Source organism: Muntiacus reevesi, chromosome 1, assembly GCF_963930625.1.
Source record: "Muntiacus reevesi chromosome 1, mMunRee1.1, whole genome shotgun sequence".
NCBI lineage: Eukaryota > Metazoa > Chordata > Mammalia > Artiodactyla > Cervidae > Muntiacus > Muntiacus reevesi.
In genome coordinates, this window is record NC_089249.1 from 45,517,931 (window position 1) to 45,662,109 (window position 144,179).

Below are 144,179 nucleotides of genomic sequence, written 5' to 3' on the forward strand. Positions count from 1 at the left end.
TTTATGGGAACCAAAAAGCGATAATGAAGTGTCCTGGGGTTCAGGTGTTATCCCAACTCTTGGCTGAGATGCCAGAAAAGTATGATCTTCAGGACTGGAAGAGTTTGCTATAGGGAGAGCCAGCTCTGGACAGAACATGTTTGTGAAGTCACAGGCCATGAGAAAACATGCAGAAAGGCTGGCTAGTTTGATGCATAACAAGCTGTCCTAATCTTTGGACCATGAAACCTACCCAGTACAAATAACCACCTCTGGGGGTTAATCAAATAAATTCTGCCCCTAGGGTTTTAAAGCTGTCATGGTCCATGCAGTTTGGTTTCTTTTTCCTTCTAATTTTAAATCCCAAGCGAGCTTCATATAACCTTTATCATAGATGAGATCTGAATCTGAAATCAAGTCAAGAGGGATAAAGCATATCAAAATCAGTGAGCTACAGAAGTTTGCAAAGGCCTTCATGAAAATTGGTGAAGTTGAACTAGGGTCTAAAAAACACAGAATCAAAGGATAGAATGAAATCTTGGATTACAAACTCCCACACTTTTTTTCCTAACTAGTAAATTTTCAATTCCTAATGAAATGTTTTCACATTGGTTCACACAAAGATGAGATTTCATAAGTATTTTACTACAAAATAAAATGAATATGGACTTCCTGGGTGGCTCAGTGGTAAAGAATTTGCCTGCCGATGCAGAACACATGAGTTCGATCCCTGATCCAGAAAGATCCCACCTGACATGGATCAATGAAGCCCGTGTGCCACAACTACTGAGCCTTTGTGAGAATCACAAATACTGAAGTCTGCACTCTCTACAGCCTGTGCTCCACAACAGGAGAAGTCACTGCAATGAAAAGCCCATGCACCACAACTAAAGTAGCCCCCCAGTCACCACAATGACAGAAAGCCCTTGAAGAAATGAAGACCCAGCACAGCCAAAAGTAAATAAGTAAATTATTGGGAAAAAAAGGAAACATAGTTGTGAAATAATGAATAATAATAACTATCATTTATTGAGTGCTTTTTATATTCCAGGCTGTTCTAAATACTTTACATGTATTATATTGTATGACTCAAATAGCAACTCTGTGATGTAGGTACATTATCCCATTTTATAGGAGAGGGAACTGCAGCACTAACAGGTGAAGTAAATTGCCCCAGGTCATGCAGCTGGAATTTGATTGGTCTGGAGGTTCCAATCTGTCCTGTTATTATCAGACACCATATTATCATATTTACATATTTAAGGTTGAGCTGATATTCAGCCATTCCAACAGCATACAACCAGATGGTCTGATTGGTTGATACTCTGTTCTGATTTAGTTGGTGTGTGAATGATTCCATTGTTAATAATATTATGATGATCACTTCTGATTACAGGTGTATTTGAAGCCATAGAAATGGATGAGGTGTACCAGGAAGTGTGTTGATATAGTATGGGAAAACTAGTGTTTGATCACTGTGAAAGCAAAGACAGGGTCTGTTTTATTCACTGCTATATAAGTGAAAAAGTGAAAGTGAAAGTCTCTCAGTCATGTCCAACTCTTTGCGGCCCCATGGACTATACAGTTGATGGAATTCTCCAGGCTGAAATACTGGAGTGGGTAGCCTTTCCCTTCTCCAGGGGATCTTCCCAACCCAGGGATTGAACCCATGTCTACCATATTGTAGGCAGATTCTTTACCAGTTGAGCCACAAGGGAAGCCCGTTTATTGCTCTACAGCATATAAAAAAGCAGAGGCATTACTTTGCCAACAAAGGTCCATCTAGTCAAGGCTATGGTTTTTCCAGTAGTCATGTATGGATGTAAGCGTTGGACTACTAAGAAAGCTGGGCGCTGAAAAATTGATGCTTTTGAATTTTGCTGCTGGAGAAGACTCTTGAGAGTCCCTTGGACTTCAAGGAGATCAAACCAGTCAATCCTAAAGGAAATCAGTCCTGAATAGTCATTGGAAGGACTGATGCTGAAGCTGAAACTCCAATACTTTGGCCACCTGATGTGAAGAACTGACTCATAAAGACCCTGATGCTGGGAATGATTGAAGGTGGGAAGAAGAGAAGGGGATGGCAGAGGATGAGATGGTTGGACGGCAACACCTACTCAATGGACATGAGTTTGAGCTAGCTCCGGGAGTTGGTGATGCACAGGGAAGCCTGGCATACTGCAGTCCATGGTGTCGCAAAGAGTCGTACACCACTAAGCAACTGAACTGAACTGATTACCAAATTGGTTTTACTCAGTCTATTGAATAAGTGAATGAATGAATGAGAGCTGATAATCTTATAAAACATTAATAATTCAGTAGTGGACAAAGTAAGGAATGCCTGAGAAGAAGGCTGGGAAGAAGGGAACCAGGAGAGAATAGATAGGTCTTGCATATCGAAGAGTTCCAAGTATAATGTGGTCAAACATATGAACAATGCAAACAGGTAAAGGAGGTTAAATATTGAAGAGAGCCCATTGGTGGCCTTAGCAAAGGCCTACAAAGGAGTTGAGCAACAAAAGGTAAAGGAAAGAATAACGAGGGACTTCCCTGGTGGTCCAGTAGTAAGACTGCACTCCCAATGTAGGGGGCGCAGGTTTCATGCCTGTCGGGGAAGTTAGAGCCCATATGCCAAGTTGGACAGCTATAAAAGCATTTTTTTTAAAGAAAGAAATAGAAAAATGAATCTACAGTAGTATTTCCAGAAACCTGACTGGGAAAAAAATGGATCCATGAGATTAACACGTAATTGGAGAATAGAGGGAGGGCTACCTTTTTAATCTGGCATTTAGACTTTCACTAGTAACATTTTGAAAATTCTGCTGGCTCTTTAAGAACACCTACAAATTTATCCCAAAGTTTATCTAGTAGAAAAAGCATATGAGAAATCTGAGAAAATTCTGAAAATGAAGAATGATGGGGGTGGGGATAAATTGGGATAAATGGCATCACTGACTCAGTGGACATCACTTTGAGCAAGCTCCGAGAGTTGGTGAAGGACAAGGAAGCCTGGTGTGCTCCAGCCCATGAGGTCCCAAAAAGTTGGACACAATTGAGCAACTGAACAACAAAATCTGTATAATGATCTTATCAAGATTCAATTCAGTGACCTTTCTGACTTTTCCGAACCCACCAACCCTCTTCCTTTCTTCATTTTCTTTCTTATCCAACTCGGAGATAGACTCATCTTTTCTGTCCCTCAAGTCTTTTTATTGCTCTCATCTGCCAGAATACTAAAACTGGCTGTCAGCATACTCTAAGCCAGCACCTTACCAACTCAGTTCAGTGGGGAAATTCCACACAATAGGGCAGATTAGAGACCATCATCCCAAAGGGGCTTTTAACTAACAATAATGAGTCTACTTTATTTCTCTTGTCAACTCATTCTCCCCACGTTGGAGGCCAAAGTATTGGAGCTTCAGCTTCAGCATCAGTCCTTCCAATAAATATTCAGGGTTGATTTCCTTTAGGATTGACTGGTTTGATCTCCTTGCAGTCCAAGGGACTCTCAAGAGTCTTCTCCAGCAGCACAACTCAAAAGCATCAATTCTTTGGTGCTCAGCCTTTTTTCTGGTCCAACTCTCAAATTTTTACATGACTACTGGAAAAACCATACCCTTGACTATACATAAAGAGTAGTCACTGCACCAAGAAGAGGGAGCACTACAACTAGAGTAGCTTCCTAAACTAGAGAAAACCGTGCACAGCAATGAAGACCCAGAGCAGCCAAAAATAAATACTTTTTAAAAATCATTTAAAAAAAAAAAACTTAGAAACCAGCTTGATACTCTTTACACAAGGGAAAACAAACCATAAATTGGGGGATACAGTGCCTCAGAAGCTATGGAACCCTCTTCCCCAGGGATGTCTAGGCTAGAGGGAGTTTATAAAGCATTAGAAGCAGCAACTTGTAAATAGGGCATTCATGATTGTCTGGGAGGTCGGGGGTTTTCTTGTAAGGCTGGCAGGCTTATTTTCTAGGGTTAGGTAAGATAAAGCAGAGTGGGAGGGTTGTGACTGGCCTATGTTAGGTTTCTTGGACCCTGGGGCATTTCCTGTTTATATGAGGGATGACTGAAATTTCAACGTGGGTTAGCCTCCATTATGGGGGGTCCCAAAATTAGATTCTGGACCCAATTACACTGTTGGCGGGGAGTTCTACCACTTCCCCTCCCAATACACATGTGCGTGAGTGCGTGAGTCTCACGTCAGTTGTGTCTGACTCTTTGTTACCCCGTAGCCTGCCAGGATCCTCCGTCCATGGGATTTCCCAGGCAAGAATACTGGAAAGTGAGTGAAATTGCTCAGTTGTGTCCGACTCTATGGGACCACATGGACTGTAGCCTGCCAGGATCCTCCATCCATGGGATTTTCCAGGCAAGAGTACTGGAGTAGGTTGCCATTAGTTGCTATTTCCTCCTCCAGGGGATCTTCCAGACCCAGGGACTGAACCTATGTCTCCTGAATAGGCAGGCAGCTTCTTTACCATTGAGCCAACTCACTGGGAAAGACCCTGATACTCAAAAAGGTTGAATGCAGGAAAAGAAGGGGATGACAGAGAATGAGAGGGTTGGATGGCATCACCAACTGGTGATGGACATGAGTTTGAGCAAACTCCTGGAGGTGGTGAAGGACAGGGAAGCCCCGCGTGCTGCAGTGCAGGGGGGGTAGCAAAAGAGTCTGACACCATTTAGCAACTGAACAGCAACAACAACCCCTCCTACAAGGTCCAAGGGTGGAAGGGAAAGTACCAACCCTACAAACACAGTGTATCTCCCTTGGCATCCAGCCATTATCCTTAGGCTACATAAGGGCATTCCAAAAGTTGCCTCATTAACATAGCGAAACACCTTTATCTCTCTCATCACTAAGGAAAAGCCAATGGTTTTAGAAGGGCAGCCTTAAAAAGGGAACAAAGTCCCAATATGTATTCCTTATTATAATTCGAATTATAATTCATACTATCAGTCCCCATAAACAAAGTACCTTCATCAGCATGCCATAGAAACTAGAAATTATATATTTGACTACGTAAGATTTTAAATTCCTCTTAAGAAAGCTCATAACGTTACCGAATCGAACTTGGATCCGCTGGCTGGTCCTGCTGCAAAGTCGATTTACTGTCTCCAGGTTGTGTGAGGGGAAAGGACAGCGTTTATTGCAGAGTATGGAGGGAGGAGATGGGGCGGCTCAATCCCAAAGACCAGAATTCCCCAATGGCTTTCAGGGAAGAGTTTTTAAAGGCACCATTTGGGGTGAGGTCTGCAGAGGGCATGACTTTTTTTCTAATTGGTTGGTGATAAAGTAACAGGGTGGTGCTTCAGAAATCTAAGTCATCAACCTTCTGGTTCCAACCTGTCTAGGGACCACATTTGTGTTCAGCATCCTTCACCTGGGCTGGAGTCCTATTTTCTACAGAGCAATTCAAAGATATACATTGGATTGTTATATACACACACACCACACACACACACACAGGATTGTTATACACACACACACACACACACACACACACACACACACACATAGGAGATGCAGGTTAGATCCCTGAATTGGGATGATCACCTGGCGGAGGAAATGGCAACCCACTCCGGTATTCTTGCCTGAAAATTCCCACGGACAGAGGAGCTGGCAGGCTATGGGGTCACAGTTGGATGCAGCTGAGCAATTGAGCAGGCAAACCCCTTGAAGAGGAACGAAGGCTCTTTGTTGTTTGGTCCCTCAGTCGAGTCTGACTCTTTGTGACCGCATGGACTGTAGCCCACCAGGCTCCTCTCTCCATGGGGTTTTTCAGGCAAGAATACTGGAGTGGGCTGCCATTTCCTGCTCTAAGGCATCTTCCCGACTCAGGGATGGAAGCTTAGTCTCCAGTGTCTTCTGCGTTGCAAGCGGATTCTTTACCACTAAGTCACCTGGGGAGGCACTATTGCTTCTTGACTGCTTTTCCTTAGTTTCTGCACTCTCTCAACTTCCTAATTAGTAACTGTTGAAATCTAGTCTTTGAAAGTCAGGGGAAAGCTCGGAGACTAAATCCTTTTTCTAACAAACAAGAAACAGGGGGACACAGAGCGGTTTTTGTACCTAGGAAGGCCCCACACGGTCCAACTCAGTTTCAAAAAAGTCAAGAGACTGGGAAAAATCGCAAATGAGTGATACAGATGTTTTCTCTAAAATACAGAGTGCTAGTCTCAGTCGTGTCCAACTCTGTGATTCCAAGGACTGTAGCCTGCCAGGCTCTTCTGTGCATGAATTTCTCCAGGTAAGAATACAGGGGTGGGTTGCCATTCCTTTCTCCAGGGGATCTTAGTGACCCAGAGATCGAACCTGAGTCTCCCTCACTGCAGGCAGATTCTTTACTGTCTGAGCCTCCCAGGAAACAGAAATCTGTAAAACTTCCTCATAAATTAATAGAGGAGCAAAGACAAACCAATAGGAAAAAAAGGAGGGGAGGCGTGGGGCAAAGGATTGTGGAAGAGCATGTCCTAAATGTCTCTTTGGCATGTGGATTAGTTCAAGCTGCAATCAAAGTCCAAAGACTCAAGAAAAACTTTGACCTTTCCTCTAACTGCCTTAAGAAATGTACATAGCTTCTATTCCCAGAATAGAGCTATCACCAGAAATATCTGCAAGGAAGGGCTGAGGATGTGGGGGAGACTGGACAGGTCCTAGAGATGAGAATACACTCAGTGTTCTGTTGTCTATGCACAGCCCGGAAAAACATCTGTTTACCATTCAGTTTTCATTTCCATGTGAATTGCCTTCCTCACCTTTGAGATCCCAAATCACTACTTCCAGCCTCTTTTGTGTTTAACCAAAGATGGTATTTAAAGTTAGGGCTTCAGCTACTTGGGTGAGTTACTCCATCTTCCTGGATCTGTCCTGTGAATATGGGTGTCCCTGATGACTCAGATGGTAACGAATCTGCCTGCAATGCTTGAGATCCTGATTTGATACCTGGGTCAGAAAGATCCCCTGGAGAAGGGAATGGCTACCCACTCCAATATTCTTGCTTGGAGAATTCCATGGACAGAGAAGCCTGGTGGTCCACAGTCCATGGGGTCACAAAGAGTCAGACATGACCTAGTAACTAACACTCCCATGTTCACGTTACTGAACTTTTTATTTTCTCCCGTTATCTGTCCCATGTCAGTGTAATTCTTTGACCAGCCTGAAGAAGCTAGAAGAATACAGGGAAATTTCTTCCTCCCCAGCAACAAAATACAATACCCAGAAGACAGTCGATGAACACCCACACACAAAATGCTGAAAATTGCAAAGTGAAGAATTAGAAATTAGGACTTCCCTGGTGGTACAGTGGATAAGAGTTTGCCTGCCAACTCAGGAGTTCATGAGTTCGATCCCTGGTCTGAGAATATTCTACATGCTGCCGAGCAACTAAGCCTGTGCAACACAATTACTGTGCTCCACAACAAGAGAAGCCAACGCAGTGAGAAGCCGGAACACTGCAACGAAGAGTGGTCTCCACTCACCGAAACTAGAGAAAAGCCTGAACAGCGACAAAAACTCAGAGCAGCCAAAATAAAATAAAGTGAAGTGAAGTCGCTCAGTCATGTATGACTCTTTGCGACCCCATGGACTGTAGTCTACTGGGCTCCTCCATCCATGGGATTTTCCAGGCAAGAATACTGGAGTGGGTTGCCATTTCCTTCTCCAGTAGATCTTCCTGACCCAAGAGTTGAACACAGGTCTCCTGCATTGTAGGCAGACACTTTACCGTCTGAGCCACCAGGGAATAAAATAAAATAAATTGTTAAAAAATAAATTAAAAATAAAGCATTAGAAATTGAAGTACTGTTGTTCATCCATCAGACTGTCAAATGTTTAAGAGATTGATCATACCTAGTGTGACACAGTGATTTAGAATAAGAAATATATGTTTAGTCCTCATTCTGTTCCTGTTACAAAGCTCCTAAAACCTTCAGAAACTCCCAAGTGTCGGAGCACAATAAAGGTGCTCATTGTTATGTTTATCATGTGACTTTTGGAATCCCCCTAGGTCATTTAAAGCTGAAGTCTTGCTTCCGAGAATATCAACCATGTGACTACAAGCCTGGAACTTTCAGTTCAGCCCCTGACCTTGAGGGAAAGAAGCTGGAGAGAATTTAGTTCAATCACTATAGACCATGATTTAGTCAATCCTGCCTATGTAATGATGCCTTCATAAAAATTCAAAAAGAGGGGTTTCCAAGAGCTTTCATATTGGTGAGCCAGAAAGTAACCATATCCCAGGAGGGTAGGCACACCCCAAACTCCACCGGAACAGAAGCTCTGAATTCAGGACCTTTCCAGTTCTCACCCTATGTATCTCTTCATCAGGCTGTTCATTTGTCTCCTTTAATATCCTTAGTTGATAAGCCGGTTATCTAGTAAGTCAATTGGCTTCCTGGATGCTGTGAATTGCTACTCTAGCAAATTAATGGAACCCCAAGAGTCGATCAAGGGAATCTCAGTTATACTCAGTTTATAAGAAGCACAGGTAACAATCTGGACTTCTTTTTTTTCTTTAAGATTTATTTATTTTTGACTGGGTCTTCATTGCGGTGCTTGGGCTTTTTCTAGTTGCATTGAGCAGGGGCTACTCTTTCTCGCAGTGCCCAGGCTTCTCATTGCGATGGTTTCTCTTGTTGGGAGCACAGGTTCTAGGTGCTCCAGCTTCAGTAGTCATGGTGCACAGGCTTAGTTGCCCCGAGGCATGTGGGATCTTCTCCGACCAGGGATTGAACTACATTGACAGGCGGATTCTTAACCACTGGACCAGCAGGGAAGCCCAACCTGGACTTTCAATTGACTTCTAAAGTGGGGGCAGTCTCAAGAGACTGAGCCCTTAAACAGTGGGCTCTGACATGAGATAGAATCAGAACTGAATTAGATTTGTGGAATACCTGGTAGTGAGTACCGAGAATTAGAGAGTTACTTATGTGTCAAAACCCCACACCTCTAGTATCAAAAGTAAAATAGAAAAGCAGGTTGAGAATAAAGGGAAAATACACATGAGTGTGTTTTTTCATTATCCAATATTGGCAAGGATGTAAGAAAATTGGAATTTTTTTTTTCTTGGATACATTCTCCTGGATACCTTCTTCAGGATCTTTTTACCCCTCTTCTCCAAATTAGATCATTACTTTCTGTTGCTCTGGGCTCTCCCTTCACTATCATCCTGTGAATTTTTTTCCCCTTCTCTTCTGTGTTGAATTACTTGTGTTCTGAATTCCAAGCATTCTCCTTTTATGGTTTAGTCCCTCATTTTGATGTAGGGACTAATAAAGACAATAAAAAATGTCTTTATTCCCACTGATATTAGATAGCTTTGTTAGGGGAAGCACACTGATTAAAACCGCCCACCCTGGCCAGGCACCATAGTAACCATTTGCATGAGTTGTTTCATGGCAGGAGATCCTGATAAGGAATACGGAACTAATAAGCCACCACCAGCCGGAAGAGTTCGGAAAAGATCAAAAGGAGACACTACCTGTCCGTCCACTTCCCAGAATCCCTCTTGCTAGCATCCACCTTGGCTGAGCGATGCGTGTGCCACCAGGAAAGACTCTGAATTAAAATGATTGGCCAAAGACCACCCGGAAACGAATCCCATCACCATAAAACCCAAGACTGCGAGCCACGCGGCAGAGCAGTTCTCCTGGGTTCCCTTACCCTTCTGCTCTCCACCCGGGTGCCCTTTCCCAATAAAATCTCTTGCTTTGTCAACATGTGTCTCCTCGGACAATTCATTTCCGAGTGTTAGACAAGAGCCCAGTTTCTGGCCCTGGAAGGGGTCCCCCTTCCTGCAACAGCTTGGCTGACTGTAGACGTCAGCTGAGAAACATTTTATCTTCAAGAATTTTAAAAGCATGGGTCATGGCTTCCGTGGTAGCTCATTGGTAAAGAATTCTCCTGTCACTGCAGGAGACATGGGTTCTATCCCTGATCTGGGAAGATCCCACATGACCTGGAGCAGCTAAGCTTGTCTGCACCACAACCATTGACCTGAACTTTAGAGCCTGGGAGCCACAACTACTGAAGCCCGCCATAACCAGGAGACGGTGCTCCACCACAAGTGCGTGCATGCCTGCTCAGTCGTGTCTGACTCTTTGTGACCCCTGGAATGTAGCCCACCAGGCTCCTCTGTTCAAGGGATTTTCCTGGGAAGAATATTGGAGTGGGTTGCCATTTCCTCCTCCAAGGGGATCTTCCTGACCCAGAGATCAAACCCAGGTCTCTCTCATTGCAGGCAGATTCTTCACTGTCTGAGCCACCAGGGCAGCTCATGGAAATCTATAAACTCAGACTTTTTTATTGCGCTGGTAATGAAACTGAGTGGGACTCTGTGAAACTGTCAGGTACGGGGCCTCTCTTGTTGGTTCCCTCATCTCTGGTAGGCAAGGCTCCAACCTCCGTGACCTTCCCTGAGTTCCAAAGGGCAGATTCCAACAAGTTGCTAATCAAGGGAGGAGCAGCCAAGAAACCACCCTAGGCAAGACTAAAGGGAAGGGGAAGCTCATTAAGATTAGGAGACCTCCTGAGATCCTACACAAACTCTAATCTTGTCAGCAACCCCGCCCTTGGGAAGTATTGTTACAAAATTTCTCAATAACCTCTCCAAGTTGGGACACATAGTTTTTAAAGGTAGGAGCCCACTGTGTCCCCACCTTTGTCTGACAAAGTAACAAAGGTCACCTTTTTTTTTTTTTAATTTTTTTTAAATTTTTCAGTGGGTTTTGTCATACATTGATATGAATCAGCCATAGAGTTACACGTATTCCCCATCCCAATCCCCCCTCCCACCTCCCTCTCCACCGGATTCCTCTGGTGATTCCTTTTTTTTTTTTAAACTGCACCATGAGGCAGTCACGTGAGTCCTTATGTCCCCGACCAGAGATCAAACCTGCACCCCCTGCATTAGAAGGTCTGAGTCTTAACCACTGGACCACCAGGGAAGTCCCAAGCAATCCTTTCCTGCTTCACCCAAAACTCTGCATCTGACATTTGATTCATCATCTGTGTACAGAGACTGAGCTTTCGGCATCAGTAATTATATATTTTTTTCTATACTGTAGGACAATTGTAATCCCAATTTTCCCTTTATCTCAAGTCACCATGCACTTCATTGCATTTAGTAGGACTTTACTTTTCTGAGTGCTGAAATTACCTTAAAGTTTCCCTAATCTTGATAACCAGGATAACTATAAAAACTAGAGGGAGAATAGTTAGAATGAGAATCTATATCTATTGACTTTCCTAGTGGCTCAGTGGTAAAGAATCTACCTGCCAATGCAGGAGATGCATCAATCCCTGGGTTGGAAAGATCCCTGGAGAAGGAAATGGCAACCCACTCCAGTCTTCTTGCCAGGGAAATCCCATGGACAGAGGAGCCTAGTGGTTTACAGTCCATGGGATAGCAAAGAGTCAGACCTGACTTGGCGCCTAACCCACTTCATCTATTAAACAGACTTTATCCCAGCCACTCAAACGGTTGGCTAATTTCCTGATTACCATAAAACGTGGACAATGAGTAAGGATTTATTGATTCAGCCTTGTCTAGCTTCACCTGATTTTTGAAAGTTTGCTTGGGCAGAATCTTTGCACCTATGAGAGACCTGCCACCTGTCAAACATTTGCAGTTTTGTTAATATTTCAAATCTGTAACATTTCCGCAGAAGTGGGTTTCCTTCCTAGGTTTTTCAGTTTCCTTACAGATGTTCTCCATTTCTCAAAGTGTGTTTCATGGAACTCTATTTTTACATGAGTTTCAAATATGTGTCTTTTTAAAGTTTGCTTCTTAAGAAGCTGGGAAATTCTGTACAGAATCTCTGAAAGGTTCCCAATGTGTGTTTTAAAAATGAATGTCCATAATGAATCTTTAAGAGAATCTAGTCACCACAGAATGCAACTTAGCAATTGTAGGCTTAGAAAGTACTTTTGGGGAGTTTCCTGGTGGTCCCGTAGTTTGGACTTCTCACTTCCATGGCAGGTGGCAAAGGTTTCATCCCTGATCAGGGAGCTAAGATCCAGCATTTTGAGGGCCAAAAAGTATTTATTTAATGATATATCAAACAATACTCATCATGTGCTTTATGTCAGTGAACAACACTCTGATTGCACTAATATTTCAGTTGCACAATAGGACACATCCTTCTTTTGCAACCTACATGTCCAATCATCCCTAGTTTTACATCTTAATTACTGTTGCTTACACAAATTTCTTTCTACCACCTTAGCCTACTGCCTATCTTGACCATTCTGCAGTGGAGGGAAGGCAGGGTGAGAAGAAATTTCTAGACAACTCAGTTTTTTTTTTCTTAATACGTTTTAAAATTATTATTGGCATATAATTTATTTACAATGTTGTATTACTTTTGACTATACAGCACAGTGAATCAGTTATACATACACATAAAATCACTCTTTTTTAGATTCTTTTCCTATATAGGTCATTACAGAGTATTGACTAGAGTTCCCTGTGTGTTATATAGTAGATCCTTCTTAGTTATCTATTTTATATACAGCAGTGTGTATATGACAATCCCAATTTCCCAATTTATCCCTCCCCTCATTTCTTCCCTGGCAACCTTAAGATTGTTTTCTACATCTGTAACAACTCTATTTCTGTTTTGTAAATAAGTTCATTTGCACCATTTATTTTTATTCCACATATAAGGGTTATACAATATTTGTCCTTCTCTGACTGGCTTACTTCACTCAGTACAATCATTTCTAGGTTCAGGTTTTTGCTTTGAGTGACCAAGTAAACAGTGGAGTTATTTTACAGAATAAAGAATATTTACTTTTCAAAAAATTGAGTTTGATTTTTTTTTTATACCTATATGAGTGCAGATGTTTTGCTGGGAATTATCTTAGGAGAGAGGCCTAACTAAAGAAGTAGATTTAGAAGATGTCAACAAAAAGATGATAGTGGAATATAGAGGTACAGATTAGAATTCTTTTTAAAAATTATGCATATAATTTTATATCATTATAAAGATTATATATATATATATATATAAAATGAATTGAGGAAAAAGTCCACAGATATGACCTAAAGAATACCATCACTTAAGGGACAAGCAGAGGAAAAGGAAGCTCAAAGAAACCAAAGATTAGTCAGTGTTAAGTCTGCATTTTCTCTAGCAACCCACTTGCTCTCCAACAGAAAACTTAATTTTTTTTAAAGCCTGAGTATATTCTTTTAGAGAAGTTTCATGAATGTTTAAGCAAACATCTGATATCCATACTGCAATCTGCTACCATGTTATGATGACACAAAGATAACCCATGAAAAGTCCAATGTGGCGAGGAACTGAGGCCTCCAGCCAACAGCCACGTGAGGGCGCCATCGTGGAAGCAGGTCCTTCAGCCCCAGTCCAGCCTTTAGGTGAGCAGAGCCTCTCTGAAGCCCTCATGTGACTGAAATCACATGAAACACTCAGGGCAAGAACCACTTTGCTAAGCCACTCCTAAATTCCTGACACAGAAACTGAAATAATAAATGTGTTTTGAATAAGCCACTAGGGTTTGGGGCTAGGTGATTTGTTATATACCAAAAAGTAACTAATACAATCAAGAGAAACAGAAGTTTCTGGCTTCAGTTTTCAGTTTCCTTAAGCCATAATCATCCAGATTTTTTATTCTTCCTTTTTTATGTTTTTATTATAGATTATTTTGGGGGGACTTCCCTATAGCTCAGATGGTAAAGAATCTGCAGTGCGGGAGAGCAGGGTTCAATCCCTGGGTTGGGAAGATCCTCTGGAGAAGGGAATAGCAACCCACTCCAGTATTCTTGTCTGGAGAATCCCATGGACAGAGGAGCCCGGCAGGCTACAGTCCATGGGGTCGCAAAGAATCAGATACTACTGAGTGACTAACACTACTACTGTAGATCTTTTTTAAATTTATTTATTTTTAATTAAAAGATAATCACAGTCTTATGTTGGTTTCTGCCATACAGCAACATGGATCAGCCACAGGTATACATATTTCCCCTCCCTCTCATGCCTCCTTCCCACCTCCCACCCCATCCCAATTCAGATTTTATAGATGAGTAAATTTAAGGCTCAGATAAGTTAATATATGCATTCGAAGTTACAGTGTTTAAGTGATAGAGCTACGAACATTTTTGGTTTTCTGACAAAAACAATGTTCTTTGTACTCTCTCAATAGCCTCTAATAATTACAAATAATTAATTTTTTATAATTAAGTTACTGCTGTAGATAGACAGGTCCTCTCAGTCACTAACCTTGGCACTGGTGATATAAAGGTAGATGGGGCAAATTAAGTAGATTCAGTATGAAGCAGAACTGTGAGATGAGGATTTCCCTGGTGATCCAGTAGTTAAGAATCTGTCTTTCAATGCAGGGACATGGGTTCAGTCCCTGGTTGGGGTACTAAGATCCCACAGGCCGCAGCACAACTAAATCCACACACCACAACTAGAGAGCCCCTGCGCCACAATGAAGACTCAGCCCAGTCAAAAAAAAAATTGCTTAACATTAATATTAAAAAATGAAAATGAACTGTGGAATGGTATTATACAGAGATAATTTTTTGATGAGAGTCGTGGATGTGAGAAGGCTCAGAAAAACAGAAAGAAAAAGCATTAGAAATATTTTGGCAAGAGCGAAGTTTCAAGTCAGACAGAGTAGGAGAAATAGCATATCCCTTTTTTGTGGAATCTAAAAAGAAATGATAGAAATGAACTTACTTACAAAACAGAAAGAGACTCACAGAGTTAGAGAACAAACTTATGGTTCCCCGTACACGCTGCTATATATAAAATGGACAACCAACAAGGACCTACTGGATAGCAACTGGGAACCCTGTTTAATGTTATGTGAAGCCTGGATAGGTGGGGAGTTTAGGGGAGAATGGATACATGTATGTGTATGGCTGAGTCCCTTTGCTCTTCACCTGAAACTATCACAATATTGTTAATTTGCTATACCCCAATACGAATAATACAGAGCACGAGGTGGTTGGATGGCATCATCAACTCGATGGACATGAGTTTGAGCAGGCTCTGGGAGTAGGTGATGGATAGGGAAGCCTGGCGTGCTGTGGTCCATGGGGTTATAAAGAGTCGGACATGACTAAGCGACTGAACTGAATGAAATACAAATAAAAAGTTAAAAAAAAGAGAAATTTGGAGATTGACAAAATTTATATCTACCTCAGAGATTAGTCAAGGGTCAAGAGAGATTTATCCTTCTTCTAGAATGGCAATCATAAAAATAGGTAATCATAAATATAGTAATTATTTAATGTTATCTCTTTATTTCAAATTTTAGGTCCTTCCCATATTGTTCCATAACTTAATGACATAGTTCTTAGGATGCTTATCATTCACATTTTTATGACTTCCCAGATCATAAATTTAACAGTCAAATTAGTAAAAATGTTTAAATGGAGAATAAAGTGACAGGAGGTAAGGGATTGGCATGAGAAGCTTGGAAGAATATGTTCAATATATGAGACAAAGCAACAGATGTAATAAATAAAATTTGACTTGGGAATTGCCTGGCAGTCCAGCAGTCAGGCCTCTGAACTTCCACTCTTCTACTGAAGGGTACACAGATTCAATCCCTGGTAGGAGAACTAAGATCCCACAAACCAAGCAACAAGGCCAAAAAAAGTAAAAAAACCAGAAAAGTGAAAAATCTTGGCTCTCAGCCTCCAGAGAACCAAAACAAATGAGTCTTTCCAAAAAATTAATGATTTGCACTATTCTTCCTGTATAATAAAAGGAAATAGATCAGTTCATGTGAGAAACTGCCTCTATTGTATCTTTGAGAGTTTTTTTTCCCCTAATATCCCATTTTTTTCCTCCCATTTTTATAAGAATGAATAAATGCTATTTTTCATGGCAGTTTTTAAAAATGCATTGACAGTCTTCAAACAGACATCTGATAGGATGCCTCCCGATCTATGCCCCCAAAAGAGACGGCCTTATCCCCATGCCAACCCAGGAAGGCAAGCCAAGCAAATGACTGAACTAGTCTGACCCTATTATGGAAAGTGATCCTATGTTGCTTACTGCTTACTGGCACACCCTGCATTCTTTGGGAAAAAAAAAAAGAAGAGCACATTTCTCTTTAGTTTCATTTCTGCCATGGTGTTGCCTGTCTGACCCTGGCCAACTGCAAAAGGTTTTCTGTTTCCTAGCGTGCTTGTTATGTAAGCACATCATGTGTTCATCACTTCTTCTTCTTCTTCCTTGGCACATGGCTGGACTTGTCTCTTAGCCATCTTTAGAGCTAGATGGGGCCACAGGTCTGATCTTTGCTAAGTGACCTTTGCAAAGGTCAGAAGTGACATCTGCCATCTCCAGTCCTTGATTCTGAAAAAGACCTTTCACACTGCATAATGCTTTTCTTTGCTGTGTGCTCCCCCCGGCCCCCCACCTCCTGTGAGCCAGTTGATGTAGAGAACTCAACAGAGGACTCCAAGGCCATAGGAGACGGTGCATTCACCAGATGGAAGGAACCAAGGCCCCTGAATTACTGCAGGGAGAAACATTTACCCAAGTGACATTAGACTGCAAAGTGAGTGAGAAATAACCCCTTTCTATGATTTAGCGACTAAACAACAGCAACAATGTGCAGATGCTAGATCGTCCTTTGTTTCCCTTTAGCATCTTCTGAGAAATTGGCTCCATGTCATTATCTAGTTTAAGGTCACAGCTGAAGTCCCTACATGTCAAATTCAAGATGGCCTCTCTTGAGTCGCATTTCCTGGGATTCAGGTCCTGGTATGCCCCACCCCCTCCACCACTGAATCATGGCTAGCCAGTGTGGTCCAAGAACACTGCAGAAGAAATATTATATGGCTCCAAGCCTCGGCAATTTCCACCTTGGTCCATCTTAGGCCACTTGCTCTGTAGGAAGCCAGTCACCATGTCACGAGGACATTTAAGTAGCGCCGTGGAGATACCTGCCGTTGTTTAGTTACTAAGTCCTGTCCGACTCCTTTGAAACCCCATGGACTGTAGCCTGGCAGGCTCCTCTATCTACGGGGTTCTCCAGGCAAGAATATTGGACTGGGTTGCCATTTCCTTCTCCAAGGGATCTTCCTGACCCGGGGATCAAATCTGAGTCTCCTGCACTGGCAGGTGGGTTCTCTACCACAGAGCCACCGGGGAAGCCCATGGAGAGACCTGCACGGTGAGAAGCTGAGACCTCCCACCACCCACAGGTGCCCACTTGCAGTCATATGTGTGCCCCCTGGGAAGCATGTGGTCATGTCTAGAGATGACTGCAAGCTGACAGCTTGGCTGCAACCTCATGAGATATCCTGAGTCACCAAAACACAAGTGACTCCTGAATACCCGACCCAGAGAAATCGTGACATCATAAATATCACTGTTATTTTAAGCCTGCAAAGTAGTGGGGCAATTTGTAATACAGCAGTAGATGATACTATCTGTGATACTGCTGCTTGTGAACATCTCTATAGGGACTTTCCTGATGGTCTAGTGGTGCAGACTCCACACTTCCAAAGGAGGGGGCCCAGGTTCTGTCCCTGGTCAGGGAACTAGATTTCATATGTCACAACTCAAAGTTCACATGCCACAAACATCTCACATGCTGCAAAGAAGACTCGGCACATCCAAATAAATAAATAAGCAGAAATGAAATATTTTTTCTAAGGAGAACTTCTATATTCTGTTTTTAAAAATCTTTCCCCCTGTATTATTGAACATAATTGATACATAACATTGCATAAATTTAAGGTATACAGTGTAATGACTTGATATATGTTGCAAAATGATTACCAAATTAACTAAGTTTACACATCCATCACCTCACATAGTTACACTTCTTTGTGTGCGATAAGAACTTTTAAGATCTACTCTTAGAAAATTTCAGAAAAAAAAAAGAAAGAAAGAAAATTTCAGGTACACAATACAGTATAAACTATAATCATCATGCTATACCTTACCTTCCCAGAATTTATTAGTCTCAAAACTAAAGGTTTGCCCAGGAATTCCCTGGTGGTTAGAACTCTTTGTTTTCACTGCCGAAGGCCTGGGTTCCATCCCATGTCGGGGAACTTAGATCCCACAAGCCACTAGGCTCAGAAGAAAAAAAAAAAAACACTGTGAAAATTTGTACTCTCTAACAACTTTCACTTCTGCCCCTGGTAACCACTAACCTGCTCTCTTTCTATGAGTTCGGTTTTTCTAGAGTCCACACGTTAGTGAGATCATACAGTAGCTGTCTTTGTCTGACTTGTTGTAAATAGCAAAATGCCTTCAAGTTTCATCTATGTTGCTGCAAAGGGCAGGATTTCATCTTTTTCATGGCTAGGTAACATTCCATTGTGTATATACATACCACAGTATACCACATCTCCTTTATCCACTCATCTGCTGGTGTATACTTAGACTACTTTTGTGTCTTAGCTATTGTAAGCAATGCCACAAGGAACATGGAAGTGATTTCATTTCCTTCAGGTATATAAGGATTGCTTTGGCCCTCAGTCCTTTTGTTGTTCCATACAAAATTTAGGATTTTTAAAAAATTTCTGTAAAAATGTCTTTGGAATCTTGATAGGGATTGCATTGAATTTATAGTTGGCTTTGTGTAGTAGAGATGTTTTTTAACAATATTAACTCTTCCAATCCATGACCATGGGATATCTTTCCATTTATTTGTGTCTTCTTCAATCTGTTTCATCAATGTCTTATATATTTCCATGTACAGATCTTTCACATCCTTGGTTAAATTATTTCACATCCTTGGTTAAATTAATTCCTAAGTATTTTATTGTTTTTGATGTTTATCGTAAATGGAATTGTTTCCTTTAATTCTTTTCCAGATGATTTGCCGTTAGTGTATAGAAATATACAAAAAAAACTAAAAACATCTCAATTCTAATGGTGCTTACTCTTTAGTGGGTCATCAGTGCCTATTCATGAAACAGTATGCACACAAGAATTCTTTCTATTCATCTCCAAGTCATAGGAAGTTGTATCATCCCCGTCGCTAAAAGGATATAGGGTGGAATCATTTGGTAATGACAATTTTGAAGAATAAGTCTGAACTCTATGAGCTGATTCTGATATCTTCTTGAAATCTGTAAGCAGGGAGGGAGACCCTGAAATAAAAAAATAGGTTAGAATAATAGTTATCTTAATGCCAGGAACATTTTAAAATATCATTTGGAAAACCACTGAACTACTTGCAAGATAATACAAATGGGTCACCTACATTCTTTCAGTAAGATGACACATATCAAAAAGGAAAATAAAGATATCTGCAATTCAGTGTAACCAGTATGTTTTGTAACAACAATGATAATGATGATTAAATCTAATTATGGAGCCCACCTATATCTTGAGCTTTCCCGGTGGTTCAGTGGTAAAAAATCTGCTTGCCAAGCAGGGAATGCAGGTTTGATCCCTGGGTTGGGAAGATCTTCTGGAGATTGATATGGCAACCAACTCCAGTATTCTTGCTTGGGAAATCCCGTGGACAGAGGAGCAGGGTGGGCTACAGTACATGGGATCACAAAAGAGTTGACCATCACCTATATCTTAGATCAGTTTATCCATTCCTTTTTCCCTCTTATTTGCCACAAAGAGATTATCTTGCTCTCACATTTTAAAAGGTAAGTCAATAACTAAATCACAATATAAATGGCAAAGTGACGGTGAGAAGAGCACATATTAAAATAATCAGGAGAGAACTTTGAAGAAAGATGCTCCTTTTTGCATCAGAATCTGTCCATTGCAGTAACTTACTGAAATGATGCAGTAGAGTTCCAGTGCATACAAGTTTATCCACAGAGGGGGATATCTTGGCCAGTGAGCTTCTTTCCCACGGGGGTAGTTGACAAAATTCCTCCAGCAGTGATCATACTCTAAGGAAACACAAATCTTGGTTCGTGCAACACATACAACAGAAGTTGAATCCAACTTAAAAATATACCATGTATAAATCCCTCTGGCCTATTTCCTGCTGGAGAAGGACAAGACTGTTCCAGCATCCCTAAAAGGAACTGGAGTGGGTGCCCAGTCCCTTCTCCAGGGGATCTTCCTGGCTCAGGGATAGAACCTGGGTCTCCTGCTTTGCAGACAGATTCTTTACCTCTTGAGCCACCAGGGAAGTTTCCCAAAAGGAGCTCAGCAATTCATTTTAAGACGGGCTTTGTTGGTGGCTCAGTGGTAAAGAATCCACTTGCCAATGCAGGAGATATGGTTCAAGCCCTGATCCGAAAGCCACAATTGTTGAGTCTGCGCTCTAGAGCCCAGGAGCCACAACTACTGAAGGCTGAGCACCCTAGAGACCTCACTCAGCAACAAGAGAAGCCTCCACAATGAGAAGCCAGAGCACCGCAAGTAGAGAAGAGCCCATACAGTGATGAAGACCCAGCACAGCCAAAAATAATTTAATTAATTAATAAAGTAAATAAGACAGGAGTGAGGAAAAAAAGCCATCTCTTTGATGCTTTCTTTGCTATGAATTTCAGAAGTGGGCTTATACTCTATTTTGGGCTTTCACTTCGGAGACTTCCCGTCTGGGATAGTCCAGTCTCCTGGCCTAGAAACATACCACCACCACCACAACCTCTCATAAACACCTAAGACTCTTGGCTTGTTGTTTTCACCTGGGGCTCTCATGACCTGGATAGTCACACCGCTGTGAAACAGGTCTTTGAGTCCTTGCCGGTTTTGCGGATCCATGTGCTGGAAAAGCCGTGCTACGTAAATAACTAGGGTCACATTGGGATGCTGATTCAAAAATTCTCTAATGGCCTTGGAGCATTCCCAGCAGGGACTCCAGGACAAGTACCAGAAGATGGAGCAGCTGATGGCTGGGCAAAAATATCTTTCTGAAGCAATTTTTTCTATAAAATTGCGTTCAACATGCTTGGTGGTGTTTTTGCCCGAGTGTCGCCAGACGTCCCGGCTGTTGCCCCACTGGATTTCGTAGAGCAGACAGGCCTCTTTACAGAATTTTCTGGGGTCAAAGGAGAATTCAAATTCCCAGGGTTCAATTCTTCTCCTGAAATATAAAAAGCACCCCCACCCACCCACCCCATGTCGTCATGTCATCATTTGAGGGAAGGCAAAAGGAGAAGAGGGTGGCAGGGGATGAGATGGTTAGATAGCATCATCGAATCAGTGGACACAAATCTGAGCAAACTCTGGGAGAGAGTGAAGGACAGGGAAGCCTGGCGTGCTGTCATCCATGGGGTCGCAAAGATTCCGACATGACTTAGCGACTGAACAACAGAAATAATTTCTTCTCCTTTTCTATCAGGCAAACCTAAAACATGACATCTCAGGAATTTTTTTTCTATTCTATATCTCAAAGTTATCTGTGGAGGTCTGTTTGGATTATCAGAGTTTCTCTCACAAACAGGTAAGGGATTTTTTTCCAACTCATGTTATTGGGTTACCACTCTCTATATCACTGCTTGGTAGTCTTGAATTCAGGTGTAAATATGGCTTTGTTTCTCTTTTAAAGTTTTCTTACTATATTCTAATCTTATTTATTTTGGCCTCACAGCTTGAAGAATCTTAGTTCCCACAGCTAGGGATTGAACCTGGGCCCTCGGGAGTGAAAGCTCTGAGTCCTAACCACTGGACTGCCAGGGAAGTCCCTCTGAACTTTCTGTCTCAGACTTAGAGGTGACCTGTCTCACTCAATTTTCATTATTCCTCAATGGAATAGATTTTTTTTTCTTTTTCAGGTGTGGAGTCCTCAAATTGCCAACAGAAGTCTATTACCAACTCTGAGAAGAAAGTAATTTAGCCTTAGGATTCTTCCACATTCAATTATATGTATACTAATTCCTCTTAACAAAGAAATCCAAATTTCTCTCGAGGGTATCTTTATTTTTTTTTCCCAGTTATTTTTATTAGTTGGAGGCTAATTACTTTACAATATTGTAGTGGTTCTTGCCATACATTGACATGAATCAGTCATGGATTTACATGTGTTTCCCATCCTGAACCCCCTCCCACCTCCCTTCCCATCCCATCCCTCTGGGTCATCCCAGTGCACCAGCCCCGAGCATTTGTCTCATGCATCCAACCTGGTCTAGGGCATCTTTAGACATAACACTCTCTGTGGGTCAAAGTTATGACTCAGGGAAAACTCAGAATTATGCCAAGGACTCTGCATTATGGTTGAGTCATAAGTTTATTACATTCTCATATTCTCCACTCATTCCAAAAGGATCACTTAATTTATTTTATAGAGCAACCCTCCCACCCATCAAGAGATAATATGTTCCCTGACAAATCTCTCTGTTCTAGACTTACAGATGAGGGCAGCAGGGAGGAAGGAGAGGGTGAGATGAATGGTGAGAGTAGCATGGAAGCGTATATACTATCACAAGTAAAATAGATAGGCAATGGGAATTTGCTCTATGACTCAGGGAACTCAAACCAGAGCACTTTAACAACCTAGAGGAGTGGGATGGGGTGGGAGGCGGGAGGGAGGGTCAGGAGGGAAAGGACACATGTACCTCTATGGCTAATTCATGTTGATGTATGACAGAAATGAAACCAATGTTGTAAAGCAATCATCAATCAATTAAATATAAATGCAATTTTTAATTAGTTCTAGGGAATTGCCTGGCAGTCCAGTGGTTAGGACTCCACTCTTCCATTGCTGGCGGACCTGGGTTCAATCCTTGATTGGGAAACTAAAATCTCCCAAACCATGTGGCATGGTAAAATTAAAAAAAAAAAAAAAAGTCTAGAAAATGGGCATAGGGTTTAAAATAGGAAGATGCAAGTGACAAACCAGTTTGCTGAACTTTTCACTAATTTCTATGAAAACTTGTGATTTAAAGAGAGAAAAACAATAGAAAGAGAATAACAAAAGAAAACTGGAAGACAATTTTTTCAACTGCAACCCAAAGGCATAGGAGGGAAGACACAAGAAGAAATAATAAGCACAAGGAGTGGAGTTGCAAAAACAAAGAATGGGAGCATCAGAAAAGAGGAAAGGAACAACAAGGAAATTGTAGTCCTCCTGCTCCTACATGCTCATTTATTCTGGGTTGAGTTAAATGTGCACTATGATAGTAGAATTCTTACCTCAATGTGGGATCTCCCGCTGGAGGACCTGTTGACCAAGAGATGATCACGTCAAGCAACACCCATATGTACAAATTGAACCGCTAAGAATAAAGGCTCTATTCTAAACCCACAAATCATATCAGAAAATGCAGTTGGAAGATTCTCTCTCGGGATTTCCCTGGTGGACCAGTGGTTAAAACTCCCTGCTTGCACTGTAGGGGCAGGGGTGCAATCTCTGCTTTCAAACCTGAGATCTGGCATACTGCCCGGTGTGGCCAAAAGCAAAAGTCAACACACACCAAAAGGCATCAAGTGCCAAGTAAATGCATCTAAAGCACTGTTTTAGACATATTATTCACAGGGCTTCCCAGGTGGCTCAGTGGTAAAGAATCCGCCTGCTGATGTAGGAACCGCAGGAGACTCGGGTTTGATCCCCAGGTCAGGAAGATCCCCTGGAGGAGGAAATGGCAACCCACTCCAGTATTCTTGCCTGAGAAATCCCATGAAAAGAAGAGCCTGGTGGGCTACAGTCCATGGGGCTGCAAAGTCAGACACAACTGAACATGCACACATGCTATTCACAAATTCTCCAAATACTTTGTCTTATTAAAAGAAAAATACACAGTAAACTATCAAAAACCATAATGGAAAAGAAAAGAAATCTAAAGTAAAATATCAACCTCAATTTCTTTAGCTGGGTATTCAAGACTCTCAACAATATGTCTTCAAATTTGTTTCTGGGGGTGGGGAGAGGGATAAATTTGGGAGATTGGAACTGATATATACACATTACTATATATAAAATAGATAATAAGGACCTACAATATATAGCACAGGGAACTCTACTCAATGCTCTGTAATGACCTATACGGGAAAAAAATCTAAAAGGAGTACATACATGTATATATATAACTGCTTCACTTTGCTGTACACCCACCTGAAACTAATACAACATTGTAAAGCAACTATAGTCCAATTAAAAAAAAAAGAAGCAAATTTACTTTCTAATCACATTGCTGATTGCTTCCAAAAACTCTTCTGTAGCCTGATCAATTCATTCTTTATATTCCACACACAATCTTCAGAAAATTCCCTTAAACTCCTGGTGTCAGTCAAACAGGAATCTCCTCCTCTTTGCCAACCAAAATTATGCCCTTTCAAGACCAAGTTCAAAACCCACCTCATTTGAAAATCATTTCCTTCCACAACCTGGTGTTCTTCCTTCTCCACGAATTTTTCTAACACTAAGAAAGGAACCTTAAATAATCCATTAACATGCCCTGGTGCTAGAACTTCAGCTGCTATCTTAAAATTTCATCTAGTAGTTTTATTTTTTAAGTTTTTTATTATGGTGAAACAAGCATTGCTTTAGTATCATCTGATTAAAATCATTTACAGTATGAACAGGTGGTATTAATAATCACAACACCACCAATAAGAAGAACTCCTGTTTAAGAACAATATGAAAATATTAATAAATAGGAAAGTTGGAAAATGCTCATAAATACAAGCATGAACCAGACACATATGCACACACATATAAGCAAGCCCACCCAGAGTTTTGGAGCTTTTCAAGAATATGGAGATTTCAGGCCCCCCCCCCGACCATTTACCTCTGTCAGAAGCCATGGTGCTCTGTCTCTGGACTTTTTCCTCTGGGGTTATATTATGCTAATTGCTGCTGCCCAGCAACCTGCCCCAACATAATTTCTGCAGGTGTGACCACTGCCACCTGTTTGATCAGAGGATGACTCATTCCTGAGTCTCAGGCAGATACTAGGTATCTAGACCGTACAGAGATCAAACTAGTCAATCCTAAAAGAAACCAACTCTGACTGTTGCTGAAGCTGAAGCTCCAATACTTTGGCCACCTGATGCAAAGAGCCGACTCATTGGAAAAGACTCTGATGATGGGAAAGATAGAAGGCAAAAGGAAAAGGGGGTGGCAGAAGATGAGATGGTTAGATAGCATCACTGACTCAATGCACAAACTCTGGGAGATGGTGAAGGATAGAAAAGCCCAGCATGCTGCAGTCCATGGGGTCACAAAGAGTCGGACAACTTAGTGACTGAACAACAACAGACTGTACAGACAGGTAGCAGATGAAGAGGGCAGTTGGTGGGGGTTGATAAGAAAGCTTATGATGCAGATAGTTAATCTTGTAGCCTAATTCACTGAGAATGAATGGAGGGTTATCTCCCTTTAAAGTTAAAACAAGACTGACACGTTGCTGTTTATTGGAGAGAAGAGAGGAAGAAGAAAGGGAAGAGCGAATTGACCTGGTTCTGTGACCTGAAGGTTTTCATTGTTACCTGGTGAAACAGTGAGGCCTTGCCCTTCTGCCATTACTCATTAATTTCTAACTTCCTTTTATTTTGCTCTTCACCTCAGATTCTCTTGGAAAGGGGTGGGGCATTATAGATGCAAAATCAGAAGAACTTTGGTCTCTGAGTCAGGGAATTATTATAGTGTACAAGTTTCAGGTGATTTCTCTTGCTTCATGAAGCTAAGATTAAGTGTATGGCCCTGTCCACTTCCGCTTCCTTATCTGCCTTGAAGAAATGACTCCTATACTCCCTATTGCCATTGCCTCCTGTTGCCTGAACTCTGAGGTCAGCTCCTCTGGGTTTGAGCAAACACACTCCCAGAATTGAGGTCACCCTCAAGACCTAAGGCTCCCTCTAGGGCCTCCCTGGTGGCAAAGACAGTAAAAAATCAGTCTGAAATGTGGGAGACCTGGGTTTGATCCCTGGGTTGGGAAGATCCGCTGGAGGAGGACATGGCAACCCTCTCCAGTATTCTTGCCTGGAGAATCCCCATGGACAGAGGAGCCTGGCAGGCTCATGGGGAGGCAGGGTCAGACATGACTGAGCAATTAAGCACAACACAGGGTCTCACAACTACAGCCCCTGTACTTTAAGTCTCAAATTCTATGAACCCTACACCTAAACTCTAAACATAAGATTTTCTTAATCACAAAATCAAGCTGAAGCTGGACAAGATGAAGCAGATGTTTGGAGTGGCAGGCGATAGCTTTGAAGAAGGGGCAGAAGCGCCACATCATAAATAAAGGTGTGCTGTCACAGCACAGGGAGCTCCGATTGGCGCTCTGTGATGACCTGGAAGGGTGGGATGGGGTGAGGACTGCAGGAGGTCCAAGAGGGAGGGATATATGTATCCATATAGCTGATTCACTTCGTTGTCCAGCAGAAACCAACACAACATTGTAAAGCAATTATACTCCAATTAAAAAAAGACTGTAAAATATAAATGCTCAATTTAGGTTAGTGTCCTATTCCTGTTATACATTTTTTAAAAACACGTAAACATATACCCTTGTAATCACTCCATAATCAAGATATTTAAGCTTGTCATCACCACCCCAAATTTTCATGTTTGTTTGCAGTCAATCCTTCTACTCCCAGTCCTAGGCAACCACTAATGTTTCTATCACTAAAGATTAGCTTGGATTCGTCTATAATTTCATACAAAAGGAATCATATAATGTGTCCAACTTTGATGATTGCTTTTGTGAAATAAAATTCACATTTATGGCAAGACGAGAAAATTTTAAATACAAAAATTCTTCTCTGGGACTTTTCTGGTGGTACAGTGGATAAGAATCCACCTGCCAATGCAGGAGACACAGGTTCAGTCCCTGGTCCAGGAAGATTCCACAAGCCCTGGGGCAGCTAAGCCCAAGTGCCTACAGCCCCAGCTCTGCAACAAGAGAAGCCACCACAGTAAGAAACCTGAGCAACACAGCGAAGAGTAGATTCTGCTCGCTGCAACTAGAGAGTAGCCCATGTTCAGCCACAAAGATCCAGGGCAACCAAATATAAAAATAAATTTAAAAAGACCTCTGCCCTTTGACCTCTCCCCCTTCACATTGTGAATTGTGCATTTACATTATGCATGAACCAAACCTCCCCCATTGGCAGGAATACCTGTTCAACCATAAATTGCAAATCCTAGTATCAACAAGACAACTCCTTAAAAGATAACATTCCTTCTTGATCTTTATAAAGGGTTTCAGGACCCACCACAATGGGACTTAAATCTGGAGTATGTACGCTGTCATTTAATGCACAGCCCTCTGTCTCAAAAAACTTATATGAACCGCGCCTCGTCTTCTAATGAGCAGAACACTTCTCAGAGCTTCCTGGGTTAAAATCCTCAAATTTGTCTGCAATAAAAATTTCCAGTTCTTTCTTGTATGAACTGATTAATTTTTCATCAACACGTTTTTTGCTCAACTACTTAGTGAAATTGATCTACATGATTAGGTGTATTAGTGGTTCATTTCTTTTTATTTCTGGAATTCCATTATACGGTTATGTTACAACTTGTTTATTAATTTATCCTTTGGTGGACTTAGGCTAATTTTATAGTTTTAGGCTATGGTGAAGAAAGATGATGTGAACATTGTGTACAGTTCTTTGTGTAACCTTTTTTATTTTCTTCTCTTGGGTAAAGAAACTGGAAGTGAAATCACTGGATCAAATAGGTAAGCATTTAACTTTTAAGAAAATTATTGGACTGTTACAATACTTTACACTCCAACCAGGAGGAAATGAATATCCAAGTCGTTTGATGTCCTTCCCAACACTTGGTCAGCCTTTCTAGTTGCAGTAATTTCTGTGGGTATGTAGATTTTAATTTGCATCTCCCTGGTTCTTAATGATGGTGAGCATCTTTTCATGTGCCTGTTAATTATTTATGTATCTTCTTTTTTGAAGCCTGTTTGAGTGTTTTGTCCTTTTTAAATTTTTATCTCCTTACTAATTTGTAAGAATTCTATACATATTTTAGATACAATTCCTTTGTCATATCTGTATATATGTTTCCTGTATATATATTTTCCTTAGTATATACCTGTATATATTTATATATATATCTGTATATATATATATCTCTATATATTTTCTTTAGTCTCTGACTTACTTTTCATTTCCTTAATGGTGTCTTTTGAAGAATAAGTGTTCTTAATTTTGGGGAAGTTCAATTTATCAATTTTTTTTAATGGTTATCTGCCGAGGTCCAGCCCCAGTAGGACTAGGAATACCCAAGGGATGAGTGGCGTCGGCGAGGAAGAAGACAGACACACACAGAAGGTTGCGTAGAAGAGGTAGCTTTTTTAAAATTTTTATGATAGCTCAGTTTTTATAGAATGAACGTTACCTCCCCCTTAAGTCACCACATATTACATCAGATATTGTTTTGTGCTTCTGTTAATATTTTTCTTTCCCATGTTTTTCCCCTATGCATTCATCTAGAACGTTTCCGATTACAGGGTTTATTCTTAAATGTCCAGTACATAGCCTTCTTTCCTCAATGGCCTAACATTTTCATTCTAACAAAACAATGTTCTACAAATCTCAGGTATAGTGTAAATTCTTTAGACAATAAAACAATACATGGGAAGGGTCACAGTAACATGTTTGACATTTCTGAGAAAGTACCATGAGAAAAACCTTGATATTTTTCTTTACCTGAAACCACAAAATCTCAATTTGCAATGATTAACTGTTAAACAGCAAAAATACCTCTAAAGCAGCAAAACACCTCTATTAATAGTGAGATAATGGCAGTGAAGTTGGTTAATATAAATCTTCTATTGAAATCCTATGTACCCCATTTCCTAACTCTACAAAAATACCCATAATATCCCTTGCTGTTTAAAGAAAGGGAAACAATGAACAAACAACAGCAAAAAAATAGCAATAATGAAAATCCTCTCAACCAAAGAGCAAGTAAACTGAAGCAGTATATCTACTTCTAAATCTAAATGCCTCTACTCTTTTCTATTCTAGAACATTATAATCTTTTAAGCAAGCAGCCAAACTATACATGTGGCCTTTTCTTTTCTGACTTGATGTTTATGATCGTGTCCTGAGCCAGAGCAATAATGAGCATGTCCAAAAAGGCTTGGACTTTTCCAGGGAGGCCTTATTACTATATATTATATTTCCAAAAATTAATAGAAAGCCCAGCAACAGTAAGACAGAAGGAGGAGAGGGACATACTGGGCCCCCGGGACAACCTCGAGGGAAAAAGCTGCCTTGCAGGTTCCCCTCTCGTCCCGTGACCTTGTCACGGCCAGGGCACGTCCTGGCGGCTCCCAACAGTTAGCACTTTTTGGATCTTATCTACAAAGTCATTACCTACTCAAAGGACACGAAGACATTGTCCTATATTTTCTAGTACTCGTGGTTTTGGTTTTAGCTTTTATACTAGGTCTACAATCCATTTTTTGAGTTTGTGGTGTGATGTTAAGAGTCAGAGTTGACTTTTGCTCATATGGATATGTTAGGTAGTTAGAACAGGGTAAAGGAGTCCAAAATGGCAGTGGCTAAAAGACAAGGAAGGGAAAAGCCCATGAAAATAGAACAAAGGAAGGTCAAAGAAATGTCAGAGGACCGGAGTGAGGACTTCAGGTAGAAGAGCACTCCTGGTTGAGCCCAATTTGCATAGGGCAGGCCCAGGGGGAAGAAAACATAAGAGGAGCCAAGCGTGCTCTCTCTCCCGCGTGCATATGCGCTCTCTCTCTCTCTCTCTCTCTCCCCCATCTCACCCCCCCACTCCACCATGAGCTGGTGTGTTCCTCCATTCTCTTCTCTTCTTCGAGGATGGATTCTCCTGCTATCTTCTAAATAAAATAGAGCTGTAACACTGATTTGTCTAAGAGCTATGACATGGTTTGTCCAAAACCCGAGAACTGTGATACGCAGAGGGCTTTAATGTCCATTGTTCCAAATCATTGTTGGGACAAGAACCGAGGAGCATACACTCACCTGACAGATATTATATATTACTCAGCTGGGGCCACCACAAAATAGGTGGGTTAAACTACAAAAATTTATTTTCTCAGACTTTGGAAGGTTAGACATGCAAGATCAAAGTTCCAGCCAATCTGGTTCTGGTGAGAACTTACTGGCTTGTAGACACAGCCTTTTTGCTGTGTTCTCACCTGAACTTGCCAGTTTCCCTGGTAGCTCAGATGGTAAAGAATCTGCCTGCCATGTAGGAAATGGGTTCAATTCTTGGGTCAAGAAGATCCCCTGGAGAAGGAAATGGCAACCCACTCCACTATTTTTGCCTGGAGAATCCCATGGACAGAGGAGCCTGACAGGCTACAGACCATGGGGTCCACGGGGTAGCAAAGAGTCGGACACGAGAGTAACTAACACTTTCACTTTTACCTGATCTTATGTTGTGTATCCAGCCTGAAGGGGCGGGGAGCTTTCTTCTTACAAGCACACTAATCCTCTTAGATTAGGGTTCCACCCTTATAAGCTCATTTAACCTTAAGTAGTTTCTCAGATGCTCCCATTTTCAAATATAGCCACATTAGGGGTTAGAACTTCAATGGAAGAATTTGGCAGGAGGATTTTCCCAACAATCCAGTGGTTAAGAATCCACACCTTCAGCACAGAGGGCATAGGTTCCATCCCTGGTTGGGAAACTGGGATCCCACATGCCCTGCAGTGCTGCCATAAAAGGAAAAATAGAGAGAATTTAGGGGGTACACAAACATTTTTCCCATAACAGATGTCTGCATCATGTTCCCACATATGGTTAACTGGGTTTTGTAATAGTGGTACTAAATCTCTGTCTATGCTTAGTTGCTCAGTCATGACCAACTCTTTGCGACCTTGTGCACTCTAGCCCACAATTCTCCAGGCAAGAATACTGGAGTGGGATACCATGCCCTCCTCCAGGGGCTCTTCCCAAGCCAGAGATCTAACCTTCAAACATACTATATTCTTTCAGTTACTTAGGTATCAGTTTCACTTAGCAATGTTTTGTGATATTCAGTATGTGTCTTGTATAGTTTATTAAAATTATCCCATAGTATTTCATGATTTTAATTTGACTATAAGTGATATTGGCTTTTCTTTTTTTAAATTTCATTTTCTAACTCTTCATTAATAGTATAGAATTGATTTTTGTATATTCACCTTGTAACTTTTGGGAAGAAATGTTACCTTTTTTTAGGTTCTTCTGGCTCGAATACTTTGGCCATCTCATGCGAAGAGTTGACTCATTGGAAAAGACCCTGATGCTGGGAGGGATTGGGGGCAGGAGGAGAAGGGGACGACAGAGGATGAGATGGCTGGATGGCATCACTGACTCGATGGGCATGAGTGTGAGTAAACTCCGGGAGTTGGTGATGGACAGGGAGACCTTGGCATGCTGCAATTCACGGGGTCGCAAAGAGTCGAACACGACTGAGCGACTGAACTGAATTGACTGGTCTAAGAATTAAACTGACATGAGACATATAACAGGAAAAAATCAAACAAAAGTTTGATAACATCTATACATGGGGGACGCAGGAATAGAAAATGGCAACCCACTCCAGCATTCTGGCCTGGAAAATCCCATGGACAGAGGAGCCTGGTGGGCGAGAGCCCAAAGGGGTCGCAAGGAGTCCTTTATGACTGAGCATGCCTGCATACACGGGAGTGAAGTGAAGTCGCTCAGTCGTGTCCGACTCTTTGCGACCCCATGGACTGTAGCCTATCAGGCTTCTCTGTCCATGGGATTTTCCAGGCAACACTACTGGAGTGGGTTGCCATTTCCTTCTCCAGTACACGGGAGAGACCCAGGAAAATAGAATCACCTGTCACAATGGCCGAGGCCCTCACATCAGCTAAAGACAAAAGAAGATTCTGGGATACTGGTTTGGGATGTCAAAGGTATACATCCACTCTAAGTCACTTCAGTCGTGTCCAACACTTTGCAACCCTATAGACTGTAACCCTCCAGGCGCCTCTGTCCATGGGATTCTCCAGGCCAGAATACTGGAGTGGGTTGCCATTTCCTTCCCCAGGGACCTCAAAGGGGAGGCAGATAATTCACAGAGAAATGAAAAACCACATGGTAAAGAGATGTCTGCCGAGCTGTACAGAGACAATGGGACCCAGAGTGGCTTCTCATCTCTAGGTCCTGCTCAGTCTTTCTCCACCACACTCAACCCATATTCTTGGCGGATCTGGTGACAGCTCTATTCTGGAAAAGGCCTTTATCTCAATTCTTTAGACAGTTAAGGGGGAAAGTCAAAGTTTCTGCTTGAGTTTTTGTTTGACTCTTTGACTGTTTTCAACTTGAAATAATCCACATGCCAAAGAGACATTTGAGGGGGTTATATTTTGCTCCCCTACATAACCAACCTGTGAACTTGCTAGCTTCACTTATTTCTAATTTTTTCTTTTTTCTTGGTAGATTCCTTAGGCTTTTCCAAAGATTATGCTGTCTGCGAATATAGACAGTCTAACTTCTTTTCCAACAAGTATGCCTTTTTATTTCTTCTTTTTGCCTTATTGGAATGGTTAAGGATGCCAACAAAATGTTCAGTGGAGAAGGTAAGAGGGAATGCCCTTACTTATTCCCAATCATAGGGGTATTTAGAAACAAAATTTAATTGAGAAAATTTGAAAATCTAAAATCTAATTGGTTTTTTTTTAACTTCTCTCTCTCTCTCTCTCTCTCTCTTTTTTTTTTTTTTTGCCGAGCTATATCTTTGTTGCACCACAAGAGCTTCTCTCTCTCTCTCTCTCTCTCTCTCTCTCTCTTTCTTAAAGGGCTTCTCTAATTACAGCACATGAGCTTTGTTTCCTCAAGGCATGTGGGCTCTTAGTTCTGAAACGGTGATCACTACATTGGAAGGTGGATTCTTAACCACTGGACCACCAGGGAAGTCCCTAATTGGCCTTATTAAAAGATTCATGAGTTGGGCAACATCCTGTCTAGCCAGTCAAGAGAAAGGAGCTCCAAAGCACTCCAGAAAAGGAAAGATTTTTAATAGCAGGGAGGACTTGGGACTAGGAAATCATAAACAAACGAACTGATTCTTTCTGGCAAGGTTATTTCCTTTGGGAGAATAAAAGTGTCTATTAGGCACATTACTTCTCTGGTGCTGACCAGGAAATTCCAGACTGACCTGGTAAGATTACATTCCTAGGCAAGGTTGAAACTGCATTTAGTTTAGGTAGCTATCAAGTCTTGGTTTAATAATGTGGGCTTAACATAAGTGACTACATTTGGGGCTTATAATTTCTTAACAGGGGAAAGCATTCAGCTGTTCTGTTCTTTTTTTTTTGGCCATGCCATGTGACTTGTGGAATCTTAGCTCCCTGCCAGGGATTGAACTCATACCACGGCAGTGAAAGCGCCCAGTCCGAATCACTGGATCACCAGGGACGGAAGTCTCTGTTATTCATTTTTAAGTATGATGTTAGTTATAGGTTTCCCACAGGTGCCCTTCATCAAGCTAAAGAATATTTTCTCTATTTTGTTGAGAGTTTAATCACTAATAGTTGTGACTTTTGTCATATTATTGTTTTTGCATGTATTGGGATGATTAAATAATTTCTCATTTTATTCTGTTAATGTTCAATTGCTACATGGTATTGTTTCATAATTCTTCAAATTTTATTCATATCTATGGTTTTATTGCCTTTCTCTTAATTTTGATTTTTTATATATATAAATTGCTGCAATGCATAACTTTCAGGATCTTAATTTCCCAACCAGGGATTGAACCCAGGGCCAGGGCAGTGAAAGTGACCAGTCCTCACCACTGGACCACCAGGGAATTCCCTTCTCTTTTTATCTTTTGAAGCATATGCAAGACCTCTACATGGAAATAAGCCTACACATCTATGGTCAACTGGTTATATGTATTTTCTTTTTAGTTTTTAATTGAGGCAAACAAATACATAAAATTTAGTATCTGAAGAGGAGGAATGGTCACTGAGGGTAAAGGAATGAATATAAACAAAATCCAATGTTAATAAACACCTTGGGGGACTTCCCTGGTGGTCAAGACTTCTTCCAATGCAGGGTTCTTCCAGTGCAGGTTCTATCCCTGGTCAGTGAGCTACGATCTTACATGCCTCATGGCCAAAAAACCAAAAGGTAAGCAGAAGCAATAATGTAACAAATTCAATAAAGACTTTAAAAAACAAACAACAACAACAAAAACACCTAGGGAAAAAGGCTCAGTGCAAGAGCTAATAGTGTCTCTTATCTCAATTATGGCAGATATCTGAAAGGATGAAGCTGTCCATCTACTGAGATCACTACTGCTTTGGGGATCCTCACAAGATCTCCACTGAAAGCCTGCTAGCCTGAGTGACCTCCCCTGAGAGAGATTGCATAGGATATGATAACAGACCACTAATTATTAATGACCAAATGGAACTTTGGTAATGTGCCCATAGATTTTTATTTGTCTGAGTGTTCTGCTGTAAGGAACCCAAGTTCTAAGACGGTGGATATTATAATACTTTGACATATAGATAGCCAAAAAGCACATGAAAGATGCTCAACATCATTAATCACCAGGAAACTACAAAACCACAATGAAATACAACTTCTTAATTACCAGGATGGTTATAATTAAAATATATATATATATTTTTACAATAAGAAGTATTGGTGAGGGGAATTCCCTGTCAGTCCAGTGGTTAAGACTCTGCACTTCCAATGCAGAGGGCATAGGTTCGATCCCTGGCCAGGGAACTAAGACCCCACATTCCACATGCTGCAAAGGGTGACCAAAAAAAGAGAGAGAAACCTTTGTGATACTAGCTGAAGTGTTTATTATTGTCTTAAGTAAAAAAAGAAAAGGTAAGGAAACAACCCATGAACAACTCTTGATATTCTATTTATGCCATATTTTCTTATGTTAAAAGAAAATTTAGGCTTAACCTAGTTTGATGTTTGTTGTCAAAATCCAGCCTCTATCCACTGGGACCAAACTGAATCTAGGAGACAGAGTTTTGGGTGAAGCAGAAAAGAATAGCTTTATTGCTTTGCCAGGCAAGGTGAGCCATGGTGGGCTAATGCTCTCAAGACTGTGTGTCCACCTTGGAGAAGGTAGCAAGGAGTCTTATAGTTATTGTTCAAGGAGCAGGGTGGTTGATACAGATCAGGGTATGTGCAAAGCCTGCATTTGTTTTTCGTCTATAGACATCTGAAGACACTCAAGGCTGGCATCAGGTGGTCTCCTGATGGCTTCTGTGGTTCTCAAAGTTATGGAACTGTGTGTGGCCTTCTCTCTGGGATGAAGAATGCTTACAAAGAATGGAATGTAAAGTTGTTGTTCAGTTACTAAGTCATGTCCAACTCTCTGCAACCCTATGGACTGCAGCATGCCAGGCAGGCTCCCCTGTCCTTCACTATCTCCCAGAGCTTGCTTAAACTCGTGTCCATTGTGTCATTGATGCCATCCAACCATCTATCTCATCCTCTGTCACAGAGGCCTTTCTCCTCCTGTCCTCAGTCTTTCCCGGCATCAGAGTCTTTTCCAGGGAGTCAGCTCTTTTGATCAGGTGGCCAAAGTGTTGGAGCTTCAGCATCAGTCCTTCTAATGAATATTCAGGGTTGATTTCCTTTAGGATCGACTGGTTTGATCTCCTTGCTGTCCATGGGATCCCCAAGAGTCTTCTCCAGCACCACAGTTCGAAGAGTTCAGAAGAAAAAAATATCAGGTGCAATGATACAACTTAGCCGAAGCAAGACAAGACATCTGAAATACAAGTCAAAGTGAGTTAAAACAGATCAGAGCCTGATGGGAGCTATTTGAACTAGTTTTTATAAATTTAGCTGAAACATCACTTGATGATAAACTACCCTAAGGCAGAATTTGTGCCCTTCTTTCTACCTTTCAAGGCATTCAATAAATGTCTTGAAATAAATGAATGAAAATGAATTAAATTGATGGTGAAACTTCGCCTGTGGTACGTGGATGGACCTGCCATTAAAGAAGATCTTAAATCTTGAAATGTTCTGAAATAGCTGTGCTATATGCATTGTATATAACATATTTTGGAATTTGTTTTGTGCTGTTCTGCCCCAGTCACAGCGTACAACTTGACTTTCCTGGCACATGCTATTTATAGACTGATCTAAGTGGACATTTAAGATTCCAATAGAGAAGCAGAACAATAAGAGAATCAAGTCATGAAGCAGTAATGCTTTTTTTTTTTTTTGTAGCTTCAGGTGTGGTAATGGCCTCAGGAGGTAACCTAAGTCAGAAGTGACTAAACCTGCCAACAGCAGAACTACTAGCAGAAGGAAATAGCCACTATCTTTTCAGTAACTTAAAAAAAATAACATGAAGGCAACTCAAACTGAGACTCTGTAACAACCCAGAGGGATGGGAAAGGGCGGAAGGGGAGGGAGGTTCAAGAGGAAAGGGACTTATGTATGGGCTTCCCAGGTGGTGTTAGTGGTAAAGAACCTGCCTGCCAATGCAGGAGACACAAGAGACACAGGTTCGATCCCTGGGTTGGGAAGATCCCCTGGAGGAGGAAATGGCAACCCCCTCCAGTATTCTTGCCTAGAGAATCCCATGGACAGAGGAGCCTGGAGGACTGCAGTCCATAGGGTCACACAGAGTCAGACATTATTGAAGGGACTTGGCACACACACACACATGGCTAATTCACGCTGAAGGATGGCAGAAACCAAAGCAATATTGTTATGCAATTATCCTTCAATTAAAAATAAATAATTTTAAAAATAACATGAAGGTATTAAAAACAGACAACCCCCACACACAATCTATTTCTTTGACTCAGGAAATCTGTTAATAACAATTTAGCTCAATTCAAAATTAAATTTAGCAATACAGTCTGAAGAATTGTGGTCAGTCGAATTGGTAACACACTTTCTTTTTAAATGTATTTATTTATTTGACTGTATTGGGTCAGACTGAAATTGAAGAAAGTGGAGAAAACAACTAGACCACTCAGGTATGACCTAAATCAAATACCTTATGACTATACAGTGGAAGTGAGAAATAGATTTAAGGGACTAGATCTGTTGAGTGCCTGATGAACTGTGGACTATGGACGGAGGTTCATGATACTGTACAGGAGACAGGAATCAAGACCATCCCCAAGAAAAAGAAATGCAAAAGAGCAAAATGGTTGTCTGAGGAAGCCTTACAAATAGCTTTGAAAAAAGGGAAGCGAAAAGCAAAGGAGAAAAGGAAAGATATACCCATTTGAATGCAGAGTTCCAAAGAGTGTTAAGGAGATACAAGAAAGCCTTCCTCAGCTTCAATGCAAAGAAACAGAGGAAAACAACAGAATGGGAGAGACTAGAGATGTCTTCAAGAAAATTAGAGATACCAAGGGAACATTTTATGCAAAGATGGGCTCAATAAAGGACAGAAATGGTAGGGACCTAACAGAAGCAGAAGATATTAAGAAGAGGTGGCAAGAATACACAGAGGAACTGTACAAAAAAGATCTTCATGATCCAGATAATCACAATGGTGTGATCACTCACCTAGAGCCAGACATGCTGGAATGTGAAGTCAAGTGGGCCTTAGGAAGCATCACTATGAACAAAGCTAGTGGAGGTGATGGAATTCCAGTTGAGCTATTTCAAATCCTGAAAGATGATGCTGTGAAAGTGCTGCACTCAATATGCCAGCAAATTTGGAAAACTCAGTAGTGGCCACAGGACTGGAAAAGGTCAGTTTTCATTCCACCCCAAAGAAAGGCAGTGCCAAAGAATGCTCAAACTACTGCACAATCTCACTCATCTCACACGCTAGTAAAGTAATGCTCAAAATTCTCCAAGCTAGGCTTCAGCAATACATGAACCGTGAACTTCCAGATGTTCTAGCTGGTTTTAGGAAAGGCAGAGGACCCAGAGATCAAATTGCCAACATCTGCTAGATCATCGAAAAAGCAAGAGAATTCCAGAAAAACATCTATTTCTGCTTTATTGACTATGCCAAAGCCTTTGACTCTGTGTATCACAATAAGCTGTGGAAAATTCTGAAAGAGATGGGCATACCAGATCACCTGACCTGCCTCTTGAGAAACCTGTATGCAGGTCAGGAAGCAACAGTTAGAACTGGACATGGAACAACAGAGTGGTTCCAAATAGGAAAAGGAGTACATCAAGGCTGCATATTGTCACCCTACATATTTAACTTATATGCAGAGTACATCATGAGAAATGCTGGGATGGAGGAAGCACAAGCTGAAATCAAGATTGCTGGCAGAAATATCAATCACCTCAGACATGCAGATGACACCACCCTTATGGCAGAAAGTGAAGAAGAACTAAAGAGCCTCTTGATGAAAGTGAAAGAAGAGAGTGAAAAAGTTGGCTTAAAGCTCAACATTCGGAAAACTAAGATCATGCCATCTGGTCCCATCACTTCATGGGAAATAGATGGGGAAACAGTGGAAACAGTGGCTGACTTTATTTTTCTGGGCTCCAAAATCACTGCAGATGGTGATTGCAGCCATGAAATTAAAAGACTCTTACTCCTTGGAAGGAAAGTTATGACCAACCTAGACAGCATATTAAAAAGCAAAGACATTACTTTGCCAACAAAGGTCCATCTAGTCAAGGCTATGGTTTTTCCAGTGGTCATGTATGGATGTGAGAGGTGGACTATAAAGCTGAGCAATGAAGAATTGATGCTTTTGAACTGTGGTGTTGGAGAAGATTCTTGAGCATCCCTCGGACTGCAAGGAGATCCAACCAGTCCATCCTAAAGGAGATCAGTCCTGGGTGTTCACTGGAAGGACTGATGTTGAAGCTGAAACGCCAATACTTTGGCCACCTGCTGGGAAGAGCTGACTCATTGGAAAAGATCCTGATGCTGGGAAAGATTGAGGGCAGGAGGAGAAGGGGACGACAGAGGATGAGATGGTTGGACGGCATCACTGACTCAATGGACATGGGTCTGGGTGGACTCCGGGAGTTGGTGATAGATAGGGAGGCCTGGTGTGCTGTGGTTCATGGGATCGAGAAGTCAGACACGACTGAGCGACTGAACTGAACTGAACTGACATATTGGGGTACATGCTAACTTTTTCACTTGCAGATATTAAAAAATTTAAGCCAAATATGCTAGATTTTAGGGCTTCCCTGGTAGCTCAGCTTTTAAAAAATCCACCTGCAATGCAGGAGACCGAGGTTCAATCCCTGGTTGGGAAGATCCCCTGGATGAGGAAATGGCAACACACTCCAGCAGTCTTGCCTGGAGAATCCCCAAGGACAGAGGAGCCTGGCAGGCTACAGTTCATGCAGTTGCAAAGAATCAGTCATGGCTGAATCTAAGGACAGCACAACATGCTAGATTTTAAGCACTACAATGAAATTTCCCAAGAAATTTTTATTTTCCAAGACTTTGTACAAAAATTGTCATATAATAGATGCTCAATAAATAAAACTAGTGATAGTTTGCTTCAGAAATAATTTGCCCAACAGGCTGATTTCTCATGTTTGGCCAACACGGTTTGGAATCATCCCAATTAATATGAGCAACTTACATACTCGAGAAAATAGACCTGGCATGGATTACTACAAATAAGCTAGATCCAACCAAACATATCGTCAGATTTCTGACTGAAGAATATTGACAGGAGTGGCACAGTCTAAAATAACTAGAATTCCTCTAGTACCTGGATCTGAAGCTTCATGAATCTTGGCATTTAGATTTTAACTAATGCCTTCCTGTTATTTCCTAATACAGATTCATGTAATTACTGATGCATGTTTATTTTTAATGAAACCCAGTATCTTGGCTGGTCCTCTTCCCTTGGCATCTTACTATAAACTCATGTAATGATAACTGGTTCACAGCTGAACTTTTATGACTTTTGCTTATGCTAATCAGGCTCCCTCGTTCAAGTCAGAAGGCTCACAGGATCTTAGTTCCCTGAACAGGGACTTGAACCCAGACAGTTTCAGTGAAAACCTGAGTCCTAACCACTGGACTGCCAGGGAACTCCTAAAGTTGATGCCTCTAGAAAAATTGGATATTTAGCTGCTCTAAATCTCAGTAGCTTTTTCTATGAAACATAAATAATAATGCTTACCTCAAAGAGTGGTGAAATATATTTATAAGTTAATGCATAGAATAGTCCCTATCCATAATAGGCTGTCAATAAATTCCAGTTTCCTTCTCTCTAGACTCTAATATACCCTCAGGTGCATGATGCAGAAACTAAGATCATTAAGACCGTGTCTCTGTGTGTGTGTGTAACTAGGGGACATCATTAATCATGGATAATGATGATAAACTGTAAGAATAAACATACTGACAATTCAGATCCAAAGGTCATAAACCAGGTAGTTTTATTATTAGAGCATTTACCCCGAGAGCACCCCTTCTACTGCTGCCAGTCTACCCACACCCACACTCATCAACTGTCATGTCTTCATAATGCCGTAGAATGACGTTGTCATCGTTGTCCTGGTAGAGCATGGAGATGGGGGACAGCTTGGTGGGGATGCAGACAGCCTGGGGAACCTCCGGGTCGACGGCGTGCATCAGCGCTTGCATGAAAGCGTAATTGGAGCTGTTGAGGGAGATGGTCAGTGAGAAAGGACACTCTCCATGGCAGTAATTGGCCATGAAACCCTTGGGGGCGATGATCCACTTGTGCCAACCCAGATCCCGGAAGTTGATGAACAGCTGGTGGCGATGGCAGATGCTCTTGCAAGAAGCCTTCGAGGTAGAGATGGCCGCCCTCCTCTTGCGGGAGGGAGACTGGCACTGCTCAGGGTGGAGGGTGACCACCAGCAGTGAAGTGTGAAGAGAACGTCTCAGTCTGGCGCAGGTGCCCTCGAGCTGAAAATTATTCCCTGAGGCTCTGCCTCCTTTGACCACTATCTCTAGAAACAGACCTAAATTCTTGTGGGGGTCATTATTCCTCTTAGCCACATCCAGTAGGTTGAAGTGAAGGACACCCTGAGGCCACGGTACTGACTGCAGTGTAAATATTTTACCCATCTTCAGGGTGGCCTGGTCTGTGACATGGGGCTCCGTTTGAACCAGGGACAGAGACAATTCCAGCTCTGGTCCCAGGTTATAGTAAGTGTTGGGCCCCAAGTCCAGGCCCAGCTGGGCCATTGTCAACTGCTCCTCATCCCCGATGGCAGAGAGGTTAAAGGACAGAAGCTTCTGTAGGCAGGAGGCATGGGAAAGGCTCTCGGAGTGAAAGAAGGAACCTAGATGGAAACAGAGATGTGAGAGTCACCACGAGATTTTTCACTTCACCCCAACCTGTGTGATCACATCAATGTCAAACGGTATATGTATATCCACACACACAAAATAGGGCAGGGAGGACTTCCCTGGTGGTCCAGTGGTAAGGACTCCACACTTTCACTGCAGGAGGTATGGGTTCAATCCCTGGTTGGGGAACTAAGATCCCAGATGTCATGGGGTGTGGCCAGAAAAATAAAATAAAACAACAAATAAAAACAGGACGAGAAATTCTCAGTTATACTCAAACCCTCCACTGGGAGGATTTGTTTCTCTCACTCCTTACCTATGACCAGAGGTTCTTGTCTTCATAACTACAGATCCCCAAGGGATCCTGAATAGGATTTAGAAGGTCTATAATATCAGATGGGAAAAAGAATCACATTTTTAACTTCAGTAAACTCTAAGTGATATTTAACCTTTCTTTCAATTATGAACATAGGCAACAAACCCCAATAATATTCTAAGAGCCTATGACACTGTTACCAATAAAAATCATATATTAAGTTGTTGCGAACATTTTAAAGTAACATTTATGCCTGAGCTACTCTGAATTGATGGTATAGTCCCTTCTCTAGATCTTGTTACTTGTTGCACAAAAGCATCATTTATATTAATATACACACATTTATTTTTGCAATATTTCTTTAAACATCTTTCCATATTTAATTGAATTCTTTTAAAATTCTAAATATTTAACTTTAGGCATAGAAACAGTTGTTCTGAGAAAGGATTCACTGGCTTCAACAGAACTGCCAAAGGAACCCGTGGCACAAAGAACGTCCTATGCTGTCAAGAGTTGTAACCACTTAGAAGGACCTCAAAACAAATACCTGTCATCCCACCAATACTGGCTGGCTGGTGCTCCCTTACATTTTATCCTTAGGTAATTCTTTTTTTTTTTTTTTGGTCCCGCACAGCTCATCTTGCAGGATCTTAGTTCCTTGACTAGGGATCAAACCCGGATCCCGGCTGTGGAAGTGCAAAGTTCTGACACTTTCAGAGCCAATAACCTCTAGTCTTGTACTTTTGAATACATGAATACATGCCACTTTTAAGGCATGCAGGATCTATTTCCCTGACCATGGATTGAATCTGGGCCCCCTGCACTGGGAGCGCGGAGTCTTAGCCACTGGATCACAAAAAAGTCCTATGTTTCTTTTTGTTAACTATCTCCTTTAAACAAACAAAAGAAGCCTACGTTTGCTATCTCTTTCTTTTACCATATAGTCTTCTTTCTTTTTTGACCACACCACTTGGCATGTGGGATCTCCCTGACCAGGGATTGAACCCATGACCCCTACAGTGGAAGCTTGGAGGCTTAACCACTGGACCACCAGGGAAGTCCCTATTTTCCAACTCTCTTACTGTTACTACTCCACTGAAATAAACATCTGTCATGAACCCTGACTAACTAGCAAATTCAGGGAAGTTTTCACAGAGCTTATCCTTCTCATCCTCTCTAAACAGTTGATCTCTCCTGTTCACAACTCTAATTCTAAAATACTAGTCTCACTTTTTACTCATATCACTAAATCACATTCCTTAGGTGTGATTAAAAAAAAAAAAAAAAACGAACTAAAAGCCAGAGAGGAAAAGAGGAACAGATTTGAAAACATGAATATAAAAAACTGCATTCAAAAAAACAGAAAAACTGCATTCAAAGAGACACCATGAAAGAAATTTTTTCACTAACAAAATTAAAAGCAAAAATGACAGCCAAGAATATGTGCAATATGTTTATAAACAGCTTTTACAAATGATTAAGAGGCCTCACAAATCATTAAGGAAAGGAATCCTAAACAGGAAAAAGGTCATAGTATACAAGTAGGCAATTATTTGGAAAATAAAAATGAACAATTTACATTGAGATAAACATGATAAATAGAATCAATATTGCTGTATGTTGTATTTGAAAGTTAAGAGAGTAAGTAAATCCTGAGTTTTTATCACAAGGGAAAAAATTGTTTTCTATGTCAGTAACTTTGTATCTAATGAGATGATAGATGTTTATTAAACTTATTTATTTTCTGGCAGCCCTCTGCAGCTTGCAGGATCTTTGTTCCCTGGCCAGGTATCAAACCCAGGCTATAACTGTGAAAATGCCAAGTTCATTAAACGCTGGACACTGTGTCAGTGAATTCCTTTACAGGACTTACCGCTATCATCATTTCATGATGCGTATGTATATGTGTGTGTACACACACATATATATATTAAATCATTGTACTGTATACCTTAGACTTATACAGCACTGCATGTCAATTATATCTCAATAAAGCTGGAAGAAAAAAAGACTACATTCTAAGTTTTAAATAAATAAGCAAATAAATGATTCATTATTCATTTGAAAATGCACCATTTCACCTTATTAAAGAACAGAAATTAAAACAAGATCTTGTTTTGCTATCAGATTAACAAAAGCTAAAAGCTGAAAGAGTGTTGTTACCTAATGACCCTCCAGTGTAGCATGAAGTACACTGTCATATACCAACAGAATAAAATCCTATACAGCAATGCCCTGAGAGAGAACTACAAATACATACAATGTGGATAAATCTCACAAATGTAGAGTGAAAGAAGCCAGACATGAGAAAGGACACATTTCACAATTTCACTGACACGAAGTTAAAAAACGGACAAAACTAGTCTGTGATGTTAGATGTCAGGAGAGAAATAACCGTTGTAGAGAAGCAGTGATTAACCAGAAGGGGGCATGAAGGAGCTTCTGGGGTGCTGATCATGTACTATTTCTTGATCTGGGTGCTAGTTATTCTGCAAAAATTCACTGAGCTGTTTCCTACAATTCACTCACATTTCTGAATGTACATTATACCTCAATGAGTTTCTATTTTTAAAGAGATTACTGTCAGAGTAAGTGAGAATTCTCATACACTCATTGTGGGAGTATAAATTTTAGAGGTTATTTGCTGTATATTAAAAGTATAAATGTAAAAAAAAGTATACACGTGCCTACTCTTTGATACAACAATCCTCTAAGAACTGATCCTATGGAAATAAAAGTAAAAGTGCACACATGTACACAATAGATATAAAGCTACACTACATATGTTTATATCCATCAACAGGGCATCAGTTACATAAATTGTAGCTTTATGTCTATACAATGGAATATCATGTATGTAGCGTGTCTATACATTGAATATCATGTAACCATTAAAACAGGGATAAGTTCACTATTTGCTCTTACTTGTACAAAATGTTCATAGTATTGGAGGAATGTATAGCATGATTCCATTTATAAAAATATTATAAGTTTATATTATACATGTAAAGAAGAAAAGTCTGGAAGAATATACAACTATTAATGGTTTTCTCCAGGGGGAGGGTTAGGGAGGAGTGATTATGAGATTATGTCCTTTTCCTGTATCATTAGATAAAATTTTGATCACCACAAAAATAATTTTTTTCCCATGGGGAAGGGAAGGCAGCAGCCTCAGCTCTTTCCTACTCTGTCCTTGGAAAATCCTTTAAGCTAGTTCCCCTTACCTCTTAAACTCTCCAGGAATCATCCCTGAAACTCCACCCCCAAGGCCCTGAGCCTCTAACAAGACACTTTGCAGGACATATGGAAGTCATCTGTTTGTTGGTGTCTTTTCTATAAACTTTTTTTTCTTCCTGTAAACTCTTAAAGGGCAAACTTCGGTCTCTGTATTTTCATGTCTTACAGATTTCCTGGCACTTAGTTAAGCATCAAATAAATGCCTCTTGGACTCAAATCTTATTTCCAGTTGCTGTAAAACTAACCAACCAGAGCTCTCAATTCTGCATCTGAACCACCCGGGAGGCTATATAGAAATGCAGATTACAACGTCCATCGCCGACTTTGAATAAGAATCAGGTGGGAGCAGGAACTAGACTGGAGAATCAACTTTTAACACTCGATCTGGGTAATTTTTGGTGGGTGGTCAGTTTGGCAAATTACTGAATGGCACTTACTCAGATCCTTATCCTAAAAGGTATGATAGAGGCATATATTATCCCTCCGTAGTTACAAATCCAGAATAGCCTTTTCTATCCATTAAAAGGATCGGAGAGGTGGGGGGGGGGGGAAGCAAAATTTACAGACACATTGAGCTCAAAGGCACTGGGATGCCTAAAGTGTGGGCTCAAGAGTGGGAGACTGAGCCCTAATTCCACCCTCTCTCCCACCTCCTCCCTGCTACCTAAACTGTAGCACAAAGTTGTTGATTCAGAAAACAAAACAAAATAAAACATTTCGACTCCTGGCTTTGTTCATGCACTAGCTGAATGATCTTGAATAGGTTACAAGTTATCTCCTGTCTAATCCTCAATTTCCTCATTGTTAAAAACTTGGTAAGAATACCTGCCTTCCTCTCAGGACAGTGGCTGAGATTAAACTAGGTTAAACAGGTAAAACGCCAGCACATGGCCTTCCACAAACCCCTGGGTCATTGCTGTGCTGTGCTTAGTCATGCCCAGCTCTTTGCGACCCCATGGACTGTAGCCCGCCAGGCTCTTCGGTCCATGGGGAATTCTCCAGGCAAGAATACTGGAGGGCGTTGCCATGCCCTCCTCCAGGGGATCTTCCCAACCCAGGGATGGAACCCAGGTCTCCTGCCTTGCAGGCGGAGTCTTCCCCATCTGAGTCACTGTTACTCCCCCTTTATTCCTTTCTTCACCCCAGATTCTCCTCTAGGAAACACTCCAAAATCCTCACCTTGATCTGGGAGAAGCCGGAGGATGTTCCCGCGGACGCCCAGCTCCTTCACGAAGCACAAGTCTCTGGAAATGCCGGTGCTGGCTGCTGCCTCTTGAGCCTGGAAAATTCTCTTCAAGATGGAAGGCACAGGTTGGAATTTCTTGGGTGAAGGCACTTTGTCTAAGCCCAGAAATCGGAGAAAGACATGTTCATGGAACTGGAGTGTCTGGCCCAAGGCCAGAGTGAACAGGAGGCCGAGAGCCAAGGCTGCTAGGGAAGGAAGCATGGCCGAGGTGAAGCCGCAGAGAGCTCTAGCGCCGAGCTGCCCAGCAACTCAGGTGCTGCTGGTTTATCTGACGTATGATAATCAGGTGTGAACTGCTCTCTTCCCAGCTCTCAAAAGCAATTGGATACAAAAGAACAGAATTTTTTTTCCTCTTCCCTAGTTCTGATGTTCCAGAAAAAAATCACAAGAGATTACCCATGCATGGAGCTAACTCTACAACCATCTGAGATTTGTCAGCAGTAGACAGAGTAGAAAGGAGATTTACTAATTTAACAAACATTTACTAAGCATCTATTTTGTGCAAGGCGCTCAGATGCGTGCTGGAAACGTATTAGTAGCTCAAAGTCTTGTCATTCATAGTCTAATTAGACAAATATGCATGCACTCTGGCGCTCAGTCTTGTCCGACTGCGACCCCAAGGACTGCAGCCCGCCAGGCTCCTCTGTCCATGGGATTCTCCAGGCAAGAATACTGGAGTGGGTTGCCATTTCCTTCTCCAGGGATCTTCCTGACCCAGGGATCGGCCCCACGTGTCCTGCATTGGCAGGCGGATTCTTCCCTGTGCTTCTCACACAAAGAGAAGCACACACAGTGTTCGCAGCAAAAAAACCTGCAAAGCTTAGTAGACATTCAGGGCTGAAAGAATTACATGTGGAAAGGCATGGAGGTTATTGAGTAGCTTAAACAAGGCAGCATAGATCAATTTCTGTTTGGGTTTTTTGTTTTGGCCAAGCAACTGTAAGTCTTTTCAGATGCTACAGAAGAATCAGCTTGTCTGTAGAGAAAATAACTTTCAAGCTTTTTGAGAACAGAGACATTGTCATTTTACATTATTTTATACCACCTATTTTTTTATCTTGATAAATGTTATTATTGCAGTAGATAAAAAGAATTATTGTAGGTGGAAAGTATATATATATATATATATATTTTTTTGATTGCCTTTCATTTCTATAAGCAATAAGCAACTGTTTTATGTAAATTTATCATTTGAACCTTTTAAATTGTTTGTGAGTGGTAGGAAAGGGGGTAGTTTTCTAGAGTCGTGAATGATTTGGGGTCACAAATCATTGCCCTAAATTGTAACCATTCATAAACTCAAATCCTTTAACATCAGGCTCTCTGAATCTGGTCAGTTTCTCTCCCACCTATTTTTAAATACCACCTATTTTAAGAACCTCCTTCAAAAGGACTTAAGCCAGGACTGTTGTATTCAGTGCTGCTGACCCCATAGAAAATTCCATGGACAGATGAGCCTGTGGGGCTAAAGTCCATGGGGTCACAAAGAGTTGGACACGACTGAGCATACTTGCATGGTTGATGTACAATGTTGTATATCAGGTGTACATCAAAGTGATTCAGTTTGAATTATATAATATCAAACTAATTGCTTTTTCAATTTATTTTCCCTTATAGGTTATTATAAAATATTGAGTTTAGTTCCCTGTGCCATACTATACGCCCTTATTTGTCATATGTCCTTTTTGGTCAACAATAAGTCCAAGAAGGACTGTATGTCCTTACTGATCGGCAATTCCATTTCTAGAATATTATTCTAAGCTAATAGAATATAAGTTACAAGAGGGCAAGGACAAGGGATGTGTCTTTTCCTCAAAGTTTCTCCACTGCCAAGGAAAGTGTCTGCCACGTAGCTGACATTCAATAGGTATCTGTGCAATTAAAAAAAAAAAAAAATGAATGACTGAATTGGCACTATTTCCAAAGGTCTTGCTCTTTTGGATAGCCACATTTTCTCCATTCCCATTTCTCCAACTCCTACTTGCACCCTAGCTAGTGCATTTAGTTTACAAACCCCACCTGTTTTCAACAATAAATGGAGTCTGCACTTTGATTCTCTCCATTTAACTTTCCTGATTTAAAGTCAGAAATCAGACTAACTGGGGACTTCCCTAGTGATCCAGTGGTTAAGAACCTGCCTTGCAATTCAGGGGACATGGGCTCAATCCCTGGTTGGGGAACTAAGATCCCACATGCCGCGGCCAACTAAGCCCACGTGCCACAACTAGGGAAGTCTGCTTGCCATAATGAAGACCCAGCATAGCAAAAAAAAGGAAAGAAAGAATCAGATCAGCTCATTTAAAATCCAGTTCGACCACTTACCAGTTGTGTGATCACGGGCAAATCATTCAACTGTGAAGTGAGAATAGAGCATTCTTTGCTGAGTTGCTGACGGGGTCTGAAGAGATAATGCATATGCGAAGCTCAGGATGTCTGACAAATGGTAAGCACTCCATAAAAGGCTGCCAACATGCCATCCTGACTAAGGAAGACTTCGGGGCCCCATGAGCCACAGCCACGGCCACACTGGCAAACACTGGAAACACCCGGGAGGCCAAGGTAATGCTGGTGCCATGCATCACTACAGCATCAACTTCAATATCACCCAGGTTACTTTGGGAAAGTTGATATGAGAGATTACCACTCAAGTGGAACCAGAGTTTCTGCCCAACTGTCAATCTTGATAAACTGTGGACATAGGTCAGTGAGCAGACATGGGTGAATGCTGCCAAGAACAAGACTGGAGCTCCTCCTATCATTAATGTGGCATTGTCGAGTTACTACAAAGTTCTGGGGAAGGGAAAACTCCCAAAGCAGCCTGTCATTGTGAAGGTCAAATTCTTCAGCAGAAGAGCTGAGGAGAAGATTAAGGGTGTAGATGGGGCTTGTGTCCTGGTGGCTGGAAGCCACATGCTGGGAAATTCGTTAAATGATAACAAGTGCTTTTCAAAAAAGAAACAGCAAGGTGACATTAATTTGTTGTTGTTTAGTTGCTCAGTCGTGTCTGACTCGTTGCAACCCCGTGGACTGCAACACCCCAGGCTTTTCTGTCCTTCACCATCTTCTGCAGTTTGCTCAAACTCATGTCCATTGAGACCATGATGCCATCCAACCATCTCATCCTCTGTTGCCCCCTACTCCTCCTGCATCAATCTTTCCCAGCACCATGGTCTTTTCCAATAAGTCGGCTCTTCGCATCAGGTGGCTAAACTTCAGCTTCAACATCAGTCCTTCCAAAGAATACTCAGGATGGATTTCCTTTAGGATTGACTGATTTGATCTCCTTACAGTCCAAGGGACTCTCAAGAGTCTTCTCCAGCACCATAGATATTAAATATTGCTGTCATTATTATTTATTAAAGTGGCATTTGATCAAGGGAAAGAAAGCAATAATTGAGTGTGTAGGCACCTCATATAGCAGAAAAAGCAACAGGATCAGGAATGGGGGATCTGAGTTAGTTAAGGCTCCTCCAATGACCTTGTAATTTTAGACAATTCACTCAGTCTTTTATGATACATGACTTCCCTGGTGGCTCAAATGGTAAAAGCGTCTGCCTACAAAGTGGGAGACCCAGGTTCGACCCCTGGGTCCGGAAGATCTCCTGCAGAAGGAAATGGCAACCCATTCCAGTATTCTTGCCTGGAAAATCCCATAGATAGAGGAGCCTGGTAGTCCACAGTCCATGGGGTCACAAAGAGTTGGACACGACTGAGCGACTTCACTGTCACTTTATGATACATACCAAAGCACGTGTTACCAAGTCCAGGCTTGCTCTGCTCACTGCTCAAGAGGTCAGTGAATCAAGAGACAAGGTGTTGAGGCAAGGAATATGACTTTATTCAGAAAGCCAGCTGACCAAGAAGATGGCAGACAAACATCTCAAAATAACCATCCTCTTGGGGTCTGGATGCCCAATTATTTTATGGATCAGAGATGTGGAGAGGTGAGGAAGCAAAGTAAAAGGACCATTTAATATCTTGCAAATGTCTCCTACAGTGGCAAGCCTCAGGCAGGGGGAAGTGTTAATTTTTTTCTTCCTGCCATTTACAGGTGGACAAGGTTATGAACAAAGGCACTTTAGCTTAACAGTCAGGCAGAGGGACAGAATTCTCTGAGACAGCCCATTATGTGTACTTATAATAACAAAGACAGCAAAAACAAGGGTTAGAGTCAAAGAAACAGTTTTCAACATGGAATCAGAATTGACTTCTCCCTGAAAAACATGGACATTTTTAAAATAAGATATGAATGATCAGAGATGTCATAAAGCATTAACCAATTGGGCCTCACTTTCTTTCCCCATAAAATCATAGCAATAAATTTGGTCTTCTTTAAGGGTTCTACAAACAAAAACACTGTAACTCTAGGGGAAGAGGGTGGGGCACTATAGCGGTGTGGGAGTGGGAGGTACGAAATACCGGCTATGAGTTCAAGGATGTATTGTACAACATGAGGAATATAATCAATATTCTGTAATAACTGTAAATGGAAAGTAGCCTTTCAAAATTGTATAAAAAATAAAAATTTTAAAAGTTAAAAAATAAAAGGTACACACACACAAAATATATTCTAGACTTTCAGCCCAAATGAGAAAATCAAAAGTAAGACAATATGGCTAAATATTGTAGAACTAGTTATTTTATTTTATTTTATTTTATTTTTGGCTTAAACAATAAGAATTTATTTTCTCACTATTATGGAGGCTGGAAGTCCAATGTCAGAGTGCCAGCATGGTTGGGTTCCCACAAGAGCCCCCTTTCTGGTTGGATAGCCATCTTCTCCCTGTGCCCCCATTTGGAAGAGAGAGGTCAAAGGGAGTGAAGGAGGGAGGGGGGGAGAGAGAGAGACAGAGAGAGGGAGGGAGGAAGAGAAGGAGGGAGAGAGAGATATATAGAAACAGAGTGAGAGAGAGAAGGGGATGGGAGAGAGGGAGATGGAGAGGGAGAGTGGGGAGGGGAGGGAGAGAAAGAGAGAGGGAGGGCTAGAACTAGTTATTTTATATATATATATAAACATGGGGTCGCAAAGAGTGGGACACGACTGAGTGACTGAACTGAACTGAACTGACATATATGTGTAATTTATATATTTGTTTTTGGCTGCACTGGGTCTTCATTGCTGTGTGGGATTTCCTCTAGTTGTAGCCAGTGGGGTCTACTCTCTAGTTTTGGTGTGAGAGCTTCTCATTGCAGTGGCTTCTCTTGTTGCAGAGCATGGACCCTACAGCATGGGCTCAAAAGTTGTGGTCCACCAGCTTAGTTGTTCCATGGCATGTAGGATATTCCTGGATCAGGGATGGAACCCATGTCCCCTATATTGGCAGGTGAATTCTTCACCACTGAGTCACCAGGGAAGCCCTAGAACCAGTTTTGAAGTCATGGACTTAAAATCCCAGCTCTATCCCTTACTGACTATGAAGTTCTGAAAAAATTATTTCCCTGGCCTTTGGTTTTTTAATCAATGAAATGGGAAATATATCAGTTTCACAGAATTATTGTGATCATAAGCATGAAAAATATTCAACTTTAATAATAAAAAGCAACAAATTAAGCAATATGGATGAACCTAGAGATTATCATACTAAGTGAAGTAAGCCAAAGAAAGATATATATCACATGATATTACTTATATGTGGAAGCTAAATGTGATAAATAGACTTATTTACCAAACAGAAATAGGGAATTCCCAGACCTAGTCCCAGACCTATTCCAGTCCAGTGGTTATGACTCTGCCCTTCCAATGCATGGGCAGGGGTTCAATCCCTGATCGGGGAACTAGGATCCCTTCAGTGAGACTGAAAAAACAGATAAAAATAACACAGAAACACACTCAGACATAGAAAATAAACTTATGGTTACCAAAGTGGGGGAAGGGATAAATTAGGAGTTTATCATTAGCGGATACGAACTGCTGCTGCTGCTAAGTCACTTCAGTCGTGTCCGACTCCGTGCGACCCCATAGACGGCAGCCCACTAGGCTCCCCCTTCCCTGGGATTCTCCAGGCAAGAACACTGGAGTGGGTTGCCATTTCCTCCTCCAAAGCATGAAAGTGAAAAGTGAAAGTGAAGTCGCTCAGTCGTGTCCGACTCTTCACGACCCCATGGACTGCAGCCTACCAGGCTCCTCCGTCCATGGGATTGTCCAGGCAAGAGTACTGGAGTGGGGTGCCATTGCCTTCCCCGAGCAGATACGAACTACTATATATAAAACAGAAAACAGAAAGGTTCTGCTGGATAGCACAGGGAACTACATTCAATATCTAGTAATAACTTAAGATGGAAATGAATATTAAAAAGAATACACCCCCCCCCCCCCCACTGAATCACTTTGTGGTACACCAGAACGACTAAACTATATTTCAATTAAAAAAAAAAGGGGGATTTCTAAACAACAGAAGCAAATTAAAGCAATACAATGTCTGTCTATCCAATTAGCAGGGTGAAAAAATGATGAGGAAGCAAGGAAACAAACATTATTACACTCATCTCCGGTATATACATTAATATAGCATACCTAGAATAAAAGTTTGCAATATATATAAAATGTTTTAAAATTATTGTGTCCTTTTTCTTTTTTGACCCCACACTGTGGCATGCGGGATCTTAGTTTCCATTACGGATTGAGCCTACGTGCCCTGCATTGTAAGCAGAGTCTTAACACTGGACCACCAGGCAAATCCCTATTGTGTCCTTCTTACATGAAATAACTAGAGTTGTCACATTAATGGTGACAAAAGTAGAATGGTGGTTGCCAGGGGCTAGGAGAGGAGAGAATGGGGAATGGGGAGTTATTCTTTAAAAAATACAGAGCTTTTGTTTTGCAAGGTGAAAAAAGACATGAAAATCAATGGTAGCGATGGTAGCACAATGTGAATGTTCTTAATGCCACTGAACCATACACTTAAGAATAATTAACCAATAAATCTGGCATTGCGTACATTTTACCAAAAAATTTTAAAAAATGGTTTAATCAGCAATTCCACTTTTAGAATATTATTTGGAACCACTAGAATGTAAGCTACAAAAGGTCAGGAACAAATCATGAGTACTTGATAAATATTCATGGAGTGAATTAAGTAATGGAAGTAGACAAAGAATTATGAATGTGTTTATTTTAGTATATATTTTTTTTAATACTTAGCAATCTTTATGTCCTTTAGTAAAGATTTTCTTCATACAGATATTGTTCATTTCAATAGTAAAGAATTATGTTATAATATTATGTTGTAATATTATGAAATGAGATCCAGGGTTTTTTAAAAATATTTATTCATTTATTTGGCTGCACAAGGTCTTGGTTGCAGCATGTGGGATCTAGTTCCCTGACCAGGGATTGAACCTGGGCCCCCTGCATTGGGAGCTCAGAGTCTTAACCACTGGGCCAGCAGGGAAGTCCCCATTTTAGTATATTTTTATAGAGAAAACTTAAAAACAACCTAACTGTATAATATTAAGTGCATCATGGAGCATCCATAAGTTTTATTATTACTCAGCCATAAATAATATTATAAAAGAACACATGTGGTGTGAAAACTTACCCAGGAAAAGTTTATCCTTAGTAATTTAGGCAAAAAAAAAGTTTTTGAAATATATAGAAAAATAATCCAATTTTGGAAAAATAAGTACAGAAAAAATCCAGAAAGATTGATATTAACACATTAACAATTGCTATTTCTTAGTAATTTTTTGGTAAATTTCTATTTTTTTCATTTTTATAATAAATTGGTTTTAATTTTACCATTAGAAAAAAGTTACTTAAACGAAACAGTGTAGTCTTGACCTCTGAAGTACAAAGTGCTTTGGCTGCTGCTGCCAATCACAGAACAAATAATTGGGTGTCTAAAAACTGTTATAAGTACTAGGGACACAGAAGTGGCAAAACAAAGTCCCATAGGTAAAGAACTGGGGGGAGGCTGTGCGGCCCAGAGCCTCAGGTGCTTCGCCAGTTTGTAAGACATGAGTCTGAAGTGTGCAGTCGCTTGGTCGTGTAGGTCAGGACCCTGTCATGAGACAGGTAGAAGGAAAAAAACCCAGTCACAATATTTTCCCTAGCAACAAATGAGATGTGGCGATCAGGGGAGAATGAAACCTACCAAATGGGTGATGTCAGTCAAAAGACAACATGGCATAGAATTTCAGTGTTCCGACCGGGCCTCAGAGACGTGGCGTATCAGTATGTGAAAAAGGGGTCTCGAATTTTTGTGGAAGGGAAAGTAGACTATGGTGAATATACGGATAAAAATAATGTGAGACGACAAGCAACAACAATTATAGCTGATAATATTATATTTCTGAGTGACCAGATGAAAGAGAAGCCGTAGACTGGATGATTCTTCTCTGGCCGGTGTTTGGTACAGTCTCATTTCCAAATCATGCTAGTGTTTATAGTTCCTAAGGACAAGAATTAAAATACTCTTCGCTATTAAAAAAAAAAAAAAAAGAATTGGGGAAACTTATTTTAAGAACTAAGGAGAGTATAGACGATTTTATTTCCAAAACCGAAATAGAGACATAGACACAGAGAACAAATCTATGGACACCAAAGGTGGAAGAAAGGGTGGGAGAAATTGGGAGATTGGGATTAACATATATACACATGTATAAAATAGATAACCAATGACAACTTAACTGTATAGCTCTGGGAACCCTACTCAATGTTCTGTTGGTGACCTAAATGGAAAGGAAATCCAAAAAGGAGGGGTTATATGTACGCGTACATCTGATTCACTTTGCTGTACAGTGGAGACTAAGACACTATTGTAAAGCAACTATACTCCAATAAAAATTAATTCAAAACAAACAAGAAAAAGAAATACGGAAAACTTCAAATATATAATGATGCTTCTCCAACCTGACAATCTGAGCTCACTCATATCCTCCTACCGCTATTTGTACATATATGAGTCCCTGGGGTGACTCAGACGGTAAAGCGTCTATCTGCAATGCTGGAAACCCGGGTTTGATCCCTGGGTCGGGAAGATACCCTGGAGAAGGAAATGGCAACCCACTTCAGTACTCTTGCCTGGAAAATCCCATGGACAGAGGAGCCTGGTAGGCTACAGTCCATGGGGTCGCAAAGAGTTGGACACGACTGAGTGACTTGACTTACTACTTACTTACTTCCCTGTAATAAAAGACCTGGGAATTTTCTTTTTTTTTTTTTTTTGACCTGGGAACTTTTTTGTTTTGTTTTTTTAAACCTTTTCTAACTCAATAGATTTCTAGACACATTCTCCCTCATCTCTAAACATGACAGTGCGCCGTAGCATTAGTGTGGACTTAGGAAAGTTGAGAATATTTAGGAATTAAGGAAAATTCATTGAGATTTTCTGTACTGATTATAGCCCACACTCTGGTGATCATGCACACTGCTCTTACTAGCTCTTAGAAAAGACAGGAATGACCCAAGCAATGAGGAATTATCCAAATAAGAAGACAAAGAATTTGCTGAGGGCATCTGCAAAGCACACACATTAAAAACAAATGTTCAGAAAGACAATTTTTAAAATTGAGGTAGACGTCAAGAAACAAATTTGTGGGAATTCCCAGGTGATCCTGTGGTTAGGACTCCGTGTTTCTACTGCAGGGAGCACAGGTTCCACCCCAGGTCAGGGAACTAAGATCTCACATGCCACACACACACATGAAAAGATGGGGGAAGAAAAGGAGTTTTTCATTTCCTTAGATGTATTTTGCCATTAAATATATTATTTATAATTATGTTTGGTGGGTGAGTGATTAGTGAGAACTATGGTCAGAGGATGAGATGGTTGGATGGCATCACCAACTCGATGGACATGAGTTTGAGCAAGCTCGGGGAGTTGGTGATGGACAGGGAAGTCTGGTGCGCTGCAGTCCATGGGGCTGCAAAGAGCTCAACACAACTTAGTGACTGAAGATTAACAACAATAGTCTGAGTAGAAGTAGTTAGGGGATGTTAGGGGGGAAAAAACAGAAGGTTCACAGGGTTAATATTTTTGCCATATGTTATGCAGTCCATGGGGTTGCAAAGAGTCGGACACAACTGAGCGACTGAACTGAACTCACATGCTGTTAAAACCTCATTCTTGCCATTTAACAGCTTGAGTATTTTTATCTTATTATTAAAGCAAAAGTAAAACAATAATGAATAAAAATCCCTTAGAATCAACCTAATGACTATGTAATAATATTACTTTATATTAATATATCATTTTTAATCATTTAGAAATTTATCTTTTGACACTAAATAACCATGTCTTTAGCTGCATTTCATGACAAGCCAAACCAAGTTCTATTTGCATTTCATATGATGTTCTTACTAAATTATGTCTAATTATCAATTCAATGTACATAAAAACTTAAGGGTCTTTCTCCTTTGGGATGAATTGTTTTAAATAAAATATCAATTTGTACTCCCAGCAGTAGTGAATGAGAGTTTAGTTTTAATAACTCTGGCTGGTCTTGGATATTTTCTTTCCTTCTTTAGCTTTTTTTTTTTTCCCTTTAGCTCTTTAAGATGAGATGTAACTGATAAATACTTCATCTATCTTCATTTAGACTTCTTTTATTGGCCATACCACATGGCATATGGGATCTTAATTCCCTGACTGGGGATTGAACCCTTGCCTCCAGCATGGTGGATGTTTGGAGTCCTAACCACTGGACTGCCAGGGGATTTCCTGAACTACTTTAATTATTCAGGTTGATTTTTTTTTAAGTCATTTGTACATTTCCTTTGAAATGTACATTTCTATTGTTGACACTCTTTTGGATGACAGCAAATACATTTTTTATGTAAAAAATAAAAAAGAGTGCTTTCAGTAATGGTCAGCATCAGGTTATCAGAAATCCTCAGTGCAGGATTTTGTACCTCCTATGTGATCATCACAAATTGAGGTTTAGATGTTCTGCTGAGATCTCTAGGCATTGTCACCACAAACCGACACCACTCAATATTACAGTCTCCTGAAACAAAGCTACTCACAGTATGGGCCTCGGTCCTACTCATCTGCAAATTGTTACTTGTGGACAACAGTTCAGAAAATGAAAGCAAGTGTTAAAGGATGTTTAGAGCAATTTGACAAATTATTGTTATGTCAGATTAATCTATTATTTTTTAAATGGTGTTCAATTTTGTGTTTTAAATTATTAATTTCTAGTAAATTTTCAATTATATCTTATAGGTATTTTAATCCATGATTCAAGATTAAAACAACAAGCTGGGATTTCCCTGGCAGCTCATTGGTAAAGAATCTGCCTTGCAATGCAAGGGATCTGGCTTCAATCCCTAGTCCAGGAAGATGCCACAGTAAACTCTGGCACTGCAGCTAAGACTTGACAGAGCCAAATCAATTAAAAATAAATAAATAAATAAAACAAGCTGAACCTTCACCATAGACAGGTTGAAAAGCAATATTCTAAATTATTGATTTGACTCAGCATATTAGTTTCCTATTGCTGCTATAAAATTTACTGGAAATCACAAAAAGAAAAATTTACTGGAAATTTAGTAGGTTAAAACAACAGAAATTATTATCTTACAGTTCTAGAGGTTAGAAGTCCAAAATTGGTCTTAATGGGTTAAAATCAAGGTATAACTTAAAGCTATGTGGGGACTTCCCTGGAGGTCCAGTGATTAAGACCCCACAGTTTCAGCGCAGGGGGCTTGGGTTCAATCCCCAGTCAGATCACAAGCCAAGAGGCCCCCCCCCCAAAAAAAAATGGATAGCTTGGAGCTGTGTTCTTCCTGGAAGCTCAAGAGAAGAATCTGTTTCTTTGCCTTCTTCAGCTTCTAGAGCATGTCTACATTCCTTGGCCAGTGATCTCTTTCCCCATTTTCAAAGCCAGCAGAGTAACACCCTCAGATAGCTCTCACTCTGATCTCCTTTACCACCTGTAAAGACTTTTGTGAAAAAAAAAAAAAAAGACTTTTGTGATTACAACACTTCAATACAGGATTATCTTCCCGTCTCAAGATCCTTGACTTAATCATGTTGGTAAGTTTCCTTTGGCATATAAGATAACCTATTCACAGGTTTTGGGGTTTAGGATATGGAAGCCTACGGGGGGTAGTTATTCAGTGTTCCACATTCAGGTTACTAGTTTTAGCCTTCAAAGTCACATTCTCAAATCCATCTTCAGAGAACAAAAGGGGTTCTTGGTTACACCAGAGTTGCTTTCCACAAATAACACGTCAAACTATAGTGTAAGGGTAAGTAATTAAGTGATTTTGATCCTGGATGTAAACAAATTTTTTAAAAATCTCCGTTGTTTTTCATTAATTTTAACTAAAATGTTACCCATCAAATCATCTAATATTATTTTATCTATTTACCTGTCTGGAAAAGAGTTGAATAATAATACCACTGGAAGATATCATGTTAGCACCATGTAACCCTAAGTTAGAGAGTTGTGAAACTCTATCAGAATTTATCAAATTTTATCACCATTTTCAAGGGGTTTTGTGTGTCTATGTGTGTCAATTATTAAAGACAACCTTTTGAGTTTTATCAGCCACCACTATTTGTTATCAGCAGCAAGACCCTTCTGTAGCATAGTCTGTGTCCACACCATTCAAATTGTTTCTGATAGAACTACTGAGAGACAGCTCTGCTCTTAGTATATTACTCTCTCCATTCATTGTGATTCCTTTTAGTTTGAAGTATTTTATTTTTGCAGGACCAGCAGCTACTAAATAAGGTAGCAATTATCAGCTGACATTTAGATTTTTTTTTCCTTTGGCCATGCTGCATGTCTTAGTTCCCCGACTAGGGATTGAATTCATGTCCCCTGCAATGGAAGCTTGGAGTTATAACCAGTAGCCAGGGCAGTCCCTCATATGAAACTTTTTTGTATAAGTTTGTGTGCTTTTCCCTATTAATCTGTCTTTGTCAGTTTAAGACCCAGCCAGAGACACTAAGAGGTTCAAGAAAAACTTTTTTCCTCCCTTACACCATGCATAAGCTGTTCTGTATGTTTTTATTTTGTAATATGACACAAGTCAATATTCTCAAATAATACAGCACTCATTACAGAGCCCTCTAACATGACACTAAGAATCGTTTTTTCCTCAATGGATTTTTCCTCAATACAATGATGATGCCTCTCCAGTACTGGTTTTGTGGTTCCTAACCCATTAGGGAGAAATGCCTAATTGTTTCTATTTAATATACTCAACTTTTAACATAATTCACAATTTTTCATATGCTTCTTGGATATTTGAACTTCTTTTGGAAATATTTTTGTCCATTTTTCACTTGGATTATTCATCTGCTAATTTTTTTCTCATTTTGGGGGCTTGAGGCATATGGGAACCTAGTTCACTGATCAGGGATGGAACGCACGCCACCTGCAGGGGAAGTGTGGCATCTTAACAGCTGGACCACAAAGGGAAGTCCAGAGAGAACATAAAATCCTCTGCATCCTAAATAGTGGGAAAGATGCATCACTGGGTGCATCACCAACCTTTCTGTTAACAGTCGAAAGTGCTAACCAGTTGTGCCAAAGAGACACCTCATTAAGATTTAAATTGAGGAAGAACTAAAAGACCTTTTGACTGTAATCCCTCTTGTTGCCTATTGTTTAATTGCACATTCCCCTCCACTGGAAGGAGGATTCTTAACCACTGGACCACCAGGGAAGTCTCTATCATTGTCTTGTAATTTATAACTTGTTCCCCAGCTTGCAGTCTCTTTTACTCTATTCTATGTTGTCCATAGTATATATCTTCTAACACATTAATAACTTCATTCATCTATTGAATAAATATTTGTGCAGGTACTGTCTTAAACATTTGAGATGAAAGGGTTAGTCGCTTAATTGTGTCTGACTCTGTGACCCCATGGACTGTAGCTCTCTAGATTCTTCTAGTCCATGGGATTCTCCAGGCATGAACACTGGAGTGGGTTGCCATTCCCTTCAGGGGATCTTCCCCACCCAGGGGTTGAATCCAGGTCTCCTATACTGGAGGCAGATTCTATACCATTTGAGCCACCAGGGACCCAAGCATTTGAGATATATAAGTGAACATATAAAAATCCTTGACCTCAAACTTACATTCTACTGGGGTAAGACAGTCAATACACAAATAATAGATACTGGGCTTGCCAGGTGACACTTAGGGGTAAAGAACCCACCTACCAATGCAGGAGATGTAAGAGACAGGCGTTCAATCCCTGGGTTGGGAAGATCTCCTGGAGAAGGAAATGGCAACCCACTCCAGCATTCTTGCCTGAAGAATCTCATGAACAGAGGAGCCTGGTAGACTACAGTCCATTAGGGTCACACAGAGTCCAACATGACTGAAGCAACTTAGCACGCATGCATTTGTTGAATAAAGAAACAGGTAAATCTTTGGGCACTTACCCAAGTACTTTTTAAAAAAATTTATTTAATATATTCATATTTTTGCTTCGCTGGGTCTTTTCATTGCTGCCCATGGCCTTTCTCATGTTGCAGTGAGTGGGGGACTTCTCTAGTGGCTCAGATGGTAAAGAATCTGCCTGCAACTTGGGAGACCCTGGGTCGGGAAGATCCCCTGGAGAAGGAAATGGCAACCCATGGCAGTATTCTTGCCTGGGGAATTTCATGGACAGAGGAGTCTGGTGGGCTACAGTCCATGGGGTCGCAAAGAGTCGGACACAGCTGAGTGACTAACACATGAATAGTGAGTGGGGGCTACTCTCTAATTGTGGTGCGTGAGTTTCTCTTGTTGTGGAGCTCAAGTGCTACCAGGATTGAACCTCTGTCTCTTGCATTGGCAGGCAGATTTAAAAAAAAACATTTTAAACAGTTGAATAACTTTGTAAATTAAAATTAGGTGAAAGAAAATATAGCTTATAAAACTTTATAGTCAATATTTTGTAAATTATGATTAAGAAACACATTCTCGATTGGCAATTTAAGCTTTAAATAAATGTTTGTGAATAATTTATCTTCTGGATAACACATTTGTGGAGCTTTCTGTTTTCTCCAAAGGCAAAGAAAATAAAATATTAATGCTTAAATGTCTAAATTGTCTATCTGATCTAAGACTGCCTTTAATGTCTGAGCCTCAAGCAAAGAAAACAAGAAATAGTTCTCTATTCTTCCAAGGCTATAAATTTGCAGTTGATAAGGACTGGAGGGGTCATTTTTACTGACTGGGATAACAATGTTTCTCCTTTCTTGCATTTTTAGATAATGAGGATAACAAATCCTTTAAAGTTCTTGCATTCTTGCCTAGAGGATCAGAAGACAATAGAAAAGATGTTGGTCATGACCTTTACTCTTAGGATTAGCTTTTTTGACCACTTTTGGGATTTAGGAACTCCAAGTTTATCTTTACTGTTTCAAAACTAGAGGTAGTATTAACAAGTTTTAAGGGAGAGAGAAAAGGAACAAAAATCAAAACAAACTTGAACACTAGTGTACTCACTCTTTTTTAATATTTTGACTTTTTATATATGAGCTTGAAATATATGAACAGCTTCCCAGGTGAAAAGTGAAGTGAAAGTGTTAGTCAGGTCCGACTCTATGCAAGGGTCTCTGTGCTACAGACCCTTGGACTGTAGCCCGCCAGGCTCTTCTGTCCTTGGAATTCTCCAGGCAAGAATACTGGATTGAGTTGCCATGCACTTCTCCAGGGGATCTTCTCTGTCCAGGGATCCAACCCGGGTCTTCTGTATTGCAGATGGACTCTTTACTCTAAAATATATGAAGGGCTTCCCAGGTGGTGCAGTGGCAAAGAATCCGCCTGCCAATGCAGGAGACCCAAGACTTGGATGAGTGGAAAATGGCAACCCACTCCAATATTCTTGCCTGGAAAATCCCACAGACAGAGAAGCCTGGCATGTGATCACAAAGAGTTGGACATGACTGAGCACACACACAAACACACACACACACATGAAATATATGAGCTTCCCAGGTGGCTCAGTGGTAAAGAACCCACATGCCAATGCCAGAGATTCTATTCAGTTCTGTTCCTGGGTTGGGAAGATCCCCTGGAGAAGGAAATGGCTACCCACTCCAATATTCTTACCTAGGAAATCCCATGGACAAAGGAGCCTGGCAGGCTACAGTCCTTGGAGTCACAGAAGAGTTGGACACAACTTATTGACTAAACAACATCAACATAAGTGAAAGATTAAATAGATGCTATGATGCACCAACTTTGCTTTGGGCTTCCCAGGTGATGCTAGTGGTAAAGAATGTGCCTGCCAATGGAGGAGACATTAAGAGATGTGGGTTTGATCCCTGGGTTGGGAAGATTCCCTGGAGGAGGGCATGGCAACCCACTCCAGTATTCTTGCCAGGAGAATCCCACGGACAGAGGAGCCTGGAGGGTTACCGTCCACAGGGTCGAAAAGCGTCAGACACGGCTGAAGCAACTGAGCACGCACACACAGGCCCGCACCCATATGGTACACAGACTCCCTCTCCCATCTCTACTGTTGTCCACACCTACTGGCAGGTAAGTGTGGGAACCACACATACTACAACCTCTACACTGTGGCAGACCCTTGTCGTCAGCTGCATCCTGCCTCCATAGGACCTCAGGGAAACGTTGCCCATTAACCCTGAGCAATGAGATCATTGCAGGGGAGTTAATTAGATGTCCAGCATTCCCCTCATGGCAGCTATTACACCTTAACTCTTTGTGGTAGAAGAGCCACATCCATTCTTATTCCTCCCAAACTTATGAGCTGTGCTGTAAAATGTCTACATGAATGCCTCTGCCACTGTTTTACTCAGCAGCAGCACCAAGCTCCTCCTTTCAAAGAAAGAAAGTGAAGTTGCTCAGTCGCGTCCGACTCTGCCACCCCACGGACTGTAGCCCACGAGGCTCCTCCATCCATGGAATTTTCTAGGCAAGAGTACTGGAGTGGGTTGCTACTTCCTTCTCCAAGGGATCTTCCCAACCTAGGGATCGAACCCGGGTTTCCCGCGTCGTGGGCAGACGCTTTACCGTCTGAGCCACCAGGAACCCCAAACTCTCCTTTCAAATTCCGCCCTTATTGAATGACCCACATCCAGCCAAATGCCCAGCCATGCACCATACATCTTGAGATCCCATCCTTGACTTTTCATCCTCTGTGCATTTCTCTAATTTAGGACTCTTCCTTGGTACTCATAGTTAATATAAACCCCACTCTTCTCAGATTTCCCTTGTATCGCCATGGATAAGAATCCTCCTGCTAATGGTTTTGACCCCTAGTCCAGGAAGACTCCACACGCCATGGAGCAACTAAGCCCGTGTGCCACAATCACTGAGCCTGCGCTCTAGAGCCCTCGAGCTGCAACCCCTGAGATTGTGTGCAGTAACTACTGAAGTCCACGAGCTCAGAGACCGTGCTCTGCAACAAGAGAAGCCAACACAATGAGGAACTTGTGCAAAGCAACAGAGACAAATAAATTAAAAAAAAAATTTTTTTTAAATCCCACTCTTCTGCAAGATTTGAATACCTACCCAACTACCTATCCCCCTATGCCACTACCAGCTAGGTTATCAAGGCAAGAAGGGTTATTATTATTGCAATAAGTTACACACAATTGGGCTTCCCTGATAGCTCAGTTAGTAAAGAATCAGCCTGTAATGCAGGAGATCTGGGTTCCATCCCCAGGTTAGGAAGATCCCCTGGAGAAGGGAAAGGCTACCCACTCCAGTATTCTGGCCTAGAGAATTCCATGGACTGTACAGTCCATGGGGTTTCAATGAGTTGGACACAACTGAGTGACTTTCACACACACACATACACACACACACACAATTACTGGACTAATAAAACATGATATTAATCCAGAAAAGTTATAGGCTGTTTGAACCCAGGCACATGCTCACAGCATGGAAGTTTCTGACAGGATCAACTATCAAGGCCCACTTGACATGGCCCACAGGTCTCAATGGACACTTCACTTTACAATGAACCAAATAGCTGCTGGGCTTCCCTGGTGGCTCATAATGGTAAAGAATCTGCCTTTAGTGCAGGAGACTCAGGTTCCATCCCTGAGGCAGAAAGATCCCCTGGAGAAGGAAATGGCTACCTGTCCCAGTATTCTTGCCTGGAGAATTCCATGGACAAAGAAGCTTGGTAGGTTACAGTCCATGAGGTTGAAAAGAGTGAGTGACACGACTGAATGACTAACACTTTTTTCAAATAGCTGCTAATCATATATGTAATATATTAATTTTGAGACTGGGTTATTTCATGTCCTTTCAGTCCTTAGAGGTGGAAGATCAGAGGAAAAGCAAAGCTTGGTCTCTGAATTTCCTTTTTAAACAACAGAGACTGAGGCAGAATGTCATTTGAACAACTCGTACAGGGGCACGTGGCACTGCTCCGAACTCTGGCCAGGTTTTCTGAGCTGACTTAGAGTCCTCCTTGGTTAATATCCCCAAGTATTATGCAGTGTAACACCTCCAAGTTCTATTTTCACCTCCCTTTTCCAAACAACTTCTATTTCAAATTCCTAATGTTCTATTTCAATGTATTGACATTAGAGAACTTCCCTGGTGGTCCAATGGTTAAGAATCTGCGCTCCAGTGCAGGGGACCCAGGTTCAATCCCTGGGTCAGGAAGATACCCTGAAGAAGAGCATGGCAATTCACTCCAGTATTCTTGCCTGGGAGAATCCCAAGGACAGAGGACCCCGAGGGGCTACAGTTCATGGAGCCACAAAGAGCGGACATGACTGAGGGACTAACACCCACACGTTCTTTTTTACATTCTCTTCCATTATAGGTTATTATGGGAAATTCCTTGGCTGTCCAGTGGTTAAGACTCTGTTCTTCCAATGCAGTGGATTCAGGTTCTGTCCCTGGTTGGAGAACTAAGATCCCACATGATGAACATCTTGGCCAAAAATATTAAAAACAAAATAAAACCATTACAGATTATTACAAGATACTAAGTAGAAGTCAAGATACCAAGTTGCCTGTGGTATACAGTATATCCTTGCTAGTTATCTATCTTATACATAATAGTGTGTATCTTAGTCCGAAACCCCTAATTTATACCCTTTGGGAGTACTGGTTCTTCATTCTGAAATTTCAAGAAATAAGGTGCATCCAGGGAAATGCTATGACAAACCTAGACAGCATATGAAAAAGCAGATCCATTACTTTGCCTACAAAAATGCATTTAGGCAAAGCTATGGTTTTTGCCAGTAGTCATGTACGGATGTGAGAGCTGGACATTAAAAACTGCTGAACACCAAAGAATTGATGCTTTTGAACTGTAGTGCTGCAGAAGACTCTTGGGAATCCCTTGGACTGCAAAGTGATCAAACCAGTCAATCCTAAAGAAAATCAACCCTGAATATTCATTGGAAGGATTGGTGCTGAAGCTAAAGCTCCAATACTTTGGCCACCTGATGAGAACAGTGGACTCATTGGAAAAGACCCTAAGGCCAAGAAAGATTGAAGGCATGAATAGAAGAGGACTTCAGAGGTTGGATGGCATCACCGACTCAATGGGCAAGAGTTTGAGCAAACTCTGGGAGATAGTGAAGGACAGGGAATCCTGGTATGCTGCAGTCGACGGTGTCACAGAGTCGGTCAGGACTGAGCAACTAAACAACAAGGGAAAGGCAGGCGCATGTGGGCATAGGAGTCTAGCAGGGGCAAAGTGAGTGGCATTCCTGGGCCGCAGCACCGTGGTTCTCCTGTCATCGGGGTCCTCCAAGGTCCCGTAGGTACCTGGTGCCCACCTTGGAGCCCCAACCTGCCCCAGGGCCTCAGCGGCCTGGATCCAGGGTGGATGCCTTGTAAGACTGGTGGGAACAGGCTTCGCTACACGAAGCACCAGTGGAGAGGGAGAAAGGGCCCACAGAGGGCATAGGGACCAGGTGGGACAATGGGGGCGAGGAACACTGATGGAGGGAGGCAGGGGGAAAACATGGGGTGGGGCCAGGTGCCACTGCAGAGAGTGCAGTAATTTATTAACTAGGTGGCGCTAGTGAAAACAGTGAGAGACTGTATTTTCTTGGGCTCCAAAATTAGGGCAGATGGTGACTGCAGCCATGAAAGTAAAAGATGCTTACTCCTTGGAAGAAAAGCTATGACAAACCTAGACAGCATATTAAAAAGCAGAGACATTACTTTGCCAACAAAGGTCTGTCTAGTCAAAGCTATAGTTTTTCCAGTAGTCATGTATGGATGTGAGAGTTGGACCATAAAGAACACTGAGAGATGAAGAATTGATGCTTTTGAACTGTGGTGTTGGAGAAGACTCTTGAGAGTTCCCTGGACAGCAAGATCAAACCAGTCAATCATTGGAAGGGTTGTCACTGAAGTTGAAGCTCTAATACTGTGGCTACCTGATTCGAAAAGCCGACTCCTTAGAAAAGACCCTGATGCTGTGAAAGATTGAAGGCAGGAGGAGAAGGGGAGGACAGAGGAAGAGATGGTTGAATGTCATCACCGACTCAATGGACATGAGTTTGAGCAAGCTCCGGGAGATGGCGAAAGACAGGAAAGCCTGGAGTGATGCAATCCATGGGGAGAGACACAACTGAAGGACGGAACTATAATTGAACTACAAGAACCCACTTGCCAATGCAAGAGATGCAGGAGACACGTGTTCATTCCCTGAGTCGGGAAGATCCCCTGGAGGAGAGAATGCAACCCACTCCAGCATTCTTGCCTGGAGAATCCCATGGACAGAGGAGCTTACAGGACTGCAGTCAATGGGTCGGCCAAGACTGAAGCAACTTCGCAGGCAGGACCTTTGTTTGGGAGTGTTTTCCCCAGCTGTGACCCTCCTCTCTCCCTTACTAAGCCACACCTCCCTTTGGAATACTTTTCTCTACCCCACCCTGTATTTTGGATCCACCATTTGTTGTCTGTTCCCTGAGGGCAAAATGGTTCTTTTGCCTGTGGCTCTCTACTCCTCCAGAAACCAGGCTACACAGTTAAGTGGGGGAAAAAAAAATCATTCAACAGTAGAAAAAAGGTGGGCCTAATAGATAAGAGAGAAAGTGGAGCCAAGATTCTGATTCATCAGTTTCCATCCTCCCAGCTGGTTAGGATTTTTAAAAAGTACTGTCCAGGATCTTTACCCCTCCTCCAGCCTCTGGCAGATTAAGCCTTTTCAGGGTTAAACATTTCTAAAGGATAAATTTGGTTAGAAAGTCATTCTCAAAAAAAAAGAAAGAAAAAGAAAGTCATTCTTATAGAGGTTAGTGAGAACTTCAGACAACTTCTAAATTTAGCTGAAGTTTTAAACTTGTATTTTAGGACTTCCCTGGTGATCCAGTGGCTAAGACTCCCAATGCAGAGTGCTGGGTTCCATCCCTGGTCAGGGAACTAGATCCCACATGCAGCAACTGAGCACTAAGCATTCACAAACTGCAACTAAGACCTGTGCAGCCAAATGAATAAATAAAAGATATTCTAAAATAAATAAATATACTTGTATTTTGTTCTTTTCTCCCATCCCTGACTTTTCTTTTTTGCCGCACCAAGCCTGATCTTAGTTCCTACACCGGGAACCAAACCAGTGCCTCTGCAGTAGAAGTGCAGAATCTTAACTACTAATTTGTGTGCTCAGTCACTAAGTCCTGTCCGACTCTTGGTGACCCCATGGACTGTAGCCCGCCAGGCACCTCAGTCCATGGGATTCTCCAGGCAAGAACACTGGAGTGAGTTGCCAAGACCTCCTCCAGGGGATCTTCCCGATTCAGGGATTGAACCTGGGTCTTCTGCAGCTCTTGCATTGCAGGCGGATTCTTTAATTTCACATTTGCTCGAGTGTGAACAAATATTTATTATTTCAGCTAATAACTTGGCTGAAAATAGGATTCTGTGTTGGAAATCATTTTCCTTCAGAATTTGAAAGATATGGTTCTATTATCTTCTAGCATCTGGTGTTGTTGAAGGATCTGAAGCCATCATATTTCCTGATCTTAAAATCTCACTTTTTAACATTTTCTCTTCTATCAGCATTTTACATCTGCTTGTGGTTTTGCTTTACTTACTAAAGCTTTGAATTATCTTCAAACCCTTCCCTTCATGTTTCGGATATCAAACTTCTAAATTCCAGATGATTATTTTATTTTATTTTGCCCTCTTGAATTTTCCTTTATTAAAGGAGCATCTTGTTTGTTTCAAAATATTATGTCTTCCTAGGGAAAAAAAAAAGGTATAATATGATTTTTTTTATCTGTGGAGAAATCAGTGGTAGTTTTCATTATGAGTTCTTTTATAGTCTTTTTTCTAGTTGCTTCATTTCATTTGGCTTTTTATCTCATCTATCATACTATAAAGATGTTAACTAATAAAAGGCAGCTAAAGGGGTATTACAATTTTTACAAATTTTTATCCAGTCTTTGTATGCATATTTAAGATGTGCATTTTCTGAATTCTCCTATCAGTATTTTTATCTTCTGTTGCTTGGGACTCAATTTCTGTCAAGTTTCAAAAAGCAAAACTCCACCATCATCTATGTCCCATACTTCTCTCCAGCCCTGGTTCTCCCAACTGGTTTTTTAACTTTTTATTTCATGCTGGAGTATAGTCAATTAACGATGTTGTGACAGTTCCAGGGGGACAGCAGAGCGACTCAGCCACGCATGTATATGTGTCCATTCTCCCCGAAACTCCCTCCCATCCAGGCTGCTACATAACACAGAGCGAGTCCCCTGTGCTATATAGGAGGTCCTTGTTGGTTATCCATTTCTAAGTATAGCAATGTCTCAACTTTCTGGGAAAGGTTGAGGGCAGGAGGAGAAGGGGGTGGCAGAGGATAAGCTGGACATGAGTTTGAGCAAAGTCTGGGAGATAGTGAAGGACAGGGAAGCCTGGGGTGCTGCAGTCCGCGGGGGTCACAGAGAACCAGACACAACTTATGGACTGAACAACAACACCTTTCTCTTAAACTTGGATTTCTTGAGTGAGCACCTATGTAGGCCCTTTTTCATCAACTCATGTCTTAATCTTAAGACTCCTGCAATCTGATTTTTGCCCTCACTTTTTCAAGGGCTCTCTGAGACCGCTGTAGGAGCGGTCACCTGTCCCAGAGGGGATACAGCTGAGAGCAGAACCACAGGAGTAGAACTCGCCCTTGGGAGCACGGAGAAGCCACTACCATTTGAGCACAGATGGAATCACGTGGGGAGGGGCATGCTTGTTAAAACAAGAACTGCTGGGCCCCAAGGGCTTCCCCAGTGGTGCTAGTGGTAAAGAACGTGCCTGCCAATGCAGGAGACATAAGAGACCCTGGCTCGATCCTTGGATCAGGAAGACCTGGAGAAGGGAATGGCAACCCACTCCAGTATGCTTGCCTGGAGCATCCCATGGACAGAGGAGCCTGGTGGGCTACAGTTGCACAGAGGGGTCGCAGAGTCGGACAGGACTGAGGCAATTTAGCACGCACGCACACTGGGCCCGTCTTTGATTCAGTCGGTCTGGGTTGGAGCTCAACCATTTCTAATCATAACTAACAAGTCACCAGGTGCTTCTGATGTTGCCTGTCTACAGGGCACGCCTTTGAGAACCATTTAAACAAAGTGTTGTGACCTGACACCCATCTATGGCTACTCCTACAAATGCAGTCATTGACCCAAACGACAGCTTATGCTTTTTGCTAAAGACAAACAAGACTGCTTTTGGTATTTCTTCATAGTTTCCTGCTATGTGGGGATGGGGAGGTTGAATACTGAAGAGGAGATGAATAACCAAACAGTAGGGCAGCCGGGGATCTTCTATCCCGCAGTCAGCAATTAATGTTAGGGCCCTTTGCCAGAATTCAATACAAATTTATTTTGGGGGGTGGAGGGTAGCAATTTATAAATTTAATTTCAGCTGCTCTGGAAATCAAAAAGAGGCAATGGAATTGATAGTCTAAAAAAGAAATTAAAATTACAGATCCAAAATACACATTCATAAAATATCAACCTATTTCACACTGCTTCTAACAGACCCTTTTTTCCTATTTTCCCTTACTAGCATCCAAAAGTTTCAGATGAGTCAGGCAAAGAAAACTTGCTGTTAATTGGGAGTTAATTTACAGTCAGAGGGAAACTGCCGTCTCCTCCTTGAACTTCAGCACTTTAAGCCCAGTTCACAAACCAGCAGCCATCTTTACAAGCAGAGTTTGAAAAAAATGGATTTTTCAGGCAACCTCAGGAAGACACAACCACAGAGGCGCCTTATAAAATTTCCACCCTACTTGACAGAAAGCATTATTACCGTCTCCTATTAGTCCCCTAATAGGACTACGCCCATTCACCTTATCCTTTTACTCATTGGTTATTTACATTAAAATAGGCTGGCTGATTGGCTTATCTGTCTTTTTTAAGAGGAAACGGAAAGTATACTGTTACTCTCTCACTGTGGCGCGTCAGCCTGAGTTTTTTTTCCCCCCTTTCTTAGCTCTATAGTTCCTCCAGGCTTCTTTGGAGCAGTTTGGGCCTACAGCATCACCTTCCACTGGCACCCAAAGGTCAAGGAGGAGCTTCAAGCTGTGACTAGACTTCCGATGGATTCATCAGAGGATAACCCAACCTGGACCCTAGAGTCTCTTAAAACATCCATCGAGGATGCTTCCCAGGCAATGCAGGGTGAGCTGGGGAGAGAGGGGGCTGGTTAGGGAAGGTTAAGAGCCTATCTTTCTTTCTGTTTTACTGATTTTAGTCTTTTACAGAGAAATGCAGTTAAGTAAATCTTCTTGGAGGAGAGGATGGCCAGGGAGTGTAGAGCCCTCCTATTAAAAAAAAAAAACAAAACATGCCAGATTAAGAGGAGAAAAGTGGTAACTGTATTGTTTGCTTTCTATGCTCAGGAATCTGTCAATCTTCTAAGGACATCTGAAAATGAAGTCAGAGTTCTCCTAGACCAGGGCGAATAGCATCTTATGAGATCAGTACCTTAAAACAAAAATTTTTTTTTTAAATTTTATTTAGTTGCACCAAGTCTTTAGCTGTGACAAGTAGGCTCTAGTTCCCTGATCAGAGATGGAACCTGGGCCCCCTGCATTTGGAGCACAGAGTCTTATCCACTGGACCACCAGAGACGTCCCAGTGATTAGTATTTTCACCAGCATTATATTCCTATCACGAGTTTTAAAAATCTCTCCTTGGAGCCTCACAGGATCCCAGTGTGGGAGCCTCCCAGACCCTCTCACTGGATTTGAACTTTTCTCACCCTGACGGTGGCTCAGAGGGTAAAGCCTCTGCCTGCAATATGGGAGGCCCAAGTTTGATCCCTAGGTCTTGAAGATCCCCTGGAGAAGGAAATAGCAACTCACTCCAGTATTCTTGCCTGGAAAATCCCATGGACAGAGGAGCCTGGTAGGCTACAGTCCATGGGGTCGCAAGGATTTGGACACGACTGAGCGACTTCACTTTCTTTCACTTTACCCTGACTTCCGATGGGGATGGGTGGTGTAGGATAGTGGTGTGCAGATGACTTTGGAGTCAACCAACACCCTCTGGGCAGCCAGGAAGCTGGGTGGATCCTGCTGGCATCTATTCTACCCTCTACCTCCCCTGCATCTTGAAATCAGTATATACAAAGGGGAAAAAAGTTAATGAAGCTAATATCTATATAATTAATATAGTCAGCCTCTCTCTTTTCTCGAATTTCCCTTAGTACCTGACAATTTCACAACCAGGATCTTAATTTCCATTTGCACAAGTCCATGTAAGTTGAATGGATCCTGACTCTTTAATATAGTTTCAAATTATTTTACATTTATTTTTGATTGCTGCACTCAGGCTTTCTCTAGTTGTGGTAAGTGGGGGCAATTCTCTACTTGTGGTGTGTGGACTTCTCATTACAGTGGCTTCTCTAGAGCACAGGCCTCTAGTTACATTTGCTTCGGTAGTTGTGGTACAGAGGTTTAGGTGCTCTGTGGCATGTGGGATCTTCCTGGCCTAGGGATTGAACCTGTGTCCCCAAGACTGGTAGCCAAATTTTTGGTAGCCACTGTACCACCAGAGAACTTTCAAGAGTGAGTGTTTAACAGCATAAAGCCTGGTATAACTGGAATAGGTAATAGCCCCTTTGACTTACTAGTTCTTAAGGATGGAGAGAGATTATCACTTTTGGGGATTCTTTGTCTATTGCATAGGTGTGGGATTGCACAGAGTCAGACACGAATGAAGTGACTTAGCAGCAGCAGCAGCAGCTATAATGCTGAATTGTTGAAACTTGTCACACTGAAACATTTTGACTTGCACTAATATTATGTCTCTACATTTGTATTAAAAATCATTCACACAAATGAAAATAGAAAAACTGTCAATATCTGATTTTAGCTCCATGTTTTTCCAATTGGAATCATACTTAGGTACCTTCAATGCAGGAGAAGCAAGAGATGCAGGTTCGATCCCTGGATCAGGAAGATATTCTCAAATAGGAAATGGCAACCAACTCCAGTATTCTTGCCTGGAAAATTCCATGGACAGAGGATCCCATGGGGCCCACAGTCCATGGAGCTGCAAAGAGTCAAATATGACTGAGCACATACATAAATTACATACACACATATGACCCCATGGGAAAACAAAACACTCAGAACTACTCATAACAGCATGAAAACAAGTTTTGAGAAGAAAGTGTTTCCCATTGTGGTGGATTCCACCAGGCTTAAGGGCATGCACGTGCTAGTTAACCACCCATGGTATCCAGGGTCTGTCTTCACTCTGAGCAACTTCTCATTGTCCACTGTTGTGAGCTGCTTAAGAGCAGACCTAGTTTGGGTGAGAGCTAAGTGGCTTCTGGATATTGCAATTTGCCCTAATCAATCTTAATTTCTTTTTCTTTCAGTTGCCACTCAACTCTCTGAAATGTTAGCAACGAACCTCGGTAACTTGACTCTCAAGTTGCCGTATCTACCAGAATACCCATCTCAACCAACCGGGCAGTCACTTAGTGAGAAAACACCAAATAGGCGGAGAGGGGTGAGAACAGTGTTGAGTGAGCGGAGATACAGGATGAGAAAGCTGATTGAATCTCTCAGACTTCGCTATGCCAATGGAATTCCTTGTGTGAGTTCTGGGTAGGCAGCACTGAGCCACTCTAGGGAGGGAAAAAAGGGCACTCACAAATATCAAGATGTAAATATTGGCGGGAGGGTGGTGGTGGGGGCTGGTGGTGGTGGTGGTGGTGGTGGTGGTGGAATTACCTGGTGGTCCAGTGGTTAGGACTCCCAGGGGTTCGAACTCTACTGCAAGAGGCACAGGTTCTATCCCAGGGGGGACCTTAAAGCCCTGGGGTTCAGCCACAAAAAAATAATATAAATATTGATGAGCAGCAGCAGTCACTTATCCACTGTACTCATGAGTGCAGGTGTGAAAGACACTTAGGGTTTTAAGAATCTCTGACTCCTCTTAGGTTAGATGTGTGGCACTAGTAATCTGAATTTTGCTTGATAGCTTGTAATATATGTCTTTTTTTCTTCCCACAAAGTCTGACTCTCAAAGAGAACTACAGCAGCAGAAGGACACTGAGGTAAGTAGAAATTCTTACTATACAGTTGGGTGGACATCTGGTTTGCAGGGGAGGAAGAGTGGCAAATTGGCTTGGATTATCTCACTCTTCAGAAACTCTGGGTCAATCCATTCATATTTATGTTTTTAAAAATATATGCATGTATGCTAAGTTACTTCAGTCGTGTCCAACTCTTTGAGACCCCACGGACTGTAGCCCACCAGGCTCCTCTGTCCATGGGATTCTCCAGGCAAGAATACTGGAGTGAGTTGCCATGCCCTCCTCCAGGGGATCTTCCTGAAAACCAGGGATTGAACCCTAACCTGCATCTTTTATGTCTCCTGCATTGGCAGGTGGTTCTTTACCACTGGCACCACCTGGGAAGCCCTATATATCTATATCTATACTACTTTTTATGTATATTTAGAGCAGTTTTAGGTCTCTAGCACAATTGAGCAGAAATTTACTTAACTGACCCCATACATTCTCAGCCCCCTCGCGGTCAACATCTACTTGTTGTGGTGTTGCAGTTGTGAACCTACATTGTTGTTGTTTAGTCACTCAGTCGTGTCTGATTCTTTTGCAACCCCATGGACAGTAGTTTGCCAGGCTCCTCTGTCCTTGGAATTTCCCAGGCAAGAATACTGGAGTGGGTTGCTACCCCCTTCTCAAAAGGGTCTTCCCAACCCAGGGACTGAACCCAGGTCTCCCACATTGCAGGCAGATTCTTTAGCACTGAGCCACCTGGGGTGTTGCATGGTGAACAGACACTGACACATTATAATCATCACCTAAAGTCTATGGTTTCCATTCAGCTTCACTCTTGGTGTCACAGGTGCTTATGCTTTTTAACCTGCTGTCACAAACATGATGTTCTGTACCAGGTAGGAAGAGGGTGAACACCTACGCACAGAGTGTCCAGCGAATGGTTGAGTATCTCATATTTAAGACATTCAGAGAACTGAATTCAATTCTTGAATTTGACCTGATTTTGATTCCTGGGTTGGGAAGATCCCCTGGAGAAGGGAATGGCAACCTACTCTAGTATTCTTGCCTAGAGAATCCCATGGACAGAGGAGCTTGACTGGTTATAGTCCATGGGGTCACAAAGAGTTAGACATGACTGATACAGTTCATAGTACTTCAGAGAACTGAAGCATATGTATTCCTATACACACACACACACACACACACACACACACATATACATATTCCTTTTTAAAATTAAAGTATGGTTGATACATAATATTAAAAAGTTAACAGGTGTAAGACAGTGACTCACAATTAAAAGTTCTATTCCATTTATCTTTATAAAATATTGGCTCTGTTTCCTGAGTTGTACAAGAATATATTTATTGACAATCAATGGCCATTACGAAATGAAAATCTAGCATTCTTTTGGCAGCCATCCATTTCAGTTTGTTTTTTCCCCCAAAGTTTTTTGGTTTTGACCTTTTCTAAGTGTTCTGTATTCCAAAGGTTGTTCTAATAGCCAATATTACATTTGTGGTTTGTTAATATCACTTGGGTGTAGAAGTAATTTATTATTTCAAATTATTAACCAGTTAATCTGTCTCATTCTTTTTTCCAGATTCGATCAAGAATGCGAAGATTCCAGTGTACCTGTAGTTATTGCCAGTTTAAGAGAAATCCTTCTGATGATAATTATGAGAATTATTACAACACAACATACAGTAATTATGCCATGGAATCAAATGAGTCATAAACCTTATTCTTGTACTGTTTTCTTGCTGGTAATTTTAGGATCATTATGAAGCAGCTTGGGAAAGATTGTACCAATATTTTGATAATGTATATTGTAAGTTTGTCTTTTTTACTTGCATCTCTTTTCCACCTTAATACAGTTAACTTATGAGGAATCTATATGTAGCTTGGATTTGAGATGATTTGAATATACACTAGTTCCACTTTAATCTGACACCAAGAAGTACTGCTTAAGTCTCAGGTATTGCCTGTTTCTTAAACCTGAAGTTCGCTATAAGATGAAACTCAACATCAAGAATTTGAAACAAATTAACTTGGAAAGAAATGTAAAGATAACATTGGCTGGCTTGGCCAGAGCCTTATTAGTGTGTTAAATAGTAGTAAAAATTTTTGATGTGCTGTTTCAGTTTTCAGTAGTGAATAGATGTGTTTATAGAAGATCTTAATAAAACTTTAGACTTATTTGAGTAACTTTAAGAAAAATCCTTGTTCTTATTTTAGACTTGTTTTTGCTAGCTATGTATTAAACAAATAATACTTATTACCCCATCACGTTCTCAGGATATAAATATATCTGGTATTCTAATTTTTTTCCTTTTTTTGGCATTCTAATATTTTGTGATACTGTCATGTTGGGAAGAAAGTTTACACATTTGAGTTAAGGTTACAAAACAGGTGGATACATAAAAACAGGTGTTTGTACATAGTATCCTCTTGGAAGAAGTTAACCAGTTGGTGCTGTAAAAAGATATTAAAGAATTAGGGGTGCTTCCCTGGTGGTTCAGTGGTAAAGAATCCACCTGCCAATGCAGATGAACAATGTACATGGGTTTGATTCCTGGTTCGGGAAGATCCTACATACCTTGGAGCAACTAAAGCCTGTGTGGCATACTATGGACCCTGTGCTCTAGAGCCCGGGAACCACAATTACTAGAGCCCGCACCCTAGAGCCCATGTTCTGAAACAAGAGAGGCCACCACCATGAGAAGCATGTACACAGGAACTAGAGAGTAGCTCCCATCAGACGGCCAAAGTATTGGAGTTTCAGCTTCAGCAGCAGTCTTCTCAGTGAATACCCAGGGATGATTTCCTTTAGGATTGACTGGTTGGATGTCTTTACAGTCCAAGGACCTCTCCAGAGTCTTCCCCATCACCACAATCCTCTAATTTAGTCCATCTCTGAAGTACCTAGGCAACAGTATTTGATGCACATTTCCTGAGTTATTTTGCAGATGTAAAAGAACCTCGCACCAAATGAAAGATGTTACTACTGGATGACCAGAGTAACACAGAAGCACAGAGCCCCGGGGACCCTGGAGCCTGATTATGTTAATCCCTGTAACACTGCCTGGGACCCCTCTCCTTCACCTGGCATTTTTTTTCCAAACCGCACCTCCTTGCTTATGGAATCTTAGTTCCCTGACTGAGGATTGAACCCAGGTCCTCCACAATGAAAGTGTAGAGTCTTAACCACTGGACCGCCAGGGATCTCCCTCACCTGGCTTCTAGAAATGCTCAGGGCTCCACTGGTTGCTCAGTGGTAAAGAATCTGCCTGCCAATGCAGAAGACTCGGGTTTGATTCTTGGTCCAGGAAGATCCCAGATGCCTCAGAGCAAATAAGCCTGTGGGCCACAGCTACTGAGCCTGGGCCCTGAACTGCCAACTACTGAAAAGTGCAAGTGTTTGCTCAGTTGTGTCTGACTCTTTGGGACTCAATGGGCTGTAGCCCTTTAGGCTCCTCTGTCCATGGGATTCTCCAGGTAAGAATACTGGAGTGGGTTACCATTCCCTTCTCCAGGGGATCTTCCTGACCCAGGGATCGAACCCAGGTCTTCTACATTGTAGACAGATTACCATCTGAGCCACCAGGGAAGGCCTTAACTACTGAGGCCGAAAGCTCTAGAGCCTGTGCTCCACAACAAAAGAAGTCCGAGCACTGTAATGATGGACAGACTGTGCTCTCTGTAACTAGAGAAAAACCCTCGCAGCAATGAAGATCCAGCACAGAGAAAAATAAAAATATTTTTAAAAAATCTGTTTCTTCTGCTCAGGGATTTTTAGACCATAAGCCACACATATCCTTGTCTGATCCTGTAAGAAACATTTTCTGCTCAAAAGCCAATGTTCAGAGTGTGAGTTTAGCTAGGCATATGGGATGGGAAGGATGGGATTCTAATTCTTTTTCAACACTGATAAATAATATAAAGAAGAGCTGTCTTTGAACCTCTTCAGCATCTAGGGAAAATCTTCCCCAAAGGTTAACACCAAATTTTCCAAATTTTCTCAGAAAGGCAGTGGTTCAGAGAACTTACCTACTTATTAATAGTGTCAGGTTGGTGAGCAGAAACAGGCATTTTTTTTTTCCATTTATTTTTATTAGTTGGAGGCTAATTACAATACTGTAGTGGTTTTTGTCATATATTGACATGAATCAGCCATGGATTTACATGTATTCCCCATCCCGATCCCCCCTCCCACCTCCCTCTCCACCCGATCCCTCTGGGTCTTCCCAGTGCACCAGGCCGGAGCACTTGTCTCATGCATCCCACCTGGACTGGTGATCTGTTTCACCATAGATAATATACATGTTTCGATGCTCTTCTCTCGAAACATCCCACCCTCGCCTTCTCCCACAGAGTCCAAAAGTCTGTTCTGTACATCTGAGACACAGGCATTTTTGAGTATCTTTTTCTTCCCTTATCTTTCTTTTATTAGAGAAGACAGTGTAACTGGAGAAGAGCCTAACAATATGCTCCCTGGTCATACACTTGCTCTCCCAGACCACTTTCCATGCCCAATAGGAGCTGTATAAATGAATGGGCTGATTGTCTGATGAGCCATGATTTATTTAGAAGATTCTACTTAGGCGAGCTGACCTTCAGCTCCTGAAAAGGAGCCTTGGAGAGCTTGTCTGTGGCTTGAAAGCCAAAGAATTATAACCCCTAGTGCACACAGAGGTTTTTCTATGTTTGAAAGTTCTAAAAAAGACACAGCACTTTGTTACAATTAGACAAATCTAATGAAAGATTTTATTTTATTTTTCCAGAACTTCAGAAAAGTCCTTTATTCCTATTAACAATACTTTGGGATACAGAAATACTTGGGGATATGTGGAAGTATAGAATATAAAAGGGAACAAAACCAGTAACACTGAAACACAATGCCTTCCCACTCTCCTACTTCCCAACACACTGTAAGCGAGAGTGATCAGAACAATGGCTGGGGGTGGGGTGAGGTGTCTACATTGAAGGCGAGTTGTTTTCACAGCTCTGCAGCCTCTTGGTGCCCTGCAAGCACGCGCAGGGCAGAATCCGGACAACATCATTCTGTTTATAGCTTTCTATGCAGACTGCACAATGATCGAAGTCTGGGTCTGTTTCCTTATCACCCCTTTTCACTGTTCTGGTTGTCAATTTGCTGATGGCTTTCTTGGCTGCATCTCCAAGACGACGCTGGTTCCTGTCCCGGGCATTTATGTACCTGATCGTCTGAATGAAGCAGAATATAAGCAAGGCTGAAGAAATAATCATCAAAGCAATAAAGGTTATTGACACGAAGACTAGAGAACCACGGCTGAAGTTCTTTGGCGGCATTCGAGTTCCAACAGCTATTGTCATTTGTACAGAGATGTTTTTCTCCAGATATCTCAAAATATCTTTACCTCTCAATTCTGTAATCATGACCGCAATAATATCTCCAGTGCCTGGATGAGTCATAGTGACTGGCTCCTCTTTGGATTTATTATTGTAGATGACGACAGCAACTGCATTGTGGAAAGCAGCCCGTGATATCTTCTCTTTAAAGGTGCAATTTCCCCTCTGCAGCAAGGCAATCCACTGTTTGATGTTAGGAGGGACAAAGAACCGTGTTTGAGGATCACAGCCCAGATGATCAGCAACTCCATGGATAGGCAGCGGCGCCAGAACCTGGCCGCGGACCTCGGCCTTGGGCGAGTCGAGTCCGTAGCGCCCGCGGTCGATGCGGAATGTAAGCGGGGCGCCGCGGCCGGGCTCCTGCACCGTCACGTTGATAAGCGCGGTGTAGTACTCCTGGCTCGCCTTGTCCGCCCGCGCCGGCCACAGGCTGCAGGTCAGCAGAGCGAACGCGGCGAGCCGGGCCGGCCCCGCCGGCGCCGAGCCGCTCATCGTCCCTCCGGCCGCTGCCGTCGTGGACCGACCGGGCTCCCGGGCCGGCGCCGAGGGGAGGGGCGGGCGCGGTCGGCCCTGCAGCTGGAGCGCACGCGCGCGGCCTGCGCGGGGCGGCACGAGCGCAACCCTCCTCGGCGCCGCGGCCCCGCCGCTCGCCAGCCTCAGAGCCACGGCCCGCCCGCAGGGACGCGCCCACGGGCGCTTGGGCGAGGACGGCGGGTCAGGGCTCGCGCGGTCGTCTCCTCTGGGTCCCTCCAGGGCCGTGTCGGCGGGCCCACTCCAGCCCCTGGCCCGGTCCCGCCTAGCGGGGGCGCCTCGTGAGGACGCACCCGGCGGGGAAGATGCGCCCGAAGGAAGGTCTCCGGAGCACCAACTCCTCAACGCCCAGCAGCCTAATGAAAGATTTTAAAGGTCCGGCACATTAGTGACGTTCTCTGAAATACCTTGGTCAGCTCCTCAAATTCTGGTGACAGTCGTTTGGTTCCTATCCTCCCTTCTCTCCACCTCCAAGCTGCCCCCACCCCTTAGTTACAAGCAGAGGACTGATGATGTATTTTCATACAGGCTGGTGGAAAGTGCATGGTGTTACAGATACTAGTAGCTTCTGTTTGAGGAATCACTACAATACTCCCTGAGATCATTTTATAGAGAGATGACCCCACTGATGACAATGAGCTATTTCCAATGGAAAAAGAAAACCTTGTAGTAGCTTCAGTCTAAGGTCTGAATGAGGAAAGGAGAGATTTAAAAAACAACAAAAGAACCCCACTACATTCACTGCTAAAAGTGCTTCATTTAGTTTCCTGAGAAAACGTCCTGCTTTAGGAATGGGAAGACACTGGGTTACCAGGCTCAGGGCAAAATAGAAGTGAAACCCTGAATACAACTGCTTAATCTTGCTTGACTCTGGGACAGTTGGAGGTGGGTGGTGCAACTTCTGTCAGCAGAAGTTATTGAACACACAGCATCCCTCACTTGGAAACTTCTGGGGCAAACTCTGGGCTCCACCCCCAACCAATAGGTCAGTGGAGCCCAGGGTCGACTTAAAAAAAAAAAAAAAAAAACCCACAAGGCGAGAACTGCAAGTTAAGTTCTATTTGGGGCAATATGAGGACTACAGCCTGGGAGACAACACCTCAGATAGCTCTGAGGAACTGCTCCGAAGAGATAGGAAAGTGAAAGGGAAGTCACTCAGTCGTGTCTGACTCTTTGTGACCCCATGGACTGCAGTATACCAGACTTCTCCATCCATGGGATTTTCCAGGCAAGAGTACTGGAGTGGGTTGCATTTCCTTCTCCAGGAGATCTTCCCATCCCAGGGATTGAACCCGGGTCTCCTGCATTGTAGGGAAACGCTTTTGCTGTCTGAGCCACCAGGGAAAAGCAACAGGAGGAAGGTCAATATATACATGATTTTGGTGAAGGGAGAGTTTGTGCAATCAAGCATGTATTTTTTGCAAAAGTTTTCTGCTAGTCACAGGATTTGTTGTCGCCATGAAGGATTTTAGTGCTTTTCTAGATATGAGGAGATAGAAGATTTGGGCTCGTAAAATCAGGTCCTGAAAATATCTATCTGAAGACCATTCATGCCAATTCCTGCCCACCCTCGAGGACAGAGAGCCTCATTTCTGCTCTCCACCCTGAACTCCTGTTTCAGACAGTGTTAATGATCAGCAGCTTTAGCATCACATGATTTAATCCTCATCGCGGTGGATGGCAAATGCCCACGGCAAGTGCCAATTTATAGCCGATACCAGACGTCAGTATTTTAATAAGCCCTCCAGGTGACTCTGACGGACTCTGAAGCTTGAGAGCTGCTTTGGATATGCCTGGCAGGGCCTCTGCAGTTTCTCTGAGGCTCCCATGATGCCTCTAAAAGGCATGTGGTCCTGCCAGTGTCATTTACATATGTTGAGAGGCAATGTCTGTTCCTTTTTTGTTTTTATTGTTTTAATTTTGAATTTATTTATGTTTTTTATGGAAAGATAGTTGCTTTACAGAATTGGGTTGGTTTCTGCCAAACATCAACATGAATCAACCATAGGAATGTCTGTTACTTTTTTAATAGGAAATTTTTTTACTTATGCCAGTCTAACAATTTCACCTCTAATGGCTCAAGAGAAACGCCTCCAGGGACATACATTAAGAGGGATGCCAGTTAATCATGGCCTCACTTCCCAAAGGGTGTCCCTGGTGACTCAGTAAAGAATCCACCTCAATGCGGGAGACCTGGGTTCCACCGCTGGGTGGGAAAGATCCCCTGGAGGAGAGCATGGCCACCTACTCTTGTATCCTTGCCTTGAGAATCCCCATGGACAGAGGAGCCTGGAGGGCTACAGTCCATGGGGTCGCAAAGAGTCAGACATGACTGAGCGACTAAGCACTTCCCAAAACCAACAACATAGAGATTCCCGGTCCTACTCTATTCCAGCGGCAGAACCCAGGAGGTTCAAGCCTGCTTTGACGGTCTTTTTTTTTTTTTTTTTCCCCAAATAAATGCTTCAGAACATTCTGTTAAAAGTATGGAGGCTAGGAGGGAGAGGCAACCCCTCTGTCTCACTGCCTTCCAAAGGACCCTCGTGAAAGGATTTAACAAGGCCTGATTTCCAAATCCAAGACCTCTAAAAGAGTCCTGTATTTTATATTATTACCTCCTCCCCTCTGCAAAGAGTGGGTAATTTGCCCACCCAGTCCTTCCTTGGATGTAACAGCCTTTTCTGTTTCCCTTTCCCTAAACAACCCTGATCCCCCATCACCCATGGTCTCCAGGGCTAGAGAGAATTTTTTTTTTTGAGAGAATGTTTTAAAATGTTAGAGGGACGGGGACTTCCCCTGTGGTCCAGTGGTTAAGGTTCTGCTTTCCCAATGCAGGGGACCCGGGTTCAATCCCTTGTCAGGGAACTAAGATCCCACACGCTGCAACTACTGAGCCACAACTGGGGAAGCCTGAACACAGCAAGGAAGACCCACCCCAGCCTCAATAAAGAAATAAAATAAAAGGCTGGAGGGGAAGAAGACCTTCACGGTAACTCATTTCACATGGTTAGAATTTTATTTATTTATATTTTCTTCGTTTTAAAAAATATTTCCCAAACTTTCTACAAGGAAATGAAATACATTTACTTAAAAGGGAATGCAAACTTTATGCTCGACACATCAGTTATAAGCTGGTAGGTGTAAATGCTACCACTCTTAAGAAATCTATACCCAGGAGGGGACCGGTTTTTTTTTGCTTCTGAGTGAAAGTATATTTAAAACCACACCATGTTCCTTCCACAATAAAAATAAAAATAGAAACGATGGAAACAAACCCGGCACATTCCATGTGATTGGGACAGGAGGAGTGAAACAGTGATTTATTGGTGTCCCTGGACTCACTGATTCCCATCAGTGTAATAGTTACTAAATCCTCCTGGGAATAAACTTTGAACTTTCACTTTTGTGATGATTCTGAAGATTTAGTGAGGAACACTGCAGAGACTGCACTGACTCAAAGAGAATACTTTGATACTAGGGTTAGAAATAGATTGAAGTCACAATAATGTGAATACACTTAGTGCTGCTGAACTGAACACTTAAAGTTAGTTATAGTTAAAATGGCAAATTTTATGTTATATTTTAAATCACAAACATAATTTTATAAAGAAAATTTTAAGGAAATTCAGGAAATGGAAAGCCAATAAAGAAAATCAACAGAGTTAGAAATTGGTTCTTTAAAAGAACTTATAAAATTGATGAAACTCCAGAAAATCTTTAAATATATATTCTTTTTAAAAAGATAAGGCACACAAAAAAATAAAATAAAAGATAAGGCACAAATTCAGCTTTTATGAATAAAAACACATAACAATTCCATTCATTTTGTAAGCTTAAAATTTATAAGAGAAGCTCACACAATAGGATGACTATTATCAAAAAGAAAAGATAACAAACGCTGGTGAGGATGCAGAGAAAAGGGACCATGGTACAGTGCTGGTGAGAATAAAAATTGGTACAGCCAGTATGGAAAACAGGTTGGGAGTTCCTCAAAAAATTAAAAATAGAGCTACCATGTAATCTAGTAATTGCACTTCTAGGTATATTCAAAAAAAATAAAATCAGTGTCTCCAAGAGCTATCTGTACCCCCATGTTCATTGCAGTATTACTCACAATAGCTAAGACATGGAAACAACTTAAATATCCATTGATGTTTGAATGGATAAAGAAAATGTGATACTTGGGACTTCCCTCGTGGTCCAGTGGTTAAGAACTTGCCTCCCAAGGCAGGGGACATGGGTTTGATCCCTCGCACCACAACTAGAGAAACACAAGTGCCACAACAAAGACTCAGTGCAGTCAAAAGAAAAAGAAAAAAAAAAAAGATATACACACATATACACAATGGAATATTATTCAGCCATAAAGAAGAAAGAAATCCTGCCATTTGCAACAATATAGATGAACACTGAGGATATTATGCTAAATGAAATGTCAGAGAAAGACAAATACTGTATAATCTCACTTATATGTGAAATCTAAAAACATTAAACTAGGAGAATACATGTAAATCCATGGCTGATTCATGTCAATGTATGACAAAACCCACCACAATATTGTAAAGTAATTAGCCTCCAACTAATAAAAATAAATGAAAAAATAAATAAATAAAAATAAAAACATTAAACTAATAGAAACAGAGTGAAACAGTGTTGCCAAGGGCTGGTGAGGGAGAGGTAGGGAATATGGGATGTTGGTCAAGGATACACACTTCAAGTTATAAGATGAATAAGTTTCGAGAATCTGATGAACAGCATGGTGACTATAGTTAACAGCACTCTATTATATACTTGAAGGCTGCTCCACAGGGAGAGTTTACTACTCTTATTGTAACAGCAACAACAAGGGAATTCCCTGGTGGGCTAGTGGTTAGGACTGTTTTCTGGCTGCCAAGGGCTTGGGGAAGTTGAGATCCCACAAGCTGTACCAAAAAGTTTTAAAAAAATAAACTGGCTCTACAAAAAAAAATTAATTATGGAGATGAAGGATATAACTAATCTTATTATGGAAAACATTTTGCAATATATACATGTATTGAATCATCACACTTTAAACTTACACAATGTTATACCTCAATTCAATCTCTATAAAGGCTGGGAAAAAATAGAATTGAAAACTCATATAAAAATGTAAGAATTCCAGGAAATCACAACATACCGATGGTGTCTGAAGCAAAATGTATTTTTGAAAAATTATATATGTATTTTTCAGAGCCATTTATTCCTTTATTAACAAATTCATTCAAGGATGCATTCATTCCTCAAATTCAATGATTATGAACTGAACATCTATCACATGTCAGGCATAGTGTGTTGTAATGGGGCCACACAAATGAACAAGACACAATCCCTCCTTGCTGCAGACTGTGTGTGTCCCCCAAATTCATATGTTGAAATCTAATCGCCCGAGTGATGGTATTTGGAAGTGGGGCCTCTGGGGGGTGAATAGGTCATGAGGATGGAGCCTCCTGAATGAGATTAGTCCTGTTATAAAAGAGACCGCGGGGAGCTCTCCTGCCCCTCCGTGTGACCATACAGTGAGAAGACTGCTGACTACTAACTAGAACTCTTATCAGACACTGAATCTCCTGGCATCTTGATCGGAATTTCTCAGTCTCCAGAGCTGCTGGTCTTGGAGAGTCTCCTAGAGGCGGGTGAGGTGGGGACATGGACACTGGAGGCAAACATGCTTAGGAAGGGTCAACCAGGCGAACCCCACTGCCCACTGCTGCCACTGTGGCCCATTAGCCTGCATATGTGTTTGTTTGCTTGTTCTGTTTTGCTTTGTTTTGGCTGTTAGGCTTGCAGGGATCTTAGTTCCCCGAGCAGGAACTGAACCCTCACCCTCAGCAGTGAAAGTGAAGAGTCCCAACTACTAGACCAGGAGGGAAGTCCCTACATATATGTTTTGAATTGATTCTAAGTAAAACCTTGTCATGAGGGAAAAAGAAAATAGGTTGGAGCACTATTAATATTGGAGAAGAAAATGGCAACCCACTCCAGTGTTCTTGCCTGGGAAAATCCCATGGACAGAGGACCCCACAGTCTGTTGGGTTGCAAAGAGTCGGACATGACTGACAACTTATAACAGCAGCTGCAGACTTAAAATATAAACAAACAAACACTGAGCCACCAATGCCACTCACGAATGCCTCAATCCAGGAAGATTTTTATTAAACAGCAGCAGAAGAAGGCAGATAGTTCTCTTTTTTTCAGGCAGGTAATTTTTAATCACCATCGACTTTGCACTGCCATTCTGTCTAAAAAGTGAAGGATGATGTGCTATTCCTCTTTCTGGCAGCAGATGGCGCCATCAGGACATATACAACTGGCTAGAGCGTAAAAGTTGAGAGTTGGACTGTAAAGAAAGCAGAGCGACGAAAAGTTAATGCTTTTAACTGTGGTGTTGGAGAAGACTCTTGAGAGTCCCTTGGACTGCAAGGAGATCCAACCAGTCCATCCTAAAGGAGATCAGTCCTGGCTGTTCGTTGGGAGGACTGATGCTGAAGCTGAAATTCCAGTACTTTGGCCACCTGATGCAGAGAACTAATTGGAAAAGACCTGATGCTGGGAGAGATTGAAGGCCGGAGGAGAAGGGGACGACAGAGGATGAGATGGTTGGATGGCATCACCGATTCGATGGACATGAGTCTGAGCAAGCTGAGGGAGTTGGTGATGGGCAGGGAAGACCGGTGTCTGTGGGGTCGCAGAGTCGTACAAGACTGAGCGTGTAAACTGAACTGAGAGGGTAAAAAGCTAAATTTGTCTTAGAGATCCTTCTGCGGTGAATTTAAAAGAGGAAGGGAGGGACTTCTGGTGGTCCAGTGGTTAGGATTTCCCATGTTCAATGCAGGTGCCATAGGTTCGATCCTTGGTCAGGGAACTAAGATCTCCAAATGCCTTAGGGCATGGCCAAAATAAAAAAGACCTTTGTGATTGAAACTGGCAATCCTGACTCCACTGCGTCTAATCCGGCAGGAATTGAAAGCCAGGCTAAGTTGTGCCTGCTGCAGAGAAGCAGGGCTTTTATTTAGGTTTAAGGATTTACACCTAGAGAGAACTTAAAAGTGAAGACTTCTTCATGCCTGAAATATCTGTGACTAAAAATCATCTCTGACTTCTCTCCAAGAGAGACACAGAGATGTTTACCAGGGAGCCTGTCCACAGGCAGGAAAGGAGGCAGCAGAGACTCTCAAATGGCCAAGGGAAAATATGATTTTTAATTAAGGCGAAATGTTTTCCACCAAACCATCTTCGGGATGAGTGCTAAATTGTGCAGAAGAGAATGAAAATATCTGCTTTAAGAGAAAGAAAAACCATCCTCTGACCAAAATCCTGTGTTTGATTGGGTAAGACTGCAAGATATAGATGGGGCTTCCTGTTTGGTGTAGTGGTATAAATGCAGGAGACACAAGAGACACAGGTTCGACCCCTCTGTCTGGAAGATCCCTGGGTCGGGCAGATCCCCTGGAGAATAAAATGGCAACTCACTCCAGCATTCTTGCCTGGAAAATCCCATGGACAGAGGAGCCTGGTGGGGTTGCAGATAATCAATCAGACATGACTGAGTGACTGAGCACACATGCAAGATATGGATATCTAAAAGAATCATTCAGGTTTCCTTTTATGTTGTTTTCCTTTTGACCCTCTGTCTTGTCACTTTCCTCATTGTTAACAGAATTGTGGTATGTGATCTGATTACAGGGACCGCCAACATACATACTTCTGACAAAAGCTATGTACAAAGTGATGGCCATGGGAGGTAATCTTAATTCTCTGGTCCTGACTGTCTGGAAACAAAACATCCATCACTTTTTTGACTGTTTGTGTTTGTTTTTGTTTAAAATATGAGTCATTTGATAAAGAATAGATTCTAGTAGTGAGTCTAGAATGAGTTAAAAAAAATTCATGGCCTTTTCATATGTAACACTTTGTGCAGTAAATATTATGATGCCCGTTATACAGATGTGGAAACGATCTTAGAAAAACTAAAGGTTTGACCTCAGTGACATAGCTAGAAAGTGGAGAAACTGAAACCGAAATGGAGCAGGACCGAAAGGTCCTTGACCCCATCCCACATCCTCTGTCTGCCCTTTGTCTGTGGAAATACTTTAGCCAAAGAGTAAGGTTAATCAGAGTAGTGAGAAAATGCAGAAATGAAGGAAAACAATCAAAGAAGAGCTAATAATAAGTTTAGTTATTAATTATAGTCAAAAACCTTTAGTTCCGCCTTGAGGGTTATAAATAATATTCTGAGCTATATCCTGTGAGCTGTGTTACAGATTCTGAAACCCCAAGTGGAGAAGTTAATTACATGATGACCAGACCATAGCCATGACATAAGCTGCCACAATTCTGAGAAATGGCCTCAAGGAAATGGGAATAAACTGACCATGGAACTGAAGATTAACTATACCTGAAACAATCCAGATGATGCTGGTCAGACCCCCAGTGACCAGTTTCAAGATGGCTGTCAGAGCTGACAGTGCTGTTTCTGCTTGTAGCCCCCTCTCTCAGCCTATAGAGGTTCTAGCCCATTGATTCTCAATGGGGGGAGTTGGCCTTTGGACAGGCATCGCCTCCCCCCACCTCCCAGCTGCTGGCATTCAAAATAAAGCAAACTTTCCTTTCCACCAACCTGAGCTCTTTATTGGTTTTTGAACAGCGAGTAGCCAGCCCACTTTCGGTTACAAAACCAGATAAGACCATTAAAAATTATGCTATATAGACTTATTCTCTGGGCCAACGTCTAAAGTACATGTTTGGAAGTTAAGGGATGGGTGTCCAGGCACTGTCTTATCTAAAGTAGGGACCTACCGACACATCTGAGGTCTCTCATCTGTTCCTCCAGTTGGGAGGCTCTGCCAAGAATCTCCCTTCTTAAGATTTTTTTGGGGGGAGGGTCTGGTGAAGGATGAATAATGGCTGGGTCTTAGTTGCAGCACTCAGGCTCAGTAGTTGTGATGAATGGGCATGATTGCTCCGAGGCATGTGGGATCTATGTCCCTTGACCAGGGATGGAACCCATGTCCCCTGCATTGCAAGGCAGATTCTAAACCAATGGACCACCCAGGAAATCCGTTCCTTCTCAGAAATTAAAAGGGTTTGTCCCTTAGTCATCCTCCACCAGCTGAAAAATACATTCACTTTTTCTACTCCTGGGGACCAAACAGAGAAGCAATTTATGGTACTAAAATCCTGGTTGATAGGATTGAAATGGATCAAAGGGAGTAGAGGAGACTGTTGAGGGAATGAGAATTTCAGAGATTCAGCCATGGTGTGAACCAGGAAAGTAACATTTGATACCATTAGAGCTAGAGGGGTGGTTCTCAACTAGGGGCCACATCCCCCCAAGGGACATTCAGCAAGGTGTGGAGACAACTTTGGTAGTTACTGGGGGGAGGGGTGCTGCTACTGGTTATCTGGTTGGGAGAGGAAAAACAGGGACTAGGATGGGGTGAGTAAGGTAAGAGCAGGGCTTCTCTGGTGGTCCAGTGGCTAGGACTCTGCTCTCCCAATGCTGGGGGCCTGGTCAGGGAAATGGATCCCACTTGTTGCAACTAAGTTTGCATGCTGCAACTAAGGCATGGTGCAGCCAAATTAATATTTTTTAAAAAGAGAAAAGATAAGGACAAATGGAAGAAGAACTTTAAAACCTCAATATTTAAGATAAATGTTTTCAACTGTTATTTTTTTTATATTGATATAATCCAGACTTTGTTGGGATTTCACCAGTGTTACATGTACTCACTTGTGTTTATGTCTCTCTGTGTATTTCAGTTGAGTTCGGATCAGTCGCTCAGTCGTGTCCGACTCTTCTCGACCCCATGAATCGCAGCACGCCAGGCCTCCCCGTCCATCACCAACTCCCGGAGTTTACTCAAACTCAAGTTCATCGAGTCGGTGATGCCATCCAGCCATCTCATCCTCTGTCGTCCCCTCCTCCTCCTGCCCCCAATCCCTCCCAGCATCAGGGTCTGTTCCATTAAGTCAACTCTTCGCATGAGGTGGCCAAAGTATTGGAGTTTCAGCTTCAGCATCAGTCCTTCCAATGAACACAGACTTATCTCCTTCAGGAGGGACTGGTTGAATCTCCTTGCAGTCCAAGGGACTGTCAAGAGTCTTCTCCAACACCACAGTTCAAAAGCATCAATTTTTCGGCGCTCAGCTTTCTTCACAGTCCAACTCTCACATCCATACATGACCACTGGAAAAACCATAGCCTTGACTAGATGGACCTTTGTTGGCAAAGTAATGTCTCTGCTTTTCAATATGCTATCTAGGTTGGTCATAACTTTCCTTCCAAGGAGTAAGCGTCTTTTAACTTCATGGCTGCAGTCACCATCTGCAGTGATTTTGGAGTCGAAAAAAATAAAGTCTGCCACTGTTTCCCCATCTAATTTGCCATGAAGTGACGGGACCAGATGCCATGATCTTAGTTTTCTGAATGTTGAGCTTTAAGCCAACTTTTTCACTCTCCTCCTTGACTGTCACTAAGAAGCTTTTTAGTTCCTCTTCACTTTCTGCCATAAGGGTGGTGTCATCTGCATATCTGGGGTTATTGATATTTCTCCCGGCAATCTTGATTCCAGCTTGTGCTTCTTCCAGCCCAGCATTTCTCATGATATACTCTGCATATAAGTTAAATAAGCAGGGTGATAATATACAGCCTTGACATACTCCTTTTCCTATTTGGAACCGGTCTGTCACTCCATGTCCAGTTCTAACTGTTGCTTCCTGACCTGCATACAGGTTTCTCAAGAGGCAGGTCAGGTGGTCTGGTATGCCCATCTCTTTCAGAATTTTCCACAGTTTATTTTCCACTTTCCACACAGTCAAAGGCTTTGGCATAGTCAATAAAGCAGAAATAGATGTTTTTCTGGAACTCTCTTGCTTTTTCAATGATCCAGCGGATGTTGGCAATTTGATCTCTGGTTCCTCTGCTTTTTCTAAATCCAGCTTGAACATCTGTAAGTACACGGTTCACGTATTGCTGAAGCCTGGCTTGGAGAATTTTGAGCATTACTTGACTAGCGTGTGAGATGAGTGCAATTGTGCGGTAGTTTGAGCATTCTTTGGGACTGCCTTTCTCTGGGATTGGAATGAAAACTGACCTTTTCCAGTCCTGTGGCCACTGCTGAGTTTTCCAAATTTGCTGGCATATTGAGTGCAGCACTTTCACAGCATCATCTTTCAGGATTTGAAATAGCTCAACTGGAATTCCATCACCTCCACTAACTTTGTTCCCAGTGATGCTTTCTAAGGCCCACTTGACTTCACTTTCCAGGATGTCTGGCTCTAGGTGAGTGATCACACCATCGTGATTATCTGGGTCGTGAAGATCTTTTTTGTACAGTTCTTCTGTGTATTCTTGCCACCTCTTCTTAATATCTTCTGCTTCTGTTAGGTCCCTACCATTTCTGTTGAGCCCATCTTTGCACGAAATGTTCCCTTGGTATCTCTAATATTCTTGAAGAGATCTCTAGTCTTTCCCATTCTGCTGTTTTCCTCTATTTCTTTGCATTGATCGCTGAGGAAGGCTTTCTTATCTCTCATTGCTATTCTTTGGAACTCTGCATTCAAATGGAAATAGCTTTCCTTTTCTCCTTTGCTTTTCGCAGCTATTTGTAAGGCCTCCAGAGACAACCATTTTGCCTTTTTGCATTTCTTTTCCTTGGGGATGGTCTTGATCCCTGTCTCCTGTACAATGTCATGAACCTCCGTCCATAGTTCATCAGGCACTCTGTCTATCAGATCTAGTCCCGTAAATCTATTTCTTACTTCCACTGTATAGTCATAAGGTATTTGATTTAGGTCATACCTGAATGGTCTAGTGGTTTTCCCTACTTTCTTCAATTTAAGTCTGAATTTGGCAATAGGAGTTCATGATGTGAGCCAGTCAGCTCCCGGTCTTTTTTTTGCTGACTGTATAGAGCTTCTCCATCTTTGGCTGCAAAGAATATAATCAATCTGATTTCAGTGTTGACCATCTGGTGATGTCCATGTGTAGAATCTTCTCTTGTGTTGTTGGAAGAGGGTGTTTGCTATGACCAGTGCATTCTCTTGGCAAAACTCTATTAGCCTTTGCCCTGCTTCATTCCGTACTCCAAGGCCAAATTTGCCTGTTACTCCAGGTGTTTCTTGACTTCCTACTTTTGCATTCTAGTACCCTATAATGAAAAGGACCTCTTTTTTGGGTATGCGATTTTCACACATGTGTAGATTCAGTCAAGACTCAGAACAAGTCCATCATAAATCACCATTTTATTTTTTAGTTTTTGAATTTTACTTGGCACAATGGCAGTCAAGATCTTAAATCCCCAGTCAGGGACTGAACCCATGCCCCTTGCAGTGAAAGTGTAGAGTTCTATCCATTGGACCACCAGGAAAATTCCCCAGCTCCCAACCTTAGGTGGAGTCCAAAAGTCACCTCCTTAATATAACAAAAGACATATTTGTTGCTCTTTGAACATTTCAAGTGTTTTAGGATCTCTGAGTCAGAAATGGAACAAAGATAAATACATATATTTCTTAGTATGATTCACAAGATCACAGATGTATTCATGGTTCTGGTGGGAAGAAGTACACCGGTCAGGAGGTTTTCTGGGAGGTTCATGGAAACAGGCATATTGAAAGAGGAAAGCAGATCAACTTGTTTTCAGTCATCTTTAAGAATTATATTCTAGGAGACACAGGCATATCCTGGATCCTGGGTTGTCAGGCAGAGGTCAAATTTACTGTTTCCATTGCATGCACAGTGGCTCGCCTTGACGGGTAATAACTAAATAGGACTCGGTAATCTGATAACAAGACAGGACTAATGTCCCAACCAGTGCTATGTATCCTTGGAAAATTTAATCCTGCCTCCCCGCAACTAAGGGCCAAGTATTTTAATTACTGTATTATCTCCCACTCCAGTGGAATTTCCCATAGAGACCACTGTTGATTGACTGAGGAATGCATTTAGCACAGGGGCAGGACAGCTCACTCTTAAGTGTTACTATTTTTTCCCCTTTGCTTTCTTTCTTCTTTCAGCAGTCTCTGCTGCTTTATTTCTACCTGGAATTTCCTAAACTAGCTTCAGTGACTGGCGCTCTTAGTGACTTAACCAACCTTAATAAAAAATTGCATCCTTTCAACCTGAATGGCTGATCCGAGAAGAAAGAGATGATTCCATAAGAAAGAAGACAGAAGATTCTCACAGAAATCTCAGCAAGGATACTGTTATGTGGAAGGAAACAAGACTGACAGTGAATTCTGAGCTCTCTATCTGACCAACAAACCTAGAGATGATCCTAGGTGTATACATCTCTTCAGGTGTATTTTTTAGATGTGGAAAAATAAGCTATCTCTCTCAAGAAATGAGACTTGACAAGTAAAAGCTCTACTCCTATTTCTTCCTCATTTCAGTGGGTATTTATGTGTGTGTGTAAATCATATCATACACACAGCCCATACCATAAATACAGGTTATTGTTACAGGAGAAATTTTAGTAAATTTTCTTCCTCCTTTTGAATGATGAACAGACACGAGGAATATGGTTTCCATAGGAAGAAAGGAATAAAGTTCATATCATATTGAAGAAATATATTTTAGCATTTTTGCTTTATATTTCTTTGTAGGTCTCTAAACTGGGAAAAGAAGAATATAATCAAAGGATTTTTACAACTAGTTGAATCAAGAGAAGAATTCCACAGAAAGAATATTTTTCTTTGTGTGTGCTTAGTCACTCAGTCATGCCCGACTCTTTTCAACCCCGCGGACTGTAGCCCGCCAGGCTCCTCTGTCCATGGGATTCTCCAGGCAGGAATACTGGAGTGGGTTGCCATGCCGCCCTCCAGGGGATCTCCCCTTCCCAGAGATGGAACTGCATGTCTCCTGCATCAGCAAGCGGGTTCTTTACCACTAGCGCCACCTGGAAAGACCAGTAACTGACTTCTTTTGGACCAGTTTGACTACATGAAAGGGATAGACAATATATTCAGAGAGCCTTTCCTCAGATATCTATTATTCTGTTATACTGAATATAATAGATATCTATCATATGGTTATTCTGATTATAAGACACCAACCTGATCCCCCCTTTTTTTTAAGGTTTACTTTGACACAGACCATTTTTAAAGTCTGTATTGAATTTGTTACAATATTGTTTCTGTTCTATGTTTTGTTTTTCTTTTGACCATGAGGCATGTGGGATGTTAGCTCCCTGACTGGGGATTAAACCCTTAGCATTGGAAGATGAAGTTTTAACCCCTGGATCACCAGAGAAGTCCCTGTCCCTTCTTAATTTAGTGTAAAAATTGAAGAAGACTACACAAAGAAGTGTCAAGAATAGTGCAAGTGTCCATAATAAATAATGTTAGCTAATTCTATATAATTTTATCAATCTAATGTTATTGATTATCATTTAATGGACTCCTAAGAAAATAAAAAGGAAAATAAACTATGATGTTTAGACTATAAAACATATCCAATTTCTGAGTTATTAAAATGTGAAAAAGGGACATCTTAGAATTAATAAAATATAGCACTATTTTTAATATTATTATTCACAAACTAAGTTATTTTGTTTAAATTATTGCTTTAAAGTTGTCTTTTTTTGGACTTCCCTGGCAGTTCAGTGGTTAGGTCTCTATACATTTCCACTGCAGGGGTCACTGGTTGGATCCCTGGTCAGGGAACTAAGACCCCAAATGCCACTTGGTGTTGCTGGAAAAAAATAATAAACTTGCCTTGTTTTCCTCCTTTTTTTCCTTGCCATACATTTCCTGCTTAAAGGAAGTCAAGTCAATGACAATTGGTTCTACCACTGTCACGACCAAATTGGAATGTAATAAACATTAATTATTCACCATTCTCTCTTTCAGAATGAATCAATAAAGGAATAAAATGTGAAAATATATGTTGCCAATATAAGAATAATCATCCTGAAAGTAGTAAAGAGGGAAACACTCAAATCTGTGACTGCTGGAAGTCCTGGGTTTGGAGCTCTTGATATTCCTTTGAGAGATTTCTGTGGTTCTCCCACACCTCCCTCCCTCCCTCTCCCAGTCATCACCTGCCACTCTTGGGCAGAGAATTTAAAAACCTGGGTATGATTAAAGAGAAAAAGACATATAGGTAATATCAATGAATCATTCCATGAACAAAAACAGCTATTACTTCTGTCATTGTACTAACTAGGTTGCACTAACTCTGAACATACACAGTTTTTTTTTTTTATCTTGCATAGTGCATTTTGAATCTTGACTCCATCCTTGAAGAGACATGTCAAGAATGGAGGTAGTTGAATAGCATGGTGATTAGAATGACTCAAGGAAAGCTGGTGATGGGAGGGGAAATGGATGACAGAGAGGCTTTGAACACAGTCCAGGAGTGTCATACTCAAATGATTAGCTACTTGTTTATTGGGACTTTACAGGTGGTTAGGTGGATAAGACTCCATGCTGCTAATGCAAGGGGCCCTGGGTTCAATCCCTGGTCAGTGAATGAAGATCCCACATACCATGACTAAGCCTGCGCTGCAACTAGAAAGGCCAGTGCAGCCAAAATAAATAATTTTAATTACTTAATCAATTATAAAAAATTTAAAGTGTTTATTGCCCAGCATTAACTGTGTGGAATAATACATATCCTGAGATTTTTGCACTCATAAATATTCCATTATTATGCAAAAGTGTTTAGTAATATGTTGAGTCTAATGCTGTTTTGATAGCTTGTGGATATTTCCCAGAAGTGTGTATAGTTGGTCCATTAAAATCACTGAAGTGAAAAAAATAAAAATAAAAAAATAAAATCACTGAAGTGTTAGTTGCTCAGTCATGTCTGACTCTTTGTGACCCCATGGACTGTCGTCCACCAGGCTCCTCTGTCTATGGCATTTTCCAGGCAAGAATCCCGGAGTGGGTAGCCGTTCCCTTCTCCAAGGGACCTTCCTGATCAGGGGATCAAACCTGGGCCTCTTGCATTGCAGGCGGATCCTTTACCATCTGAGCCACAAGGGAAGTCCAAGATCACTAACTAGAAGACAGTAATATTTTACTCAGGAAAGTGTGAAAGTTTTTGGATATGTTGGAAATACCCTTACTGATTTTCCCTGATGGTGAGCCTGATTGTGAAATAACTAACTATTATAGAGACTGGAGCTGAAAGCTTTGCTGGTGGTATTTAGGGTTGACTAGTTACAGAGGAATAAACTCTTCCAGACGGCTTCCCAGTGCAGGAGAACTAAGAGCAGCGGGTTCGATCCCTGGGTTGGGAAGATCCCCTGGAGAAGGAAATGGCAACCCACTCCAGTATTCTTGCCTGGGAAATCCCATGGAAAGACCCATTCCATGGGGTTGCAAAGAGTTGGGCATGACTTAGAGACTAAACACAAATCTTCATAGCAGCATTATTCACAATAGCCAAAACATGGAGAGAATCTAAACATTCATTCATAGACAGATGAATGAATAAAAGAAGCTGTGATACATATATACAATGAAATATTACTTAGCCATGAAAAGAAGTAAATAATGCCATTTGCCGCAACATGGGTGTAACTAGAGATTATCATACTAAATGAAGTAAGTCAGAGAGAAAGACAAAAACCACAATATCACTTACATGTGGAATCTAAAATATGGCACAAATGAACGTATCTACAAAGCACAAGTAAACCCACAGACACAGAGCTCACACTTGTGGTCACCAAGGGGAAATAGAGGAGGGAGAAGGATGGACTGGGAGTTTGGCGTTGGTGTTAACTCTTACATTTAGAATGAATAAACAACAAAGTTCTACTGTATAGCACAGGGAACTATATCCAATCTCCTGGGATAAACCATAATGGAAGAGAATATTTTAAAAAAGAATGGACATATGTGTATAACTGAGTCACTTTGCTATACAGCAAAGATTGGGACAACATTGTAAATCACTTCAATTAAAAAAAAAGTCCTGGAATTCAGGACAGACCTTGTCTAGCCAATGCTGATACCACATAAGAAACCAGCAAGGGTCTCTATTTTTTCCTGGGCTAAACGTGACTTCAATCCTCTTTCCATAGAGAGATTTTACCAATTATCAGTGACACAGGAAAAGAAAATATGTCTAGTTCAGTGGTTCTCACATTTGGCCACACATTGGTGTCAGTACTGTTAGTTGCTCAGTTATGCTCTGTAACCTCATGGACGCAGGCTCCTCGGTCCATGGAATTCTCCAGGCAAGAATACTGGAGTGGGTGCTCATTTCCTTCTCTAGGGAATCTTCCCAACCTAGGTGAACCTGGATCTCCTGCATTAGAGGAAGATTCTTTACCATCTGAGTCACTCGGAAGGGAAACCCCGGTATCACCAGCTTAAAAAAACACAGATCCCTGAGATCTACTCCCCCAAGTTCTGATTTAATTGGTCTATGGACATCAGGATTTCTTAAAGCTACTCAAGTTGATTCCATGGGCACAACCAAGAGTTTTTCAAAATTTTATGACTCACCCAGGGATTTTTTTTTTTAAACCCTCTGAAATGATTTATTTACTTAATTAATGGATTTCAACCTGCAGTTTGAAAAACATTGTTTTAAGATTAATTCATTAGTCTTAAAATCTGGAAATGTAGCATCTGTCTGCAACATTTTTTTCTTTTATTGAATTTTCTTTTTAATTGAAGGATAATTGCTTTACAGAATTTTGTTGTTTTCTGTCAAACCTCAGCATGATTCAGCCATAGGTGTACATATATTCCCTCCCTTTTGAACCTCCCTCCCATCTCCTTCCCCATCCCACCCCTCTAGATTGCTACAGAGCCCCTGTTTGAGTTCCCTGAACCATACAGCAAACTCCTGTTGGGTACCTACATATGGTTATGTAAGTTTCCATGTTATTCTTTCCATACATCTCCCCCACCATGTCCATACGTCTATTCTCTGTGTCTGTTTCTCCATTGCTGCCTCGTGAATAAATTCTTCAGTACCATTTTTCTAGATTCCGTATATATGCATTAGAATATGATATTTATCTTTCTCTTTCTGACTTACTTCACTCTGTATAATAGGTTCTAGGTTCATCCAACTTATTAGAATGGACTCAAATGTGTTCCTTTTTATGACTGAGTAATACTCCATTCTGTATATGTACCATAGCTTCTTTATCCATTCATCCGTAGATGGACATCTAGGTTGCTTCCATATTCTAGCTATTGTAAATAAAGCTGCAATGAACAATCGGATACGTGTCTTTTTCAATTTTGGTTTCCTTAGGGTATATGCCTAAGTCATACTGTGGTTTTATTCCTAGATTTTTAAGGAATCTCCATACCATCTTCCATCAACAGTGCAAGAGCATTCCCTTTTCTCCACACCCTCTCCAGCATTTATTGTTTGTAGACTTTTTGATGATGGCCATTTTGATGGGTGTGAGGTGATATCTCATTGTAGCTTTGATTTGCATTTCTCTAATAATGAGCAATGTTGGGCATCTTTTCATGTGTTCGTTAGCCATCTGTATGTTTTCTTTGGAGAAATGTCTGCTTAGGTCTTTTTCCCACTTTTTGATTGGGTTGTTTGTTTTTCTAGTATCAAGTTGTATGAGCTGCTTGTATATTTTGGAAATCAATCCTTTGTCAGTTATTTCATTTGCTATTATTTTCTCCCATTCTGAAGGTTGTCTTTTCATCTTGCTTATAGTTTCCTTTTAAGTTTAGCTTTTCCTTTTAGTTTAAGCTTTTAAGTTTAATCCCTCCCACCCAGGGATCTTATTTAAAGGCAAATGCTGATTTATGAGGCATTGGGTGAGGCCCAATACTGAGACTCTTTTTTTTTTTTTTTTTTTAATACTGAGACTCTTATTTGAGCACAGTTACATCAAGAATTTCAATTCTCTCATTTTTTTTAGAGCCAACTGGGAAAAAAGTGAATAGCTTAAGGAATTTTAATGGCTACAATCAGATATCCCCAGATGGCTCATGTTTGCATGCTGACGGGAAAAATCAAGCTCTGAGGGAAATAGTGGTGATGCAACCAAGAGCCATGAGAATTCCCAGAAAAATGACTTGAGTAGCTAGGGTGAGATAAGTACAAAACAGGAGGTCCTGGCTTTCCAAAGGAGTGTGGACACGTCATGCAAGGAGAGTTTTATGATTTAGAACTGTATCGGCTGATTTTTGTAGTTTCAGGAGAGATAGAGTATCTCCTTTTATATATTTCCAAGATTCTTTTTACCAACAACTTTTTGTCAGGAAGGTCAGTATTCTCAAAGCTGAACACAGGAAAAGAAACAGTTCTGAGAAGCTTAAAAATGACAATAGGAAAAAAAATTAAAAGCAGAACTGTTTTATTTCTTTGTATCTTTTCTTTTTAATTTTTGGCTGTGCTGTGCAGCTAGTGAGATTTTAGTTCCCTAACCAAGACTGAATCTGTATTCTTGGCAGTGAAAGTGAGGAGTCATAACCACTAGACCTCCATGGAATTACAAAAATCAGAAAGTTTTTAAAAATTTTATTTTACTGAAGAACAGTTTATTTACAATGTTGTGCTAATTTCTACTGGACAGTAATGTGATTCATTTATAAGTATGTGTGTGTGTGTGTGTGTGTATAAATATAAAATTGTTGATGTTTAGTCGTTAAATCGTGTCCGACTGTTTGCAATCTCATAGACTACAGCCCTCGGGGCTCCTCTATCCACAGGATTTCCAGGCAAGAATACTGGACTGGGTTGCCATTTCCTTCTTCAGGGGATCTTCCTGACCCAGGAATGGAAACTGCATCTCCTGCACTGGCAGGCAGATTCTTTACCACTGAGTCACCAGAGAAGCCTGATGCTATATATATATGTGTGTGTGTGTGTGTTATACATATATATATATATATACACACACATATTTATATATATATAAATCAGAGATTTTTTATGACAACTAGAATGGAGAAAAAAAATTTTTGGTTCTCCAACTGAGAAATGAGCAAATGGTGGCTCTGTATCTTGTACGGAATGCTAAGATTCACAGATAATTGCTTGAGAAAAAAAAAGATCCCTTACCTCTGTGTTTAGAACCCTCCTGAAAAAAAAAAGAACCCTCCTGTTAGAGTTCTCTGCTAAAACAAGCACCCAGGTCGGGGGTTCCTGGAACTGACCAAGAGCCACAGATCTGTCTGCTTACAGTTGGCTTCTCAGATACACCTATTATTTCTGTTAATGGTATTTCTGGGAAGATCACTACAAAGCATTGTACTTTAAATTTAATTCATGTTAGCTAATAAAAACATGATGTTTTTATGACTATACGAATAAAACAGCAGCAGTCAATAACAACCTGTACTTACTGGGGAAGCTGCAAATTCTTCACTTGATGTATATAAACTTTATTTCCCAAGTCCTGGTGAGTGGGCACTCTGATAATTCCTTGATGGGGTTTTCATGGAGGAGTAAATAAACTTTGACAGGTCCTTCAATACAATATGTTTGATAAATTTTGCATTAGAAAGAATATGAGGCATGAAATAGTCTGTTTTTATGTGTTTTACCTAGTCAGATAAAATAAGCAAAATCAAGACTTCACTGGTGGTCCAGTTGGCTAAGACTCTGAGACCTGGGTTTGTTTGGGGGCCTGAATTTGTCAATCCCTGGTTGGGGAACTAGATTCCACAAGCCACAACTAAAATCCCACAACTAAAATCCCACTGAAACGAAAATCCGGTGCAGTCAAATAAATAAATAATTAAAAATTTTAAAATAAGATAAACCTATTATGTTTGTGTCTAAGCAAAATACATACACAATTTTTTCATCAGATGTGTTTGTATGCTTATGTGTATGCAAAGTCATAAAAGTTTTAAGATCTTTACACCAAAAAGTATATTCTAAATATCAAATATATCTAAGGTAATAAATAAAAATGACATTGAAAAAACACAACTCTTTTTTTATTGAAGTATAATTGAGTTACAGTGTTTCAGGTGTACATCAAAGTGATTATTTTTCAGATTCTTTTCCATTATAGGTTATTACAAGATATTGATACAGTAGGACGTTGCCGTTTATTTTATGTATAGTAGTGTGTATTTGTTAATCCCAAATTCCAAATTTATTCCTCCTCTTCTTTTCCTCTTTGAATCCAATGCTGTTTAATAAGTGCCATCAAAATAATACAACTGTTTTTAGACATAATATAAAGCAAGGACTTCCCTGGCGGCTCAGATGGTAAAGAATCTGCCTGCAATGCAGGAAACCAAGGTTTCAGAGACCTGGCAAATAGATGGGGAAACAATGGGAACAGTGACAGACTTTTATTTTCTTGGGCTCCAAAATCACTGCGGATGGTGATTACAGCCATGAAATTAAAGATGCTTGCTCCTTGGAGAAAAGCTATGGCAAACTTAGCGTATTAAAAAGCAGAAGTATTACTCTGCTGACAAAGGTCCGTTGGCATAGTCAAAGCTACAGTTTTTCCAGTAGTCATGTATGGATGTGAGTTGCACCATAAAAAAGACTGAGTGCTGAAGAATTGAGGCTTTTGAACTGTGGTGTTGGAGAAGACTCTGGAGAGTCTCTTGGGCTTCAGGGAGATCCCACCAGTCAATCAAGGAAATCAACCCTGAATATTCATTGGAAGGACTGATGCTGAAGCTGAAATTCCAATACTTTGACCACCTGATGCAAAGAGCTGACTCATTGGAAAAAACCCTGATGCTGGGAAAGACTGAGGGCAGGAGGAGAAGGAGACGACAGAGGATGAGATGGTGGGATGGCATCACTGATTCAATGGACATGAGTTTGAGCAAGCTCTGGGAGATGGTGAAGGACAGGGAAGCATGGTGTGCTGCAGTCCATGGGGTCACAGAGTCAGACACCACTGAGTGGCTGAACAACAACAAAGCAAGATCGGCCTTCATAGATTGTGACCACAGTATGGTCTTAGGTTTAGATTTTGCCAAGGTTTCAGATAACAGTGAGGGAAGAGGAACTGGGGTGCATGTAGGGAGTTTAGGTCAATTTGGGATCAGGGCTTACCACCATGACTGTGACTTCAAAGCTGAGAAAGATAGAGGGAATAGCTCCCCAGTCAGATCTTTCTCTCTTTTTAGTTAAAGATAAAGGAGAGTTAATCAAATGGGGGAAAATACCATCAAAATCAACAGTGTCAGGAGCTTGGTCACAGGGAGGGGCAGGCGACAAGATCAGCCTAGCCTGGGCGCTGGCAGTCAGGCGCACAAGCCCAGTCAGATGGGGATGCTCTTGTCCTGGTGGTGCACAGTCAGAACCAGTCATGCCTGAGAAAAGACCGCCGCAGGGATGAGGGAGGACATCAGAGTTGAGCCCTAGCATGGAAGAGGGATGTGCTTCCCTGGTGGCTCAGATGGTAAAGAATTTGCCTGCAATGAACGAGGCCCAGGTTTTATCCTTGGGTCGGGAAGATCCCCTAGAGCAAGGGAAAAGCAACCCACTCCAGTATTCCTGCCTGGAAAATTCCATGGACAGAGAAGTCTGGAGGTTCAAAGTCCATGAAATTGGTCTACAGTCCATGAAGTTGGTCTACAGTCCACGGGGTCACAAAGAGTCAGAGAGGACTGAGCGACTAACACTTTCACTGTCCGTGCGAGAGGGAGTGGGCAGGCCAGCAGGGCTAAACTCTGCCCCTCCCACATATTCCCCAATATCTTTCCTTGGAACGTAGAAAATGTATTAGGTCAAACTTGAACTAAGGGAAAAAAAAACCCAAATTGACTTATGCAATGACAAAATTTACATGAATAGAGTATTATTTGATGGGGTCTCATATTATCACTCTCCCATTTTATACATGTGGTCTGCCTATATGAATAAAGGAGGGTTGAACAATCAAGCTTGTCCCACATTTTATGCAAATTAGGATGCCTTATTTCTTAAAGTCATGATGTAGGAAATCTGGTAGCTAGTGAAGACAGTGAGGCCAACCCTGGAGGTCCTTTCTCACTTTTCAATGAATTTCATACAATTAAAATATCCATGTGGATCCATTCATATCATCTTGTAAATAAGTGTTTCTTTCATGAATGTATAAAAGTCTGTTTTTGCAGATGGTTTAGTTATAGTTAAAAAGAGATAGCTTAATAATTTCTCACTGGAGGCCATCTGTTTTCATACCAGAAACAGTCAGAGGCAGAAGAAAATAGCTCAGAGTAACACAACTCTGTAAGTTTTAGTGTACAATCATTTTTGCACTATCATATTTATTAATTTTAGGCCACACCTCGAAACATGTGGGAACTTACTTCCCCAATCAGGGATCAAACCTGTGCCCTTTGCAGTGGAAGCATGGAGTCTTAACAATTGGACCACCAGGGAAGTCCCACACTATCATTTTTATACTTGATGTACTGACATATTCAAGAAGAAAAAAGGGACATCAAAGAGCAAAGGAGCGAAAATCTCTAATAAACACAAAGGTCACTAGGACCCTAAGCCCTAACTGTTGCACTAATCATTTTGAGAGCCACAACCAACATGAAACCTGGATTAAGAATAAAAAATGATAGACCCATGAAATTGCTTGCTCCTGCCCAATGACTTTCATCAAATTACAGTTGGAGTGTTGGTGGCGCTAGTCGTAAAGAAACTGCCTGCTACAGCAGGAGACGCCAGACACTCAGGAGGTCAAGGTTTAAGCCCTGGGTGGGGAAGATCCCCTGGAGGGGGAAATGGCAGCCCACTCCAGTATTCTTGCCTGAGAAATCCCATGGACAGAGGAGCCTGGTGGGCTACAATCCATGGGGCCGCAAGAGTCTGATATGACTGAGTGACTAAGCACCCGCTCACAGTAGACTAACCAGGGATAACATCATCTCATACTGTCAAGTTCTCACGTGTGGCTTTTAACCTACTCTTACGGCACAAGTCCTCCTTCCTACCCAGCACCACATAACTGTGTCCTCACTTCTAACCTGCCAGGACTGGTTAAGGCTTTCCTATAAACGAACTGCAGGATTCTCACTGCTTGCGCAACCGATCACCATAACTCATACTATTGAAACTGCCAGGAATGGGACACTGGATGACAGAAACATGGCAAAAGAAAAAAAGTTCTCATACTGAGCATAAGTCAGTGGATGCCACCTTCTTGAAGTATGTTCAGTTCAGTTCAGTTGCTCAGTCATGTCTGACTCTTTGAGGCCCCATGGACTGCAGCACGCCAGGCTTCCCTGTCCATCACCAACTCCTGGAGCTTGCTCAAACTCATGTCCATCGAGTGGGTGATGCCATCCAACCGTCCCATCCTCTGTCATCCCTTCTCCTCTGGCCTTCAATCTTCCCCAGCATCAGGGTCTTTTCAAATGAGTCAGTTCTTTGCATTAGCTGGCCAGAGTATTGGAATTTCAGCTTCAGCATCAGTCCTTCCAATGAATATTCAGGACTGATTTCCTTTAGGATGGACAAGTTGGATTTCCTTGCAGTCTAAGAGACTCTCAAGAGTCTCCTCTAACACCACAGTTCAAAAGCATCAATTCTTTGGTCCTCAGCTTTCTTTATAGTCCAACTTCACATCCATACATGACTACTGGAAAAACCATAGCTTTGAAGCATTAAGCCATCATAATTAATTATGCAGCCAACACACACAGGGAAACCTGCCATCCTCATTGGAGATGCAGTTTCCTGGTGTGTGGTTGACACTTGTCTTTTCTGTTGTTTCAACTTTCAGTCCAGGAAACACAGATGGACAATGATGTGTTTGTGTGTTCACGCTTGCTCTCCTCGCTGGCGCCCTGTCCTCTAGAGATAGTTTGGACCACATCTATGAAAACATGATGGCTAAACCCAGGAATACTTTTGAAACCGTAAGACAATGCCTCTCATTTGAATTACAAATAGATATAATACAAACAATAATATATGTGATAGGTAATTATATGTTTACAAGCATGAAACATTGTAAAGAACACAAAAATGTCTTAAGAAACTAATGTGTGATGCTATAGACCATAGAATAGGTTATTATGTAATCACTAAAACTTACCCAACTCTATGTGACCCCATGGACTATAGCCTGCCAGGCTCCTCTGTCCATGGGATTTCCAGGCAAGATTGGGAGTGGGTTGCCATTCCCTTCTCCAGGGGATCTTCCTGACCCAGGGATCGAACCCAAGTCTCCTGCACTGCAGGCAGATTCTTTACAGTCTGAGCCACCAGAGGAGCCCAATATTTTGAAAAATATTTACTAAGCGGAAAATATTCTTTTTTGCTCCGTAAATAATTTTGAATGGATAAATTATTTAATAGTGAGAGATCAGGAAGACTTCTCAATGGCAATTTACAAATATGTGAGGGTAGAAAAATTAAAAAAAAGAAAAAGAAAGCATTGTGGGAAATAATTCCAGTGGTTGGGAATCTGCCTACCAATGCAGGGGACACAGGTTTGGGAAGATCCCACATACCTCAGGGCAAGTAAGCCTGTGTCTACTTTAGGGAGCTCACACTCTGACCCTACAGAAGCCGACACACAATTAGAGAGTCCAGATGCTTCAACAAAATCTTCTTCGTGACACAGCAAGAATCCTGTGTGCTGCAATTAAGAGCTGACACAGGCCAACAAATATCTGCTTTTTTAAAGACAAACAAACCTGGGAGATTCCATTAACCCTCACACTGTAATCCCAAACCCCTGATCATCTTCTCCAACCACTGACTCCAGGCTCAACTCTGGTCACATGCCTTGTGACTAAAAGTACTTGAAAAGAAACCAGAAGAAGACGAGAGAGCAAGTCTTGCTTTTAATCTGGAGAAATAACTTTCTAGGCAGGCAGAGCAAACAGCAAGTGCGAAGGCCTAATCTGGGATCATGCCTGGCTTGTTAGCTGAACATCAAAGCAACCAGAGAGGATGGAGCAAAGTGAGTGAAGGAAAATGGTTTTGGGTTTTGTTTTTAGTTTTTTATTGGAGTATAGTTGATTTAGAATGTTGTGGTAATTTCTGCTATACAGCAAAGCAAGACATTTATACACATACCCACTCCTCTTTAGATTCCATTTCCATATAGAACATTACAGAGTATTGAATAGACATCCCTGTGCTATACATGAGGTTATTAGTTATTTATTTTGTATATATTAGTGTATATATGTTAATCCCAATCTCCTAATTTATCTCTCCCCCACCTTTGGTAACCATAAATTTCTATGTCTGTGACTCAATTTCTGTTTTGTAAACAGGTTCATCTGCACGGTTTTTTTAGATTTCACATATTAGCATATTTGTCTTTCTCTGTCTGACCTACTTCACTCATTATGACAATTTCTAGGTCCATCCATGTCATTGCAAGTGGCATTGTTTTGTTCTTTTTTTATGGCTGAGTAATATTGCATCATATATATGACTTACATCTTCTTTATCCATTCCTCTATCAATGGACATTTATGAATAGGTTGCTTCCATGTCCTGGTTATTGTGAACAATGCAGCAATGATCATGCAGGAGCATATATCCTTTCAAATTGTTTTTATTTAGATACATACTCAGGAGTGGGATTGTTGGGTCATATACAGGAAGGAAAGTGTTAATAGAAGGCAGAAACAGCAAGGGGCTAACTTAGATTTTCTTCTCACAAGTTGAGCTTGGACCAAGAGAAAGGAGAGGAGTCAGAAATACTAAAGCTCTTAACTCAATCAACTGGACTAATGGAATCAGCTTTACTTAAGTCGTGAGGCCTGAGAGGGGTCAGGGCAGGATGTCAGGATTGAGGTGGGAGTTTCAAGTTTGACTTATGACCTATAAGACACCCAAACAGGGATACTGAGCTGGGACTTTGGATATACAAGCCTGGAGATTCAAATCCAAATCTAATCACCATGTAGGTGGTAAAAAAATCATTATGATTAGATTTTCATGCCTGGACAGTATATATAGGAATGCAGAGCTCTGGAGATGTCACCTTGCAAGACATAGTAGGTTCACAGTCAGAGAGAGGGAGAGAGAAGGAGAAGAAGCAAAGAACACTTGGAAGGAGCTGCCACTGACAAAGAAGCAATCTCGGGAGAGGACTGGGTCCTGGGAGCCCTGAGAAGAAAGCCTTTCAAGGTGGACAGAGCTCCAGATATTCCAAGTAAGAGAGGGCTGGGAATTGATCACTAGATTTTCGCAATGTTAAGATCATGGATTTGTGACTTTCACAGTTTGGGTGTCTATGTAGGTTGGAGGTGAGGCCTGATTGGGGTAAATTCAAGAGAATGTGCAGGAAAAAAGATCACCACACAGCAAAGACAAAGAGCTCTTTTAAAGAGTTTTCCTGTAAAAGAAATGTTAAAAATGGGGTGATAGCAAAAGAGCCTTGTGCTATTCAATGGAGTTTTGTTTTTTCCTCCCAAACCTGGTAATAATTAGTTTGTCTATATGGTGGATGGAAATGACAGAGGACACTAATATAACCAATCATATTAATAATATTAAATGACAGCTATAACTAATTATTTGAATTCCACAAGTTTGAAGTTGCAATTTTTAATATATAATTGTTAGCTTATTTAAATGTAAATAATTGTTTCACATGCCTAAGCAATTTAGTTGAAGTTTGGTCTATACTCCTGGACTGTGTGAGCACTTTAATAAACTGGACACAATGTCCAAACCATAAAATTCACTCTTTTAAAGTATAAAATTCACTGGTTTATTAGCATATTCACAATGTTGTACAGCCACCCCACTATCTAATTCCAGAGAATTTTCATCACTCTAAGTCTATTAGCAGACACTTTCCATCCTGCCCCACACTATTTCCTGACAACCTCTAAATGATTTTCTATCTCTACAAATTTGCCTGTACTGACTGTTTCATTAAGTGGAATTATATAGTATATGACCTCTTGTACCTGGATTCTTTCACTTTGCAACTTTCCAGGATTCATCTTTGCTGACATGAATTAGTAGTTTATTCCTCTTCATGACTAGATAATATTCCACTGTATACCATGCTTTGTTCATCCATTCATCGGTTGATGGACATTTGGGTGTTTCTACCTTGCGGCCATTATGAGTAACATTGCTATGCTCACCTGAAAAACTTTTTGTGTGGAGCTAGGTTGTCATTTCTCTTGCATATGCTATCTGAAAGGACTGAATGAGCCATAGGGCTTCTCAGGTGGCTGAGTTGGTAAAGAATTTGCCTGCAATATAGGAGACTCGGGTTAAATCCCTGGGTTGGGAAGATCCCCTGGAGAAGGAAATGGCAGTACTCTTGCCTGGAGAAATTCATGGACGAAGGAGCCTGGTGGGCTTTAGTCCATGAGGTCACGAGAGTCGGACACGACTCCTCATATGGCAACTCTATGTTTAACTTTTAGAAACAGTTTTTTCAACCTCTGTTGAGATGATGATGTGGTTTTTGTCCCTTATTCTATTGACACGTTACATTGATTGTTTTTCATAAATCTAATCAACCTCATACTTCTGATATAAATTCTGCTGAGTCATGGTGTATAATCCTTACCTTGCCTGATTCAGATTGTGGGGATTTTATTGACGATTTTTCCCCCTGTATTCATAAAGGATATTAGTCAGTAGTTTTCTTGGGATTCCTCTGTGTGGCTCAGGCATCAAGGTGTGGTTTTGTGGAATCTTGGAGGCTATAGGTATTTTTCAGGTATTTTTTGATGTAATTAAAATCCGTATCAATTTAAAGAAGCAAGATGATCCTAGATAAACCAATTAGCCTGATCTAATTAATTAAGGCTTTAAGAGTCGAGTTGAGGTTTCCCTAAAGAGAATACATTCTGTCTGGGGCAAGCAGCATCCTTGTTACCAAAGAATGCCAGTCTGCCTTTTCTGATGGCTGCCCCAAGGATCTCAGGCTTGCCTAGACAGTTCCCTCAGTGATGTAAGCCAATTCCTTGTGAGAAATCTCTTAATACACATCTCCTACGGGTTTGGTTTCTCTAGTAGAACCCTGGTTGATACTGGCCTCTTAGAGTGAGCTGGAAGTCTTTCTTGCTCTTCTGTACTTGGGGAGAGTTTGTGAAGGGTTTAATTATTATTTGAATGTTAGTAGAATTTCCCAGGGAAGCCCTCTGATTATGTGAACATTCAATGACTCTGTTTTTCAATTTAAGAAACTTATTCTACTGTGTTAATCTGATTTATCTCAAATATAGCTGGGATATCATTTCATGTTGTTGTGTATTGTCCTACTTCACACATATTTTTTTTGCTGCTGCATTTTATTCCACAGTATAATAATGAGGGTTTTTAGCTTGGCAGAGATGGATGTGGATCCTAACCACAAATCTTACCAACAGTATGAGTTTCAGCTGCTCTTTTTCTTATTTTTCAGGAATTGGGACAGACTGTGGATCAACCTGTGACTGTGTGCTCTCTGTGGTCCTCCTGTTCCCCAAAGGCCTTATCCCTGTAAGTTACCAAGCCTTCTGTTTGTTGTTTTCTTCTTTCTGTCTCCCCTCAGGTAAACCTTCATCTTTGGAAATCTGTTGAAGAAAAGTGAATGAAACACTCACTCAGTCCTCTATTCCCCCCCGCTTCCCACTCCCTAAAGCCCACATCCACTAACAGCCTAACTAACACCCGTCCACCTAGTACCCCTTTGTCCACAGTGGCTCCCATCTAGCCATTCTCCCTCAGCAGCTGCAATCTCTTTCAAAGAAAACCATTTTCTGTTACTTTCCCACTTAAAACCTTATGTAAACTTACCTTTGTTTTTAGCAAAAAACCTAAACCTTTCACTGTACATACAATTGCCTAGCACACCGAAAAGTGCTCAAATTATAGTGAAGTGAATAAATATGTAATACAAAGAAAACAAAAATAATAAAATTGATTTTAAAAGTCCAAATTGAATGGAAGTTTCACTGAAAGAAAAGGCATAGCAGTAGTATAAAAAATAAGAACTATTTGAGCATAGTACTAGTTTTGAGTCAAAAGTTGATTAAGGAATACTGATTGGGTCTCTAGAGTGTCAGAGCTAAAAGACACAGATGATTAATTTTTGAAAGAACATATTAGTTGTCTGGAGAAAGAAAAGTTTTTCCAAATTTTTGAAAATAGTAATAATTTTTTGGAGTATAAATTTAATACGTGATCATTATAGAGAAACATCTCAACTGGCCAATGAAATGGCCATTCAGACTGCAATTCTAAGAGTAGACAGAAGAAACTTGCTCTCCTATGATCTAATCAGTAAATTCATATTCCGATCAAGAAACATCCATTTTGGGACTCCGTGATGGTTCAGTGGCTAAGACTCCATGCTTCCAACTCAGGGGGCCAGGGTTCATTACCTGGTGAGGGAGGAACTAGGTCCTGCATGCCCCTACTAAGACCCGGTACAGCCAAATAAATAAAACTAATAAATAGAAAGAAACATCAGTTTTTCATACCAAAGCCTTGAAAAGAAGAGAGAGGTGACCATAATCCTGTTATCCCTTCCTAAACAGGCAGCTTCGGAAGAGTCCAGTGGGGACCACGCCTGGTGCCACCATGGACATGGATGACTTTGGGAGCCCTGCCGAGTGGGGTGACCAGCAGCCAGAAGACAGTGTGCTGGGAGAAGAAGACGCCCAGATCCAGCAAGAATGCCTGCAGAAATTTTCTACCCCAGATTATATCATGGAGCCCTCTGTCTTCAACACTCTGATGAGATATTTCCAGGCAGGAGGGTCTCCAGAGGAGGTGATCTGCCTCTTATCAGACAACTACACGGCTGTGGCCCAGACCATCAACCTGCTGGCCCAGTGGCTCATTCAGACCGGGGTGGAACCAGTGCAGGTTCAGGAAACTGTGGAAAACCATTTGAAGAACTTAGTGATGCAACACTTCGACCCCCGCAAAGCAGATTCTATCTTTACAAATGAAGGGGCAACCCCCGCCTGGCTGGAAAAAATGATTGCACATCCCACCTGGAGGGATCTTATTTACCGGCTGATGGAAGCACATCCAGACTGTTTGATGCTGAAATTCACGGTCAAGCTCATTTCCGATGCAGGATACCAAGGTGAGATCACTGGCGTGGTGGCAGCCTGCCAGCAGCTGGAAGTGTTCTCTAGAGTTCTCGGGAGCTCTCTAGCTACCATTTTGGATGGAGGAGAAGCCAACCTCGCAGAAAACCTGCCTCAGTTTGCTAAGATGGTGTGCCATGGGGAGCACACGTACCTGCTGGCTCAGGTCCTGATGGCCGTGCTGGCCCAGGAAGGTCAGCGGGGCGGAGCGGTGCGCAGGGTCGCCCAGGAGGTCCAGCGCTTCGCCCGGGAGAGTGGCCACGATGGCAGTCGCATCCTGCTTGCCCTGGGCAGAGCTGCCTCCTACCCCCAGCTGTGCCAGGCCCTGGGGGCCATGCTGTCCAAGGGGGCCCTGAATCCAGCTGACATCACCATCCTCTACAACCTGTTTGTTACCAGCAGGGACCCGCCTCCTGTCGAGATCATCCGAGTGCCCGCCTTCCTGGACTTGTTCATGCAATCGCTCTTTAAACCCGGGGCCAGGATCAACCCAGACCACAAGCACAAGTATATCCATCTCTTGGCCTATGCGGCCAGCGTGGTGGAGATCTGGAAGAAGAACAAGCGCCTGAGCATCAATCAAGATGAGCTGAAGGCAACGGCGAAGGCTATTGAAACTGTTCACAGTTTGTGCTGTGCTGAGAACATAGGGGCGAGTGAGCTCCTGGCTGAGCTGGGCACCCTCTATAGGTGCATCAGATTTCCAGTGGTGGCGGTGGGTGTGCTGACATGGGTGGACTGGACCGCGTCAAAGCCCAAGTTCTTTGAGCGGCACACCCACCCCACTCCGGTGCCCCTGGCTCTGCTAGACGAGGTCAGCACCTGCCATCCCCTCCTGCACCCCCACATCTTGCAGCTGCTGATCAAGCTCTTGGAGACTGAGTACCCCGAGCTGGATGCCTTGAAGCAGCTCGAGGTGAAGAGGACTTTCCTGGACAGGATGGTGCACCTGCTGAGTTGTGGCCATGTGCTCCCCGTGGTCGCCTACATCCGCAGGTGTCTGGAGAAGCTGGACACCGACCTGTCTCTCATCCGCTATTTTGTGACTGAGGTGCTGGATATGATCAGCCCTCCCTACACCTCTGACTTTGTGCAGCTTTTCCTGCCCATCCTGGAAAACGACAGCATCGCCAGTACCCTGAAAAGGGCGGGTGAACACGACCCTGTGATGGAGTTCATAGCTCACTGCCAGTCTAACTTCATGCTGCTGGACTGAGTCAGAGCAACCCCAAACCCACAGCAGAATATTCCAGCAGACCCACTGTGGAGAACCCTTTTGCAGAAGCTACTGGTGAAGAGAGGCCCAGTCAACACCTTGGAAATAGGTTCTGGTGGGAGGAGGTGGAGGACTTTTTGTTTAAAAAAAAAAAAAAGGAATGTTAGCAATCTTAAGTGGAAAACTGCTCTTCTGAACAGTCCCCACTCCTGGTAAACCCAGGGCTGCCCTTAAATCCTGTTTACCATATTTATTCCCCCAATATTATAAATAGGTTCCCCTTACTTCTTCCATCGAACTGTGAGCCCCCAAATGGTGGAAGTTCAGAAACTGAGGCACTAAGATGAATTATTGGCAAAGTTGACTTAGCTTTTTTCACACGACTTGATTGGTTACTTCATATTATTGTAATTGCTTTAATTTTCCAAGAACAAATAAAAGTCTTTCTACAGTTGGAAAGTGTACATTCTGGTTGTTGGCTTTTTACTGTGTAAATAAAGCACTTGGGTCCAAAAAATAAATAACAAATAAAAAGTCAAACGACTTTCCAAGTTTGCAAGAAATACTGTCACCCCAGATTTAAGAGGCAGGATTAAATGTAAGTCCACCACCAGCATCAGAAACTCTACATGTAAAACTGAGCACGTGCGATTGTACCCACAAATGCACCCAAACACTCAAGTCTCCGGGAAGGTAAACAAAGATTTTCAAGGAAGCATCTACTGTCTCTATTGTGAATTATCAAAAAATAAATATATGACTCTATTTGATAACTGGAAAGATAATGTAGGAAAACAATGCTTTCGAATACATGGAAATTAGAGTCATTTCGACCAGTCCTGTGCTGGGATAGTGATCATCAAAATTTTAGTAATAAAAGTTCTTTGTACTTTACATTTTTTACCTGTTGATTTTTGTCATAAGCATTATTACTTGGCAACATGTTTATCATAAGTAATACTTATTTTATTCTCTATATTTTGAACAAAATCATAACAATGAAGTTCAAGTTACAAATTCAATAACTTTAATGTCTTTTTTTTCAACTTAGAGACATTCTAGGAAATGGAAAATTCAGTCATTTACTTATAAGAGAATTTGAATGTGTTTCTACACCTGTAAGTAGTTTGGACTCTCACAAAGTATAAGAGGTGTGGCCTCAGGAATTCCTTGGGAGTCCAGTGGTTAGGACTCCCTTCTCTCACTGGCAAGGCCACAGGTCCAATCCCTGGTCAGAGAACTAAGATTCAGCAAGTCACTTGGTGTAGACAGGAAAATAAATTACTTAAGATGGCACTAGTGGTAATGCAGGAGACATAAGAGACATGGGTTTGATCCCTGGCTCAGGAAGATCCCTGGAGAAGAGCATGACAACCCACTCCAGCATTCTTGCCTGGAGAATCCCATGGACAGAGGAGCTGGCAAGTTACAGTCCATGGGGTCACAAAGAGTCAGACACTACTGGGGCAACTTAGCACACAATTTTAAAAACATGCCACCTCAAAAGATTTATGTTTTCAAGTAGTTTTTATGAATATATTAAATCCAATCAAAGTAAAATGGGTGGACTTCCCTAGCGGCACAGTGAATAAGGATAAGAATCTCCCAATGCAGGGAACATGTTCGATCCCCAGGAGGCTACCACATGCTGCGGAGCCACGAAGCCCGTGTACTATAACTACTGAGCCTGCGCTCTGGAGCCCACAAAAAATGTTCAGCTTATCGAGAATTACATGTCAGTAAAAAAAAAAAAAGGTGACTCTAAAATAGAAGTCCTATAACATTACCAACACATACTGTTGCCTACACATTTCATCAGCTCATCTGTATGTCTCCTTTATCTTGGTCTATTTTTCCAACCATCTTCCTGAATTTCCTTTATCCTTTCCTCAGTTTTATAGCTTTTTAAATCACATGTTTATGCACCCTTCAATAATATTATTTGTTTTTTGAAGATTATGTATTTCGAGACTTGCTCTTTTTATCCAAAATGATGCTTCTAAAATCAACCGAGTACTTGAAAGTGAGAGTTGCTCAGTCTTGTCCAACTCTTTGTGACCCCATGCCAGGCTCCTCTGTCCATGGGGCTTCTCCAGGCAAGAATACTGGAGTGGGTAGCTGTTCCCTTCTCCAGGGGGTCTTCCTGATCCAGGGATTGAACTGGGGTCTCCTGCATTGCAGCTCAGCTTTACCAGCTGAGCTACCAGGGAAGCCCCAACCAAGGACCCAAATAACTTTAATTCATTAGCTTCCTTCTGACTATATTATTTCCCCTTCTGATGTTTCAGACCATAAATGCTACCACATTCTTACTCATGTCTCCTGATACACACATGGAAGAAGGTCTCCATGTATATATGAAGGATAAGAGAATGTATAATTTTACAAGACTGTGGAAACTTGTCAAAGGATTTTCTTGATGGCCCAATAATTAACACCTGCACTCCTAATGCAGGGGGCCTGGGTTTGATCCCTGGTCAGGGAACCAGATCACCCAAGCCACAACTAAAGACCCACTGCATGAGTGGGTGCTAAGTCACTTCAGTCATGTCCAACTCTGTGTGACCCTATGGACTGTAGCCCACCAGACTCCTCTGTCCATGGGATTCTCCAGGCAAGGAGACTGGAGTGGGTGGGCATTTCCTCCTCCAGGGGATCTTCCCAACCCAGGGGTCAAACCTGCGTCTCCTACATCTCCTACATTGTTCAGGGGGTGGAGAGGGGAGTCTTTACCACTTGTGCCACCTGGGAAGCCCAAAGACCTGCTACAACCAAGTAAAAAAAAAATTTTTTTAAAGAAAAATAACTCTCTCCTTTAATTAATGTGAAGCATAGGAAACAATTGTTTTAGAAAAAGAAATTGTTAAAAAAAAAAAAAGAAATTGTTTGCCAAACAGTTGAATCAATTTACACTTCCACCAAAAACACACGAGAGTTCTTGTCAATCTAACTCTCTAACATGCAGCACTGCTTGACTTCTTCATTTCTGCCTATCAAATGGGTATAACATGGTAGCTCATTCTTGTCTTCATCTTGATTTTTACTAAGGTTGAAATACTTCTCAAAATATTAGCCACTCAGGTATTCTTCTGACTCCTAGGCCTCACACACACATCTTCTACACATCTTTTAACAAGGATTGTTTTCCTTATTGATTTCTGGGAATCTTGTTTCAGATACTACAAATTTGTCAATATATTTTTTGCAGATTCGTGACTTTTCTTTCCACTTCATTCCTGGGATCTTTGATAAATACCAGTTTTCAATTTTTATATAAAATTGGTGAATCTTTTCCAGCAGCATTTATTATATTACTCATTACTTGCCACACTGGTGCGTAATTCCCCATTATCATACATTAAAATTAGATTATACACTTGGATCTGTTTGTAGACATACTTATGGATTATAAATTGTTGTAAATATTGTATCATAATAGAAATAATTTTTTGTGTATGTGTGTCTCCTTATTTAAGGTTTTGTTTCTCTGCATCTTGATTAAATTGATTATGTTTCATATGCCTGATGGAAATGTATTCTTTTGGGGTTTTTTTGTTATTCTTTATACACTTTGCACACTTCACCACTGGGGCTCATTTTTGTGGTCCACTAATATCCAAGACAGGAAAGACACCTACCTTCGTTCTAGGCACTGTCGTCTCTGTAACCTCTGCAATAAGCAAATTATTAGTCCCTTAATCTACTTCATCCAATCTGTCTTCACCACAGTTTACCTCATCATTTACAAACCATCAGGGATGCCCAATAGCCTTAAATATTTAGCTCAGTTGGTAAAGAATCCTCCTGCAATGTAGGAGACCCCAATTCGATTCCAGGGTCAGGAAGATCCCCTGGAGAAGGGATAGGCTATCCACTCCAGTATTCTTGGGCTTCCCTTACGGTTCAGCTGGTAAAGAATCCACCTGCAATTCGGGAGACCTGAGTTTGATCCTGGGTTGGGAAGATCCCCTACAGAAGGGAAAGGCTACCCACTCCAGTATTTTGGCCTGGAGAATTCCATGGACTGTATAGTCCATGGGGTCGCAAAGAGTCACATGCCACTTTCACTTTCTTTTCACAAAATCCTTAGCCTGAAATGGAACATATTCAGGTTCCTGGCTGGCCTCCAGTTTTGAAGAGATCTCATCAATTCTCTAATTTAAGTTTTTCTTGATCACAGCCCAAGTTCAAACTTCCCAGAAGAGTCTATTAACCCTCACATTCTAATCCCAAATCCTTAACTGTCGTCTCCATGCACTGCCTACTATGGTCTCATTTCTGGTCACTGCCTGTCAATAAAAGTACTTGAAAAGAAATCAGAAGAGAGTAAGAGAAAAAGTCTTGTGTTTCTCTGGAGAGAAAATTTTATAGGCAGAATGAACAGCAAGTGCAGAGGCTTCAGTTGGGCGCCACACTGGCTTATTAACTGAAAAGCAAGGCAATCTGAGGGATGGAGTAAAGTGAGTGCAGGAACAAGTGCTTTTTTTTCAAGAACTTGCAGTTCTTTCTTTCTTCCACGCTAGCTTTCTCTAGTTTTGTTGATCAGAGGCTATTTTCCAGTTGCAATGAGTGGGTTTTTCATTGCAGGGGTTTCTCTTGTGGAGCACGGGCTCTAGAACGCTTGGGCTTCAGTAGTTGTGGTGCACAGGGGGCAGTTCCCCCGAGGCAAGGGAAATCCTCTGGACCAGGGAGTGAACCCATGTCTTCATTAGCAGGCAGATTCTTAACCACTAGACCACCAGGGCAATACAGGAAAGGGTTAACAGAAGTCAGAAACCTAGCAAGGGACCAAGCAGAAATTTTTTTTTTTTTTTGACAGATTGATTTTTGGCCCAAGAGAAAAGACAGCAATTGCAGAAGCTGAGGTTCTTGACTCAATCAACTGGATCAATGGAACTGCCTTCACTTAAACAGGGAGGCCTGAGGGGGGTCAGGGGTCAAGTGTGGGGCTTCGAGGTTGAGGTTGGGAGTTTTAAGTTTGACTTATGACTAATGAGACATAGAGATATAGAGATATAGAGCAGAGATATAGAGCTGGAACTTTGGATATACAAGCCTGGAGATTCAAATCCTAACCTAATCACCGCCTGGGTGGTAACGATGTCATTATGATTAGATTTCCAGGCTTGGACAGTATATATAGGAACTCAGAGCTCTAGAGATATAGACTTGAGAGTCGCAGTAGGTCTGGAAGACAAGAAGAGAAAAAGGAAGAAGTAAAGAAACTTGAAAGGAACATCACTGACATAAACGGAATCTCAGGAGAGGATTGGGTCCTGAGAGCCCTGAGGGAAAAGGCTTTCAAGATGGACAGAGCTCCAAATACTCCAAGTAAGTGAGGGCTGGGAATTGATCCCTGGATTTTTGCAATGCTAAGATCATTGATTGGTGACTTTGACAAGAGAGATGTCTGTGGAGTTGTATGTAAAAGACTGACTGAGTCAATTCAAGAGACAATGAGCAGGAAATACATCACCGACATGCAAACACAAATAGGAGTCTTTAAAAGCAGTTTTCTTGTACAAGAAAACACACGATAGCAATAGAGACTTTTGGACTCTAGAGCATGGGTACAGTAGTTGATGTGTATGGACTTAGCTGCCCCCACGGCATGTGTAATCTTCTCAGAGCAGGAATCAAACCCATGTCCCTTCCATTGGCAGGCAGATTCTTAACCACTGGCAGGGAAGTCCCATATGAGCTTTTAAAAAATATATATTTTTAAAAATTTATTTTTGGCTGTGCTGGGTCTTGGTTGCTGTACCAGCTTTTTCTCTAGTTGTGGCAAGCAGGGCTCCACTTCATTGCAGCAAGTGGGCTTCTCACCGCGGTGACTTTTCTTGTTTCGGGGCACAGGCTCTAGGACATATGGGCTTCGTTAATTGTGGCATGTGGGCTCAGTAGCTGCAGCTCCTGGGCTCTAGAGCGCAGGCTCAATAGCTGTGGCTCATGGGCTTTGTTGTTCCAAGGCATGTGGGATCTTCCTGGATCAGGGATTGAACCTATGTCCCCTGCAGTGGCAGGCAGATTCTTTACCACTGAGCCACCAGGGAAGCCCCCATAAGAGCTATTGAATGTGTTTCTATAACAAACTTTCTCTGGATTTTTCTTAGGTCAATCTGAGTATTTGATCTCTGAAAGTCAAGGACAACATCTAGTACAGAAGACCCAAAGGAAGACAATCATGGACCTATGTCAACAAGGGCTGGAAATGAGTGGCAACTTCACAAAATCAGAAAGCTGGAGTAAGTACGAATTCAATGGAAATCAAATAAGCAAATGCACTGCCTCTTATCTGTCACTCCATTCTTAATTGTTGTGGCGTGCCTGTGTGTTAAGTCACTTCAGTCATGTCTGACCCCATGGACAGCAGCCCTCCAGGTTCCTCTGTCCCTGAGATTGTCCAGGCAAGAATACTGGGTTGCCATTTTCTCCTCCTGGGGATCTTCCTGACCCAGGGACTGAACTGGAGTCTCCTATGTCTTCTGCATTGGCAGATAGGGTTTTTACCACTAGTGTCGCCTGGGAAGTCTAATTGTTGTGGCACCAATAACCAAATCACAGAAGCTCATTCCTAATGGCCTCTTAACTTTCAGGCCACATGGATACATCTAGGTCACAGAATAACTCGACAGTCCTAAGTACAACATATATTACAGATGTCATATAACATTACTGATCTAGGTATAACTTTATTAATGTATTTCATCGGCTTTTCTGTAAGCCTCTTCTATCCTACTGTGTTCTTCCAACCATCTTCTGAAACTCCTTTATCATTTGCTTAGTTTTATATTTTTTTATCACATACGTATGTACCCTTCAATAATATTATTTGGTTTTTGAACACTATGTACTTTGGAGATTTGTTCTTTTTTGGTTTATTTTTAATTGGAGGATATGAGATTTGCTCTTTTTACTCAGAATTATAATTCTAAAGTTCACCAAACTCTCGAATTAGCTTTAATCATTAACTTCATTCTGATAATGTTGTTCAGTTATTAAGTTGTGTCCGACTCTTTGAGACCCCCATGGACTGCAACACACCAGGCTTCCCTGTCCTTCACTGTCTCTCAGAGTTTGTTCAAACCCATGTCCATCAAGTTGGTGATGCCACCTAACCATCTTATCCTCTCCTGCCCCCTTCTCCTCCTGCCCTCAATCTTTCCCAGCATCAGGGTGTTTTCCAATGAGTCGGCTCTTCCCATCAGGTGGCCAAAATACTGTCATTCTGATGACAGACATTGAATTATTTTCCCTTCTGATGTTTCAGATCATGAACGCTACCAGAATTTTATTTGTGTCTCCTCTTCAACATATGAAAGTAAGTCTCTAGGGTTAAATCAAGGATAAGAGAATCTATACTTTTACAAGACAGTGCAAAATTGTTTTCCAAAGGAGTTCAATCAACTCACACTTCTAACAAAAATACCTGCAAGTTCTTATCAACCTACCGCTGTCTCACATTTGGTATTATTTGATTTCTTCATTTCTGTCTATCAAGTAACTATAAAAAGGCAGCTCATTCTTATCTTCATCTTGATTATTCTTTTCAAAATATTAGCCATTCAGATCTACTTCTGCCTCCCAGCTCTCTCACACACACAGCTTTTGTTTTCTCTCTTGGATCTTTTTTTCCTTATAGATTTATGGGAGCTCTTTGCTCTAGATACCAAAAATTTGTCAGTTTTCTGTTACATATGTTTTCTGCCAATTTATGGCTTTTCTCTCCACTTTATTCATGAAATCTTTGATGAATAGCAGTTATCAATTTTTATATAAATTTGATCAGTCTTATCTAGCAGCACTGATTAAATAGCTCATTGCTTCCCCCCACTGATCAGATATTCTCCATTATCATACATCAATTTTTGATTATCTACTAGGGTATAATTTTAGCCCCCCTTTCTTTTTCAGTGGTGAACTTGCCCGTTTGTACAGTCATTCTTTTCTGTTTCAATAACTATTGCTGTTCATTATGTTCCTAATTAAACTCTTCTGATGTGTCTTGGCTACTTTTAAATTACTGATTTGGTTTCTTAAATAGTGTAAGTGATGGAATCACACAATATATGGTTTAAGCCAGAATACTTTAAGGTAAAAGTGGTGATATTAATAATTATGCCAGGACATGAACATCTGCCAGGAAGATCCTGGTAAAAGTGAAGTATAAGGACAAATTTCTAAAACTTAGCAAAATTTTCTGAAATGGAAATAGGAAGCCTGTATACTCCTTAACTTGCCTGCTAATGCAGGAGAACTAAGAGAGGTGGGTTTGATCCCTGAGTCAGGAAGATCCCCTGAAGAAGGGCATGGCAACCCACTCCGGTATTCTTTTTTTTTCTTTTTTTACCCCAGTATTCTTGCCTGGAGAATTCTATGGACAGAGGAGTCTGTAGGGCTATGGTCCATAGGGTCGAAAAGAGTCAGACATGACTGAAGTGACTTAGCATGCATAGTCCTTTAAGGAAGGTCAGTCATAGCTTATTTCATTTCAAGTTCACTTATTTTTGAGTACTTAACATCACATACAGATGTTTCAACTTCAATAAATAGCCTTTCCTTAGGAAGTATTTATTTATCACTACTTAACATTCAAAAGAAAAATTTATTCAGGCCATTCTTTTCATGAAAATCTTCACTGGTTTAGACAACTTGACTTTTCCTTTCCTCTGCTTTCCAACAATGTCTGACACTGCTATCCTATGAAAATTAAATATATTCTCACACTGAAGAATACTATGATCTGAATGTCCGGTTTAGCTGCAACTTGATTTTATTCCACAGATTCTGGTGCACAGAAACAACCAGTGATGTCCTGTGATCAAAATCATCTTGAAGTTGAAAGGAAGACAAAGAGGAGGAAGAGAGAAGGAGGAGGAGAAAAGGAAGAAGTTGTAGAAGAGAAGTTGGAAAAGGAACAGGACAAGGAGGAGGACGAGAAAGAAAAGAAAAATAAGAATCAATACCAGAAGAAAAAATTTGTCAGCAGACCCCTCATGGACACTCTCTGGGCAATGTTTAAATTAAAAAAAAACCCCACATTTCTGGATATTTCATCACTTGCATTTGAATTTAGCATGACAGAGACTCAGGTATGACCACATATTTGTTTACTGACAAAGTCCCTGGTGCACAACTCTTATGCATATAACCCATTATCCTTATTTCTGGATGAATCACCTCCCAACCCTTTTTTTTCTTTTTTTTTTTTTTTGCAGATAAATCGATGGTTTTGTACAAAGAGGAAGATATACAAAAAAGAAATACACTGGAGGGCATATAAAATGAAGCAGAAGAGGTAAGGATGTTTGACACGTAGAACATAAAATGGAAAAAATACATTGACCTCTGGAGACACATTGTGTTCCCACAGCTGTTGAATATCCCATCAACTTTCTGTCCTATTTTTCAGTCCCCTCAACACACAAATACACCTGTAGTCATGCCACCATTTATCATGTAATCATATTACCAGACACAGAATGGCAGCCATTAGAATTTTATTGACTAAATAATTTTGTCTTTTCTTTGTTTCTTAGATGTTGAATACATTTTGTGCTCCTCTTTCCTCTCTGTTGTTTGGAAAAAGCTCATATGATGGGAAAGAAGATAAAGATAAAAACAACATGGACACTTTTAATGGCACTGGTTGTTTATGGAATTTGTATATATTATTTACGGATATTGATGTACAAATCTTTAATATTACCTCACTTGATTGTCATTCTAGGTCCGAAATGAGGAAACTGAATTGTTGGGAAAGAATGTGAGGACTTTCTGGATGGTGCAGTGGATAAGAACCCAACTGCTAATGCAGGGGGAAAGGGTCCGTCGCTGGTCTAGGAGGATTCCACATGCCAAGGAGCAGCTAAGCCGGTGAGACACAACTACTGAGCCAGGACTCCAGAGCCTGACCGTTGCAACTACTGAGCCCGGGCACCACAAGGACTGACGCCTGCCCACCTTAGAGCCAGTACATCGCGACTACTGAGGCTGCGTGCTGCAACCACTGAAGTCTGTGCGCCTGGAGCTGTGCCCTGCAACAAGAGAAGCCACTGCAATAAGAAGCCCGGGCACCACAGCCCTGCTCTCCAAACCCAGGGAAAGCCTGCCGGCAGCATCAAAGACCCAGTGCAATTGAAACAATTAAACTTTTGCATTAAAAATAAAAAATGTGATTTCATCAACAAGGACCAGTTCCTAAATGTCTAAGCCCGAATTTGTAATTTCATCTCTCTGGTAGAAATGCTCTGTGTTTTAAAATTTTACCTGATCACAAGTTCGAACAACATTTCCCAGAACCTTCTATTAACCCTCAAGCTCTGAATCACAAATTCTAATGGTTTTCTCAGGTACAGATTTAAATCTTACCTCTGGACACTGCTTTGTCAACAAATATATTTAGAGAAAAATGGGAGGAAGGTGAGAAAAATTATCTGATAGAAAACAAACTTATAGTTACCAAATGGTAAAGTGGGTGGGAGCTTGGAATTAGCAGATGCAAACTACTAGAAATCAAATGAATAAACGAGAAGGTCCTGCTGTAGAGTACAGGGAACTATATTATATTCAGTATTATAGGTTATATTCAGTTACCTATAATAAACCATAGTAGAGGAGTATGAAAAAGTATATATATATAAACATATTCAGCTGTATAGCTATATGATTCTGCTATACATACACACATATGTATAACTGAATCACTTTGTTGTACAACAGAAACACAACAGTGTAAATCAACTACATTTCAATTTAAAAAATACTTTTGGAAAATAAGTCTTGGGAATTCGCTGGCAGTCTAGAGGTTAGAACTCAGCACTTGCACTGCCGGGCCCGGGTTCAATCCCCCAGCAGAGAACTGAGATCCTGCAAGCCATGGGGCATGACCAAATAAAACAAAAAAGAAGGAAAAAAGAAAAAAGACTCTTGCTTTTATATGGAAATATACATTTCTAGGCACAGCAAACAGCAAGTGCAAAGGCTGAAACTGCAACCATGCTAGGTTCATTTACTGAAAAGCAAGCCAAGTGGAAGGGATGGAGGTAAATGAGAGGGGAAGGGTTAAGACATAAGAAATGGAGCAAAGGGTCAAATCCTTTAGAAGTTTACAAAATCTCTGACTTTTCCTCTGTAAGATATTGAAAGCCACTGTCAAGGTTTCAGGCATGGCATGATATTGTGTAATTTACATTTTAAAAGAACTACTCTGCTCAATTGGAAATAGACCATGGGATGGGAAGATGAGGTAGAACCAGACACCAGGAAATATTTCTACTTTAGAGGTAAAGGTGGTCAGAAGTTGAAGAATTTGGGGTATATTTTGAAGAAAGCAAAGTAGATTTTCTGACAGATTGAGTTTACACTAGAAGAAAAAGAGAGGAGTCCCAGATGCCAAGATTTCTGACCCCATCAACTGGAGGAATGGATCTGGCTTTAGTAAAATGGGAAGGACTTAGGGGGTCAGGGGTCAGGAGGGCATCAGGGTTGAGGTAGAGAGTTTCCTGTTTGACTTAAAATACCTGATAGACATCCAATCAGAGGTACTGAATGGGAAATTTGGATATATAACTCTGGAGATTCAAATCCTAACCTAATCACTGTGTGGGTGGTAACAAAATAATTATGATTAGATTTTTGTGCCTGGACAATATATATAGAAACTCAGAGATATAGAGATGTAGCTTTGAGATACACAGTAGGTCCTCAGTCAGGGAGAGGGAGAGAGGAGCAGTAAGAATCAAAGAAAACTTGGAATGTGCATCATCGACACAGATCCTGGGAGCCCTGAGAAGGCCTTTCAAGGTGGACAGAGCTTTATTGATTATGTTTTATGGAAATTCTGTGTTATAGATACCAAAAATTTGTCATCTTCTGTTACATGCATTTACTGTAGATATATGGCTTTTCTCTACATGAAATCTTTGAATAGCAGTTCTCAATTTTTATATCAATTTTATCAATCTTTTCTAGCAGCATTTATTAAATAACTCATTACTTCCCCCTCTGATCTTTAATTCTCCATTCTCTCTCTCTCTCTCTCACACACACACACACACTAATATACATTCACTTAATACTTACTGAACTTCTTTCTATATAACTGACATGATTCTAGGTACCAGATGAGCAAAGTGGACAAAAGTTTTGCTATCATGGCATTTTCATGATTGAGGTGTCCATTGGGAATATGTAAATCATTTGTCCAGTTTCTTAACTTTCAAGTTATCCTGGGCAATTATTATTTATCCCTATATTTTGGTCATAATCAGGTGTCATATTAGCAACCTATGTTAGAATAAGTGGTCAGCACAGAAAATTAAGCCATAAAAAATGATATACTGCTTTTGGAGTCTTCATTTTCCTGTGAAGAATCCCATATGTAAAATCATTAATAAAGTGAAATACTTCTCTTTTTAATCTGTTTTGTGTCAGCTTAATTCTTGAGCCCAGTCAGGGACCACATAAGAGTAGAGGTGAAGTTTTGCATTCCCTACAGCTGTTTTACAGATAAAAGAACTAGAAAATCAGGTTAAATGAACTTGGCCATGATCCAAATGGCTCTGGGATTCAAACCCTGGTCTGGTTAACCTCAAAGCTAAAACTTGCCTTTCCAAGTTCCCCCAAGTCATATCACACTGTCTATAATTTGCCGAAGCGAGGATGGAAGAATGAAATGAAGCTGAATTTAGCAAAATCCTAAAAATGCTAGCTATCTACTGTGACCATCGAATCGTCATCTTTTTTAGCTATAACCTTTGACATTTTGGAGAAAACCCTGCCATTCTTAAGATTTTTAAATATCTTAAAGGAAGATAATGCCTTTAAAAGCAGTGAGAGGAAAAAAAAAAAGCAGTGAGTATGAAACAAATCACGTGTTCAAAGAGTAGGTATAAAATACAAAAAAAAAAAAAAGAGTAGGTATAAAATACAAGTAGAGAAGAAAAATACAAGGGGAGAAATGGGGTAGGAAAAAGGGAAGCAATCTAGAACAGATGAGGACATGGGTGAAATGGGCATCCTTAAAATGAAATAGACCAACTGTGACAATCAAGAGCAGCCTTGGGAGGCATTATGACCAAAAGTAACGTGGTATCCTGGGCAGTATTCTGGAAGAAAAAAGAAAATAGAGGTGAGCCCTCCTGACCCTGAGATTGGGCAACAGGAAGTCGCTGCTTCCTGCCCATGGTGGCCAGTGAGGTACCAGCATGGCGCACCGCTCTGCTGGGCTCAGAGGAGCCTGCAATTCAGAGCCCATGCAGAGCTGCCTGCCCTGGTATGGAGGCTGCGTCTTTGCCTAGATGACGTTAGCTCCTGAGGACGCCTGGATGGGCACCTACCTTGAAAGTGAAAGTTGCTCAGTGGTGTCTGACTCTTTGCAACCCCATGGTCTACACAGTCCATGGAATTCTCCAGGCCAGAATACTGGAGTGGGTAACCTTTCCCTTCTCCAGCACCTACCTTAAGTACTTAAAAATGATGGATTTAGATACAGGAGATGCCACTCAAGAGTATAGCATTCTTTGTTTTCCAGGGACTCATAGAGAATAACACTGGCATAGTTTGCCAACCTCTGGTCTAAGGAAATAAACCAAAAATATAAATATATAGTCAATGAATGGTATGTTATGTATTCATTAAAAGTTCTAGGAAAATAAATAAATAAATAAAAGTTCTAGGGGAAAAAAAAAACTAAAAGAAAAAAGTTCTAGGAATCAGCGAACTAAAATGGACTGGAATGGGTGAATTTAACTCAGATGACAATCATAACTACTACTATGGGCAGGAATCCCTTAGAAGAAATGGAGTAGCTATCATAGTCAAGAAAAGAGTCCAAATGCAGTACTTGGATGCAATCTCAAAACTGACTGAATGATCTCTGCTCGTTTCCAAGGCAAACCATTCAATATCACAGCAATCCAAGTCTATGCCTCAACCAGTAACTCAGAAGAAGCTGAAGTTGAACGGTTTAATGAAGATTTACAAGACCTTTTAGAACTAACACCCCCAAAAAATGTCTTTTTCATTATAGGGGACTGGGATGCAAACGTAGGAGGTCAAGAAACACCTGGAGTAACAGGCAAATTTGGCTTTGGAGTACGGAATGAAGCAGGGCAAAGGCTATTAGAGTTTTGCCAAGAGAATGCACTGGTCATAGCAAACACCCTCTTCCAACAATACAAGAGAAGACTTTACACAGGGACATCACCAGATGGTCAACACCAAAATCAGATAGATTATATTCTTTGCAGCCAAAAATGGAGAAGCTCCATACAGTCAGCAAAAACAAGACCGGGAGCTGACTGTGACTCAGATCATGAACTCCTTATTGCCAAATTCAGACTTAAATTGAAGAAAGTGGGGAAAACCACTAGACCATTAACATATGACCTAAATAAAATCCCTTACAATTATACAGTGCAAGTGAGAAATAGATTTACGGGACTAGATCTGATAGACAGAGTGCCTGATCAACTATGCATGGAGGTTCATGACATTGTACAGGAGACAGTGATCAAGACCATCCCCAAGAAAAAGAAATGCAAAAAAGCAAAATGGCTGTCTGAGGAGGCCTTAGAAATAGCTGTGAAAAGAAGAGAAGTGAAAAGGAAAGGAGAAAAGGGAAGATATACCCATCTGAATTCAGAGTTCCAGAGAATAGCAATGAGAGATAAGAAAGCCTTCCTCAGCGATCAATGCAAAGAAATAGAGGAAAACAACAGAATGGGAAAGACTAGAGATCTCTTCAAGAATATTAGAGATACCAAGGCACCATTTCATGCAAAGATGGGCTCAACAGAAATGGTAGGGACCTAACAGAAGCAGAAGATACTAAGAAGAGGTGGCAAGAATACACAGAAGAACTGTACAAAAAAGATCTTCATGATCCAGATAATCATAATGGTGTGATCACTCACCTAGAGCCAGACATGCTGGAATGTGAAGTCAAGTGGGCCTTAGGAACCATCACTATGAACAAAGCTAGTGGAGGTGATGGAATTTCAGTTGAGCTATTTCAAATCCTAAAAGATGATGCTGTGAAAGTGCTGCACCCAATATGCCAGCAAATTTGGAAAACTCAGCAGTGGCCACAGGACTGGAAAAGGTCAGTTTTCATTACAATCCCAAAGAAAGGCAATGGCAAAGAATGCTCAAACTACCACACAACTGCACTCATCTCACATGCTAGTAAAGTAGTGCTCAAAATTCTCCAAGCCAGGCTTCAGCAATACATGAACCGTGAACTTCCAGATGTTCAAGCTGGATTCAGAAAAGGCAGAGGAACCAGAGATCAAATTGCCAACATCCACTGGATCATTGAAATAGCAAGAGAGTTTCAGAAAAACATCTATTTCTGCTTTATTGACTATGCCAAAGCCTTTGACTATGTGGATCACAACAAGCTGTAGAAAATTCTGAAAGAGATGGGCATACCAGATCACCTGACCTGCCTCTTGAGAAACCTGTATGCAGGTCAGGAAGCAACAGTTAGAACTGGACATGGAACAACAGACTGGTTCCAAATAGGAAAAGGAGTACGTTAAGGCTGTATATTGTCACCCTGCTTATTTAATTTATATGCAGAGTACATCATGAGAATCGCTGGGCTGAAGGAAGCACAAGCTGGAATCAAGATTGCCGGGATAAATATCAATAACCTCAGATATGCAGATGACACCACCCTTATGGCAGAAAGTGAAGAAGAACTAAAGAGCCTCTTGATGAAAGTGAAAGAAGAGAGTCAAAAAGTTGGCTTAAAAAAAAAGTTGGCTTAAAGTTCAACATTCATAAAACTAAGATCATGGCATCTGGTCCCATCACTTCATGGGAAATAGATGGGGAAACAGTGGCTGACTTTATTTTTCTGGGCTCCAAGATCACTGCAGATGGTGATTGCAGCCATGAAATTAAAAGACCCTTACTCCTTGGAAGGAAATTTATGACCAATCTAGACAGCGTATTAAAAAGCAAAGACATTACTTTGTCAACAAAGGTCCATCTAGTCAGGCTATGATTTTTCCAGTGGTCATGTATGGATGTGAGAGTTGGACTATAAAGAAAGCTGAGCACCAAAGAATTGATGCTTTTTAACTGTGGTGTTGGAGAAGACTCTTGAGAGTCCCTTGGACTGCAAGGAGATCCAACCAGTCCATCCTAAAGGAGATCAGTCCTGGGTGTTCATTGGAAGGACTGATGTTGAAGCTGAAACTCCAATACTTTGACCACCTGATAGGAAGAGCTGACTCATTGGGAAAGACCCTGATGCTGGGAAAGATTGAGGGCAGGAGGGGAAGGGGACGACAGAGGATGCAATGGTTGGATGGCATCACCGTCTCAATGGACACGAGTTTGGGTAAACTCTGGGAGTTGGTGATGGACAGGGAGGCCTGGTGTGCTGCGGTTCATGGGGTCGCAAAGAGTTGGACACGACTGAGCGTCTGAACTGAACTGAACTGAATGAGTATAAAGAAAGACCTGAGAAAATGCTATATTAAGTTTAAAAAATAAAGTGAGACACAGAATGTATGAGTGGTATGATCACAGCTGTAAATAACATGCCAAGTATATAATAAAAAGATAAAATAAATTACTAACTATGGCAGGTACATAAATGAATTACTTTGTCTTCCTTCAATATTTCAATTTACTACTTTAAATTGCATCTATAATAAATGTTTATATTACATTTATAATAAAATGTTTTAAAATGAAAAAGAAAGGGGAATTCCCTGGCAGTCCAGTGGTTAGGACTCTGAGCTCTCACTCCCAAGGGCTCTGGTTGGATCTCTGGTGCGGGAACTAAGATCCCACATGCTGCAGGGGACAGCTCCCCACCACCCCCCTCCAAAGGTAAAATTTTTTAAAATATGAAGTATAGGTTTTTGTTAATGACAGTGTACCAACGTCAGTTCATTAGTTATGACAATTGTACCATACTAATCTAAGATTTAATAATATGGGGAATTAGATATGGAGTATATGAGAATAATCTGTACTGTTTACTTTTCTGTAAATCTTAAACTATTCTATTTAATAAAATAGTTTATTTTTTAAATGTACCCCCAAATAAATAAAATATACCTTGCAAAGTATTTTATGTTTTTATCAATGTATGTTTGCTTATATCACTTAATATCAAAAGTGAGTTTTTAATGTATTTTTTTTTAATCAAGAAATAACTTATATAGGCCAGACGAAAGTGAAAATCACTCAGTTGTGTCTGACACTTTGCAAACCCATGGACTGTATAATACTGGAGTGGGTAGACTTTCCCTTCTCCAGGGGATCTTCCAAACCCAGGGATTGAACCCAGGTCTCCCACATTGCAGGTGGATTCTTTACCAGCTGAGCCACAAGGGAAGCCCATATAGGCCAGATGAAAAGAACTTTGTTAATAATGAACGTCAAATTCAACAAACCAAATATGTTAACTGCCACTTTCAACACCTAGGTATTAACTTTGACTTTATTCATAGGTAATATACAAAACAGCTAAATCAATCCAGACTCTATCATAGAAACAGAACCAGTAGGTTATACATCTGTATATAGATATTTATTTCAAGGAATTGGCTATGTGGCTCTATGGATCCAGTAAACCCAAAACCCAGAGAGCAGGTCAGTTGGCTAGAAATTCTCAGATAGGAGCTAAAGCTGCAGTCCAGAAGTGAAATTTCTTCTTCGGGGAAACCTCTATCTTGTTCAAGGACTTTCTTTTTTCTTTTGTTCAAGGACTTTCAACTGATTAGCTGAGGCCCACCCAGATTAGTAAGGATAATGTTCTTTTACTTAAAGTCAGTTGATGGTAGATGTTAACTACATCTACAAAAATACTTTCACAACACTCAGACTAATGTTTAATTGAATACCTGGGTACTGCTGACTAGCCAGGTTGACACATAAAATTAAGCATCATAGCTCATCCCTTGTGAACATGGCACCCATATACATCTCCTTAAGCCATATTTAACCTACAAATAAAGAAAATAGCAAAGTTATATTTCTACTTAACATAATAAAACTATTGTGTGTACAACCAAAAATGTGCTCTTTCCCAACAAGATAATACAAAATCTGGGTGATGGTCACTTTTCTTGATGTGAAAGTCACTCAGCCATGTCTGACTATTTGTGAGGCCATGGACTATACAGTCCATGGAATTCTCTAGACCAGAATACTGGAGTGGGTAGCCTTTCCCTTCTCCAGGGGATCTTCCCAACCCAGAGATCGAACCCAGTTCTCCCGAATTGCAGGTGGATTCTTTACCAGCTGAGCCTCCAGGGAAACCCAAGAATACTGGAGTGGGTAGCCTATCCCCTCTGCAGCAGATCTTCCTGACCCAGCTATCGAACCAGGGTCTCCTGCATTGCAGGCAGATTCTTTACCAACTGAGCTATCAGAGATCTCCTTGATACACTGTATCTTAAATATACTGATGTAAGTTAATTATTATCTATACATCTTATGTTAGCTGACACAGGGATCAGAGAAGGATGCAAACAAAAGGATTTGCTACACACACACACACACACACACACTTACAACTCTTATGGAATGAATTATGTTCTCCTCAAATTCAACTACCTCCATTCTTGACATGTCTTTTTAAGGATGGAAATAGATTCCAAATGTGCTATACAAGATAAAAATCTGTGGCTGCCAGAGTACATGTAATCTAGTTAGTACACTGACAGAAGTAATAGTTATTTTTGTTCATGGAATGGTTCATTGATACTGAAAGTGAAAGTGTTAGTCACTTAGTCGTGTCTGACTATTTGTGACCCCACAGACTATAGCCCACCAGGCTCCTCTGTCCGTGGAATTCTCCAGGCAAGAGTACTGGAGCAGGTAGCCATTCTCTTTCTCCAGGGGATCTTCCCGACCCAGGGATCAAACCCCAGACTCCTGCATTGGCAGGTGGGTTCTTTACCACTGCGCCACCTGGAAAGCCCACTGGGAAGCATGCATAATCCACTTCTTTATTCCAGCACCTGACACTTCAGAGATGCTTCATAGTATTCGCTGAGTGAATGAATTCATGGACTTCCCAAAACAGAGCATGTGCTAGGCTATGCTCAATTGCTTCAGTCGTGTTTGACTCTTTGTGACCCCATGGACTGCAGCCCACCAGGCTCCTCAGACCATGGGGTTCTCCAGGTGAGAATCCTGAAATGAGTAGTCATGCTTTTCTCCAGGGGATCTTTCTGACCCAGGGATGGGACACATGTCTCCTGTATCTCCTGGCAAGGCAGGCAGATTCTTTATCACTGAGCTACCAGGGAAGCCCCAAAATATAGCATACAGAGAGAAAATAATAATAGTTAACACTGACTGAGCACTTACAACATATACCTCTGGAGGTGGGGCAAGGGAACTTCCCCCTCTCATGCTATTGAGTTCTTGTAATATGTATACAAAGAATACATGTAATATGTATTCTTGTAATACTTATAATATGTATTACAAGTTCTTGTAATACTAATAATGCTTTTTCTTAAAAAAAAACAAAAACAAATTTTAATAGTGACTATCTCATAGAAATAGGACCTAAGAGGTGGTCAAAGCAAGCAGCGTTTATACTTTTAAACCAAGAAACAATAGATTTACAAAGAATTGACAGGACCAAGAAACTCTGAGTAAACTAGTGAAAAATCTAAACAGAGTTAGAGCCTAGGGTAATAAATTAAAGAAGCAACAAGTTTTACTTACACAGACTTCTTGGCCAAAATTCCCTGTCACTGGGGATAAAGGTGGACTTGTCCCTCCACACGGGGGAGTCCCTGTTTCACAGAAGAGATCTATTTCCTGCTTTCAGGGGGACAAGAGAGGAGAGTCAGAGTACCCCTCTTGCATTGATCCTGTCTTCAGTTCAGTCACTCAGTTGTGTCGACTCTGCGACCCCATGGACTCAGCACATCAGACTTCCCCGTCCATCACCAACTCCCAGAGCTTGCTCAAACTCATGTCCATTGAGTGGATGATGCTATCCAACCAATTCATCCTCCGTCGTCCCCTTCTGTTCCTGCCTTCAATCTTTCCCAGCACCAGGGTCTTTTTCAATGAGTCAGTTCTTCCCATCAGGTGGCCAAAGTATTGGAGTTCAGCTTCAGCATCAGACCTTCCAATGAACACTCAGGACTGATTTCCTTTAGGATGGACTGGTTGGATCTCCTTGCAGTCCAAGGGACTCTCTAGAGTCTTCTCCAACATCACAGTTTTCTTCAGCGCTCAGCTTTCTTTATAGTACAACTTTCACATCCATACATGATTACTGGAATAACCATAGCTTTGACTAGATGGACCTTTGCCAGCTATCTGCAGTGATTTTGGAGCCCAAGAAAAGGAAGTCTGTATTTTTTTTCTCTGCCTTTTCTAAATCCAGCTTGAACATCTGGAAGTTCTCAATTCACCTACTGTTGAAGCCTAGCTTGGAGAATTGTGAGCATTACTTTGCTAGCGTGGGAGATAAGTGCAATTGTGCAGTAGTTTGAACATTCTATGGCATTGCATTTCTTTGGAATTGGAATGAAAACTGACCTTTTCCAGTCCTGTGGCCACTGCTGAGTTTTCCAAGTTTGCTGGTATATTGAGTGCAACACAAAGATCCTGTCTTAAGCAGCTTTAATTCAAAATAACCAATATGCCATTCAGGTACATTTAAAAGCAGCCCACCCTGGGACCCAGCATACCTGTCTGATCAGTTTCTGTATATATGTCCTTTTTTTCATGTAAATTCTTGAAATTGAGGCATAGAAATGTGAAACTACTGGTTATGTAATATAGTCACAGACATAGAAAGCAGACATGGTCACTAAACAGGGCTAATATTTGGGATTAACATATACACGCTGTGCTGTTCTGTGTTTAGCTGCTCAGTCATGTCCGACTCTTTGCAACCCCGTGGACTGCAGCTCACCAGACTCCTCTGTCCATGGGATTCTCCAGGCAAGAATACTGGAGTGGGTTGCCATGCCCCCCTCCAGGGGATCTTCCCAACCCAGGGATAGAACCCAGGTCTTCTGAATTGCAGGCGGATTCTGTACCATCTGAGCTACCAGGGAAGCCCAAGAATACTGGAGTGGGTAGCCTATCCCTTCTCCAGGGGATCTTCCTGACCCAGGAATCGAACTGGGGTCTCTTGCATTGCAGGCAGACTCTTTATCAGTTGAGCTACCAGGGAAGCCTACTATATATAAAACAGATAAACAACAAGGTCCTACTGTATACCACAGGGAGCTATGTTCAATATCTTTTAAAAATCCATAATGGAAAAGAATGTGAAAAAGGACAGATATATATGTAAAACTGAATAACTTTGCCGTACACCTGAAACTAACACATTATAAATTAATTATATATCACCAAAAAAAGAAAAGTTAAAAAAAAAAAAAAAAGCTTCCTTAGATTTGAATTCTTTCCCCACATCCTGCTATTTGCCTTAGCTTTGACTTCTATCTTTCTGGGATTGAATTTATTTACTCCTGGGAGGCAGGAATCTCCTGTTCCCTTTTCCTCTCATCTCTATATAATATTGGAATACCCTGGTGTCTTGAAATATTCTAAGTACAATATTTAGGTGTAGTGTTATTAGGGTTAACAGCTTTATTTCATCCCAACACCAGTCAACTAGAGCAACAACTAAGGTGGTTGTTTCTTTTATTCCACACTCCCTCCACCATCACCATCACCATCATCACCACCACCACCATCACCATCATCACCACCACCACCATCACCATCATCACCACCACCACCATCACCTTACTCCTTCCACAAAGACCTACTTTTCTAACTTCTTCCTCTTTCTCTAAAACCTACTGAGAAACTGAGAAGCTTATTCTCTTCTGGGCCAATAATAGGGCCAAGTTCCAGAGCAACTGTATACATTTGCTAAACTTTGGTAGACATTCCTGTAGATTCCTCCTTTCCCTGGGGGCTAGACCTAATCTGGATGGAAAAAAAAGGAAAAAAATCCATTTGTACTATAGGTGAAGGATCCCCTGAGGGTAGGGTGGAAAGGGGATTATGCTGTCAATAGTGTTGCATAGGGTCAGGATTCTGACAATTCAACTTGATGGTTTACCCTTTAGAACTTGACACTAGGAGACTTTACAATTTGGGAGACAGAGTATTTAGGTCCTTACTATCAAAACCCTTTAGTGAGAGCAAGATCTGACAAATCCAAATCAGAACCCCAAGGAAGAAATTTGATTTGTTTTGCTTTGTTTATTGAGAGTTCTTTTAATTCTCCAGCTTTCTGAATATCAGTGTTATAGCCACTGGAACTGATTTATTAACTTAATAAATATGTGTTAGCTGCTCAGTTGTGTCTGACTCTGCAACCCCATGGACTCTGACCATGGAATTCTCCAGGCAAGAACACTGGAGTGGGTTGCCATTTCCTTTAGGGTATCTTCCCGACCCAGGGATCAAACCCAGGTCTCCCGAGTTGCAGGCATATTCTTTAAATATTAATTGAGATTTTCCCCTACTGCCAAGCACTGTGTTCTAAGCCAGTGCTCCTCAAACTTTAGAGCACACAAAAATCAGAGATTTTTTTTCTTTTTTTAAAAATTTTTTCAGAGATTCTTAAAAGACAGATTCCTGGGTTCCACTCCCAGATTCTGATCCAGTAAATCTGGGTAACACCCAGTTCAAGAATTTGCTTTTCTTACAAGCTCCCAGGTGATGCTGATGTGATCTGAAAGCAGGGCCATTCTCTGACTAGTATTGCACTAGGCTATAGTAACAAACCAGACTCTCAATGAGTTATTATTCCAGCCAGAATCCAAAAAAACAAAAAAAAAACAAAAAAAAACTATAACTAAAATGCAAAATTTTGGGACTCCCCTAGTGGTCCAGGAGTTGACTCCAAACCTCCAATGAAGGGGATGCAGGTTCAATCCTTGATCAGGGAACTAAGACCCCCAAAAGCCTTGCAATGCAGACTATCTACCCCCCACCAAAATGTTTTTAAATTAAAAAATAAATGCAGAGACAACTGCCATGGGAGGAGTTAGGTACAGAAGGGAGACACCTAAGTCACCGAGAGAAAGGATATTATAGCAGGTGACACCTGATCTGCATCTTGAAAACTAAAAATGCCCCCAAGCAAAGAGAGAGGAGAAAAGCATCAGGACCGAAGGGACTGGTTGGGTAAAGCAACCTGCCAACGCTGAAGAGGCAGGCAGAGAGCCGGCTGTGGTCTTTAGAGAAGACTTCAGCCAAGGATGATATGGTTGATTTGAAGGTCAATCGCTCTGGCACACAGTGGGTTCCACCTATGTAAGGTTAAGTGGAGGTCTGGGCAAGAGATGATGCCCGAATGTGGGCAAACGGGGTGGTACTAGACATCCAGGCTTCCCAGGTGGCCAGTGGTTAAGAATCCATCTGCCAAGCAGAAGACGGGGCTTCGATCCCTGGGTCAGAGCGATTCCCAGGAGAAGGAAACGGCAACCCAGTGCAGAATTCTTGCCTGGAAAATCCCATGGACGGGGACCCTGGTGGGCTACAGTCCATAGGATCCCAAAGGGTCGGACAAGACCTAGCAACCAAACAACAAGAACACCGAACATCCAAGGGACAGACTGGTGAAGTATTAGTAGACAAAATGATCACAAGAGTTAATATTAATTATATAAAGGTTCAGATATTGGGAAAAGGTGTCAGTGACATGTCACCTATTTTCCGGCTAGGTGAATCTTTTATTGGATGTCCAAGCTTGTTCTCATGGTAAGGTCACTGATGAAACAAAATTGGCCATGAGGAACTTACTAAAGTTGGATGACAGGTACTTTTTGAGGGCTTATCATATTGTCTACTAAGTAAGAAGCTTCTTTGTGGGGTGGGTGGATAAAAGTGTGTTAATGCTCTTATAACAGGCAAAGTCTGTGGAGAACATACTGTGAAATTCCATTAGTAGCCTCTGACATGGCAGTTGGGTGGTTGTGTGGTTCATTTTTACAACACAAGCAATTTAAGAGTAATCTTATCTCTCAGAGGACCTAGAAAGAGCGAATTTGTTGCAAATTAAAGTCAGCTCTTTTCCAAAGAGTTCCAGGTTCACGTAATTCATTTTAGGGAACCTGAGGCCAAGAGCATTGTTATTTGTTTGTTTTTTTAAGTGCTATTTTGTATTTCACATTGAAGGGCAATTTAATATTTAAATGTTAGGAAATGGCTCTACCTCCTATTTACTTACAAAGTTCTAGATCTTTTGAAACCCACTCCTTCATCAACAAACAATGATTGAGAGCATCCCTACAATAGCCCTTGACTGTTCTGTAACAGTACTTCTCAAACAACCACTTGTCAAAGATTCACCTGAAGAACTTTTAAACAGATTCACAGACTCCAGTCACCCCCACCAGAGACTGATACTCAGCAATTCTGTGGTGAAGCCCATCCACTTATGTCCCTAATAACTCCCAGGAGATACTGATGATGCTGGCTTGTGGACTACACTCTTCTAGGGCTGGAAATACTACATTAAACAAAACAGACAAAAATTAAAATAATGCCCTCACAGAATTTATCTTTTAGTGGTAATGGGGAACAGAAGATGGTGATAGGTGGATAGAATAGAAAAAATATATATTATGCAACATGATGATAAGTGCTAAGAAGAAAAGTAGAGAAGGACTGGGAAGAGGAGGCATTACTGAAGAGGAAAATTAAAGATTTAAAGGAAGGGAGAGATCAAGTTGCTTGTAATTGGGGGGGGGGGGGGGGGCGGGGCGGGGAGGGCAGGGAACTGATCAGAGAGAAAAGTAAGGACACAAAAGCCCTGATTCTAGAGGTTTCCTGGCTCATTCCAGGATCAGCAGGGAGGCCAGATTCATGGAGATGATGGAAAACACAAGGACACAAGACAGAAGTCAAGTATACGGCCAGAAGACAGCTTCTGTAATTCAGTGTACTGACTTGTTACTCTGAATGTGCGAAAACTAAAGGAGAGTTGTGAGCAAAGGAATAGCTTCATGTGATATGTCTTTAAAATTTTTTTTTCAAAGATGAGTTGAGAGGCTACTGGCATAATCCAAGCAATATAGATGGTGTTTTGGTGAGGACCATAGCCCTGGAGACACTTAGAAAAGGTCAAGTACAGCCCTTTGTCTCTCTCTTTTTAAGAAAAAAGCATTTGTTTGTCTGTGCTGGGTCTCAGTAGCGGTACAGGCTTTTCTCTAATTGTGGCGAGGGGCTACTCTAGTTGTGGTGCTCAAGCTTCTCATTGCGATGGCTTCTCTTGTTGTGGAGCAGACTCTAGTGTGCATGGGCTTCAGCAGATGCGGCTCCCGGGCTCTAGAGCACAAGCTCAGTAGCTGTGATGCACCGGATTAATTCCTCCGTGGCACGTGGGATCTTCCTGGATCAGGGATCAACCCTATGTCTCCTGCATTGGCAGGCAGATTCTTTACCACTGAGCCACCAAATGAAGCCCTGAGCTTTCTCTTTTCCCAGAGGACACAGGACACAGGTAATTTCAAGCGCCCAGCTCTTTTATGACATGAACAGTAACAAAATAAATACATGTTCTTTGTTTAAAAAAATAACCATTTCTTGCTATCCATTGATTTTCTAAGCCCTAGTCTATATGATGATCAAAAACAGTGGAAAAAGGAAACATGGAGAGAAAAAAAATTAAAAGAAAGAAATAATTGGGATTCTGGGCTGGTTCACAAAGATCCCTAGAGAAGGAAATGGCTACCCACTCCAGTATTTTTGCCTGAGAAATCTCACAGACAGATGAGCTGACAGGCTACAGTCCAAAGGGTCAGACATAACTTAATGACTAAACAATAACAAATTGGATTCTGCTAAATTTTGATGGTATTCATCAACAAAGATGACCTTAGAATTTTGCCCTAAGCAACCAGAAAGATGGTCTTATATACCAAGATGGAGAAGACTATAAGAGGAGCCTGTGTAGGAAGGAACATTGAAAGATTGGTTTGAGAAATATTAATTTTGTGATGCCTACTAGAAATTCAAGTGGAGACATTAAGAAGGGAGTTGGATATAAGAGACTCAAGTCTCGGAAACATATCTGGGATAAAGACATACATGTGAAAAACAAAAGCATATGGATGGTATTTAAAGTCATAAGATAGAATTATCCGGCAGTCCCGTGGTTAAGACTGCACACGGGTGAGTGTTCAATCCCTACTGAGTGAACTAAGATCCCACAAGCCATGTGACTGAAAAAAAAGTTATAAGATAGGCTGCGATAACTAGCAGTGACCATAGGTAGAGATTTCAGAACTCAACTTGCTCTGTGCTTGGCTCAGTCTTTCAGTTGTGTCCAAGTCTTTGCAACCCCATGGACTACAGCCCACCAGACTCCTCTGTCTCTGCAGATTCTCCAGGCAAGAATAACTGGAGTGAGCTGCCATGCCCTCGCCCAAGGGATCTTCCCAACCCAGGGATCAAACCCAGTCTCAGGCATTGTAGGAGGTTTCTTTACCGTCTGAGCCACCAGGGAAGCCGGAGAACTAAACTTGGGTACATTCTGATTTTTAGATATAGGAGTGAGGAAGAACCAGAAAGGAGACAGAATCACCAGGTTAGTAAGAGGAACACCAGGGAAGTGCAAACTAATAAAGAGGAGGGGATTTAATTCAAAACTCAGTTTTGTTTTGTTCTTTTACTATTCCTGTGATCACTTTTCACCTCTTAGGTTTCTCAACTCTAGTTTCCAAAGACCTATTAAACATCTCCATCTGTATTTATTTATTAAAAGCACAAAGCTTGAGCATATACTGCACATCAGATGCTGGGCTAGATGCTAATTAAGGTGCCTACAACACAGACACAACAGTGCCTCATACATAGCAAGAGTCCACTTGTACTCTTTCTGCCGTCTTCCAGAGTCACCTTAACGGTGCCCACGCATGTCTTGGCTGATGCTCTCAAAGAGTATCAACAGAGGGAGGTGGGAGGGGGGATCGGGATGGGGAATCCATGTAACTCCATGACTGATTCATGTCAATGTATGACAAAACCCACTGAAATGTTTTGAAGTAATTAGCCTCCAACTAATAAAAACAAAATTAAAAAAAAAAAAAAGAGTATCAACAATGCTGAAAAGAGAGGCAAAGAGGCAAACAGCAGGCTGTGCTCCAAAGTCCTTGTCATATTTCTAACTGTGATGATGAAGCATGGTTTTACACAGGTGAGTTTTAAATCATTGAGGACCATAAGGCTGGGAAAACTGTTGTGAACCTCACAGGCAGGCTAAGTAAGTGTGGCGTGATCAGCCCCAGACTGGATGTAAACGATCTGGAAAAACAGCAGAATAACCTGCTCTTGTCCTGTTGGTTTGGTTTCATTGTACGGACAACCTCAGCAGGTATCAGGGACCATAAAGAAGTAAGATGAAAACACATAGCAGGGAAAATCCTTGGACTCTTTGCCCAGGAATGTAATATACATACAATACAATACAATACAGCTGTCTTGTTGGGAAAGACCCTGATGCTGGGAAAGATGGAAGGCAAAAGGAGAAAAAGCCCGCAGAGGATGAGACAGTTGGACAGCATCACTGATTGAATGGACATGAACTTGGGCAAACTCTAGAGATGGTGAGGGACACAGGGGCCTGGCGTGCTGCAGTCCATGGGGTTCCAAAGAGTCGGACACAACTTAGTGACTGAACAACAATGCATATGCATGCAAATAAAGTGCCTCAGAGGACAAAAATGTAGAACTCACCAAAGATGAGTTCCAGTCATTTTCTCTCACAACCCCTTCCACTGCACCCTGCCTCTGAGCCATGTTAAGCGACTGTACTGGAATCCATCATTTTCCCTAATGCCTTTGCCCAAATTGTTTATTTACTGGAATTCCTTTCCTTAGGCTCTCAACATTTTCCTATCTCAACTCAACTCAAGATCCTCTAAGAAGTCTTCTCTGACTCCCTTCCTCGACTCTACCTTCCTTGTTTATTCACCCCCAGTATCTCTTGTCTACATCCTGGTGCTGTTTGGTTGGTTTGTTTTCAATCTTTATCACACATTTAATCTACTCTATGAAATGGTTAGCTTCTCAAAAGTAGAGATCATATTTACGTACTTGTTTCCTCTCAGGCTCATGCTAGGCACCTCTTTTACTATGAGCTGAAACAGCAACAAATAAATAATTTCCTGGCCAATCAACTGTTAAATCACTAAATGTATATACATGTATGTACACTGACAAGAAACTAATAGAATGGGCTTATTAGGCAGAGTGAAACAATGTCAAGAGGAAAGAAATAGTAACAAAAATTTACATGAGAATTAAAAAAAAAAAAGTGAATGCCTACCAGTTTGGGCATACTCAAGCAAACTCAAGTGGACAAAGGGGTGAAGCCTAAAAGCAATGATATATTAAAAATATATTCAATAGTTCCACCAGTAATAAATCAGCAGTACATTGAATAATTCCACGTTTGATGTATATGCCATGCCTGAGATCTGAGGGGAGGTAAAGTCTGTATTAACACTTGTGATGGAACTTCCTCGGTGGTCCAGTGGCTGACTCCACACTCCCAGTGCAGGGGGCTGGGAGTTCAACCTCTGGTCAGGGAACTAGATCCCACATGTCGCAACTAAAACCCGCCGCAGCCAAATAACTAAAATAAATATATATATATAAAAAATTACTTGTGATGACTGTTAGTGTTAGTCACTCAGACGTATTCTACTCTTTTGCAACCCCATGGACTGTAGCCCACCAGGCTCCTCTGTCCGTGGGATTTCCCAGGTAAGAATATCAGAGTGGGTTGCCATTCCCTTATCCTTGACAAATCAACAAAACCCAATGAAAAGTTAACAGGACCAGCTCTCCTGTTAACTCTACCTCTCCTCTACCAGGCTGTGTAGCCCAAAGTACATTTCTTTCTTTCTTTCTTTTTTAAAAAATTTATTTTATGGGCTGTGCCAGGTCTTAGTTGCAGCATTTGGGATTAGTTCTCTGACCAGGGATCGAACTCAGACCTCCTGCACTGGGAGTGTGAAGTCTTAGCCACTGGACCATCAGGGAAGTCCCACAAAGTGCACTTCTTGTCTATAAATAAGGAATAAATCATAGCCGTAAAATATTTCTCCTTTCTAGTATTTAGCTTTTTTTTTTCCTTCTCCTTCCCAGATGTTGCTCTTAGAATCATCAAATTTAATTTAAAATCATGATTTCACTGGCTCGTTTTTGCATTCGGGGCTCTGGACTCCAGCACTTTATCACATACCCCTCCTCCACCCACACAGCCCACCCCAACAAACCCACGGTCTCTGACAGCTTCCGAGGCATTCTCAGCCTCATTCAAATTGCTTTCCAGATCTAGGAATGTAGTAAGCCTACCTTCCAGCTACCAGCCCCCTGCCCTTTGGTCTTTCTCTCCGGAGGCTCTTCCTTTAGACACAATGGGACACAGGTAGGGGGATGGGGTGAATTCATCTCAGGCTTTCATTCAAAGACCCCCACCAGCAAAGAACAAAACTTCGCGTACCAGCAGTTTAGAGAGCTGCAGGCAGACCAGCGTACCTGGTGGCCTTGACTGCCCTCAACTACCAAACAGTGCTAATTGAGAGCCTGGAAGTCTAGTTTTCCCCCATTTAAACTTACTTTCCCCTTTTTATTGAAATGTAATTGAAATATTAATACAATATCGTACTAGTTCAAAGTGTACAATGTAATAACTTGATATACATATGTGTTGCAAATACATCACTGACTCAATGCACATGAGTTTGGGTGGGCTCCGGGAGCTGGTGTTAGGGAGGCCTGGCGTGCTGTAGCTCATGGGTTGCTGAGAGTCGGACACGACTGAGTGACTGAACTGATTGACTGATGTATTGCAAAATGATCACCACAATAATAAGTTTAGATAACATACATCACCTCACATTCTCCTCCCCGCCCCCCACTTTGGCCATGCTGCAGGGCATTTGGGATCTCAGTTCCCAGACTGGGGATGGAACACATGCCCCCTGCAGTGGAAGGACACAGTCTTAAACACTGGACTAATAGGGAAGTCCCTGACATTCCTTTTTTTTTTTTTTAAAAGAAATCATCTTCTATTTCTGATGAGACAGAAGCTCTCTGCCTGAAACACAATGTATTCCACCCACCCTCTCCTTGAGGCCTCTCTTCCAGACTCTTTTCCCTCCAGGATGGTGGTCCAAGAAGACAAAGATTACACAGAATTTCATCCCCTTGTTTGGACCCGGCAATAATCCTGCTCTTGCAAGTTGGCATCTTTGCATTGTGAGTCAAACTCAGCTCGTGTGGGAGCTAAGCCAGTAGGTGGAGACCTGAGCGGCAGAGTGTATGGGAGGATTAGTCAAGAACTGTGTTTTAGAAAAACATATAATTGTAATTTGCCAAGGGTTTACTTTTAGAATTGGGAGATTGGAAACAAAGAAATCTTAAGATTCTTGAATGTTGAATTTGGGAATGAGAAGGAAAATTGAAGGCGCAGATGGTTATCTTTTGTCCATAAATATGTTAGTGCTGGAATTGAACTCTAAAAACTGTTTCTTTGGGAAATAAACCAAAAGAAGAAGAAGAAAGAGGATGGTGTGGGGTTTAAGGACCAGACGAGATTTCCATGCTGGAGAAGGAAAAGCTATTCAAAGAGTCAAATGAAGCAAAAAAAGGCAAGATGAAGATGACTGCTTAGGAAGGAAAAATAGTCAGGAGGGCAAATGTTGGTTCTAAAATAAATCTATCACATTTGCCTGGCAAGTCTATTCTGAGAATATCAGTTGCCTTGATAATGTTCTTTTTTCCTTGTTTCCAATGCAGGAGACACAGGAGACCCAGGTTCCATACCTGGGTTGGGAAGATCCCCTGGAGAAGGAAATGGCAATCCACTCCAGTATTCTTGCCTGGGAAATCCCGTGGACAGAGACACCTGACGGGCTACAGTCCCTGGGGTCACACGCAGCGGGACAGGACTGAGCAAGGAACGCTTTCACTTTTCTTTTCACAGGTCAATAAATTTTATTATTTTACATCTAGTAATGTCCCAGGTAAAGAAGGTGGTGCTTTCATTCTATCATGTAACTGGATGCAACATCATGTTCACTGGATTAGAACAAAAATCTCATCAAGTATTGTCAGACTTAGAGGTCACGGGCACAGGGTCCTGAAAGAATTTCTATTAACAGCCATGGGTGTAGATCACGGACATGTCAAATGTTATGAGCATTTTACTTTCCTTGATTCTTACAATAACACAGAGAAGGTACACATAAGGTACTTTTGCCCTTATTTGTAGATGAGGAAACCAAGACTTAGTAAAGTGGCTAAGCCAAGCACTTACGTGTTTATGTGTTTTTAAAAGCCAATTTAAAATCCTCCACAGTCATGGTTTATGTTTGATGACTAATCAGGCTCCCAGGATCCTAGGTCTGCAGGTCCTTTCCTCTGGCTTTTGCCCTGATGAAAAGACTTGGTGGTTTTTCTGAAAGCCAAAAACCAAGACAGAAGTTAGGTGGGGGTTGAAAACAAGTACGAATTTTTTAACATCAGCTGATGCCTTAACATTCCATATGTGTTTTAGTGTGACCTTAGAGTGAACCGAAGAGGAAAATGGAGTTAGTTGCAGTTTTTGCCATAAACTAGCCTGATTTCGAGACCCTAAGGGGGTCTCAAATCAAGGGAATTAATTGTCCCAGTGAGAGTTTCAATCACCTTAGGTGGCCACAGGAATCGGAGGTGCATCTTTGACTTTTAAAAGGTGGAAATAAGGTGAAGCTAGGAGTATCTCATTGCTGGATTCATTGTGTTTCCCATTTCCGAGGTCCTAGTTTTCCAGTTCCCCACCGACTCTGGGTTACTCTGCAACTCTCTTTTGCATTACAATGGTCTTGGTGAGACTGGCAGACGGGATTAACTGGGAATTCGCAAGGGTGTGTGTGGGCGTGGGGTTGCCAGGAGGGGCGGGGCCAAGTATGGTTGAGCCTTACTTATAAATGTAGAGCCTCCAATTTTTTTTTTTTCATTTTCCTAGATTGGACTGGCTGGCTCTTATCTCGCAGGTGACTCCTTTCATTCCGTCTTTTTTTTTTTTTTTTTTTTTAATAAATACTTTCACACCTGGAGATCTTCACCTTTCTCTAAGTTCTTCTACCTAGATTCTTCAGCCTGGACTTTTCCTAGCATCTAGAATTTAACTCTTAGGCTTTTTCCCATCTTCTTCTCAACAACATGAGTGTGGATCCAGCTTGTCCCCAAAACCTGCTTGGCCCCGAAGCATCCAACTCTAGGGAATCTTCACCCACGCCTGAAGAAAGTTACGCATCCTTGCAAATGTCATCTGCTGACACCCTCGACACGGACACTGGTAAGAAAATACTGAATCCTTGAGGGGCTAAGTTCCTGCAGGGAAAGAGAAAGAAGAAAGGGACTGAAGGTCATTTGTCTCCCTCTTGAGCCCATCAATATAAGCCGGTGTCATTATCTGTTAATCCTCTCGACACCTCTTTTCCAACGATAATCTGATGGGGTCTTGCGCTTTCCCTGGTGTCTCAGGCGTCGGGACCTGTGGACCGAGAGACGCGGGACCCGGGAGGAGCAGTTAATGTATACGGTGTATTTGGGAGTTTACGTGCACAGGCAAACACGATGTGATACACTGATGTGTAAAATCTTAGCGTCATGCGTAGCACCCGGTATCAGTAAATGTTACTGCTAAGCCAGAAGTCAGAACATCACCGCTTGGTACGGGTTAGCATCACCTTTTTGGTTTATTCAAGGTGTGCTAGAGATGGTATCGTTAATGATCCGAAACGCACCTTTTGGAAATATACTTTCTACTATACAAGTAGCCGTCGTGTCATCTCCTAACCTCTGGATGTTTGGATATTACTGGGTAGTTTGTAAGCATCT

At 41.5% G+C, this 144,179-nt stretch overlaps 4 protein-coding genes, 2 non-coding genes and 3 pseudogenes across 7 annotated transcripts in view; 5 read left to right on the plus strand and 4 right to left on the minus strand.

Annotated features, from left to right (window-relative positions):
• Positions 1 to 18,937: 18,937 nt before the first annotated feature.
• APOBEC1 (apolipoprotein B mRNA editing enzyme catalytic subunit 1) lies at positions 18,938 to 24,686 on the minus strand. Its single transcript, XM_065922883.1, has 5 exons — positions 24,641 to 24,686; positions 23,046 to 23,073; positions 20,600 to 20,997; positions 19,734 to 19,852; positions 18,938 to 19,087 (listed from the first exon to the last, which is right to left on the minus strand). Exons 1-5 carry the CDS (start codon positions 24,654 to 24,656, stop codon positions 18,938 to 18,940), a joined length of 711 nt encoding a protein of 236 aa, XP_065778955.1. The 5' UTR covers positions 24,657 to 24,686.
• A 9,797-nt stretch (positions 24,687 to 34,483) lies between these two features.
• TRNAG-UCC (transfer RNA glycine (anticodon UCC)) lies at positions 34,484 to 34,558 on the plus strand. The gene has a single exon. It is a non-coding gene; the product is annotated as a tRNA-Gly (tRNA).
• A 5,643-nt stretch (positions 34,559 to 40,201) lies between these two features.
• GDF3 (growth differentiation factor 3) lies at positions 40,202 to 46,035 on the minus strand. Its single transcript, XM_065935589.1, has 2 exons — positions 45,768 to 46,035; positions 40,202 to 41,028 (listed from the first exon to the last, which is right to left on the minus strand). Exons 1-2 carry the CDS (start codon positions 46,033 to 46,035, stop codon positions 40,202 to 40,204), a joined length of 1,095 nt encoding a protein of 364 aa, XP_065791661.1.
• A 2,294-nt stretch (positions 46,036 to 48,329) lies between these two features.
• LOC136168343 (large ribosomal subunit protein uL15-like) lies at positions 48,330 to 62,373 on the plus strand (annotated as a pseudogene).
• Positions 62,374 to 70,239: 7,866 nt separating this feature from the next.
• DPPA3 (developmental pluripotency associated 3) lies at positions 70,240 to 75,458 on the plus strand. The gene is made up of 4 exons (XM_065922894.1): positions 70,240 to 70,356; positions 72,566 to 72,786; positions 73,208 to 73,249; positions 74,820 to 75,458. The coding sequence occupies exons 1-4, from the start codon at positions 70,275 to 70,277 to the stop codon at positions 74,952 to 74,954; spliced, it is 480 nt and encodes a 159-aa protein (XP_065778966.1). The 5' UTR covers positions 70,240 to 70,274; the 3' UTR covers positions 74,955 to 75,458.
• A 910-nt stretch (positions 75,459 to 76,368) lies between these two features.
• On the minus strand, positions 76,369 to 76,441 carry TRNAE-UUC (transfer RNA glutamic acid (anticodon UUC)). The gene has a single exon. It is a non-coding gene; the product is annotated as a tRNA-Glu (tRNA).
• Positions 76,442 to 77,967: 1,526 nt separating this feature from the next.
• On the minus strand, positions 77,968 to 79,166 carry LOC136159979 (E3 ubiquitin-protein ligase RNF130 pseudogene; annotated as a pseudogene).
• Positions 79,167 to 109,574: 30,408 nt separating this feature from the next.
• Positions 109,575 to 111,308, plus strand: LOC136159985 (negative elongation factor D pseudogene; annotated as a pseudogene).
• Positions 111,309 to 143,498: 32,190 nt separating this feature from the next.
• Positions 143,499 to 144,179, plus strand: part of NANOG (Nanog homeobox) — a 4,564-nt gene continuing 3,883 nt past the window's right edge. For both annotated transcript variants that reach the window (XM_065922933.1, XM_065922943.1), the window contains exon 1: positions 143,499 to 143,634. In XM_065922933.1, the coding sequence (XP_065779005.1) occupies positions 143,499 to 143,634 (136 nt within the window). The remainder of the gene's footprint in view (positions 143,635 to 144,179) is intronic.

Excerpts from the sequence above, each read along its gene's own strand:
- GDF3 (XM_065935589.1), bottom strand. The coding sequence starts at position 46,035 with ATGCTTCCTTCCCTAGCAGCCTTGGCTCTCGGCCTCCTGTTCACTCTG. Across the intron at positions 41,029-45,767 it reads CCGGCTTCTCCCAGATCAAG|GTTCCTTCTTTCACTCCGAG; the intron begins GTGAGGATTTTG and ends GTTTCCATCTAG.
- APOBEC1 (XM_065922883.1), bottom strand. Across the intron at positions 19,853-20,599 it reads CCAGGTCATGAGAGCCCCAG|AGTATGATCACTGCTGGAGG; the intron begins GTGAAAACAACA and ends GTGTTTCCTTAG. Across the intron at positions 19,088-19,733 it reads AACTCTACTGCATCATTTCA|GGTCTCCCTCCCTGCTTACA; the intron begins GTAAGTTACTGC and ends TTTTTATTTCAG.
- DPPA3 (XM_065922894.1), top strand. The coding sequence starts at position 70,275 with ATGGATTCATCAGAGGATAACCCAACCTGGACCCTAGAGTCTCTTAAA. Across the intron at positions 72,787-73,207 it reads ATGCCAATGGAATTCCTTGT|TCTGACTCTCAAAGAGAACT; the intron begins GTGAGTTCTGGG and ends CTTCCCACAAAG. Across the intron at positions 73,250-74,819 it reads AGCAGCAGAAGGACACTGAG|ATTCGATCAAGAATGCGAAG; the intron begins GTAAGTAGAAAT and ends TCTTTTTTCCAG.